At 41.3% G+C, this 144,179-nt stretch overlaps 2 protein-coding genes across 5 annotated transcripts; both read right to left on the bottom strand.

Annotated features, from left to right (window-relative positions):
* Positions 1–2,315: 2,315 nt before the first annotated feature.
* Positions 2,316–11,870, bottom strand: ADGRF4 (adhesion G protein-coupled receptor F4). Its single transcript, XM_064650689.1, has 8 exons — positions 11,623–11,870; positions 10,528–10,564; positions 10,220–10,380; positions 8,958–9,242; positions 6,879–8,243; positions 5,960–6,001; positions 5,821–5,880; positions 2,316–3,259 (listed from the first exon to the last, which is right to left on the bottom strand). The coding sequence occupies exons 1-8, from the start codon at positions 11,698–11,700 to the stop codon at positions 3,254–3,256; spliced, it is 2,034 nt and encodes a 677-aa protein (XP_064506759.1). The 5' UTR covers positions 11,701–11,870; the 3' UTR covers positions 2,316–3,253.
* Positions 11,871–17,354: 5,484 nt separating this feature from the next.
* Positions 17,355–98,833, bottom strand: CD2AP (CD2 associated protein). 4 transcript variants are annotated; one of them, XM_064650690.1, is made up of 18 exons: positions 98,640–98,833; positions 75,638–75,798; positions 58,321–58,474; positions 54,328–54,428; positions 50,241–50,361; positions 47,743–47,927; positions 44,232–44,340; positions 40,651–40,742; positions 38,276–38,380; positions 35,866–35,902; positions 35,423–35,485; positions 31,868–32,027; positions 29,855–29,997; positions 23,245–23,357; positions 22,397–22,483; positions 21,602–21,783; positions 20,767–20,830; positions 17,355–19,686 (listed from the first exon to the last, which is right to left on the bottom strand). In XM_064650690.1, exons 1-18 carry the CDS (start codon positions 98,641–98,643, stop codon positions 19,645–19,647), a joined length of 1,923 nt encoding a protein of 640 aa, XP_064506760.1. In that variant the 5' UTR covers positions 98,644–98,833; the 3' UTR covers positions 17,355–19,644. The 4 variants fall into 4 exon arrangements, with proteins under 4 accessions (XP_064506760.1, XP_064506761.1, XP_064506763.1 ...); XM_064650691.1 differs by having other exon boundaries at positions 98,636–98,824; XM_064650693.1 differs by lacking the exons at positions 75,638–75,798; positions 98,640–98,833 and adding an exon at positions 70,591–70,620.
* Between the last annotated feature and the right edge of the window lie 45,346 nt (positions 98,834–144,179).

Genomic DNA, 144,179 nt, shown 5'->3' on the forward strand with positions numbered 1-144,179 from the left:
CTCAAATTCAGGTGGAACTTCCTGTGCATCGATATCAATTTGATATTGATATGCCCCCCTTGGGAGAACAAAACCAAAAAATAATCTGCTTTATAGTGCAGAATATGTTAGAAAATGTGACTATGTAATCAGCATCATCCTGCCTTCAGGATACAAATGGGACATCTGACCTGGGGGTCAGGGAGGAGGGATGCTGTTGAGTTTATAATTTTGACCTGATGGCATTCACAGATGTTCAAAAAATACATTCACATAGTGCTATTGGCCTCAACAAAACCATTGAAACTGGAGCCAGAGAAGGAGGCAGTGCTCTCAAGGGGCTCACTCCTGGAAGCACATCCACAGGGGATTTCAGCAGCATTCTCACTGTGGGGCAGGAGGTGAAAGAGGGCTCCATGTTCCAAACTATGCTTTCCCCCAGAAATGAGATTTCACTTTGGGAGAACATAATCCTACAGACCCTGCTTGTGTAGTCACATACTTGGCCATGCAAACAGTGCTGTAAATCTGTGGGAAAAAAATGGGATGTCCCATTAATTGTGACACCTTGTGAAGAAGGGCACTTTGGCAGGCAGTGTGGAACTGCTCCAAAACAAGCTCCTGCACATCAAGGGATCTGTCTCACACAACACTGACATTATTAAGCTGTTTCTATACAGATAATTTGGGAAACAGGCAGAATTCCAACTTTAGTGATTCCCTCTCCTCAGCTGCAATTAGAACTGGACTCTGAGCCTATGGCATTTAGAGAAATACCAATTTTCAGCCCATGAAGGAACAGCTACAGCTTTCACCTCTCAAATATGTTTATTCATTAAATGCTCCTGGTCAGTTTAAGTTTGGGGTATTAAAAATAGAAGTTCCATGCCCATCCCCATCCTGTACCATTACCTGGTTCTCTGTAAGGCCCCACTCCCACCAGTTATTTTTACATAAAACACGAGGTGTCACAAAACACAAGGTAAAACAATGATATGTGCCAGCAGCTGAAAATAAGTACCATACTTCAAACTCCCTTTAATAAACAGCAGATGAAACAGATTTTTTTTCATGGTGCTATTGCCCAGGCAAGACTTCGGCTGGATTTCCAGGGATTTTGGAGGAAGTTTGTATAAGGTCTCATCCTGGACCTTCTATAAATCCACAGTTGTAACAGCCTTTTTTAACATGCGTGTTTGTGCACATGAGAGGAGGGTAGGGTGCCAGGTTGAGGCAAGTTTTCTTAAATTTTCAGGTGTTATGGAAAAATCCAAACATTTCATTAATACAGTTTCCCTGTTAACAGTGTAGCAAATAAAAAGAAAAAATCCAGTTGAATTAAATGTGATCCTGAAGAGTGATGGGAATGGAACTCTTTTTAAATCCATGGCAGCAAATTCAGGTGCACAGCAGGTTGCTTTCTCCATGCTGCAAAATGCACCACTTGGCCCCTTTCCTTCAGAGGGAACAGAGGTACCTGTGTAAAGACTCACAGTTGCAAAGGACACTCACTGAACACTGACCAACACCTTCACCCGACACTACCTATCCTGTGCCAGTCTTTTATCTATTTTTTTAAAACACAGAAAATAAATCAGGTGTGCAACACCACAATGCAATAATCCCCTCAAGTATGAGGAGCACTGAGGTAGCTCTGATAATACTTGAAGAAGGACATTCAGGGGCTTGGGGGAGATGCTACTGATGTAAAAAAAGTTTAACAGAAACAGCCCCAAGATACCTGTAACTTCCCAGGGGGGAAAGAAAGAAAAAACTCTCTCAGTGCTTCAAGGAGAGAAAGAAGCTACAGCAGAGAAGGAAGCTACAGCACAGAAGATGTTCCTTGACACCAAGTAGCAGACTTAGGGATAATGGTCTTTTTAGATCTATGTTACAGCAGCACATAAGCCCAATTTTACCTCTAATTGATTAAAGCTCTCCACTGTGTAAAAATACAGCATAGACTCTTGTAACAAGACCACAGTTTACAAGAAAAGAAGAGAGGAGAGCCAGCAACAGAGTCCTGAGGAAAAGAAGTGCCTCATGGCCCAGAGTAGAGCTCTGCCCTCCACCCTCTCCCACCAGGACATCTGGCTGTGGGTTTTTCCATGGTACATATCACACCCCCCACATTACTCAGTTCATTTGCCAGGGCATTTTAATCCCTCTTCAGTAAAGGTGTATTGATGACATTAAACTCTATTATTTTTATTAAAACTTCTATATCTCAAATGTATGTGAAGCCACATGGGGGTAAGTGATTTCTGACCTGAGTAACAGCAGTGAATACTACAGGGCATTTATCTACATGTTTGGTAGAGAAGGATAAGTACCACTTATTAGTAATAATGACAAAACTTTATTTCCATTTGAAACCATCAAGTCATCCTGACAACAGACAATGTTTCTATCAAAGCCTTCATTATAAAGGGTTTCTCAGACCAAGGACAGATTTTCTACTGAAACCAGATACTCCATCTCACATGGAAAAACCATTTCCTTGCTTAGGACATTGCTCAGGAGATGTCCATCAACTCTTGATTCAACTCTGAAGAATATTCCAAGCTTGCTTTCCCACATTTAAAGAAGGAAACTGATTTATTTGCACAGTCCTCTTTATTATTTGTCTCTGTCATTGCCTTGCAGGACAGGAAAAAGAACAAAAATTCTGTCCTAACAGACTAGAAAAGGGCTTTGTACAATTGCTCTGACACACAGGTACAGAGATGGAGAGAACAGCTGTAATGCAGAAATAAAGTTATGTTATCCATCAGTCTGAGAGGACAAATGGAAATGATGAACACAGTGACACCAAATAGAATTGGTTTTGCTCAAAAGACAGCCAAAAGCAGATAGATAATGCTCAACATTTGTACATATTAAAAATTAAATAATTTTAGAACAGTTCCACATACTGTACAGTTCCATATTGCACTGACATAAAAAAAAAAAGAAAGAAACTGAAGCACTGAAATGGCAAATGAGGACAAACTCTCCTCACAGCAGTTTTCACAAAGGTGAGAAACAAGCTTGATGTATCAGCATGTTTCCTCCAAGGGCTGCAGCAACACTGATGGTTTCCTGCTCCTGACAGCAGGTTCGAGGCCTTTTCTCTTCTGGTTTTCATGATGCTTCCTGTGGTTGTGCTCCCAGACAGTGCTGTCCATGCTCCGAGCTGGTCAGACACTTCAGCTCACCTCAAACTAGGACTTCTGTGCAAGAAGTGCTCGTTTTCTTCTTGCTGGTCAGATCCACTGAAGGTAACTGTCCACTGCTAGGACTAGGGAGAAAAAAAAAATCAGCAGGTCAGATTACAGATATCATCCATGGAGGGGGAGGGTCCACTTCAACCAGGAGGTGCTTCAGCATCCTGTGAGAAATGTCACAGGATGGTCAACTTAAAATCTGACCCAGAAGAAAGGCTCCTCTGAGTCTGGGGAAACATGAAACAAGTCTGCATACCCTTCTAGATGTATTATATCTCCACCATTAAACCCCCAGACACACAGTCCCATTTTCGGCCTCTCACTACAAGAAGGGCATTGAGGTGCTGGAGCAAGTCCAGAGAAAGGCAATGGAGCTGGGGAAGGGTCTGATGTCCATGTGAGGGGCAGCTGAGGGAGCTGGGGGGGCTCAGCCCGGAGAAAAGAAGGATTAGGGGGCCTTATTGCTCTCTAGAGCTCCCTGAAAGCAGATTGGTTAGCCAGGCAGGGGTCGGTCTCTTCTCCCAAGTAACAAGTCATAAGACAAGAGGAAATGGCTTCAAGTTGTGCCTGGGGAGGTTTAGATGGGATATTAGGAACAATTTCTTCACTGAAAGGTTAGACAAGCATTGGAACAGGCTGCCCAGGGCAGTGGTGGAGTCACCATCCCTGGAGGGATTTCAAAGACACATGGATGTGGCACTGAGGGACATGGTTTAGTGGTGGACTTGGCAGTGCTGGGTAATGGTTGGACTCAGTGATCTCAGAGGTCTTCTCCAACCTAAACAATTCTATGATTCTGTGATTTTGAAACTCCCTGAAATGAGACTACTTTTTTTTAAATAACAATTATTTCAGGTGTGACCAACTTTTTCAGCTCTCATGAGTCAAACTCCATGCTTACACCCAAGTTTACAAAAGTGGATGACTAATATTTTCCCCCTCTGTTATGCCATTATAAACACCTACACATGGTTTCTTCCACCCAGGTGCGTGACAACATCAACCAAATTCTTAGGCACATGCAGCCACAGTTTCCACACCAAGTTTTCCCCAGTGAGATCACTTAATACTTTTATCAAACGTTGCTGAGTCATGGGACTAGTGAAATTTAGACCTGTTGTTTCCAGAAGGTTATACTGGTGGTGACTTGAGAAAACTTTAACTTTCAAACTTTCAGTCCTGACCTAAAGCCTGACAAGATGTGAAACACCTTCACTGCTGTTTGGATCCTCAATCTGTATAAGCAAGAAATGTAATCTCAGTTCGTTAAATTTGGGGCAGCCACAAACACATCCTTTCTTTTTCCTCTGCTGGGTAGGAAAAATCTTCAGCAGAAATTTGAGGCTTGGTGGTTTTGTTTGTTGTTGGGTTTGGGGTTTGTTTTCTTTACTTTTTTTCACTGGTTAGTTGTTGTTTTTTTTGGGGGGTTTTTTTTTGTTTGTTTGTTTGTTTGTTTTGGGGTTTTTGTGGTTTTTTTTTTAAGAGAAAACCTTCTGCAATGCATTTAAACTTAGTACATAGGGCTGGATGCAACTGAAAACTAAATTGGAGAGGTAGGATGCAGAGGAGTTAGAAGTTCCACAAACATGCAGCCTCTCTTGCCCCAAACAACCCAAATGCTGATATCAGAAGGGAGCCATAGTTTCCACAACCCCTCTATTTCCCCTCATAAATCAAGTATGTTTGCGCACACTGTTAGTGAAAGACCCTCTGCAGCTTTCAATACTAGAATCACAAATGGATAAAAGCAAGGAAATTATTTTTTCAAAGTCCAAACTGAACTGACACAGTTTCTTTTGGCAGACAGCAGGAGTACTGTAGATAATTCTTGTGAGACCGCTAAAGAGGATTCCCTTTCATAAACACAGTGTAAAACCACTAAAGCCTTGGTACCAAAAGAAATCTAAGAACAACAGACAAAAGTTTTCCAGTACAGGTAGGAAGCACCAACTCAGTGATGCCAACACATCAATTCTGACAAGGTTTTCCTAGGAAGCTGCTGAAACACAGTTGTTTCCTTAAGGTTTAAACACTTGCTTTTAAGGAACTGCCCTGATTTTTAAAAAGCCCTCAAGCTCTCATGAGTACACAACATCAACTAGCACCAAACACACTGTCTGGGTTCTGAATGGTTTCCATCCATCTGCTGAAAGCAGAATGATCCTCTGACATCCTAAAGCAGCCCTGTTGGCATACAGATCCACATTTTTGTGAAGGAAGCAACCAGGTCATTACATTGGGATTTTGGACTCCTAATTCTGTTCCTTCCTTATTCAGTAACCTTAAAGTAAATCTAATTTACAGATGGGGGGGGGAATGTCATTGGCATTGTGTATCTAAAGGGCTTGGACATCTACAGGTAAAGAGATTAGAATAAAATACCATTTTTAATTTTGTACAGCAGTAGGTCATGTAGCAGTAACAAAAAAAGATCAATGGCCACTTCTGATATTTAGGAGCTTAATATCCTCAACATGCTTTTGAGATACCTGCATTTCCTTCAGCAAGCATTTGCCTTAGAAAAATGTTAAGCTAGGTAAGATGCAGTGGATGGTTCCATTCTTTTCACGTACAAATAAGAAGGTGTGTAAATTGGTAAATTAAGACAGTAACAGGGAAATAAAATAATCTTTACCTTTTCTAGACCCCACTTCCGTCTTGATGAAAGGCAGTTCATCCTTAAGGCTTCTCTTGTCTGTAGATTTAAATTAAAAATATTAAAGGGAACGGTTTCTCAGGGAGTAGAAAATGTTCATATAATCCAGAATAAGTACCTTTCTGTCCAGAAGTGTCCCAAACAACAGGATGAAGAATCCCTAAGAAATTGCAAAACCAGTTAACAAAACCAGCATAGCCACATGATGTTTCTTAAGTGCTTCTAGATGTCATTTCCGTAAGGATAGACCTCATCTGCTGTCATTCAGGTAATAGCAATGCACAAAATGGGTTTATCCACCCGGGACATATGGGCTGTCTGGGAACATCAGGAATGGATATACAACCTGTGTTAATTCTCACTACAAACTGGACTGATGGGTTACATACCAGGACTTTCTCAGCCCACTCAGTTACAATCTGAATCAAGAAGAGCTAAGACAGACCAGGTGTACAACAGTGTGTCAGGTAACACTGGATGTTAACACCAATCAGTTATTCAAAACCATAGAATCAGTCATGGAATAGTTTGGGTTGGAAGGGACCTTAAAGACCATGTTGTTCCAACCCCCCTGCCATGGGCAGGGATACCTCCCACTAGACCAGGTTGCTCAAAGCCCCATCCAACCTGGTCTTGAACACTTCCAGGGATAGGGCATCCACAGCTTTCCTGGGCAACCTGTGCCAGGGCCATCTTCAACAGCAAATGAGAATTTTCTGTGTATTCGTTAATTGATAAGGATGAGACATCTTTGCAGTTACTGGACATTAACTGGTGTATTTTATGTTTAACAGAAATTCATCTTCTTAATTGTTCAACACACTTTAAACCAACTATTTTGCCCCATTACCCATCTACCTTTACTACTCTAATGCAGGATGCCTCATGCATGTATTATGTAAAGGGGCTGAGTCGAAAGGAAGGCTTAGATCCTATTTTTCATGCACAATACGTGCTGCCAGTCCCTCTTTGACCTGATACCTTTATCCCAGGCTCAAAATCTGAGCACATACTATTCCTGGTCTCCCAGAGTTTACCTGGAAAGCATTCAGCAGTGCGAACGTGATGTGGAACGCCAGGGATCGGCTGTCAAGAATCGTGGCCAATCCAAACCCCCAGGTGAGACCCAGAAGAGGGGTCAGAAGGGCAACATTTTTGCTGATTCGGATCATGCTGCTCAAATCTTGTGACTTGCAGCCTTCTCCAACAGAGGATCTCCCAGTCTTCACCACAACCACCACCACCACCACCAGATTCACCACAATGATGCTCAGAGCAGGCACAACAAAGGCCAAAAGGGCTTTTGTCTCATACCAGTTGAGCCAGCAGGCTCCACTCCTTAAATATCCATTCTTTGGTTCAGTGATGGCAACAGTGAGGACAGATATGACCAAGGGACATCCATATCCAATAGAGAATGCTGCAGCCAGGAACACAGATCTCGTTACCTTAAAAAAAATTAATAATAATCCATAGAGAATCAAGAGGCCCAGTGTAAACATCCAAAAAAACAAGGCAAGGTAGAAAAAGTGAAGGAAAAAAGTGGCTGCTACACACAACTGGTAGTTCAGGGCTGTATTGTGCACAATAGCTGCCAGGATGAACAAAACATCAGCAACGAGCAGCGATGCAGCGATGTTGACCAAACAGAAGTGGCGCATGTAGGTTATTTCAGTTTTTGTGACGTGGTGCCAGACAACAGCCTCAATGACAAGGCAGAGAACCAGGCTGAGAATGGAAAGGCCTAAGCCCACCCTAGTGATGTAATCCAGCGCCACGCTCCGCGGCGTCGCGGGGGACATCAGAATGGAGAAGGACTTGTAGGTCCGGCGCTGGTGGGAGCAGACACAAACCACGCTGTTGACGGTGTCCGACTGCGTCCTGCACGCCCGGCTGTCCCAGCGCCGCTCAGCAGAGTGCCACCCCACACACTGGGCCTCCACCTGCTCCAGCTTATTCACCTTCTCAAAGGTGAGCGAAACCCGCTGGAGCTCCTCCGGCAGAGCCACCGACAACACCATCCCGTTCACAAACCCGGGCTCTGACCGGGCGCTCTCCATGACGGCCCCGAGCGTTGGGAACGCGATGCTGATGGCCTTGGAAGCCCTAGGCAACTTCAGAAGCTCTTCTTCTGGGATCACCACATGCCCAGTGATGTTGCCTGTGTTGTTGAACTCCATAGAAAAATCAAAGCTCGTTCCTGAAGTGTTTCTGTGTATGCTGTAGCCTTTCGTAGCGATGAAGGGCTCCTGCACACTTTCTGACCCGTTCCTTAGAAGGAGTTTCCCAGCAAATAAATTCACTGAGTCCAGTAATTCTGAACCAGCATTTCTGTCCCTTACAAAAGCCCAGTTGGAAATGATGGAGCTGTTCAGAATATGGTTTGCTATCCTGCTGTAGCTCTGAAACAAACATGAAAACTATAATTTATTTTTTTTATATTAGAAAGAAACCAAATATTATTCCACTGGCAGAGCTTCCCAAAAGGCTCATTTAATTCATGAGTGATTTTTACAAAGGAAATATTCCTTCTGACACTGAACATGCTCCCCATGATCCATCCCAGTCAAATCTAAACATCTCATTACTAGAATTGTCCTATCCTCTTCATATCATAGATCGAAAGGTGATTGGAGAAGTAAACATAAAGCAAAAAATCAGGACACTCCAGTTCTATTCCAGACGCTGACCCACTGTGCAGATCTGATTTACGTCACCCTTCCTGTATTTCTTCCCCAACCTCTCTGATTTCTGAGTTCATCAGGAAAAGATACCAGTTTCTGTTGTGCAACACATGACAACACAGCTGCAGGTCAGCATCTCCAAAGCTGCCTTCCCTATAGTGTCATACTTCAAAAATTAATTCTTCCTTGTACTGCTATTCCACAGCTACAACAGCAGGTCCTGAAAACTTTTGCTTTTAAAGAAATTTAATTCCACAGTATATTTTCATCACACGTGAATAAGTCAGTTTCTCTGACAACAAAACAATGGCCCACTCTGAAAATTCTTTCCAGCCACCACTTCATTGGACATTTTTGGCCATAAGGACAAAATACTGTATAGATGCTCTGGAAACCTCAGCAGCACCTCCCAAAGCCCACAAGAGTAAATACCTGCATTTTTGCTCTAGTGACATTCTCTGATAACAGCAGAGAAATCTTCTTCAGCAAATCCACTATATCAGCTATGTTTCCTGGAATGGCTGGTGAAGACAGGATATCTGGGATGATGCACGAAAAATCAGCTTGGCAGCTCCTATTCCCATGGTCATCAGCACCAAAATGTTTTGGCCCGTCTCCAGGCTTCCCATGCCCTGGCTTTCCTCCTGCTACAAAAGGAAGATGTTCTCCAGCATCATGTCCTCCAGAGCATGGAGGGAGTCCACTTTCAGATATCCTCTGGAGGGAGGAAAACATATTTGAGACAATTAATGAACAGAATGAAAATGAAGCTTCAGTTACAACCAGGCAAGAGGTCCGGTGCTGGGTGTGCAGGGAATGTGCCAGACGGACTGAAACCCAGAACCAAAGCTCACCTGAGAAAACATTGTACTGGTACAACACACAAGAAAAGAGGGGCAAGAACTAAATGTAGTGCCTTATTCTTGAAGTGATTTAAGTTTTATTTTGTTCTTGAGGAGAATTTACCATGAATGTAATGATCTGATCATTACAGATATTGCTATTGCTCTTTTCTCAGGTTCATCCTGGTGTATCCTTGTCTTGGTTGAGATCCACATGAGGAACATCAACAAACTGAACAAAGTAACTTTGTTTCTGAATTATGTTTCCACACATGCATTTCCCAAGTTTATTTCCTTTCACTTGATTTAAGATGGTGAAAGGACAAAAGCACGAGTCTGATGAGGAGCAGCTGAGGGAGCTGGGGATATTTAGCCTGGAGAAAAGGAGGCTCAGAGGTGACTTTACTGCTCTCTACAACTACCTGAAAGGAGGTTGTAGCGTGGTGGGGGTTGGTCTCTTCTCCCAAGTAACAAGCGATAGGACAAGAGGAAATGGCCTTGAGTTGCACCATGGCAGGTGTAAATTGAATATTAGAAAAAATTTCTTCACTGAAAGGGTGGTCAGGCATTGGAACAAACTGCCTAGGAAAGTGGTGAAATCACAATCCCTGTAAGTGTTCAAAAAACATGTGGATGTGGCACCTGGGACATGGTTTAGTCATAAACACAGTATTAATGAATTGTTATGGGTTAATGATTGGACTTGATGATCTTAGAGGTCTTTTCTAACATAAATGATTCTGTGATTCCATGAAGTCAAAGCTTTGCTCAAGATTGAGAGGGTATGGAGAGACAAGCTGTCTTTGCAAATTATGAGCATAGGCCAAAGAAGGTGCATAACAGTTAACTCACCTGAAAAAGGGACTGAACATCCAAGTTTGCACAAGCATCAGACAACATTTGCCACTTTCTGTCTTCACAGACGAAGCTTGTCTCCCCATGGAAGGAGGGAGAACAAGGCTGAATACAAATAGCTCCATTGTCTTGGCAGGGAATGACATTTATACAGGCATCTGAAAAATAAATCAAGCAGATATTGTTACAAGGTGTAAGACCTCATGGTCCTCATGGTCCATGAGGTGAGTATCGGTGGTGTAAAGTATTGATAACTGATAACAACTCACAAAGAATTAAACCAGATACATAGTTATTCACTGTACCTTGCTCATTACCAGTCTTTGATTCCCTACCGAGAACCTGAAAAATAAGAAGTAGAATATATGCTGAATATTTAAATAAATAACTAAAGGATAATTCCTTGGCACAAACCAGAAAGAGGGGAAATAGTCCTTTTGAGCCCAGAATGCAGAGCTCATGTCCCCTTGCTCATACAGACCAATTCAGAACTCACTACTTAGAGTTTGTCTCTCTAGATGAAACCTTCAGCTGGACCTTTCTACTGAAATGACACACTGAGGATCACACAACTCCAGCAGTTATTCCTCAGTCAAAAAGCCTCTGTTAGGCTCCAGTATTTCTCATGTTGATGAGAATATATGAATTTCTGATGTGATCTATATGACTTTTGCCATAAGATAGTGCTACAGTTGTACAAATACCAATATCTGCGTTGCTCCTCTCCGGATTGGGAAGCAGCCCCGAGGTCTGTGTGTAGACCTCCTGCAGGCAGGAACACCTGCTGGAACTGTGTGTTGTACAGCCTGACACAATCCAAAACAGCTTCCATCGTTGCTTGGGCCATCATCTACAACCAGCCAAACCTTCCAAAACCTAAAGGGGGCTACAAGGCTGGAGAGGCAATTTTTACAACAGTAGAGTGACAGAACAAGGGGGAATGGCACTAAAATGACAGAAGGCAGGTTTGGATTAGGTATCAGGAAGAAATTCTTTACTGTGAGGGTGGTGAAGCACTGGCACAGGTTGCCCAGAGAAGCTGTGGCTGTCCCATCCCTGGAAGTGTTCAAGGTTAGGATTCATGAGGCTTTGAGCAACCTGGTTCTCACAAGCTGAATAGCAGGTTTTTAGCACTCCAGGAGTTGTGCTGGAGGTTCACTGGCATCTGGCATACTGAACATACTGAATACTTCAAAGTATTTTCTCCTATAGCAACAGGACAAGGGGTAATGGTTTTAAACTGAAAGAGGGTAGATTTAGACCAGATGAGGAAGAAATTATGATGAGGGTGGTGAAGCACTGGAACAGGTTGCTCAGAGAAGCCGTGGTTGCCCCATCCCTAAAAGTGTTCAAGGTCAGGTGGGATGGGGATTTCAGCAACCTGGTCTAGTGGAACTCACTCTGAGAGCACTGTGTGGTGTGGCCAGGAAGAAGTGCACAGCCCAAAGGAGCAGGAAGCAGACCACCCTCACATCCATCGCTGAGCATTTGCTGCTTTCCTCCTGGAAGAAACATGTTAAAGAAGTTTAGACACCATTGTTTCCACTTTTTGAACACAGTCTGAAAGCAGATAAACCTATGACAAAGACTGTCCTTACTGGGCTTGCAAGGTGGATTTGGGGCATTCATAATTTATTACCTTTACCGAGAATGAAAAAAAAGAAAAAAAAGACATAAAATCTGTCCAACACTGAAAGTTATTGCATTAATAATTTACTGTAAACCGAGAGCTGGAGAGCTTATTAAAGCAGTTCAGCCTGTGGGTCCCTTTAGAAGTGATTTAAGACAGCCTTGCCTCCACTTCGACACTGCTGCTCTCCTTGGGCAGTTCCTGAGGAGCCCCATCATGAGGTAAGAAACTTGGGCACTCAGGCCTTGGATATCAAAAACTAATAAACAAGGACCAGACCAAGTAAAGAGTTATTTCCTTTGAAGGTGGATTCAGACCTCTGCTCCCTCCATGAAGCTTCCTGTGGTCCTTGATAGAAGCTAAACATCCTGGGATGCAACTTGCTACAGGCATATTTGTTGGAAGAAAATAATTCAGTAAAAGAAATTAAGGAAAAACAATGTTTTAGATCAAACCTGATTATTACATGCTTTACATGTCCAAGGCAAAAGCAACAGCTGCTCTGCATTCAAAAGAATTGAGACACTGATCTTCTATCACTGGAGGTATAAGTAGATTAGGTCATTTACTAAAAAATAAAAACCATAAAACCAGTGAGCAAAAACAGTAAAGCACAAAACAAATGCTCAGCTGCAAAGCAGGATGATTACTAGATTTCAGGAGATGGCAACAAGAAAAAGCTCATCAAACCACCATGCCTTGATAGGACCCACTCAATTTTCCCCCGACACATACTGATCAGCACAGATGATGTAGATCAGAAGCACAAAGGGTCCTGTGCTGATGGAGCAGAAATGTGTTCTCCCATCCAGGAGACTCCAAGCTCTCACCATCTGACAGCATCAAAGGCCCAGGCACACAGCTGGCTGCCCCTTTCATCTGTGACATTTGTTCACACCTTTCTATGCTTTTAGGTCTGTGGGTTTATTACTTAACCATGAAATAATCATAAATGTAGATCTTGATGCACTGAATTTCTAAACTAGCTCTAAAGGAGAGCCTTGTGACAGCCTCTTGAATTCAACTGCTAACTGGAAAAGCATTTTCTGGGTGAAAAGCTACAAGCCATTAGCTCTTGTAAGGAAATAAAATGGATATGGAGAAGTGAACCAAAATACTTGGATCAATATTGCCAAAGAAGGGGAGGTGGCTGGGAAACACCTACAGGTCTGAGGCAAAAGGTTGTATCAAATTCTTTCCCGATTTCTGCAGTCATTAATGTTGATTGTATGCTCGTAGCCCTAATTCCATTTCACAGCTACAATCCTTGAGCTCATCACGTCTCACCATTAATTAATTCACATTCATTTCGTATTTAATCACCAATGGATCTCCACCCAGGGCTGTTACCTTTGAGTGAGGCAGAAATCTGGGACACCTCCAGGTATCTCAGGCTCACAGAGATACTGGCCCGTGTTGCCAGTGAAACACTGATCTCGCTGCTTGACTCATCAAGGAAACCTCCCAGTCTCACCAATGCAAGAATCTGCCAAGGAAACCACTGTGCAGCAACAGAAGCTTGGAGCAAAACAAGTAATACAACAGCAAGTCACTGCCACTTTAGGAAAAAATAGGGATGTAGTGACACAGGGCCACATGAAAGCATATATAGATAGTCCTCTTCCTCCAAAGCATCCAATTATGGCACTTCAGACAGAGGACAATTTATCTCTTCTCATAAACTATCTACTACCATTGATGCCTGACTTTTTAAGCAGCTGTAAACATGTTAATTCTCTCTTCCAGAGGATTCTGTTTTGTCAGGACACAGGTACACGAGCAGCTGAGTTGTCAATACTCTCTCACATGAAAAGGATTTTCTAGTGAGAAGACACTTCCACACCCACAGGTTTCTCCCACCCAGCTCAGGAGACCGTCACCAGCTGCTGATCCTCCTTCTCCAGGTCATTTCAGAGCCCTCAACAGAAGGGAAAGAGCAAAGAGTGAGTGGATGGACAGTGGCTACAAGAGAGCAAAGAGCCTCTTAAAACAGTAAAAAGAAAGGTAAACTGATCATGTATTTAAAAAGTAATCCATATGCTGGTTAATGCATCATAGCCTCAAATTCAAATCCCTTACTCTGTCACTCTTGTTGGCTTAAAACTGAAGTATTTCATAAAATCCTACAAAACTATCCTCCTTGACTCTACCCCAAGCATGTTCTTGCTTTTAACTTCTGGCAGGATGCATTGCATGGCAGTCTGGCCCCACATGGGCACAGCTACCAGAGGGCTCTGCCCATGCAGTGACAAGTGTGGCAGCTACACCCCCACACTGGTGGACCCAGGGTCTCTGGCCAAAGGGTTCTCCATCACCTGGAGTCACCTCTCTTCCCTCTCCACATGACAAACTATAGTTAAGTTTACAGGGAAAGTTACAAGCTCATGTTGTACAAAATTAAAATTTATCGTGACCTTGCCATAATTAGCTGGACAAATATATTTTCCCAAACAGTACAAACTTGCACTGTGTGTATTTAACATTTAATAAAAATACTAAATCCATTGTTACAGAACCTAATCTATTAGTTTTAGGGCTTGAATGGCCATGATCACTTGCCACTGCTACCATGCAATTTGAGGCTGCAGCTGGAGACTTCAGAGTGTTCAGCATGCTCATCCAAGCATAAAAAGTAAAGTTCTTAATTCTCCCAGAATGGTATTAGTTGTATTTTTAAAGGAATCACACTTAAAAAAATTTAAATAAAGCAAGTTCTGAGAAGAGTTATAGTTAACTTTAGCCATAAGAAAACTCCAGATTTTCTTAAAAGTTACAGCACCGTGATTAGAGACCAATTACAAAACTTCAAGAAAAAACAATCAGAGGTTAAGTAATTATTTCCAAAGATGCAAAGAGAATGTAAAACAGATGAAGTAATTGCAAAGTAAATACAGCCACAGCAACTAAATGCATTTTAGATTATGAATGAACCAATTTCACAGACCACTGATAATTCCCAAGCAGTTCTGGAATAGTGAAGTTTTGTGATAGTACTCACCGTTTTCAGAAGTCTGGGTTCTACATTAAGCAAAGTTAACCCAGCCAGAGATCATCAAGGTATCAGAGATGATTCTCTAACCATTCATCTGCTGCCATTGTGCCCCAGTCTCACTCTCACAGCCTTACCCAGTGCTCCCTGGGTGCTCTGATTCAGTTGGAGTTTTCCCATGAAGAAATAACCTTGGGCACCAGCTGCTTCTTGTCTTGCCTGGCTGGATTAATGTTAAGGAATCTGCAGATGACAATGAAGGTATTGCACTGCAAAATGACAAAACAAGTTACAAACACACCCACAGAACTGCCAGATTGCCACCTTTGCCAGGAGTCCACACTGATGAATCACACCCACGTGGTTGGTACCCTTCCTCCTGGTGGAGGAGGCAGCATCTGCACTTCTGTATTTCACAGAACTACAGAATGGTTTGGGTCAGAAGGGACCTTAAGGATCACCCAGTTCCAACTCCTCTGCCATGGGCAGAGACACCTTCCACTAGACCAGGTTGTTCAGAGCACCATCCAACCTGGCCTTGGACACTTCCAGGAATGAGGCATTCACAACTTCTCTGAGCAACAGACCTTCTTAACACCCCAAAACAAAATCTTACCAAGTTAATGCATCACCCTTTATAAATCCAAGATGACACTGCTGACAGGAGCACAGCTAAAAAGCTCAGTGAGCAAGTAATAACCTTTCCTTTAGGGACACCCGATTGTAAGGGGTGACAATTGCCTGATGAACCTCATGCTATGGCCACTGCTGGCTCTCCTAAATATCACCTCACCTCCAACAGCCAGATTCCCAACAGCCAGTAACATACAGCAAGTAGTTTATTGTAACAGATGAGAAATTCCTAAACCTCTTCCTACTAACAAGGCTGCTTTCAAAGAGCTTTAGTCACTACATTTTTCCACATCCTTGCAATATGTTTACAGGGTTTCCTGAGATACTGTCATTTTGTCTGCTACCACAAATCCAAACATTCCTCAGCCACAGGAAAGTCTCCAATTTAGCTGAAAAGGAGGTATTATTTACTGTTGTGATACAGCCAGTCTCACATCTCACATCAGCACTAAGTAGGAATTTAGCCAAGCACAATCATACACAGCCAAAACAACCCACCTGGGAAGGTTAAATTACTTGTACCTGATACAACAGGAGGTAGAGATGAATTTAAAAAAATACCTCTAAGTAAGAAGGGCCAAAACCCAATCATGTTGAAGTATGGACACCTGTTTTAAAAGGCCTCTTACCCATGTCACCTGGAGCTGTGCTTCTACATACCCTCTGAACCCTTATGATGGCAAAACTGAATGCTCCTTGATTGTCAAACTTCTCCTCAACCTCAGCAATAGTCCTCTGAAGGACACGAAGACCAGCATCCTGCAACACTCAGACACAAACCTGCTTCTCCCAGGAGGAATAACTGAATTTGGGCTCCCAGGGGGCTTGGAAAAAGACTGAAACCATGACTTCCAGCAAGGGGGGCACTCCAAACCCTAAACCAGCAGTATCAGTCTAAGGCTTTACAAGCTGGTTGGGGTTGTTTGCATTCCTCAGGCTGGGAGGTGTGTGCCCAGACACCCAAAGGGAGTGGTTTGTCCTCTCAGCTCTTGCAAAATCCAATTACTCAAGATCTACGATCAGCTGCCACAATGCTGTGCTGTTTGATTTCTCGGAGATCAGAAACATCTCAGATAACTTTAACAGCAGCCAAAAGGCAGCTGTGAAAACCTGTTTTTACCATCCCTTTGAAAAGAGTTAACAGACTTCTGAAAATTTATGACAACAATGAATACAAGGTATTTATTTAAAAGTTCAACAGATACTTTGCTACACAACTCAAAGTCGAACCTTGCATGATGTCACAGGTTTCCATCAGAAACTTCACTACCATGAAGAAATGTTAATGAAAAAAAGTCACCTTTGTGGAAAAAATCAAAAAAGTAGACCTGTAATTTCAGTGTGTTTGGGTTTTTTTACTATACTTTGTATGCAAACAAAAGCTTTTTAGAGAATCTTGTTAAGATTGAATAAAAACCTTAAGAGTTTAAAAACACCCTTTTGTTGTTCTGTTCCTCATTTACCTTTACCCTCATACGTATCCCTATTAAACATCCCACACCACAGTCTTCAGTTCTTCACTGTACATTTAAGTGCTTCATGCATTCATCCATGTTACTGAATGGAACAGGGAGCCTAAAAAGAGGCTCTGAAGATGCACAGTAAGGTCAGTTCAATATGAACCAACAGGGGGGAAAAAAATAAAGAAGAAATCCTGAGAAGTTACATTTGCAAAAAGCCCAGTAAGCTTTCCAACTGTTTGGATCCTAAGCCATCCTGACAGTCAGGAACCAGAGCATCCCAGTGAGCAAATGAAAATCTGAAAGCCTCAAATGGAGACTATATAAATACTTTGGTCTGCCCTCCCCCCGCAACTCCTCCTGCAAAGGATTTACCAGCATACAAAATCATTCCTGAACAGAACTGAGAAGACGTTTGAACAGGTTTTTATACTGATTTTATTTGCTGAGTTTGGATAGCATGCATCATTTTACAGCACCAGTATAAAGTCAGTGAAGCACACAGCTCGTAGGAACTTGTACTGTGGAATGTCTTCAAAACCATTACCCTCTCTCCCCCTCCACCGCAGTACATAACACTGGCTGAAGACAGGACAGACACATATCAGGGCAACTTCCTTATGGCTAAAAATACTCATAGCAGCGACTTTTAAAGAAGGGTTCATTAAATCAAGTCATTGCACTTGGGTCATTTATTGCTATAGCGAACAAAGGCCATTAAATAACAAACGCCTTCCATTTGTGGCTTTAACTGATTGTCTTGTTCTGTTCATCCTCTACAAGCTCACACAGAGGCACAACTTCTGCAGAGCAAATCCATCCCAAGATTTGTTTCATGCTCCAACCACAGTGAAGAGCTTGTATAACAAAACTGAGTATTCCATTAGGCTCAATTCTTGCTTTCCATCCCCTGCTTTAGGGGTGAATTCCAAGCAAGGGTTTAGTGTCTGACGAGAAGCATTGCTGCTGCACATGATTCCTCAACATAAACACATGGCTCAACCCTTCATTTGTGGTGCATTTAGGCAATTCGAAGTTAAAAGCATTAATATTGAATCAGCTTATTACCAATTTGACTAGCAAATATTACTCAATACCTGCATAGTATATTAATCAAATTTCATTAACTATTTAAATCAGCAATTGATGAACATCCTCCAGTTGACTTTCTGACATTTAATGTTTTATGATGCATCAACTGTGGAAAAAGTACACTCTCAAGAAGTAACACTTCCATGTCACTTGAGCTAGTGACATACTAAATAATTACTATATGTATGACTACTCCCATGAATAGAAGTTTAATTACTTCTTTTATTGGTGAAGTTGCCAAACTATGGGACACTTTTTTGTCATTTAAATTACAGCAGATCAAAAGGAGATGAGCTGATTACTAACAGAATTAATGCATTTTGACTGGCTTTCTAAAGCTGTATGTTTTTTAATTCTTTAATCAAACAAACACAGCAATAAATACCATTGTCTCCCATCACTTTGCATATTATTTGTATATTGTTCTGCTGCAAGTGCTGAGCTCAGGGGTTAAAGATAATGGTAATCCACAAGACCTCAACTGTTTTCCATAAAATAAAGACACTGTCTTGGACATCAGCAAAATCATGTCAAAGCAATTGTTCCAATTACTCATTAAAATACAAAGGTGTTATTAAATTTAGAGGTAAACAGTATACTGAGAAAGGTCATGGCATAAATATATAAATATTGAGACCTTTTGAGAGTATCAAAGTTCCAAAGGGATTTATTTGGAGACATGTTATAAACAAAACCTGACTATTGTAAAAACAGATCAAGATGCATATTGAACCATTACAAAGACTGATGACTTCAGTTTAGATACACAGGTACACAGACATCGTGACTTAAGGTTTCCTTTTCCATGCTGTATACTGGAGTATTTCAGGCACAACAGGTTAAGACTGGACTCAAGCCTTTTTTCTGTATTTCCTGCATTTTGTGGTTTTACAAACTGATTTTTTTCATAATTTCACGATTCAGTCCTAAGTCCCTTTTTAATCCAATAGTGCAAGTGACAAACCGTTCTGCTGAACTACTCGGATTAGATCATCCATTCTCACTACAATGCATAGGAGTTTCACCTGCTTCATTGCACTAACAAATTCCTATCTCATTACTCAACTTATAAACAGCATAGTATTAATATTCTCACTGCAGACAGGCACAACAGCATAACCCTGGGTGAGACTGCCAAAATTATACAAATATCATATATTCCCTTTTGCGTGTAGGGGAAAAGTAGTGACTACAATTACAATACAGTTATTCCACCCCTCCCAATAGACTATTTTACAGATTAGTTGTAAAGATAGATCACCCTATTTATAGTATACATCTCTTTAAAAATTAAGCTACAGGTATTCCATAAAAATCTATTAAGAATTCCCTCTCCTTTCTATACAGATTCAGTAGTATTTTCTAGCAAACCAAAAAAATAAGGTCTGCAATTCCAGCACAGTAAGAAATAAGGCCTCTTTTATATTGGCAAAAAAATTACACCATTATTCTCTTTTGTTTTCTTATCTCTCTGAATATAAGACTATATTCCTTTTTTTACTATATTTTTTCTTTAAGACTGTAGAACAACAGCATCCATCATTATGAAATAAGAGTCAGTTCTCCTTGTGTTCAGCTTTGAATTCCTGGTGAGTTAAAAACATTGAGTCCATAGCTCTCATGTAGACATCACTGCTTTCTTCAATTTTTCTATTTCAAGCTGGAAAATGGACATTTTGAAAAGAAAGTCAGTATTAAAGTAGCAATAAAGGAAAGTCTTCAGAGCTTTCACCAAAGTTGTAACATTTTCAAATACACTGAAGTTAATAATATTGTAACATTACTGCATATAACAGCTCAATATTTACAGCTGATTTGGTAATACTATATTGCTAAACAAACAGGAATATAAAATCATCAAGAATTTGCCTACGGTTCTGGTACATCTTGTCAGATAAACTCACTCTGAACAAAGCAAAGCTGAGTTATGGAATCACTTGATGTGTCCCAGTGTGATGCTGCATCATCACCTCAGAGTAACTTTCTAAACCAGCCTTCATACAAAACACTGTGCCATGATCAATTTGTATTTCTTCAAATGCACTTAGAGGATACCTGGAAGTTATCTCTTCTTCATCCCCAGTGCATATTTAAGGTGACTGCATTGATTGCTTTAGAGACACGTTAAAAAGTGGACTCACCAGAAGTTGTTCTCAAGTGTCAAAAGTAGCTTTGTAGTCAGTAAGATGCACTACTTCACAAACAAAATGCCCTTTTGTACCAGACTGAAATAACTTCCTACAATGAGCTCATCCTATTAACTACTTAATGGCATCAGACTGCAATGCAGCCAGTGGTCTTCATCTATGAATTGAGGAGTGGTGTTCATTCATAAGGAAATTTTTCAGATGCATTCTGTTCTTTTGGCCAATTATCCACACTTAATATTTAGACACTTCATCAAAAATTTAGAGCAATTTACTTTTGCCCTGTTTTTCTTTTGATTCCCTAAAGTAAATTTGTCTTTCAATCTTAAAAAAGCAAAGTACTACCTGTCCAATTGGACATATTTCTAGCAACACCCACACACTTTGTTACAAATAATATTCCAGGTAACAAAAGCTGAACTTGGATCTTCTATATACATCCAACTGCCTTGTGAAGGATTCATTCAACCACACACTAACACAGCAATGCAAAAAAAGACTGAACAGGTTTGTTGAGACTTTCCTGTGACATCGAATTCCAAAACAATGCCTACTTCTGAACCACCCACCCCTTCCCAAACCGGTAACTTTACCTCCAGATTGCTTCGCAACAGCTTCTCTTCTTCCAAATCCTTCTTTAGTTTTTCCAGTTCTCTCCTAATAGTAAAGACACCAGAAATACAAGTTAGAGAGGGGCGGAAAAAATCCTCACATCACTGAGGACACAGGCTTTGTTTAAATTTTACAAGTGAAATTCACATATGAAGGTACACGCCCACTAGTGAATTGTTACTCAAATCTGTTGGACCACGAGCTTCCACCAACTCCCAACACTTCTTATCTATCACAATGCACCTATTCCTAATTTTTAATCACAATTTTAAGTAGGTTACTTAAAAGTTCAAAATGTTATGTAACCTGTAAAGTTGAATTTAAGGTAAAATAACCTGGCAATTTCTACAAAGAGAACAAATTACTTAGAACAGAAAATAAAGAAAGTGCTAAGAATTACAATTGCACACGATGGGGTCACCATGATCACCAGTTTGAATATCTTTCTCTACTAACAGTCATGTCAATACTGCAAACACTTGTGCACGGTGTTACACAAGGCCAGCACACGTACTTACATTATTACCACAAAAAATTACCTAATATTCCTTACAGTGAAAGCGTAAACTGTTTGAGAAATACTTTCAAAAAGCTGTAGCGAATGCAGGAGTGCAAATGTGTACAAATTCCAAAAATATTCTGACATCAAATTTGTACATATTTAGGACATTTAGTTGGATCAACTTTGAAAGAAAAGTTCTAAATTAATATTAATATATTATCATACAATACTTTTCTTACTTTTAAGTCTGGCAATAAAGACATTTATAGGATTCTCTATATATCCCTTTGGAGACTGAGAAAGAAAATATTTACCCGTGTTCTTTCTTCAGTGCATCTATTAAACCCATTAAATCATTAATCTGAGTCCTGAGCTCTTCCATAGTAATTTTTTCATCATCAGTTTCTCCTTTAAGTTGGATGTCTCCAGGTAAAAAGTCAAGTATGACAGAACTTGGTCTCTGAGATGAAGATGTAATTGGGCTGAATGCAGATGGCTGAAAAAATAAATTAATAGAAAGCTAAGAAACAAAAACTTTATGAACTGACCACTTACAACACACAGGTTTTACCAGGGTGGGAGCTAAACATGCACAAGCTTCTTTAATATTCAATCTAAAAGGTAAAACAATGTCCAGTTCAAATGTACTACTGTAATACACAAAATAGTTATTTCATACAGTTCTTAATTAAGTTTCCCTGAGGTTCCTGAGGGCACTAAAAAAGTACTCACAGTGCAGTTCTCTACACTTAAAAATGTGGTTTAATGGAGTCCACTGGATCATTATAAATAAACTTTTGTGCACTTTGCTGATCTGCTTAGTTGTTCTGTCTGTCGGGAGACCAAAGGCTGAGCAAAACTGGAAGTTATTTGGGAAATACCACCTGATACAACAGTTCTCATCAGAACTGATGCACTTTATACCAAAGATAAATGAACTTCCTACTAAAGTTTTTACTATGAACTTATACTAAATGACACAGTTCACTTGCAGTTAAATACAATCATTTGTCTTTAGGTCATTGCATCAACCTATACTGGAAACACAAGCAAAATGAACAGAACACCAAGCTGCCTGGTACTCCTCTAGCTCCTTGGGGTCATCATACCTTTTTTGTTTCAACTGGCTTTGGTTTGGCACTTTCTTCTTCTTTCTGCACCTTCAGATTTTTTTCTGGACTCACGTTCTGACTTCCCTGGTACACCATTCACAAAAAATGAAAAGGTTTTCAGAATTAAAAAAAAAATTAAAATTAAATTAAAAAAAAAACCAGAACTGTCACATATTTCTAAAGATTCAATAGTAAAGGGGAAATAAGTAATGAAACTTAAAATTGCTAGACTAGAAGATATTCAGTTAAATTTAAAAATAGGAATTTTGGGCAGGGTTTTCAAGCATATCTGCAATACCAAAGTCCTTGATGCTTTGGGGAGCCTGTAGGTGTTTCCATAAAACATAAATGGCTGATAACTGTAGATGGTAATTGGCATAAGTGAACTGTACAACACCCAATGACAAAAACTGATTTCAAGGAGTCTGCCCCACATGCTTCTCATTGTCTGACAATCTCACATCAACATGTAAGATCACAAGTCTCACGTTACAGCAACATTAAATTCCAAATTTGTAGTGACCATTTGCTAGCCTTGTAAGACACTGCAGACACTTTCAAAACTGTGTGTATGTGCAACACCTATTCCACCATCAGTCATTTCAGCAACACCCCATGGAACAGAAAGACTCCTCCAGCTGCAAGCAACTCAATTCTGTTGTTTCTCTTACATTCCCTTCCCTGCTGGGAATGGTTATTCCTCTAGACACAGTCTATAGGAACTGAACCTTTGTGGCAATTTGCTCTCAGGTAAATGGTTCACAGGACTGTTTCCCAGTGCAGTCCTGTTTCCTGGGAAGTTAGTTAGTAGTTCACTAGGACAAAACCACCCCCAATATACTCACAGGACTGCTATTGAAACGTGAGGGCAGCCTCCTACCAGGCATCTTGGGCCGGTTCGCAGTCGGGTGTGACAGATTATCTGAGGTAGCTATTACATCATCAAAGCTTAACAGATCTAGAAAAAGATGAAAACAAAGACCACCATCAAGACCAGAAAGTTCTGTTGTGTTCTTTTTATCGCTTTATTTTCCTTAACTAAAAAAAAAAAAATTCAGAATTCTTACTATTTCAAAGACCTTCAGCACATACAATACAGGAGCCACATGAAACAACTACATGACTTGGACATGTCTAATAAATCATATTTTCCCCTTGAAAAAAATTAAGAGTTAACTCAAATGAATTTCAAGTTATGAACATAACTGCTGTAGTGGCATGGCAGCATAAAACAAACTTAACAAGTATCTGCAGAAAAACATATTTATTACTTCTTTCAAGAGCTGCCATATTCAACTACTTGAGAGCATATTTTGGTATTGCTAACCTTGTATGAAAATACAAGTTTACTGACTAAGACAAAAATAAAGATAACCCAGTAAAGTACACACTGCTGTATGTCACACGTTGGTGAAAGTAAATTAACAGCATTAACTGCACATATGTCTGTGCAGGGTAGTTTTTTCATATGCAGTATCTAAAGAAAATATACAATTTCATAAATCTGTAGTAAAACACTTCAAAACTCCATTCTGATACTTCATTAAATACTATAAATCTCTTTGCTCATCAGTCTCTTATGCTCACAGCTCTAGGTAATCTCTCATGCTCACAGCTCTAGGTAATCTCTCAGATTAGCAGAAATACTTTATGTCCTCTGAGAAGAGGCAATTTTAGGAAAAAAACATTAACAGAAAGAACTGAACATAACTAATCTAATAACACAAGTACTTCACCTAATTAACAACTGGACTTCTTAACTATTTCACCACAAAAATAAATATACTTACCTGGCAACAGATGTGTAGTGAGATTAAGTTGTGGTTTTTATTTAAACATTGACATAAGATTACAGTTATATATTTTACAACCCAAATTCATCACTTATTTTATATATTCTAACTAAAATGCCACCCAGTATTTACTACAGGCACCAAAAGTAACGTTTAAGATTGTTTTGGGGGTTTTTTTGTGTGATGTCTGATTCTTCCATGACATTATGATTTAGCAAACAGAACCTTCTTTCCCTATGTTTTCACTCATTTTGAATCTACAGCAAGAGGTCAGATAAGAATAAAAACCCTGTAAACACTGAGCCAGACCATTCATACTCCTTCAGTGTCTGGAGGACTTAAAATCATCTGATTAATGCAAGTTTTACTCACACATTGTCAAAGCTAATTTATACCTGCACGTACTGAGTTTTCCACTGAATGTTTTAATTGATTTTAAAGTCTTCTCGTATTAATATCCATGAAGTCCTTAAAACATTCACCTCTTTTGGACAGCCCTGATCAGACCTACTTCATCCCCCATTCCCTTGTTGAAATGAAAGCATTTGTAACACTGTTACCAATCAGTTTTGCTGGTTTTTACTTCTACGAAAGAGAATGTCAAAACAGTCTTTTGCAAACATGCAACCACATCTGCAATTTAAAAAGCAGGGAAGAAAAATAAAGAAGGGAGAAACAGAAGAATGATGAATGGCAAGCAGCTGATGGAAAAGAGGATGAGGGGGAAATAAATGTGAAGGGATTTCTGTTGCCAATACAGTATTTAATACAAGACAAGCAACAGCGACCAAAGGGTGTATCTGCATGGTCTTTACTCAACTATCAGTAATCCCAGAGTACTAATCCATCACAGAATGGTATGGCTTGGAATGGACCTTAAAGAACACCTCATTCCACACACCTCCACCACAGGCAGGGACACCTTCTACTAGACCAGGTTGCCAAAATGCAAATTAGGATTTATGTTACCTAGGTGTTATTAAAAAGCTAATAAGAAAAACATATATGCCTTTTCCTCCATTTCAGTAATTTCTAACTGTAAACAATCCTCCTTTTGTCATTCTGAAGAAATGACAAATCATTTGGCAGGAAATTTAAATAAGAATTAAAAATTGAGTTGCTATTATGATTGTAATGCCAGCCCTGTCTCTGCAAACAAAGCAAACATCAGGCATATTAAGAATATTACGAACTTACTAAGAATAACATGATATTAAAAAAAAAAAAATCACAATATTTGACAAGGCTTGAAGATGAAGACTGCTACAGTCTTGAACTGTAAATCATTTAAATGTAGATGGTGGGATAACACTAAAGCCAAGAATTTTTTCCACGTTATTAGGAGTTTCTAAAGGAAATTGTTACATTTGAGAGAATTGTTCAGCATTAAAATATTACCAGCAGATTACAGACAGAGGGAATTCTGACTGCACTTGCATTTTCATTTTTACCTCTCCGTTAGTACAGGGAAGAAATTAGAACATTGGTTGGTGGGGATTTGTGTTTGTGTTTTTGACAGTGGGTTGGTTGGTTTCTTTGCAGGCTTAGGGGGTTTATTTGATTGTTTTTCTTTTTAAACAAGATTTTTAGTTATTTTAAGAGAAAATTAAACCAGTAAACCATTAAACCAATAGACATACTGATGAAACCCACTGTAAGTTCACAGCTTACACTCTTTTCAATCAATAAAGTGATTTATCAATTAAGATTCTTATAGACAGCTTGTGAGTAACTGCTAAAGAAAATCCCATCATAGTGCCAAAAGAGCAATACCACACATCTGGGGATACTCTGAGTCAAAACAGAATTTTAAGGCTGAGCAAGGACACCTTTCTTTCTAAGAACACAAGCTAAGCTTAAACAGTTACACTGGATGGACTACTAGAAATGTCTCCTTCTGTAAGCTCACCATGGATCCATCACAGAACTGTTAGGAGCTTTGATATAATTAGGTGAGAGGTTAAGATTTGTGAGTGCTTCAAGTGTATTTACAGCAGTTTGCCTTAAAAAGCCTTCACAAAAAGAAGCAAAGCTGAAGGGGTGTCCAAAGAAATTACAGTTCCACTACCTCATATATCTTGGGTGTTTAAACCCCAGCCACAAGTGAAATGTATCCAATATTTTAGAGGACGAAAACTCACAATCTGTGGAGTAAGAAGCCCTTTCTCCTATTCCTCATCCTGCTGAGATTTCACCCCCCAAAATTTAGGGGACAGATATAAGCTTTCAAATATTCACATGAGCAGTCAAGCAACAGTAAGGTATTTGATACAATTAAGAATGTGCCTAATACAGAACTTCTAAAACTACTGTTTTACAAGACTCATGATACTAAATAGTCAACACTAATGGATCCACTGCCTAAAAGCTTCAAAACTGCATAATTTGTGTGTACAGAATGATAAATCCCTTCAACCTACATATACCTAAAGGTACTGAACACATTTCACTATAAACAAACACTGGGTTTGGCTTATCAATAGCTGAAATGTAAGTTTTTTCTTATTTTGTTTTAATCCCCAAAAGTTCCTAATTGAAAAGCATACTTAGAAGTAACTTCTTTTAACAGCTAAGGAAAATAGGCATTCAAACAAACAAATAAAACATTTTAAATAGAAACCCCAAAGTTTTACTACCAATAACTGCAAATGAAAATCACGCTTATGATGTTAAGAAGAGGATATGTGTATGGAATAAAGCATTTGGATTTCCTTATAGATTGTTATCTTACCAAAATGGAGAAGGGTAGGGTAATTTCCTGACACGTAAGAAGGGAAACATGGCAAACAGGATAGGAAACAAAATCTGGAAAGAAAAGTCAAGGAGAGGAATGTCTAGAAAAAGATTCTGAACAAAAAATTATTTTACAAAGCAGGAAAAAGAAACATTTGTAGAAGAAACAGAATTGCTTTACATGTTCAGCATGCCAGTATTAAAGCTTTAGTCTTTCACAGCACTTGAATTCTATTCCATCAGAGAAACATTTATGCATTTTTTCAAATAACACTTCAAAAGGAGCTATTTCAATGTGATCAATGTTTCTGAATGGTTTTGAGTATTTGTCCTCATCTGATGGCTGGGGGCCTAATTTTGGTAGACTAGGTTGTCTTTTCCTTACACAGTATGTACAGCTTCTCCTTATGCTAAATTGAAAGTGGCTCAACCTACACCACACTAAGTTGCAGAAAACCAGAACCCATACTTAAAAATCAATTGATTTTCTAAAATTTCATTCACTTCAGGATCATAATCTAAAGGTGCAGGGGAGGAACTAAAAATAGAGACTCTGGTAAAGCAGTTGCCAGCCTCAGCCATACATTTTCCCTCATCTTTTAGCATCTATTCTGGTTATTGTAAGATTAAACAGCCTTAAACGTTATATAAGGACCCAACATCTTTTGAGTTTTATAGAGCCTTGGCTGCACAGAGTATTATGTCTTTAGCAGCAGAATACATACAAGGAAATAGAGCATGAGATTCATTATGTTTTACTGGCAGGATTTTGGACTAGTCTTTTTTCACAAGAGTAATAAAACTAAAAGTGACTTATGCGGATTGTTTTGAGGAATGTTTGACATAACAGAGGATTTTTGAAACTGTCCTTCAATAGCAGCTCCTTGACCCTGTCAGTGCTGCATCCCCACATGGACTCCCTGAGCCAAACAAGGGCCACTGAACAGACCTCACTCACAGGCTTGTCCTGCACCTCTGTCCACCGCACCATCTAGGCATTAAAAACTTTACTTTCTCCATAAGCCTGAACAAACTTATGTCAATAAAACAGAATTCACAGATTTATTTTTTTTTCTAAACTGTATGAAACTAAGAGGTTTTACATATATATGAACACCTAATATCACAGCTAATATGTTACCAGTGTGGTTATTAAAGTTGTCAAGATAACTGAACCTGAAGAAGAAAAAAATATATTCCATCTGTTTTCATAGGGAGTTTTTCCTGAGGTTCAATGATACTGTGCTATACAGTAACACTTGTAATACAACCCCAGAGATAATCACAGAATCACAGAATGGTTTGGGTTGGAAGGCACCTTAATATCACCCAGTTCCAACCCAACTGCCATAGGCAGGGACACTTTCCACTAGACCAGGTTGCTCAGAGCCCCATCCAACCTGGCCTTGAGCACTTCCAGGGATGGGGCAGCCACAGCTTCTCTGGGCCACCTGTGCCAGAGCCTTACCTCCCTCAGGGAAGAACTTTTTTCTAGTATCTAATCTGAGTAGTAGGACAAGGCTCACATTTTAAGATTAGGTTTGCATCCCTCTTTCATCTCTCAGCTTATTTTGGCCTGGAAGTCTTTCTTCCATACCCTCACTCAAACTCATCTTTAAGTAGAGGCAATAGTTAAACTGCCAATTCAAAAGCCTCAAAATAAAGCCTATCACAGCACAGGTACAGACTTTCTGGGAAATAAAAAATGAATTTATCCTTTAGGGTATCACTGATAATATTTGTAGTGTTTCCAGGATATATGATTACCTGCTGAAGACCAGCTTTCTGTGGCTCAGCAAACAATAACTTTTGTATTACAAACAAACAAGAACTAACCTTTACTCATACAAAGCATTTACGCTTAGAAGCACATTTTAAAATGCTTAATAAAAAAATCAGGAGCACTCTTTTCTATTCGTAAACTGCTTCAGTTTTTCTAATGCATTATTTTTATCTTCCAGATGAATTTATTAAACTTTAGAACCAACTATTCCACAATCAGAATATCATAATTGGCCTAAAAAATAAAATAAATCAAGCTATATTATTTTAAAATGTATTATTACTAAAAACCTTTTCTGAGATGAAAAGTTACATTTGAGACGTGCAAGACACATACTGCAAGTACAAGTCACTAAATCTCTTTATATGCTGGTTAATCACACAATTAATTTAGAGTTTAGAAAAATATGCCTGCAGCAGGTGATCTCTGCCTAAGAGACACACAGAAGTCTCATATCAGTTGCACTGTCAGTAAAGGATGAAAGGTAACTATATAGTAGCTCAGTCTGATCCTCAAATCTGGGTGCTTTAACCAGTGTTAAGGTTTTTACTGGATATGTCTAGAATGAAAGAGATGCCAGGTTTGGCTCAAGGTGCATCAAGCAAAGCCTTATGCATGAAATTCAAATGCACAATGCTCATGCTGGCCCAAATTTAAGGTATGATAAAAGTCATAATCTAGAATAGCTCTGAACTTAAGAAGGCTGAAGGTAACAGTATTACTAAAAATACACGAGTTAGCTGGAAAAGCAAAAGTTATCTGAAATGCAAGAGCAGAACAAACAGAACCAGTCAGTAAGAAAAACAACTTCATAAAAACTCAAGATAAAAGTAGCAGCTAAAAAAGCATGCATTCAAATTAGAAGAACAAATCATTACCTACATTTCCCCCTTCCTGTCCACTGTTACAACACAGAGCTCATCAGCCACCTCCAAATACCCTGCTGACATCTGTTCATCCCTTCATCCCTTCCTCACTCTTACCTTCAGCTGTCTTCAGCAATTCTAAAAAACTACATTTTTCACTGAACAGGCAAAACACCACACTCAGTGGTATTTTGAGTAAATCACCTAAAAAGCTTATTCCGATCCTGTGAAACACTGCAATCCAAAGAAAGACCCAAAAGAACATTTACTCTTTTCTTACCTGATTCTTTAGAGCTCTTTACCACAAGTGAATCTACCTCTACTGATTTTGGTCTATGTGGTAATGGTTCAGAGTCTAACTTTGGTTTTGCTACTGGCTCAATTTCAGATTTCGGTCGAAGAGAAACAACTTCTCCATTAGTTCTGTAGTGAGAAAAACAACAACAAAACATACCTAGTCAAGAGATTAAACAGTTTAACAGCAAAACATTCCAAGAATTAGATGTAAACAGAAAAATATTGTTTTCTAAAGCCTTGGTTAAAATCAAGTCTTTTGGAGACCAATTTTATTCCTATAAAAGCCAATTCTTCTGTTCCAGCTCTCATAGAATTGTCAAACATGTACAAACCCGTTGTGAAAATAATCCAGAACTTTTTCTACAGGGTACACTTTGGCTCTGCAGCCCAAAGTATTACACTTCAGAAAACAAGCGAGCTGAATAACATCTTCAGGAATATCTCTCGAACTAATTCAGAATCTGACTCCTTGAAATTAAACAAATAATCCTGCACAGGAAAAAACCTGCCAAGAACAAGTTATTTCTTGCTTGATGTAGAATAAACTACCCTGTATACACGGCTTTTGTTCTACCATGCATTCTTTGCATATCTGCTCACATCATTCACAGATACCAAAAAAAAAAACAAAACAAAAACCACCAAAAACCCCAAAGAAATAAACCTCCCACCAAAATAAATAAACAAAAAAGAACAGATAACGTTTTCCTTTAAAATTCTTGCCATCACAAACCCTGGCTGACTGGGCCTATACATGTGTGGTGGGGGTGACAACTGACCAGTTGTCACCTTCAATGTGTCCCTGTCATTAATTCACCACCCAAAGCCTTTATTTGGAAATTTTACTGCAGCAGCAGAAGACACAGCAGCCTTATCTTCCTAAAACAATTTCAAACTTTCAGACATTTAAATACCTCTAAGATTTAAAGGTTTCAATTACTAAAGGCTACAGACCTCTATTTAACTGCACATGTATAATCCCTTTAGAGTCATAATTATTTTCTAAACAAGAGAACATGACTTGTGGTTTAAAAAAGTAAAATCTTTACTCAGGAAAGTCCCCAAATGCCAAGTCAATATAACACAATTCTATACTGAAAAGGTATTTAAGGTGCAAGCTCTTTGATGTAGCAGATGTCTGCTCCTTTATTTGCACAAGGTCAAGTGCATCATGACCTTACTTTCTCAAGGTTCTTTCAAGCCAACTGAACATCCCAAGGGGAAGTAACCCATCAGCAGTTTATTTACAATTCTGGGTAAGGATCTAGCAAATACTTTGATGGAGAAAGAAAGGAACACTGTGTGGGAGAACATACTGATGTAAAACTAGTCTTAGAGAAAAACTATAAATAATTGTTTTCATTTCATGAGAAAAAAAAATTAAGTGGATCTAAAAAGTATTTGTCCCTGTTTGTCCAGTAATCCAACTGAAAAGGCTCAACAGTACAGAGAGTCAATGTGCTTCTGTACTAAGTGCTTTTTTTCCCCCCCCAGAGGAGAACATGAGCCACACTGAGTGCCTTTAGCACAGGTACTACATGTGCTCAATTCTGCCTTTCCATCTATCTTGTCCTACACAAAGTGCTGAAACACTGAACACTGAGGCAGCTCAAATCTTCAGGGTTTTTTTAACACAATAATAATTCTCAAGGGCCGTGTCCCCAGATTCTTTTACACCATCAAGCTACTGTAGCTACAGCTTCTACTACATTGTGGGGCAGGCTTAAAGCAAAGCAGCCCCCAGGTGTGTAACTTCACCTGGTTACTTATGCTGTAATACTGATTCTGAGATGGATTCAATGTCTCAAAGAATTTGAAAGGTTTACATTCACACTGATAAAGACTTGCTGGAAAACTAAGACACTGGTTGGTGTAGGGCAAAATTTATCCTTTTCGCCCTTAAAACACACATTTCTTCCCACCTCAACCATGAGGGAAGATCAAACAACAAACCAAATAAAATACACTCAGTGCACACAGTTTAAGTTGTACTGACTTGGGTGCAGGTGATGGCAAACCAGGTTTATCCGGACGCTTTGGGTGCAGGAGTCCTGCTCTCAGTAAGCTGTTAGTCTTGCTTGGAGGAATAGGCTTCTTGGGTGGTACTTGAGGAGCTTGTGGTTTCAAAGGCTTCTGATCCAAAGCTCCTTTTTCATCTGACAAAATAAGTTACTATTTTAAAAACACCATGCTGTCTATAAAATTCTTACACCGCTAATCCATCAGAAAGCAACTGCTGTCAGAAATACCTTCTTTGAAGATCAAAGTGAAAAACAGATATGTGTCTTAAGTGATGCCTTATCAAGACACACAAACTACTTACCTGAACTTAAAAAACATTATCTTAAAGTAAGCCAAATGTCTTTCTACTGACGTGAAACCATGGTAAGAAATTATGGATCACATTATCACACTACAAATGACAGCTAAGAACCAAGAGTCTCTCTGTACAGCAGCACAGATAAAGCTATTGCTTTATCTTTTTTATGAATTCACCTTATCTCCTTTTAAAAAGATAGGGTTTGGGTTTTATTTTGTTGTAACCAGACTTCTTCCATGCACACAAAGCAGCATAATTATCTCTGAGAAAAAAGGGGGGAAATGAATATTTATCTAAATAGCCGAATTTATTTTAGATAAAGTCTACTTTCCTACAAATAGATAGGAATTAAGTATAGATAATCAAACAAAAAAAGTTAAATTTATTTTTTAGTCACTGCATGACCTAATTGAATACTGTCCAGAGGAGCTGACATATTACATGGGAAACTGAAAAATTCAAGCTGTTTGACAAACATTAGCTGAATACTTTTCAACCCATGTTCCCTAATCCTACCTTGTGGGATATCCAGAACATACTTTCTACTTTTTCCTGTAAAACTATGCCACAGTTCCATCAGGCATGCACGAAGTAGTGAGGATTTAAAGAAATAACTGTTAGGTTACAGTTCCTTACAGTTAGTGCCCTTATACGTCAGCAAATCAGTAAACTGGGATGGAGAGAGTGACCTTCAGCTTTGATTCTCCCCATTCTCCCCTCCTATGACTTTGCTTTTAACCAAGTATTGATCTAATGTAAAATGTTTGCATATGGTATGGATTTGGGAGCAGGGCTGGATATTTGCCTTAGCTCCCTGTCAGCAAAGTGCCTGAACTGCCAGGTCTGTGACTGATTTACTGCAGATAAGTCCTGCAGCCACTGTCAGTCCTCCAACCCTAAAATGGGAACAGGCCAGTTTTCTTTCACACAAATCTCTGGAAGTAAACAAATCCCAGAGATCCTTCTGCCAAAAGCATTGTCCAGGGCAGAACTGCCTTCCCGCTTTGGGACACTTGAACATCAGCAGGAGCTAGGAACAAAAAATCTAAACTGGTTGGGAACACCTTCCAGTCTCTCTCAGCATGGAGTCAAAAAAACAGGGTAGTGGAGCAGTGGAAGGATTTGCCACACGGTGGTGCTGGCTGCCCTGTGTAAAGCAGCCCTTCAGGAGCACCAGCCACTCCTGCCCGCTCACCCTACACAACATTTACATTTTAAATGCCCAACAGCAGCCAATATTAACTGCAGATCAACTGGCTTTATTTAAGCGGTGCTGAACACAAGTTGAGAATTACCCCTTTAGCTTTTAAGAATAAGTGGGTTCATAAATAGGGCAGAAAACGTGCTGCCACCAAATCGTATCCCTGAATTCTTATCTGTCAGTTTTCCCTTCAATTACTCCCACTCAAAATCTGAATATAAAAACTGTATACAGCTAAGTGGAAAAAGCTAATACCAAAGGTCAAGGTTCACCATGAGCACAGAAACTGGACATTTCTGCTGGACAAAATGACATGCCTCTTTCTGGGATTTTGCTCTTCAATGAAAAAGAGGGTTGGCTTAAAAATGAGCAGTTTAATAATGGAAATAAAGATACTAATCTGAAGGCATTTACACTGGACAAAAATTTCTACATGACACCACTAAGTGTCCTTCACTATAAATACAGAAAGACTTATAGGAGTACTGCTTTTAATTTCTGATCACAATTAAAGGCAGATTTATTAGTCTCCCAATAGGCATAAAAAATTACATGGTTTGATAGCTTGTGATTAGAGCTGCTCAATTAATACTTTTTTTTCCAAAAAGTAATTACAGAACGATTTCATACTCTTAATGAGTTTAATCACTAATATTAACATGTGGTTATTCTTCCAAAAGTACAACTGCACTGACAAATGGGCATATCTTTCAGTAATACATGACTGCTATCTAAAAAGTAACTTTTAAGGCCTGACCTGAAACTGAATACAGGACAAACTTTTCCTCCATCATTTCCTGTATCTCAGTAAAGGATGGTTCTTTACTTTATGTAATTTTTCAGAAGGTTTCAGCTTCCTAAGTATTTTGGATGGTATCACTCAATATTTTTTTTTCCCTATATTCCTCCATGAACAGTTGAGCTCAACTATGTGAAGGTTAACACCAAGGTACAAACACACCAGTCTAAAATTAAACTTATTTCCATTTAAAAGAATTTAAAAAGAGACTGATAATCAAAATTTTTGGGATCATAGAGTTGATCTCAAGTCACACCTGGAGATACTGTTCCAACAGATAAATAATAATTTGTTTGCTCATATACAGAACAAACAGAACTGACTTTAACAAGTATTTTCATAAGCAACACCAGAGAAGGTGCTTTGTATAAAATGGAGGTTATAAAAACTTCTCAAGGAAGCCAAGAAACCCATGGAGCAGGCTCACTTGTAGCAATAATGGTCAGCCACAGTTCACCATTCACAGAATAGTGTGGGTTTGTAATTTGGTTAAGATGCAGTAACATTAGAACTTCTACAAGGCCCAACCAGCACGTTTATTTAAGCTTCTCACTTCTAAACATAATCAAAACACTGTGACTAGGAAAGCTTTTCAAACATCTGAAGATGCCTTTTAGAAATGTGTTTGGCATGATAATAGTAGCTTCTCTTCTCAAAAAACCTGTCCTTTAAATTTTAAGAATAGAGCAGTAAACATCTCCAAATTCTGTGGAACTTTACAACATGGAATATATCAAGAATTAATAGAAAAAGAATCTCTATTTTTGAGCATTGTGACCGTAACATCTGTCTAAGGAGTGCTGTAACTGTTCTGTGCAATTCTTTCAAAATATTTTCAATCAGAGACTGATTTTGGCCAAAACCTTCAGAAGCAGCAGTTAACCTTTTCATTTCTAGTAACTTATTACTGCTATTCAAAACTGCAGTCACTGTCACAAAACTACCCTTACAGAAATTTAATTTAACTACGTTACTGTGCAGTGCAGTAACCCATTTTCAGAATTTAATGCAATAACAAGAAATAAACATTCCAAAAGAGTGCAGCTGTTGTTCTAACCACTCCAGACATTTCTGTAATATCACAAACACAACAATTTCAGCAGATGGTATCAAGAGAGTCTGTACGATGTCTCCTGAACAGGGAGCCTACTTCCAGAGCAGACAAGCCAAAAAACTGTAATTCGTTTACAAGAGCATGGTCTGAAATCCACCATGAAAAAACTGGTCTCACCTTTTTCTTCAGGCTTCAAGGATGGGAATTTCTTCTCTCCAGTTGGCAGTTCAGGCCTTGGAGCTGAATGAAAAAGCAAACCATAGGCATTTCTCAAAAAGCCTTAATTATCTTGGTCACTAACTAAAAATAAGACACACACCAAGCTGTGTTTATATTCTTTCCTCTGCAAGGAGTGTAATACCATTTATAATCACTCACTTGAGCCTAGAAAATGGCAAGCCTGTATTAAAATGTTTCCAAAGTAGGCTCCATCATAACTTGGAAAAATAGACAGCAGCAGCAAAACACACAAAGCATGAAAAGTAAACTCAAAGTGTGACTATGGGTGGCTGCATTACTAGGAAATACAAAGCTACCTCTGAATTTTCATTTGAAATCATGCACTGCTTCTGAAATTTAGTATTTCCTCAGACATGTACCACCACACACATACTACATACCTGGACTTTTAACTGGAGGTGGAGGTTTCTTTGGCTTCTGCAAAAATGAAGGAAAAAAAAAAAGAGTCAAGCAAACAAGCAAACAGATATTCTCTACCCAAGACAGCCTCATCTGCGTTTTGTTTTGCATATTGTAACTTCAAGCTTGTTTATTAGCTGATTTCAAAGTATTGCACAAAGGAGGCAATCAATTTACAGACAGGAAACACAGAGAGCTGGAATAATTCCTCTGATATCTCCCAGACAAGTAGCTGGAAAAACAGAAACAAAATGCAGTTTTTTTCAAATCAGTGCTTCAGTAACGTTCATAAGCAGCAAAGGGACAAAGAACTAATACCCAAGTATTCTATCTTTCCTAGTCTAAAGAATTGTTCTTATCACTCTCATTATAATTTCAATATTGTAAACCTCAATCCAGTTTACAATCCAGTAAACCTCAATCCAGTACAATTCCAGTTTAAAAGAGTAACCATGTAATTTTTTGGACCAAAAATTGTCCCTTTCACTAAAACAAAAAAAGGTTCTAAATTAAGTATCAGAGTAATGACTTCAATTGACTTCTAAATTACAAGTGTAAGAAAAAATAATCAGCAGCATTTCTTTCATAAATACTGCAGTTACAAGAAAAATACTCCTTTGAGTTTCCTTATCACTGTATATTTAAGTGGGAAAGAGGATAAAACTACTCTAGCCATTAAAAATTTACACAGTATCAGAATGCAACAGTTTGTACATGGAAATTGCCTGTTCTGAAACAGAGTCACTCACTTCTTTCACTTCCCTTAAAGTGATACAATTGAATTTCAATCAAAGAGGACTGGCACCTCTCAGCACTGATCTCAGTCACTCATTCCTAGAATCTGATTCAAGAAATCGCCCTAGAAGAGGTGCCTTTATGGTTCTACTAAGGACCAGGCTCGCTGATAAAAGATCACAAAAGCCTACAAAACTACTTGTTCTTTATCTAAACACTACTGAAACCATACAGGCTCAGTCTAACACAGCCCCTCCAAAAAATGCCTCATAGTTGGTATTTTTAAAACAGTTGCTATGGATAGATTTCATTTCTGTGTCCCTGCTGCTATTGCATAAACTTTTCTTAATGCACCAAGAGTTTATTCTGACACATGAAATGTAATTAAGCAAGTGAGGAACTTATATCCAATTTCTTGCTCGAGTTTCAGAGGACACAAAAGCAAGGGAACTTAGGTAACAAGACTGTATTTTCTTTCTTTCCCACAAAAGCAACTACATTATCCAGCTGTGCAGCATTGCTGCCTATATCGAAATCAATTACACTGAGAGTTTGGCATCAATTTGCCATTATATGATTCTGATCTGTGTTTTTAAGAAAGTTGATATCAAATAGCTGATTACAATAATCAGCCACCCAGTGCCTTGAACCTCAAAGCTGCTCAGTGCAAGGTGAATCCCTGCACTGAGACACAACACAAAGCAGAATAAAGGATCAAAGCAAGGTCTGTCTAAGGAAATGCTCTTTATGGTTAAAAGAATGGGGGTTTTCCCCTCTCTCAAGGGAGCAATTCTATGTATTGTGAAACAGTGATACCACTCACCCACCCCTCCAATCAAGTCACTTGTATGTTACAGCATTTATGCCACCCTTGAGCAGCTGAGAAACCACGTGAAAAGAAAGTGCTGATTTGGGGTAGGTAGATTTTCTGTGTAAGTGAGGCAACTCAGGTTAAATGATAAATAAATAACTCCTGATCTGGAGCTGATTCCATCCCACCTGGAGATGACATACATTTGTGAATTAACAGAACCAGCTTTGCTACACACACTTGACAGAACCAAAACATCACATTAATCTCAATGAAAAAAAATTGTGACGAGAACCAAAATTACAAGATCAAGGAGTACCGCATGAAAACATGAATTTCTACAGGTTAGCACATGAAATGGTGGAAAAAAAAAATTTCTAAATCCCACCTAAAGATTATCCTTCATGCAGTATAACCTACTGGTAAGTGTTGACATGGAAAAAATCTCAATCAGTCCCAGAGGAGGCATTCAGTTTTTTGCAATTATAAGTTTCTTATGGACTTCAGATGGAAGAGACCAACTGCTTACCTCCTTTCAAAACAGTAAGGGTTTAATTCAGTAATCAGTAACACATAACACCATATTATCAGAGCTATATCCTTTTCTGTATGATCTAATCATTCTCATTAATTACAGTTCATCAGGAAAAGCATATTTAAACACAGTAAGTTTAAACACAAAGATTAACCTTTACACCTTTCTTTGCTACAGCTAAGTCAAGACAAAGTTAAAACTGCCACAATTGTAATATTTTAAGCAGCATAATGTACTATGAAACTCCTTTATTCTTTGCATTTTCATCAATATTTTTTTGTGATACTGAATGATACATGTAAGAACTTACAGGAAAGTCTTTATCAGACTCTTGTATTTGAACAGCAAAGTTATCTGGGAAGAGTCCTTCTTTACCATTGAGTTCTCCTTTCCACCAGCCTGGTTCTCCAGTTTCCTAAAATAAACAACAGGTCACTTGAATCAATATTTACTTCTTCCCCAGGAGAGACAGAGTTACAGGAACAACTTTTTTCCTTTTACACACAACTTTGGTCTGAAACAGTGTTTATAAGAGGAATACTTTGGCCACCTGAGGAATGGGAAACAGCTACAAATCAGATCAGGTTTGATCAGTTTTTGTTTTCTAAAAAGCAGGATTAAATGGTATTACGTCATATATAAGATAAGGGTAATAAGGATAAGATCTGCAAAGGGAAGGAAAGTACACAAAACCAATCATGACCTAACACACGACATTTGACTTTCTCAGCTTCCTTGACCAGCAAGTTATTCAGTAAATACTTATTGGAGTGACACACAGTTCTACTAAATAAAAGTGATTCTGATGTGGTGAATCAGTTCCACTGCTCTGAGAAGGGTGAAGATGCAAAAAGATATACTCTCCTGAGGGAAAAAATAACCATATTAAGACATAAGAAAATAAAATAATGGAGAATTAATTTAGTGGCACAGAAATCCATTACATGATGCTACTGATCAAGGTCTTCATCCATAACAGAAAGTATGATGTTAAGTGGAGTATTTCAGCAGCATAAGTAAAAGCTTTCCTCTGTGCCTCAGATCCAAAATTCTGCAGGTAAAGGAGTAAGGGGAAAATAAAATATCAGATATTTTTTAAAAATCTGACCCTACATAAAACTAAAGGAAAAATCAACAGAATAAGGACCTGAATAGGTAACTAGTTCTGAAAGTAAGAGTTTGCTAAGGTTTCGTTTCTTTTTTCCCCTCTGTCAGCCTTTGGATTAAGTACTAGAGTCTGATTTCTGAACACTGTGCAGTCATGAATGCCATAAGGCATCTACTGCTAAACTCCATTTAGCCAGTACTGAGGAGTGGCAGAGAGCCAGAGAGAACCCATGGAAAATTATCATCTGCAGAACAAACAGAAAAGAAATGGCCAAGGGGAACAGGTTTTACACAAAGTCTAAGTGCTGAAAGAGAAATCACAGAACAGTTTGGGTTGGAAGAGACCTTAAAGATCCCCCAGTTCAAACCTCCTGCCACAAGCAGGGCTGCCACTCACTAGCCCAGGTTGCTCAGGGCCCCGTCCAGCCTGGGCTTGAACACTTCAGGGATGGGGCAGCCACAACTCCCCTGGCAAAAAAACTTAACACTTGGCAAGCTCAAAACCCTGGTCTGAGGCAGCCACCTGGAAGTTACATTAATACACTCAGACTTCAGAAGACGGTTTTGGAGGGAGAGCTCTGCTCTGGACAGCTCTTCTTGGCTCCGCTTTGGACCAGTGTATGCTGTGGATAAATTGGTTTAAAAAGACAGAGGCAAAAGACTCAGCGAAGATGGGGCAAGGGCATGCTGTGTTTTAAAAAATGCCTTTCATAACCACTCTTTTCCACTGTCATTACAGTCAGTGATGCTCATAATATCAATTTTCTTGTGAAAAAAATGGTCATCCTTTCCATAAAACTAAAATCCTCCTAAAGAAAAGGAAGCGTTAGTTTTCCTCTGCAACTGTGTGAAAACTGAAGATGAAACTTTCCACTCTTTTTAGGAAAGTCATTATTTCTTTATATAGCAGCAGATAAACTAACAAAATGCTGCAGAATATTGCAGGGAAATTAGGTATGGGTAGGTTAATTTCCTGTTTAGAACCATCTCTGCAACAAGATGATCTATCAAAAAGGTGCTTTCAGCATTCAACACAAACGAGAACATTCAAATAAATAATCATGTTTCTCTATATAGCCAGACAGTACCAGTAACTTCTGTATGGCTATTCCGAAATACCAAGTACCTCTAAGACCTGGACTTCATCCTCCTACTGAAAACATTTGCTCAGTTTTTTTCATAATACCTACATCAAAATCAGTAAATACAGATCTTAATTTCTCACCTCTTGACACAATAATGCTTTTCAACTACTGCCTCTAGGTCAGCCTGATACATCACCAGAGAAAAAGAACAAGTTCTGAACGTAAAAGTGCTATTTGCAAAGCTTTTCTAATTTCCTCACTGAAAAGGCATTTGGAACTGAGTGTACATTGATCCCACTGGCCTTTGAGCACTCCACAAAAACACCCACTCCAGAACGATCTTTAAAGTCATCTGTATCTCCACCAAGTGCAGAAGCAAAGAGTTGAATATCTACTCCAACAGACTCTCCTGCTTTCACAATTCACACATTAACTACTTGCACAAAATACACAAAAGCTTCACACATGGTTAGAGCAGACCAAACTTTCTTACCTTACTGATTATTTGAATGATATCACCTTCTTTAAAGCTGAGTTCATCATTTGTGCCTTCATAGGAAAATACTGTCCTGTAATATTCCTTGGCTGAAACAAAACAGCACAATTAATTTAGAGACCATGGGTAGTAACATACACAATACCAGCTCACTTCTGCTGTCTCAGAGCTGAGAAATTACCACTATAATCACACTTCCCTTCTAAACCAGCCACCCAAGCTGCTTTATGAATATTCAATATGTTGTTCATATCACAAGAAAAATAAGAGTATGTATTTATAGAGCAATGAAGAAAAGTCTTTGTGAAGTCAGGAGTAAAAGCCCCAAAACATTTTTTTCACAACAGAAACTTAATTCAAGTCCTCTGATTTCAGAGGGAGAAAAGGGGAGTTAAAAGTATAACAGTTAAAATTTTAATAGCCCATCTAGCCCTCCCCATAGCATTATATATTCAATTCTGAGCCACTTTAAACAAGAATGGTTTCAAGCTTAAGAGTTTATACATATTTTCTCGTTTCAAATTTCAAATTTGCATCCTAATTAAATACAGGCAATTGTTTTCAAGTGACATCCTTTATTAACACATAGAACTACAGAAACCTCAAGTACTTCAAGCAGCAGATTTGCTGAAATTCTGCAGTGAAACCTAGTAACTGAAGCAAAGGCATTCCTTGGCTAAGCACCTGAAACCAGAGCTCAGAGTGATCAACTCTGACAGTCACAACCTCTTCCACAAAAGCAAAAAGAATAATTCTTTCCATTTGATACAGTTCAAAACTAATCCATTTAAAATAGTGATAACGATTCAGGTGAATAAGCAGGAGGATTTGTTTTCCTTTCCCACGCCAGAACACAAACACCACGAGAAAGGACAAATACATAAACATATAATGTTTAACCCCAGCACTTAAAATAACTCAGTGGATAAAAAGGTTGAATTTCTGTATATGAAGCATTAAGGAAGAGGAAGCAAACAAAAAGGACTCAAAGGTGCTGCTGTAACCTGCTTGGCACTGACAACACACATAAGCTGAGGAGCTGCATCACTCCCAGTTAGAGCAGCACAGCATCAAGTCACTATGAAAATCATCTGCAATTCTTAATGATAGCCTTTGGCTGGGTGGTAAGAAAATTAATGAGTGAATTGCAGTCAAATCTTTTTTCTGTTGTTACATTTCGTTTAATAAATCTTTAGCTTAAAAATGCACAAATTGTATCGTCAAATAAAAATCTCAGTCAGTGACAACCACTATGTTAAAATGCCAGTGTTTGCCAAGCTTAAGAGACAGATATATAGAGAGATCTAAGTGGATGTACACAGAGATGTAACCACAAGAGTAATCTTAACTACAAGAACTTGTATTACTTTGCTGCCTTATCTAGGGATCAAAAATGCTCAGCTAGATTGACTAAACTGTGGTTTGTGAAGAACTACAGCACCGTAAGAACCATGTCAAAGAGATGAATGTTTAAACTGAGGTCCAAAAACCAAAAATCACATTGACTCTAAAAAAAAAAAAAAACAAACAAACAAAAAAAAACCAGATACACTACAAATATCTATCAAATTTGAGGACTTTATTCAGTAGTAATAACTGTAATACCTTTCACTACATCCTGATTCTGTAAAAATAGATGCATTTCCTTACTGCCTGGGGAGTTGGCCAGTATAATCCTTTATATCCTCTGCTCCTCCAAGTACTTCTCCCCTCTTCACATACATCAGAAGTCCCACAGCAGACAAAAAATGGTGCCAGAAAGGGGATCTTTCACTGTTCTCCAGGATGGCTGGAGGCAGGGAGTCCTGCACCCTGTCCCCACATGCTGGGCTGTGAACCCCAGCTTTCAGCACCACCAAGAAACTCAGACATGTATGCAAAAAGTATGTACAATTTGCCACTTTAGCACCTTATTTTGTGAGCCTGGTATTCTGCCACTAATTAAGATAGAGTTCAGTTTAACTTTGCAGCATTTAAACTTCAGTAAATACTTTTAAGAAAACGTAGTTTAAAACAGTCTTTTCCAAAGAGTTGAGACTAACAATACAGTAGCAGAAATCACAGATATTGTATCCTAACATAATGGGGGGAAAGAGGACTCAAAGTGTGATTATTTTACTTTTTAAAGAAAATATTTTTACATTCTTGCACCAGAGGCCAAAAAAAGCTTTCAGAAACAGCAGACCCCCACTGCAAAATAAGCTACACTAGTCTAAACACTTCAGAGATCTTTGTTTATCTGCTAACACATGAACATAGTTTATTTTAAACTTGGTCTCTCAAAACTGAGGATGAGATACATAAACTATAATATGGTCTATATTAAAATAAAAACACTAAGAAAGAAATACAAGCTTTCCTCCTAAGGTTATAAGATGTTCTTGTATGGTGTCTATATTACCTACTGATGTTCTCCTACAGTTTCTATTACTGTCATAATTAACTTCCTCTCTGATGTATTTGTTTCTCTGGGAAGCAGAGACCCAGCAGGACTACTGGATTAGTCCAATTTCTCTGGTTTTAGAACCTGAAAGTATGAAGAGAGCTAAATACTGAATGTTCTGAGTGTTCAGCACTGAATGCTCAGATTTTTTAAGCAAAGTTGGGTTAATTTTAATGCAAAATTTTAGACAAGTCAAATTTCACAGCACTCAGGGCTGCACACTGTAATGATGGCTCTTGGAGCAATAGCAGTGGAATGGTTTAAAAGCAAGATGTTGCAGTTTTCTTATTTCTGCAAATTATGCATTCCATAGAAAACAACACACCAAAATAAGGTATTTCCACATAAAACAAAAATATACTTGAAATTACAATATATAAGTTGAAAAAATGTCTGCTCTGGAACCAGGGAAATGAGTTGTCTACACATCACATAATCAAAGTTAATTTTTTATATGGGGTTGGCACTCCCACAAGATGCTTTGGGTTGGCTTAAAAACATCTCTCTAGATAGAACCATGCAATTTGGTAGCTAAATGAAGTCATAAATTCTTAGAGATGATAAAAAAGAAAAATACAAACAACAAAAACAACAAAAACCAAACTGAACCACAATGAAACTGAATTATTGAAGGAACAGACTTCAACACAACATAAGCACCAACTTTCTGATCCAAGAAACTTTGCACAGAGTTACTCCAGCTTAATACCATCTCCATAGTAAATCCTGAGCCTAAAAAGTACCTTCTACAACCTAGGGACAGAAATTGGGTTGGGGGACCGTTCCATGGAAATAGGTCTCCAGCATCCCATTGGAACACAAAGCTATGCAGAGAGTAAATCACTTTGAACACATCAACAGAAAATTAATGTCAAGGGGACTGTTGCAGTAAAACTTCATACCACAGACTTATTTTGTTCTGGGATACAATCCCACAAATGTTTTTGATTCTTTTTCTACAGAAATGTAAGCCAAAATTCCTTTAGACTTTTTTTGCTCCTCAAAGGTACAGAAAATTACACAAAAACCCAGTATACATTAAAGTTTTAGATTTTTAACATGAAAAAAATTGATAACCAAATACTTCTCAAGAAAAGACTCCCAAATAATAGATGTACATGTTCATCAGCCTTACCTTTTGGTTTACTTTCAGCTTCTGATTTTACTACTTCTGGTGAGTTTTCAGTTTTTGTTATGCTGGGAAAATGAATTAGCTTTGATCCAGGAGAATGGGTAGGTAATGGCTGTATGAAGGGAAGAGAACTTTGTTAACGAAAATTCTTTACAGGTTTTATTTTTCATTAAACTACAGAACACGCCAATTTTTAATTAGCTGAGATGATGCAAATTAACATCTCAAAGAGATTCAGTGAGCTTTCCCATTAAGCACTTATCTTACTGTAGCTACTCCATTACAGACACTGCAATTAGACTTCATCTACTGACTAAAGACAGAGCACAGCTTTCAAACTGAAAGCCAACCTCAGGACAGGGCCAATGTACTTCAGCAATTGTATTTCAGCAGTTTCAGGTGTTACTCTCCTATTAGCCTGAAAATTGCCTCCTCCAGCACAAAACTCTGCTCACAGGAACTCCCTGACAATGCTTACTTTGCACTAGGATAAGGCAGGAATATTCAGCAGCCACACACCACCTCAGACAATCAGTTTTAACTACTCAGCCAAATGTAAGAGCACATAAAAACCCATCCCAGTTTCCCTTCACTCTTAGACATTTGTACAAAACAGGTGAGTGTCACTCAAGACTTCTCCTGAATGAAAACCACTACAAGTTTCAGAGTTAACATCTAACCAAAATAAATATTACAGTATTTTTTTTAATATTTTTCCCCAGAAGACTTACTGAGCTGCCAGATTCTGACAGCTTCAGCTGCATCCACTTCTTCACAGCCCAACGAGCTACAGAGTATGATCTTACAGTCAGTACTTACCTGAGCAGCCCTAATAGCATTACTGATGTGAAAAATCCCACTGCCTTTAGTAACTCTGTTCATTTTCATTTACAGTTCAACTTCGCAGATTTTCTACGGTCAGAGAAACTAGATTTGCTCTCCCCAAAACCAGACAATGCCTGTAGGCTGGTATTTGGTACCTCTGTCATACCATGGAGGAAGCCACGGTCAGTTGGGATGTTCCTGGAGGACATATGCAATTTAACTCTCTCCAGAATGGTATATGAAGGAAGCACTAAAATAACCCACCTACGAGATTAAACACTTCCAACATGGAAATAGTTCTCTATATTTCCCCCTTCCAAAATGAGATGCAATTAGAAGTAAGAGAGGAAGTCTAGGCAGGCAGGGTATAAATAGCTGGAGCCCAGGCAGGATGCTGGGACCAGCTGAAACAATCTCCTGCAGCAGCATAAGTGCCCTTGAGAACTTCAGATACATCAGTACTCAGTTGTCCTGTGCTAAACAGTCTCTGAATTTCCCAGGGGAAAAGAGCTCTCTCTACTCTAGACAGCTTTTTTTTTCCCCTTACAGACTTAACAACAGAATGCCCTTCCAGCATCCCTTTATCTAACCCTGAAGCGAGTTAAGCACAAATCCAAGGAAGCCATCTATTTTCCCAAGACCTTCATGAGAGTTACCTCCCTTGGGCTCTCCACGTTGTTCTGTAAGTCTGTCTGCCTTTGGGATGACTTTGGCAACAAGTGGAAGAGGAATATTAAGTGCTAAATGAAATTGTTTATTTCTTTGTCACTAGGCTATGCAAAACTGTTTTCTCACTTCATTTCCTCTCTTGCTGAGAAATGGCCTGCAAGAGCTTTCCAGAAAGGCCAACCAACAAAACACAGCACCAGTATATTTTATTGTTTACACACAGTCAAATATGACAATTCAAAAGGTCTGAGCAGACTTCATATTAACTGAGCAGAGTTTAGATAGGCTCTTCATACTCCCAGGTAACAAAGTAGAAAGTAGGGAAACATGCTTTTGAACCATCAGTCTTGTGACAAGAAGGCAAGATGAAGCTACGTCCTGTAGTCCTCGTCTAACAGCGTTCACTTGAAGATTTAGTGATCCCACAGACCCTCACTTCAAGGGACAAGGTCTGGAGATATCTGAGGAAAATCAGTGTGCCTTCACAGAATCACAGAATGGTGTGAGTTGGAAGGGACCTTCAATGACCATCCACATCCAACCCCCATGCCATGGGCAGGGACACCTTTCACTAGGATCAGGTTACTCAAAGCCCCATCCAGCCTGGCCTTGGCTGGGCAACCTGTTCTAGCATCTCACATCCCTCACCACAAAGCACATCTTCCTTATGTCACCTCTTTTCTTCCTAAGTCTCTCCTCTTTCAGTTTGAAGGCATTGTCCCTTGTCCTGTCACAACAGACCTCGGCAAAAAGTCTCTCTCCATTGCATTGAAAGGATGCAATAAGATCTGCCAGGAACCTTCTCTTCTCCAAACAAAACAATATATTCTTTAGGAGGTAGCATTCCCCAAGCCTTAAACAGAAGGCAACACACTTGCAACTTTCATTTTCTGAATCATCTCATGCTTCTGACTGGACCAGAAACAAAGAAGACATGCACCATGTCATTGCTCTTAGCATTGCTATTGAGGGAAAACACATTAAAGGAAGTCTCTGTCCCTACTGTCCTTCCAGGGACTCAACTGACCTTCTGCCCTACACCATTACAATTATTTCCATGGCAGCAGAGGAAAAGAAATCAGTCAGCAAAACAGCATTAATAATCATAACAGGTAAAAGACTGAAATGGATAAAAGCTTTAAAAGCTTTCTTGAATTCATCACCTGAGTCAAATCTGAAAAATTGGACTATCTCAGCTGTCTTTAATTTATCAAAAGCTAAAAATCCATGTATAAGCTCTTGGAATAAACAATGCATAAGTTCAAGATAAAGGACTGAGAATCGTTGTTGTGCTTTCAAGGGGTAAGAGCACTCTCGGGATCAGATCAAAATAAAACTCAAACTGCAGCAATTCCACTATCATTGCATTATCTGCTCTCTCCTAAGCTCCAGTGAGTTCAGTATAGAGAATAGAAGTGCTCCTTTTTCCACTCACTCATAAAAAATGAGGAAAAAAAAAAAGAATGAGGATGCAAAATTCTAAAACTGTATTTTTCAGGCTTACATTATCAGCAGTTTATGGAGCCAAAAGCTTGGCAGCATGCTCTGAAGGTAATGGCAGTTAACACCTTGAACAGCAATCTCAACATCCACCAAAACTTGAAAAAAAAAACCCAAACAAAAACTTAAAGAAACACCAAAATATTCCTTGTTTTAAAAGACAAGTTTAAGGTGCTCAAGAAGGCTTCACAGTCCTGACCCAGACTACAAAATCTGTTATAAGGAGGATTATGAGAGACCTCACACTGCAGATGTCTTACACCACATGGCTCTGAAATGACAATCACCTTGGTTTTCCATCTCTAATGTTTTAAATACCAAGACATTTGAACATTTGGTATTTGACATTTTGGAATCAATGTTAAATATAACTTACTTATAATTTATTAGGAAAGAAGCCTGAGGGGATTTGTTTCATTTTTATAGGCAAGAGCCCTATGAGATGATGATGGTCAGAGCCCACATTTCTTAAATTATTTTTACAGGAAACCCCAAAATAACAGTATGTACCAGTACAAACCTTATCTTGCTTTTTATCTTCTGATTCATTACTAGGTAATCTCGTCTTAAGTTTCACTGAGCCTTCTTTAAAGATATCCCCAAACCCAACACCTCGGATTTTCTTTGGCTGTGCTGGTCCAGACGCAGGTTCACCCCCGTTTCCTGGAAAGGTCACAGGTGAGGTAGGACTATTGGAAACAGGCTCTGAAAGTAAAATAAGAAAGGAAAAGTTATTTTAATAACTGAAATTATATATTTGCTTTTCTGGGGCAAAAAAGTGGAAGCTACACAGCTGTGTGCACTGCTCCTGTTAAACAGCTTTTCTAGGAACTGTAGTTGTAATACCTCACATTTGTTCTAGTTTTGTATTCAATATAGGACCAATTGAAAAACTGAAATGACACCAGTATTGCTCTGGCAATTAAGTCAATAGATCACTAATATTTCTTGCTATTTCAATTATCACTCAGGCTCCACAGCCTTTTAACATCAATGTTTTCCATTAGTTTTATGAAACACGGCTTATTCATTCTCTGAAAACGGGGTTTTAGTCCAACATTTAAAAGCTTCTCATTAGCAGAGCTGCAGCCACAGGCAGCGATGATCAATAAAGGTCCACAGTGAACCCAACCATGTTTAAAGAGCCACAGGAAAACACAGTGTCTCAGTGGTAGATGATGCCTCTCAAGGCACCAAAGTGAAATTTTCCTATTGCTCAAAATGCAAATAGATAACACAACTTTTTAGCTCTTATAATTTTTTAGTTTCAAGGGATAACATTTATCCAGCCCCCAAAAACGTATTTCAGAGAACTTAATTTTGGCGTTAAGAGCTTTAAGACTTTTTAAACTTTTTTTATTTTTAAGTTATGGTCAAATCCGTTGAAGTTTACAAACCAATATTCACAGGTAAACTACTTTTACATGCAGAATTCCAGGAGACAGTCATGTGAAAACAGAGAGCTTTTATAAGCCAAATTCAAAGTAGCCTCCACAACTTTTAGCATTTTGGTTAAGTTCTCTTCAGCCTATGCATGTTTGGAAACTGCAATAAAAATTAAAGCCTCTTCCCTCTATCATAAATTTAAGATATTTTGATGATACCATGAGGCTACATGGCTCTTGACTTCAGTTTCTCACCTTTTCTCTATCCGGTTGCTCTTCACTCAGCTATATCCTCTCAGATATCTAAAAGGATAGCTGGACATCCCATTGATGAGGAAAGTCCAGGTCACATGTTTGTAAGACCCCAGCTGAGTGAATGAGGCAGTTACTGTTTCCCAGGAGTGAGGATGGGAAGACACATACTCCAGATGCTGTCTGTCAAAGTACTGAGCATTAAATATAAACCCTGGGAGGCTGAGGCCTGTTAGTTACTGACAGAAAATACAATTACTTCAAATTACTGTTCAGTCTCACTGACTTCAGTATTCAGGAATTAAGACCAACATATATCCATTTGCAAATTTATCTCAGACCCCACTAAACTCAGGGAACTTGTCCTCCAAGGATACAGCCACTGAGCTATTTGCAACTTCAAGTCAAACAACTCTTGTTTTATGCTACTGCAATTATTTCCACAATTTACAAAAGGAAAAAAAAGAAAAAAATCCAAGTCAGAGTCTCCTTCCCTATGTCTGAGCAAACCCTTGTTTGAAACAATCAATACTGAACATCTTGTAAATGAGGGTGCACATTACCACAAGGTTAAAAATCACTTTTCCCCTTGAACGTTACACAGCTGTCTTTAACAATCAATTAAGTCCTGTTATGATGTTCCCAAAAAACACTCCTAATTCCAGCAGTGTCATATCACAAGTCTCGAGCCTTCAAACAGTTCTTCGTAGACCAAAATGTTCCTAAAGTGCATTTTTTCAAGGGAACAAAGTAATTGCCTATAAAGCAGAGTCCTGCCTGGCACCACTCAGCACTCAGCTGTTCAGCCAGAGACCGTCTGCTTCTGCCCCAGCTAAACAGCCACAGCCAGAAAGGAACAGCTAAATGTAAATTCTGCCTTAAAAACATTTCATTGTTAGACTAAAACACAACGAAGAATCAGGGCTCCCTTCCCAGGGCTCATTTTAAGTTGAGGCTCTCCATACTGTCTTGATTCGAGTTTCAATTCTCAAATGACTTGGTTAAACATTTAAGTTTTGTGTGTTCAAGAACTCAGGACAGTGAGAATAAGACTGAGAAAAGCTACTAAACAAAAAAATTATTTTCTGTCTAATACTAGAAAGGATCAACTCTGAACATAATAAAATTTCTAATGATAAAATGCAGAACACACATTTGCAAGATCAAGACCTTGACTGCAATTTTATTTGAGGTGCACTGGGAGCAAGACAGGTTATCTTCATACTCAGCATCAACACTTTCCAGAATGAAACTAAGTACTTACCCTTCTTAGGAAGCTTGAATTCTTTACAACTTTTGCTGTACTACAACCATAATACTCCAAATTATACCCAAGATCTAAGATCACTTTGCTAAGGGTTCACAATAAAGACAACACCACCTGTGTCATCCACAGCATCCTGTGTTTCTCCATCATCCATTGACTCCAATTCCTTCACGAAGTTTGAAGGGAACAACCCTGCCCTGCCATTCAGTGTTCCACTCCACCAGCCTTCTTCTACCTGCAGAGAAATATTTTGCATGTTACCAACAGACCAATAGAGCAAAAGGAAATTCCTATCAGTTCCATCCACACTTCACTTATAAAACTCTACAAACAACTTGGGGAAAGTTCAAAACGACCATAATTTCTTTATAGAGAAACCTACCAAAGATGTAGAAACAGTATGCAAAAAGAACAATTTACTGTCACTTCTATCACTACAGCAGTGATCCTAAAACATGAGATTAGCCCCATGACAGTTAATCCAGAAAAGTAGCAAAATGTTCATCAACTTTCTCAGGGTAAGACAGAATAACAGGCACTGCACATCCAACAGAAGAAGAAAATATTAAACTGTTTAGGAAATAAAGATGAAACTTTCAGCCTGGCTTTCTATGGAAATTTTTATGCATTCTTGCTGTCCATGTCTTTTCCTCTGCTTTGTCCAGTTTCCACAAGTCCTGATCCCACTTGCTTTGTATCCATTGGGCAGCTTCACACAATTTCAATCAAAAGACATAAGTTTCAAAGCTATAATTTCTACAGATAATATTGGGTAGAACAGAGAGAAGTCCTTAAGGACATCACAGAGTAATGGAAAACTACGCTGTCCATTCCTCCTATCAGAAGGCAGCTGGCTGAGCAGGCTCTGTCTGGTGCAGGGACTTTCCCATCAGAGCTGGCCAGCCAACAAAGGTAGCCAAGTCCACAAGGATTTTGTGGTGGCACACAGCAGTCCTAACGAAAAAAGCCTGCTGGATGCCAGATTTTGTTGGCTTTGCTCTTCACAAAACAACTCATTTTTGCACTGGAAATAAACTTGTTCAGGGATTAGGGAACATAATGACTCTAACACTCAGTTATGTGCTTGAATTCCTGGTGTGTCACTTTCACTGAAATACTCCAAAATTTAATGGAATGTTTATCAGGAATAACCCACGGTCCAATGCAGAGCAAGCAAAAAAAACTGGGCATGCAGAGGTGATAGAGTAAAACAATGCCAACAGACTAAGAACAGTACTCTTCCAATTTATGAACAGTTTTCAAAATGTCTTAAATAAATACAATCTATTTACCTAATGAGTACTACTTAAAAAACTCTAAGATAAATTTTCAAAATCTTTCATTTCAATTGCCTTGTTTTTGGGCTGGAAAGCTGTTTTTAGAAAAGCAACAGGGAAAGAAAAAGAAGCAAACCAAACAGCAGTTGTTTACATTGTCTTTTTTTAGCCTTGTTTTGTAGGTCACTACGCCTGACACACAGGCACAGTTTTAAACATCAACCCACCTCCAGGCAAGCAAAGCATATTCAGAACCTGGCAGTGCAGAGACTGGCAATGAAAAGAGCACTGTTATTTTTAAAGGCATCCTGGTGCTCAAATAGAGCTTTGCTGTGCATGGTTCAAACTCAGAGGCCGGTCCTCTGAAACAGATTTTAAGCACAGATTACTGGCAACTGCTGCCCAGGCTCTGGCACCTTGAGCTTTACATAACACATGATAGAAACCTAAAATACAAATGCCTTGACTCACCCAGACTACACCCAGGAGCCTCGAGAAAGGGACTTTTAATGCTTACGATACAGAAAGCAGCTTGAGCATCCCTTTCTTCTTCTGCCAAGAAATATGGTCAGCAAAGCACTTTGCAGAGTTGCAAACGCAAAGTGATGCCAGTTCAGAGACACTCAGTAACAAAACAAATATTTCTTGAGCACACTTGCTTTAACCTCCTCAGCACACTGCCTTTAACTGACTGTATACTTTTTCTGGTAATATAGTTTGTATCTTTAATTGACATTAAAAAATCCGGTTTAAGAAGTTCTACACGCTTCGGTGGAGAACATCTGCACATCTGTTGGTGCCAGCAACACAGATGACAACTTCCCAACCTTCCTCTTCCATTTCAAAATCTTACCAGATGATACAATTTTCCACAAGAGGGAGGTACAGCTTTGGTACACACAGCAGAACTCTTTTAGTGTGAATCCCATCAACTTATTTCTATCAAAAAACTCAAGACTTCTCAACAAGAGAGAAGGAGGAGGGCTGAAACAAGCAGTTTTGCCAATACAGTTTGGGGTTTTTTTTAATAAAAACTTCACTAATGATGTCAGATGAAATTTTATTTTGCTTGATTACACCAGTATGCAAATACTAAAAATATACTACAAAAATAAATCTGCTCATTAGTGCTGCTTCTGACAAGAGTGGGTGAAGATATAAAAGAGAAACAAAGGTTTTACAGCAACGATACATTTATCACGTGCACTCTGTGCATTTTTTTCCCCCACGCGTAAAACTCACATGTTCTGTAAATAAGAAACCCTGTGGATTTAGCCACCATACAGCACAAGAGCCTTCTTCCCTAAAAGCTCTCCTCAATATTAATAATTTCATTTCTGAACACATCTGCCTCCACCTTTGATTTCACAATCAGTGGTGTCAGTTTTAAGGACGTAATTTACAAAAACAGCTCAAGGACTAAATACTGAATTATTCTCAGGTAATGTAGAACTGAAGCTCATTTTACCTTATTTTCCCCATAAAGAGGTAACCAAATGATCTTTCCTTGAAGGAACAGTTACAAGTTATCTGTATATATATATACATATATATATATATATGGGAGTGAATCATCTCACAGTAGTGAAGACAAGTTCTCCCATCATACAGCACAACCAGTGGACAGTATTTTCTACCATTCTGCACATTTCTTGTCCATCAGTACAGTTTGGTGAAGCAGACAGACCCAGTCTACACCTGTCAGGTCTATTCTACATCATAAAAATAGTGTGCCAACAGCTCTGTGCTCATAGTAAGCTGCAGCATTTTTCTATCTGGTAGCATTTGCCTAAAAAATTTTTAGCAGTTTTTCTTAGAAATAGTGAAGACTGGGCACAAACATACTTTAAAATCATTAGGAGAGGAGTAAGAATGAGGACTAATAAAAAAAAATTTCCTTAAGAAACCAGATGAGGAAATGCCTTGATGTTTTTATTCTATTTATTCTGTCAGGACTGCTAGTACAGGCACCATCCACAAATTAAACTGCTGAGATTACCCAGGAACACTCCTTTACAAACGCCCACACAATGGTATTTATGAAACTGAGTTTAGTGAGCAGGTTTCACAAGTCATTTGCTCTGTTTACTCAAAGATATTAAATTCTGCTAGTGCAAATGAACCTAAAGACATAGCTTTTTCCTTGCCAGGAGAATGGCAGAGTTCTTCCTAGCGACTGTCAGGTGAGCACTAGCACTCTCTTCAAAAGCTTCCCACAACAAAAGTTGCTATTGAATGGAAGAGATATCAAGGAAGCACATAGGTAGGAATAGATAAGAAACCCCACCCAAACCCCTACTCAATCACATGGGGCCAATGCCAAAGTCTAAACATGGAGATATCTTGAACTGTATTTCTTACCCAATGGAAAAGGGAGGCAACAGAAATAATAACATGCTGTTGAGTGCATTTGTATGCTCCATGTTTTTATGCATGTGAGGTGAAGCAGATTGTACTACAGCTAGAGGCTTCTGTGCTGAATATTGGTACTGTTAGTTTAATGCTTCAATGTGCTTACAAGAGAGCATAAAACTGGAGAATCAGGTCAAATAACATTCACCTAAACCACGTTAGAGTATGCCAACTTAAAGGAAACTGGTCCAACAGTTTTAGCAAAAGCATCCTAAAAATAACAATCACACAGACAGGACCAAAGATCTGTAAAAGTCTTTCAAAAAATGAATCTGTGCTGCAGATCAAAATTTATTGCTGTGAGGATCAAATACTTCCTGTAAACATCTAGTATTCCTTGATTTAGGATTAGATCCTAAGAGACATTCCTAAACTAATAGCTTTAGCTGCAAAAACTCTACTTTTCCCATGCTATTTTTCCAACATGCTTGCAAACCCAAGCAATCACCCAAAAAAGTCAATTTGACTTCTGGCACATAAAGAGATGATCAGCTCTGCAAAACAGCTCTTACCTCGTCGTTGATGTCGATCACATCCCCCACCTTGAGCTCCAGCTCATCTTCGTTCTGCGGGACGTACTCGAAGAGCACTTTGCACTGACGCTTCTTGGACCCTGAGCCGAGGGGAAGGGCACAAGTCAGAACACCCACAAAGGAAAACTAGTCTTTCCTTCACTCAAGCTCCTGAGAATCCAGTCTGACCAGAAGACCCATAAGCCATCCCAAAAACCTATGTTGCTTTTCATGCTGGTTTTCCAGTTTGTTGTGTCATGTTAAGTCTATCGAGCCACAGCTTAGATGGAGGTTGAGAACAGACGGACAATTCCAACACTGCATCGCCCATAACCAACACCCTCTGAAAACATGTTGATTCAAAAGTCAGGTAAATCCCCACTACTACGATTTTTCAAGCTATTTCCTGACGAAAATCTGCAGGAATGACAGTTGCTTCCAGTTAGCACCTGCTTTGAAGAAAACATGCAAGTTTGAGCCTCCAGTCTTTAGGCAATCCTGAAAGGAGAGACACCTTTTGTTGTGCACTGATGGCCCTTCTGCCCTCTAACACAGACCTTGTTAACCACAGCTCTGAGGAAACGCCAACATTTGCTGGGCTCATATTTCAAAATCCAAACTCATTTTAATCTGCAAATGCAAAAAACCCTCCCTTTTCTCAGTGCCAGCATGGAGTCAAACTAAGCATCAATTAGCAGTGTTTGACAAAAGCAAAATTAAAATTAAGTGCAATCGTCAGATGTTTGCCACACATCATTAAAGCTCTGCAGGCGTTAAAAAGACAAAATGACATCTCGAGACTGGGAAGCATTGAAGTGACTTCCAACAACCCCTCCAGCCACAGCAGTGTGAACCCACATTGCCTAATTACTGTGCACGTATCCTGGAGTGATGCTGCTGCTGAACCCAGAGAGTTTATGCATTTCTCCTTCAAACAAGAGGCCATGCCTTCAGACCTTTTCCACAACAGAGCAGCCAGCACGCTTTTCAGGGCAGTTATCATCCTGAGCTATGACCCACACACATTCCCTATCCTCCTCAAAAGCAATCTGCTTCAATTTAAATGAAAATATGAATCAAAAGCTTGACGTGGTAAAGCCTAAGTTTACAGGAGCTGTATAATTTCCATGCTTTTTCCCATACTTTGTACTCCCTTCACACTGAAGCTTCAGCAATTACGATTAGCTGTGTAAAAACATTTCAAAATACAGATACTGCCTCCAAGATTGATCCTTGTCTTATTATAGCAGTGTTCAAAGTCCAAAGTCAGACATCTAGAGACAGCCACACCCAGCAGCCTCAGTACAAAACACACCAGGCATCTGAGCAATATTCTGCATCTAAAATTTCTGAGAGAGGCCTCACCAAACCTAGAGTTTTCTTCATGCTGGTATATGACCCGTGCAAGAAACAAATAAACCAGAAATATGAAACTCTGTAGGTTACTTCTAATAACACATAATTGCCCACATAATATGCCCTTCTTTTGCCTCCACTGGAGCTCATACATCAGCCCAGAGGGATTGTTCAGTTTACAGTAATTGCAATAAACGGTTCACTGGCCTTTACTGTCTCCTGCAGCGCTTTCAGGGCTTCTCCTTTGTAGGAGATTAACTGATACCAAAAAAAGGCAAATTAAAAAGTCACAGCCATTTGGTATAAATCTGATCTCAGCATTCCTTTTCAATACTGTAATTCTACCTAAATGGGGGAGAAAACAAACCCACGGATGGGATGCATTTCACATCCAGAACTCTTCCTCACCTTTCAGTGAGACCCAGTTTTGGAAGTACTGCCTTCCAGTTTTGAAAATCCCTAGACTAACTTAGGAAAGTTAATGACAAAGCTGTGTCAGGGGAGGTGTAGGCTGGATATCAGGAGAAAGTTCTTCAACCAGAGGGTTGTTGGGCACCAGAACAGGTTCCCCAGAGAAGTGGTCACAGCACCAACCCTGACAGAGTCCAAGAATCATTTGGACTACATTCTCAGGCACATTGTGTGATTCTTGAGATGTCCTGTGCAGGGCCAGGAGTTGGACTCAATGATCCTGATGGGTCTCTTCCAACTCAGGATATTCTATGATTCTAAGGTAACCAATCCAACTCAGGAAACAACACTCCAGCTTCACGTGGTACTGCAGGACTGCTGGGCTGGCAGCCTGCAGGCAATTCTGTTCCTTTCCAAAACAACTTGTCTGGCTTCAGGTTTTGTTTGTTTTGTACAGGGTAAACCAAATTTAGCCCTTTGTTGCAGTCACTTAGCCCACCTTCTGTGTTTTCCTTCTGCTGAATAAAGGCAGACATCTAACTGATAGGAATTCTGCCTGCAGCTCACCACCCACCTGACACAAAATACCTGAATTCAGCAGGAGCTGGGAGAACAACACAAGGAACTGAGCAGGACAGACAACCTACCTCACTGCACATGAAAACTTGCTATTAAAAAAAATATATTAAGAGTTTCTTTAGGATTATAAACCTCATTTTACCAGGAACCAGAAGTGGAAAGACAACTAAGCTCTGAAAACCTTTTGAAGGATGCAAGTGATGGCCCAGGCATAGAGCAAACAGGATCTGCTGGAGCTGTTTAAACAATCTTCCAAGAAAAAGGGAACAGCAAGTAAAATGGAAATGAAGACTGTCACTGTACCAAGTAAACAGCTGTGTGCCTAGAGGAAGGTGCTGGAACACCATTTTCTTCCAGAAGGATGAGACTAGCCAGAGCATTGTGGAGTTGGAGAGCAAGTTGTACCTACTAGTCTGACCACAGCCATCAGCATGAGGATGAGACATGAGATACGGGATCATTCCAGGGTTAGGGAGACCAAAACAAGTAGCTGGCAGCTGAACTGGTATCAGATCATGCTCACAGAATCCTAGAATATCTCAAGTTAGGAGGACCTGTAGGGATCACGCTTATTCCCCTTCAGAGCCTGGCTGCATTTATCCAGGAACAGCATTAATCCTTCAGGCTAGATTTTTCCAAAGCCTGCTGATGTAAACATCTAACAGGCACATACTGGTGTTGCCAATATGCACATACAGATCAGAGACACTAAAAAGCAATTTTGAACCTTTAGTTACCTAGAACAAATTATCAAGAAATTTATAAATCTGGTAGTCTTATATCAGGGCTTTCGAAGACAACCAGTGGCTCTTCTCCTTTTATGGGCAAAATCTCAAAGCATAAACACACCAGAAACAGTAAGTTCTGAATGCTTTCTTTTTAAAAAAGCAGGCTTAAATCATAAAAGCCTCCAATCCCTTGTAAGAGAGAGGAAGCCAGAGTAATTTAGAGCAATGTCTTATAAGAGACTGATATGTCCAAATAAAAATGACAAGTCAATTTGCTGGATGCAGGGAATGGCAAGTTTTCTGCTCTACATTTTGGTCACCATGATTTTAAAAAGTGGCATTTAAACACAGAAACCACAGATACAGAGGCAACAACACCGCTCCTCACCATCCTGAGGGTTGCTGTTAACAACAAAAGGAAAACCATGGATTTTGTTTAGACACCACCAACTCCACCTTATTTCACACCAGAGGCAGGCCTACCCTGAGTAATCTGAACTCTGGAATGCTTCCTTGTCACAAAACCTTGAATTTTTAACAAAACTTCGTGTTTTAACATTTCTTTTAAAAAGACCACAGGAAGATATCTTTGATTATCATGAAAAGGCCTGCAGGTCTCATTCAGGTACCTGATAATACAAGCAGAGTTTACATGAATTTGCGGAGCTCTCTGGCATCTGGAAGGGGTCTAAATCCTGTTCCCAAGAAAATTCATCCCTATTACTGCTCTTAAAAGCTACATATAAGCTTTCTGCCCATACATCCAGAAGCAAAACTTGGCTTCAAATCAGTTTTTCACCCTATGCTTCTAGTTTTCCTTATAACCTTAAAACTAAGTCAGGCATTAAATAATTCAGGTTTATTTTTAAAAAGCCTGTCAGCAGCTTATGCAATTGAAGGAATTGGAAGGACTACATACTCTTCTTGAATCCTTTGGATGGGGGATGAGGCTGAAATCCTCCTGCTGGAAGCCCATAGCTGCTCATCCGCTGCACAAGACTGGCTACATTGCCAGATTTCTCCCTCCTGAGTGGTACAGCATCATCCTTGGGCTCTACATCCTTCTTAACTTCCTGAAACAAGAGATTTAAAAGACTGAGAGGCCACTTAAATTACTCAAGAGGTCAGTGATTTTAGGCAGGCATTCAGATGACTAACAGATTTCAGGTACTTACCATTAGGAGTGTAATAACATATTACACTTGAAAACCATGGCATCCTGCAACTAAACATATCAAAGGCCTTAATAAACTTGACTCTTTCATACAATCATGTTAGTAAAAAGGTAAGCTGATGTGCTAAGAAAATTCAGAAACAGGGGCAGCATTTTAGCCATCTACTCCAACTCTAAGAAAAGTAGCTTTGAGCTCAGAAGTCCCGTATTACAACTCTCATGTCACAGTTCATATTTGAAAACATTTGTAAACATATAAATACTACTTCATTGGTAGACCCACAGGGCAGGGCAATAAAATAATTTATTATACAAAATGATCTTAGGCGATTATCTCTGCCTCAGAAAGCTCCGAGGTGTTTACAGATAAGATACAATCGCATTGCTGAAAGACACGAGTGGAAAAGACAGTGAGATACAAGAAACAGTGGGAGCAAGTGAGGAGAAAGGTGTAGGAGGAAAATAACAGACGTAATTTTTCTGGTAATTGTCTCCCACCTTCCTATCTTTCTAAATTAGGATATTAGCATTGGAATAGAATGTGCCAATCAAGACTAAGAAGCCTATAAACAAGAAAGCATCAGTTCTTGATAAAAAGGCCAAGTATGTAGCAGTTACTCTACCACATCAGCTCATTAAGCGAGATTCCAGAGGAGAACAGATACTCTGAAAGAAGGAAACCATCACTTTGCACAAGAAACCCATTAAGGCGGATCAGTGGCTCATCTAGTGCAGAACACAGCTCCCAGGGGCCGCAATCCCAGAGGCTCTGCAGAGAGCTATCCTGCAACTCAGATCCTCCCACATTCCCAGGGCACCCATAAGTGTTTCATGAGGGAGATACATCTCCTTTTTATGTCTGCAGCTGGCCCTGTCTAACCCCTTTCAGCACCCATGGTCCTGTCTGCCTCCACAGCATCCTTGGGGATAGACACCAGATATTTGCCCTTTGCTCCATGAAGAAGCTCCTCTCTCCCATCCCCTCTAGGCTGACACCTTACTACTTCCCCAGGCTGTTCTCCCCATCACTGAATTTCATTTGTCACAATCTTCACGGCTCTGTAAACCTGGATTGTATTTCCCCTTGGCTTTGTCTTCTCAGCTGAAGAGTCTGAGCCCTGTCATCCCCATGTCAGACAGCTGTTCCATCCCTTTAACCATCTATCCAGAGGCCTCTCTCCATCCCAGTCTCAAGGTTCCATGTAGGTATGACATGGATCAGCTTTTCCTACACACACTACTTGGCATTTGGCTCCCTCCAAGCCATCTGCTTTGTCTGCTCAGCTCCTTGCCACCAGCATGGCACTGAACTACATTAGAGTTTAACAGCACTCACAAAATGGGAGTGTCCACTGTTAAATTCCCTCTCCAGATGACCAGAGGTGCTGAACAAAGACACTACCACAACTGGCTCCTGGAAATCCCATTACAGACTCTCCTCTATCCTCACAAGTCATTGATATGTCCTTTGTTTATAAAGAATCTTCCACTTCTTAATGGAACTTTTTGTTGTCTCACAGGAACTTCATTCCTTCAATAACTTGATGGAGAACTTTATCAAAGACTTTCTGAAAAGCCAAGTGTGTTACATTCACTGAATCTCACACATCTGTGTGCTTAGCAAGACCCTCAAAGTCCATCAGCTTTCCCACCACCACAGAATTACAATGTCTGGAGGAAAGCAAACACCCATTAGTACTTTGCAGCTTTTTGTGATCCACTTCAGAACAATTCTTGCATCCACCATCAGTAGCCAGTGGTTGACAACTCCACTACTTAATGCAGATGTAGCAGCAATAAAATCTTTAATATAACTGAAAACAATGCCAGCAAGGCATAGATATACACTTACTCATGTTGTGTGAACTCTTTAACATGAGCTTTAAGACAACAAAACCCACGCATCGATCAAGCGCCAAAACCAGCAGAAACGCATTGCCCAGAACCCTGCTGGTGCGTTCTGGAACATTAAAGCCCAGGTTACCTCCTGCAGCTCTCCAGCAGAAAAGGTCTGCAGGTCTGAAAACTACTGATGCTTTCAAAGATACTACAAACTTCAAGTCAAAAAGACCAAAGCACCTCCCTATTTCTCAAAAGAGCAGAGCAAGTAAAATAAGCAAAAACTACAGACAGCACAATATTTCTTCCCACTCATCTACACTAGATTAAAAAAGGCTTTTCAGAAAACAGTCAAGTAGTTCCTGCTGTTACTCTCCTTTATCCACAGTGACTTCTGCCCTGGAGATCTTAGCTCTGTTGAGATCCCATCTTCCAAGTCAAAAAAAAAGCCCAAAAAAACCACCCAAACAAAAAAACCACCAACCCTCCAGAACAGCGCAGCTTCCTATCCACCTCCCATCCGAACAGACATTTCACATTTCAAAGACTTTGTCATTCTCATCTTGTTTTTCAGCCAGTTACTTGCAAGTCTGATAAACTAAAAACAATTAAATTTGCCTACAGCTGAAACGTTTGCCACACCTTCAAAACACCCTTCTAGCTGCCTTACTGTCAAGGCCATTGTGCTCATCTGAAAAACATACCGGTACTTAAAAACTTGCCTAGAGTGCTTCTGCCCCTGGATTTTTAAAATTATAATCTTTTGCTATGTGATTTGTACAGCCTCCAAAATCTCCAAGCTGCTCCAGGAACTTCCAGTTAAGCAGTTTCTCAATCGTGACACTTTCCAGTGAGGAATCAGCTCCAGGCTGCTTCCCCAACTCTGCACTTTGCACAAGACTTCAGAAGCAACTCCTTCAATAACTTTGTAGAAAACACAGAGTTGCAAAAAGGAACTGGGAAAGCCTTACACTGGCAGTTTGTTTGAAAACATGACCTCCCTCTTTTTCTTTTAATTTATTAAAAGACATAAAAAATCAAAAGAGTACACACACAGCACTTCCAAATATTAGAACACTCTGTGAGGTAAGATCACCATAATCAGTAATATGAATTAAACAGAAAATATACTTTTAAATCCAGCAGTAGCATCAAAAGCAGCAATCTAATAAACAAGTTATAAACAATAAGAAATTATTTGAGGCAAAAGCAGTGCCCACTACAAAAGACCAAGGACCCAAAACCAAAAGGAGGAATGCTTGAGTGCCTTTCTTGCCAGGCTTGAGTCAATAATTGAGTGGTGACAGGTAGGAAATACTCAAAGGTCTAACACAAGACAATAGTTAATTTTAACAGAAACTATAATGGATTAAATTTAAAAAGAGTCTAAAATAATTCTGTGAGCAATCATTACATGCAGAAAATCTTGCAGCCAAATTCAAAGGCTGAAGATTTACTGATGAAGAATTTCATCAGCAGAAACCAGAAAGAACAATCAGACATTAGGAAAGGCTGGTACATCAGACTTTCCTAATACAGACAAGATATGAAAGCTGAATTTGATACACAGTTAAGAGAAACCATCCTACTCCAAGGCATACAAAAGGAAAGAGGTTGCAAGGAAAAGTTCAAGGTGAGTGTGTGATAAAAACAGCAGCAGAGAGCTGCAAATCCATCAGATTTACAGTGAACAGATGTGGGTAACAACCACATGAGAGGGTCCCACCACAGCAGATAGTGGAAAATCTAGTTTTGACAAAGAACTACAGAAGCAGTTAGGAAGCAATGCATGGATAAGCCAACAACTACTTTTTCCATACTTAACCTACTACCCTTTAAAATATTCTTGTAAAGCAAGCACTATTTTTTTTCATTATTAAAGAGGAACTGCAACAATAATTAGCCTTCCTCAGAGCATAAAAACCACATTAAAATCAAACCAAGTCAAAGCAAATTCAGGAATTCCTGGTCTCCACAGCTGCACGTGGTCTACTACAGCACAACCACGTAGTTCACATCAGTGCTCCAACAGCAGGAAAATGCTCAAAAATTCATTTTTAAAAGCACACATCAGGATCCTCTGACGTAAACACCCACCAGCCCCACCAGCAACTTCATCCTGGGCATCATCATTATGGACATGTTAGGATCTCACAAAGGAAGTAATTTCTAAACAAGAGAGTTTGGATCTCTGAAAACTCACACTAATCAATGTAAACATCAATAAACACCCCATTAATAATGTTAATAAGAGCCTGCAATTCTTACATCTCTGCTCTAACAGTTTGTTTGAAGTTTAGTGGTTGGAAAATGACACTGCCCACAGGTCTCATGTCTGAGCTATCTCTACACCCAACCTGAACATTCCCAAGACTCCTATTCATTGGCTTCACAAGGAAGGCAGTTTTCTTTGGTTTTTGGTGGGTCTTAAGTCAGCCTCGTATATCCAAACTATCAGAGAGAGTCTGTGTTGTGACAATGCCAACAGAACACCCCAGGACGCTTCAGCTTGTTCTGAGATGAGGCTTTTAACAGCTGCCAGCCAGCAAAACCAAAATGAAAACCTGACATTAACTGCAGCTGGAAATTTTAATATTGTTATTATGACAGTCCACTGCAGTTCAAGGCCTTGTCAGTGTTTCCATTAGCAGCACAGATTTTATGCATTTATGACTTGGCAGTACAAGGTCAATACAGACTGTCTCTTGGCATGAAACATGTTAAACTGGGAAGTAACCACCCACTTCTTCTGTTGCAAACTACAGCACTAGTCAAAGGTTTAAAGTTTTCATAATCTCCACTAAATGTGTGTTTTGCAACACTTAAATTTGCTGAAATCACTAAAGGCTGATATGCAAAACCGAGTATAAATTTATCTCGACAGCAAAAAAAAAAAAGATTGGGGTGATCTTAAGGGGCTGTTGCTTTAATTGCACCTGTCACAGTTCAATGCACATGTTTACATATGAAAACCTCAAAACCATTTAGGTACAGCAACATGTGAAGCAAGAACTACTCTTTATATGCAGACAAAAATCCAACACATCTAAATTCATCCACAGCCTCATGATGCCTATTAAAATAAGCAAATATGGGGGCAGTCCTGACCTACTTTGGAAGCGAGGGAGGAGCTGCCTTCCCACCATCAGCCACTCACCCACCCATCGCTCCAGCAGGGACAGCTGGATCCCCCCCACTCCCCTCGCCAGAAGCCAAGAGCACTCAGATCAGCGAGGCAGTGGAGATACAGAAAACAGGTCAGATCGTCTGAAAGGCCACGAGTTAAAAATATGAATTCTGCTGCTGAATTATAGGGCACAGGGAAGTTCATTATCCAATGAACCTAAATCCTTAGCTAGATTCTTCAAGCATAAACATTAAGACTTGAGCTGCCCATCTCCTATTTATGTCATTATACAAAGAACAATCATCTTTTGAGTCCTTATATTAATTCCACTATAACATCAGCCTGTACAAAAGCAACGTGCATTTCTGTTACTGGCTGAGTACATTTTAAAGCAAGACCTCAAGAAGTAGAAAATGGTCTCAATCTCTGAAGAGGCTGAGATGAAGAATACACAGAGATAAATGTCTGAGCCTCCACATAAAATTATCTCATCTCTTCTCCATCAGAACAGCAATAAATAACTCATGGACTGGCAAATTAGGTTCATGATTCATATTTTACCAAGCAGAAAATAAGGAACTTGGAATTGAACCTGTCATTTTAGGGGAGAGGGAGGAATTGGAAGCTTGTAATAAATCTACAGGCAATAGCTTCATTTATACAAGACACAGCCTTGAAAACCCCATTACTGAAAAATAACACATATAAATGTGACTGTATATAAATACATATAAAAATCTGTACAGCTGCCTGCAGAAGAGAGACTGTCAGCCCCAATCTGTTCAATTGCAATGAAACACCGCAGTTCCTGGAATACAAAAATCTTCACATAACTAATTATTTAAGCCTCTGTTACCTCTCTCATTTACAGTTTTAGTTACAGCAAGACAGGCAGGCACAGGGCAGCTTTAGCTTTTACAGTGCCACTCACTCCCATCCAAGGTATCCCACATCCCTTCATTTTGCCAGTCTCCTTCTTGACAAGAAAACATGATTTCTCACTCTCAGTGCAGGTACCCACAGAGGCAAAACATTTAACAAAGGCAAAGAAAGAAAGATGAGTGATGTGCATCTATTCCTCTCCCATTACTTTCCATGAACTAAAGGGACAGAGCAAGAAAGTTTATGAACCAAAACTGCTGAGAAGCTCCTGAGCTCCTTCCCTGAAGCATTCGGGAGATCAGAGCAGATTCGACCTCCCAGCAGAAGAACTCTGCTGGGAGAGGTCAGAGACTGCCACTGACTCCCTAGAGGATTAAATATTAATTCTTGAAAATAGAAACAAATCACCTTAAAAGATGAAAGCAGTTACCATGTGAAAAATGGGCAAACTCGATAACCTTTGTTTTGCAAGACAATTTACCTTCTGGACAGTTTAACACATGCCATGGGTCGATTTTTTGGGGGTCTAATTTATGGCTGAAGTAGGGACTGTCTAACAGTAAATCACTGGGTTTAAGTGCTGACCTACAATCAGGCTGAACCAACAGTAAGGCAGTATCACTCCTTGTCTTTCCTCTTCCAAAACTGAAACTGCTTCATAATCTGACTTCTGTACATCCCAGTCAAAGGCACTTCCATTCCTAACTGAAGTTGGAATAAAGTTTCCAGCTGATTTGAATCTCCAGTAGTTTCCACAGGAGGTACAGACACAATGCTGTGGCAGCAACTCTTGCTGTAGCTCCTCAGCACAGCACACCTCCCTCCAAGGCCACCATCAGCTGAGCATGGCTTTGGAAATCCCTCTAAATATCCCTTATGAGAGTTTTACAGAGAGCTATCCATTTCAGTTGGACGTTCTCACACTCTTTAAACATAAGAAAGGATGCAAAGTCCTGGAAGACAAAGTTCCCAGCCATCAAGTGATGCCAGAAGACACCAATGGACTCTGTGCACAGTTGGAGTTTCATAAACGGTTGGAGAAAAAAGCTGAATTATTTACATTTGCGCCTGCTGCAGATTCAAATTGCAATTTCTAACTTCCTCCCTCAAGAATAAAATATAATTAGCTACAGAAGTGACTCAAACCAATCTCACACTTCTCCAGTTTCCAGACAGAGCCTCAGCATTGCCTTTATTAAATCACACCCACGTCAGGTAACACGGTTTAACAAGTTACCAATATTTTTAAATGTGTTATAATCTATGCTAAATATAGATCAGATAATCATCCTGTCATGCTGTGTAGGAAGAAACATCATCAATCAGGCAAGGTACAACTTCTTTCTCACAATATGTAACACATGGGGTAAGCAGGATCTCTGGGAAGCATAAAAAATTTACCGAGTCTCTTCAGACTTACAAACCTGAGCCATTGAATAAATGTAATACCTGAAGGTCAAGAACAGACAAACAGCTGGACTTTCCTACATAAGGAAAACTTACCTCTACAGAGGGAATGAAGAAGCAGGTTTGGAATTTCAGATCTTGATACAAATTATATATATTATTATACATGCATATATTTTCTATATATATAAATAATTCAATTTTGTCCTGGAAAACTGGATACCTACAAGCAAGTGTCAAAACAGATTGTGACATGAAGTCTTGTCAATATTTGCAAAATACAAGAGACATAAAAAGATGCAAATAAAACACCAAAGCCCAGATGCAAGAAAGGAGAGCAGTCAACTCACCACATCTACCAGTAGCAAAGAATCCTAAATTAACAGGAGTAACTAGAGGAAACACAGACCTTTACATCAATGTTTCCCAACCATTTAATTAAGAAAAAAGTTATTTTTAAAACATGTCTAAATATAATACCTTAATAATATTTTATGGTGTTGCCATGTTCACAGCCAGATTAAAAAATCTTAAAATGCTGATTGCATTTATTTTCTATTATATTTTCTTATATATATGAAAAATTAATTATATATTTTGTAATAGTTTTCTAGAATAACAGTTAATGCCCTGTCAACCACCAGCCACCAAAACAGTGCTTTAGATAACGAGAGCAGGAATCACACATGGCAGAGGGTGAGACAGAGATCCAGCTCCCTCAGCACGTGTGTTTTATCAGCTGCCCCCACGCAGGAAGACAGGAAGACATTTCTTTCTCTTCTACCAGTTAAGTGCCTCTATTGCTGGTCCAGAGAAACACGGGATCCATTAACCACTACAGGTCCCCTTTGATGTTTAACTCAGAACATCCCTCATTCCTTCTCACCGTCATCCTGACTTCCAGCATCTGCTCTGTCGTACTCAGCTTTCTTCTTCCCTGCATTCCTTTTCCAAGGCACCCATCTCTCTTCATTCCCTGTAAAGCCTCCAGCACTTCACTCATGGCCACAAGTTAAAACACTGACTCCTCTACGTCCCTTCACAAGTCCTGCCTAAGACACAAAATTAAATGCTTAAGAGAATGTCAAATAAGGGCTAAAAGTATAAATCTCAGAATCTCAGGGGAGATAGAAACAGGTTTAAAGTTCAAGTTTTATCAAAGATTCACACATTAACTAACATTTTTAACTGAAAATGCATCTTGCTTTCTGTTCCTCTTTTGCCAGCTCTGTCACAGGGCCCACTGCCGTAACACCAAGTCCAAAGCTAACAAACTCACATATATACACCAAAATATTATTTTCAGCAGGTGAAAAGCATCCAAAAAGCTTGTTAAGCCAAGAAAATAATTATCACATTAAACTTTCATATCAGCTCATAATATTGGATAAACCCAGTGTTCAAGGAAGGAAAACATACACTCAAAAATAAATTTAATACTGAAAACACTACAGTAGATTAGTAGTGATTTGGACGAGTCATTCAAAATGATGAACCATCTTAAAAAAAAAAGATTCATAAGTAGTACAAATGTTAGGAGATGACAGTCCAGAAGAGCTACTCTCATGCAGGTTTATTGTCAAATTCACATGTAGATTACTTCATTTCACCTCATAAAAAAAGCAAAATGACAGATTTAATATTAACTGTGTTGGGTTGTACAGACATAAAGCAAAGTACTAAAATTACAGGGCTGGAATGCACTCCCAGAGCCTCCCGGAATGTAGCAAACATTACACGTTACAGTACCTGGATAACTGATCTTTTTGGTATTATTCCATATGTTAATTCCAGAGTGCAAATTTATTGCCATATTTTAGAGTTCTGGACACAGGGAAGGTATAAACTTAAAAGTGAGTTTCCTGCACCTGTCCAGTCAATTATTATTGACTGAGACACCGACAAAGCTTTGTGCAGTTTACTCAACAATGGTTGCAAATGATGGAGCACACCCTGTTTGGAAGCCTCCAGCCAGGGAATGGTTGCCTTTCTCCCTTGCTGGGAGAGGAAGTTATAAGATTATGCATAAATCAAGCGTAACAACTAAATAAGGAAGGACAAAAGAGCAGACTGCTTCATGTGACTACAGGAATAACTACATGTACAAACCTGTTGCCCCTGCCATACAAACCACTGCACCCAATCGGAGCAGCTCGGAGATTATCCAGGAGTGTGCAGTTACCACAGAGCAACATCACAAGCTGATCTGGCGTTTAGAAAAGCAAGAGGCACGTGTACAGTCACGAAACTTTGATTACTCAAATGAGAGAGAATAATTAGCATATTAAGTGGTATTCACACCAGTCATTAATCACGCTTTATATCCTGCTGTCCTTTGGAACAGCATCTTAAGTTCTCCTCCATATCATGTCACTAAGTCAAAATTTAGATGCTCTTTCCATTTCTCCCATGCTCTTGACAACACAGTATTTTCAAATATAGAATATACAAATATATGTTAAAATACTAAGTACTACAAGAAGCATCTCTGTTTTCCTCATTCTGTGTTCACATTCAGCCATTGAAGAATTCACGATGCTACAGATTTTTACTCTTACAGTGAAAAAACAGTTTGCAAATCCAAACTGAAATCTCCTCGATAGATGATTTTTTAAAATTTCTTAAAGCACAGCTGCTCATCTAGAACAGGGGAAGGGTCATACAATTTCAACAAATTTTCTGCAGTTAAATAGTTCACTTTTGAGGAAAGCATCTGTGACATTTCACATCTAATAGGCCATCAAGATAAATAACTCAAATAGTCATTTCACTTTCATGATCTCTTTCTAAACAACATACCCATATTGCCTTGGAATATGAAATAATTCACACATCCCCAACCAACACAGGAATAAAATTCCTATGTGGACATAGTGAAAATATGAAAAGACAACCTGGCACACAAGTGCCCACAAGTGGCTGTGCTGGCAGAGCTGTGTCAGCAACAGTGAAGTCTGAGACCACCTGCAAACTCAAACTATCATCAAGACTTTCCCTCTTCATGCCATATACAGTCACTTCACAGAGGAACCTCAGAGGGTAAGGGCCTGACTGGTATGAACCCAAGCAGTCAATCCAGAAACTCATCTGGAAAAGTCACAGGAATAACAATAATCCATGATGAGCTCTGCACCCCAGCAACAACTCATATGTGACTGTATGCCTGTAGATCAGTACCACTGGATGTATCTGCCAAGGTTTTCAGATGCTGGGATTTTTTTAACTATTATTTTTAGAAACAGTAGTTTCCCCACCATAAGCAAGGCTCACTTAAGCCATTTACCTTGACATTCCAGTTGGGAAACAACTGTTTCCTTGTTTATTCAGGCCAAAACAGCTGGCTAGCAGAGACCCTTCTCTCACCCCACAAGCACAGGAATCATTATCACCGTTCTTGCAAATCCAGATGGGATTAGCAGGAGCAGCTCAGGCAAACCCAGAAGGCACCTCCTGATATGACACTCTTCTCCAGTGGCCCTATTTTCTCCAAAAGCCAGAAGAAAAATCAGCAGGAACAATGGGTGGCACCAGAGTATTGGCAACAGGTCTCAAAGCACCAGCCTGAACACTCAGCTTCGTTCCTCGCCAGGAGACAAAGAGCCACCTTATATCCAGTGCTTCTCTCATATATTCAGCACTGAAATCGAAATTACTTAATATGGCTTTCAATCTTGCATGTAATCTTTGTTTCAGAAAAACAAGAACTGTCAGCTTCGAAGCAAACATCGCCCTGTCACAGGCTCTGCCTGCTCTGCCTGAGAAGGCAACAACACCTCCGAGCTCCTCAGTGTCACCTTCCTGCACGATGCACTGCAGTGACAGTCTCCTCAAAACAATAATAAAGCAAAGGGAAAGGCTGTATAAACTGAAATATCATCTGAGCAATAGGACTGATAAATTGCTGCATATCTTATTTTCTCCAAGTCTTACCCAGATGCAAAGAATTCAGACAGAATACTTAAAGGAGCAAACACTAAAATGCTGGAAACAGGTATTTTAATCTATTCCTTAAACACATTAGATGCATACTATTTAACATATATGCATTGTTTAAAAGTTATTAATCTGCTTTTTGAATTAATGCTACTATACTTTTTAACTGCACCCAGGTTAGAATTAACTTAGAACAGAGAGTCTGCCTTGTCCATGATCTGGATTCCATGATTCCTGTTTAGAGTTCTGGGCGAGGTCAATTTACTATTTTTGAAAAGGAATTACGGAAGACGCTACGCCTGAAGGAGCTTTCAGCCAAAAATTGTCTCCCTGGTTCACAGCCCAGTGTTTAACAGCATCCCACCACTGAGAACATAGGACAGAGGCAGCAAAGACAGGCTTAAGAAGGTAAGGCAGCTGTGCTAATACTCTAAAGTGCTGGTCTAGGGGTGATGTTAAGGGAAGGAAAGGGGCCTGGGCTATTTCATTTACACAAACGCATAGACCAGGAAGTTGAACAGAAAGAATCACCTAAAAACAAATCATCCTCTGAAAAAGGAATTCTTCATGCAAACACCATAGCTGTCTGGTGTTTAAATATCTCGATGTACTAGGGAAGGGCAGATAAGCTAAACCAAGCCCGAGTAGTTTTATTACACAAAGAACTCTAAGACCAAGAATTTACATTATATATTAAAACAAAACCTAAAAATCATACTGCAACCACAACTTTTAAATTCGTGCTGTTCACATTCACTACCCCGAAACACGAGATCTGTTTACAACATTTGATGTTAAGAACATAGGGAAAATAAAGCGAAGCTTACCACCTCCAAGGACATATTTGCTCGAACACGCCCAGTGTTGCAGGGCTTTTTTTTTTTTTTTTTATTTAGGGGGAGGAAGAAAAATGTCACAGCGAGCAAAGTTCACGTGTTAACCTGGAAAGGATCCAGGCTCGGCACTAGAGCGGGAGCAGCTGCACACACCTGTGCAGGCAGGAAGCTCTCCCCGTTCCAGCTCTGTCGCCGAGCAGGCGGCCAAGGGGCTGCATGTCCCAAACACGCTCGGAGAAGTGTCCAGCTTGTTCACCAGAATGTCCCCAAAGCCCGCTGGCAAACTTCACTGATGAGAGCTACTAATTAATCCACCCGCTGCTCCTCCCTCGTCCGAGTTACTGCCTTCAGCTTATGATCGAACTGGTTTTACTGCCGTGAAAAGCCTATTACTCACAATAGAGCCGGTTATAAAACTGAGATAGCGATAAACGAAATAAAACAAGGAACTTCAGTCCTTAAAAAGCTTCTCAACCATGAAGGAACAAAAATCTTCAAAAATGAGCAGAAGGAAAAACACCAAATCGTCACTTTCACCTTATCAACACAACGGGTGTCTGGAAGTGACAAAGTGAGTGAACAGAGCTACTCAAAATAAATAAATAAAAATAAACAAACTGTCAATAAAGATGCAAAAAAAAAAAGTTAAGATTCATTGGCCAAAGAAAGAGGGAGATCTGGGCAACTTCCTGAAGAAGGCGAGTCCTGGACTCTTGATCTTTACTTTCAGAGAACTGTTCCTGTATATTATATATATAAAAATTTACAAACAGGAACGAAGCCCAACCCAAATCCAAAAAGCCTTCCACATTACACACGCCTTAGCATATCCAAAATCCTCACACATGCCAACTAACAGCATTATTGCACTGCAGGTGAATGAATGTGTGCACGTTTTACACTGTGATGGATTTTAGAATGGAAAAGCCACTCTCAATGAAAACAATAAAAGTCTGCTAGGTTTCCACTGCTAATTCCTTTCAGGAATTTATGAAGTTGTTTATTTTAAATTGCCCATACAGGAAGAAGCAGAAAAATGGCAATAACAATGTCAGAAACAAGAACTCTAATTCAAATATTCCAACCCCACTCAGAACGGATATTCACACAGTTCAAACAGGAATCTCAAACCAGGTTTTGTTAAAAACATTGGAAGTGTACACACTCCAAAACCTGGCACTGCAATACAGGCAGAAAATCTTTAAAAAGCCCTAGTACTGAAAAGTGAATTCAAGGAAATGAGCTTCACAAATATGCAGTGTAATTGCTCGTACTTTTTTTTTTTTTTAACCTACTTGTTTTCAACTATAAAGCTCTGGTTTCAGGACTGCTCTGGACATCCCACCCACTGATTTGCCTCCCTGCCTTTACATCTCTTCCACTCCCCATCCAATGCAGTGACACTGCCACACTAATACCCAGGTATGTTTTGGAGGCTTTATGGGATTCCCCTCAGCTGAGTCTGTTTATTCTCTTTCTTTTAAAGCAAAATTATGCAAGTGGAAGTCAGCACCTTCTGGGACAGACTGTCTCAGACCTCTGGTTAACCAGTCAAGTGATAAGCTCATGGAAAATGCCGAGGTCCCAGCTGGCACTGGCAACCAGGCACCACCAAGCTCTCACCCTGCTTCAGGATCTCACTATCAATAGGCAAAACGCTTGGGTAGGATCCAGTAAAACCCAACCAAAAAGTTACCAGAAGATGATACAAAGTACCAAGCATCAGCATTACATCAGTATCCACAAGAAGCATCCATACATTCCCTTCTGCACTGGAGTATTTGAAAGTTGAATAGTGCTTACCTCACCGACACTGTACAATAAAATAACCCATTTAAAAACACAGCTTCAGCTTCCTTTGCTGCAATTCTGACAGCAAAGACTCAATTGCTACCACTACATGAAACATAAACCTGCTACCACTATGTAAAATTACTGTGCAGTGTTTTGAAGACCTGAGGGAAAAAAAAAAAAAAGACAATCAAAAAGAAAGGAAGACATAATCGAAAAGCTATTTCCTGCTTTAACAACGCCAACTGAAGTTGACAGACTCGGTCATACTTCAAACAGAAGAGACACATTTGTCTAAGAACACAAAAGTCAAAACATGAGGAGTGGTTTAAAATGTCAGTAAATCCAGTATATGAGCAGAGCCCAGCAGGAGAGAACAGAAGGGACTGACCTGCTTTAGCAGTCACGATACAGTCCGAATCTGGGGCATCCAACATATCCAGGCAGCATGGAGCGATAATCCTCCTGTCGGCATTTTGCTTGTCCTTCAAACAGCCAAGAGCCAACCTCATGCTGCCTGACAGCCAAGGCCAGTTGCAGCTGGCACCAAGGCAACAAGCTCCTTTCCTGCCCTCAGACAGGATGGAGAAGAGACAAACTAACAAAGCTAGCAAAACCAAACTAGATGGAATTAGACCCTCTCCCCAGTTCTCCTGCAGTTGATGGAAATCAAAGGCTTTTATTTCTTTCAAATAAAAACTTATCTTCTGTAATAACATCTAGCATCCAGACAGGTCCATCTGCACCCAGTTTAGCCTGCCATATTTATTATGTTTTTAAATATTTTACACATGAAGGCAAATCTAGTGGATAGCACACGCACTTTCAGCTTCCAATGTTAATCTTTCTCAGATAAGCACAGATTACAATTTACCATCCAAATTCTGTGTGGAGAGGTTATATGTTGGCTTCAGTTCAATTCTTAACAAACCAATATATATATATATATATATATATATATAGCACCAAAAAACCACCACAAATTTAACCATGCAATGGATTCAGCCCAGATCCCCATTTAATGCATGAAATTACACTCATAACAGGAGAATAAGATTATCCTTTCAGGAAGTAATAAATACTCAAGTACAGCCCCAGAATTTTGCAATCAAACTTGTAAAACTTGTTGCAACCCTCAGTCCTGTCCATAGCAAATGTGCCCTCTCTGGTTACATTTCTGCTGACCTGGGAGATCTACCCCATACACCCAAAGTTCCCCCTCAGTCCTCCTGGCCTGGTTGTCCTTCCAGCTCTTTCCTTCTCACTACGCCCTTCAGACCTTTACCCTCCTTTCCCTTTCATGTGGTCACGAGAAGTTGGCAATATTTGTTCTTCTTTGGCATCCTTATTGTTATTACCCCTCCCAGTTGTGGTGGTGGGAAGCTACTGGGCACCGTAGCAAACAAGTAAATCCATTTCTTAAGAGACCTTCCTCATTCACAAGGCCAAAGTACAACTCTGCTTCTTTCCATGTCCCTCCTGCATTTCACCCACATCTTGAGGGTGTTAACATCACACCAGGCCAAGCTGGGGCATTTGAGTTTAGTTGGTGAGGCCTGGTACTTGCAGCAGTCTGGTCATAGTAGCATTTCATAGATTCTGCAGTATGATCCAACAACCTACTACAGCAACAAATGAGAACAGTTCTGGATGAGAAAGAAAAAAAAAACACTTTTCTGCAACCGCCTTCCCAGAAACAGTCTCTCAAACTATCTCTACCTGTAAATTAACTTTTAAGAAACTATAATCAAACTGACCTTAAGAAAACCCATGACTTTCACTTCCCTAACAATTAATGCTTTCCCATCATCTCATCACTGCACAACAGTTTTCCACTCTAAACAGGCCATCTTAGAAGAAAAAGTTCCCAGGATCAGCCTCATAACTGCACTCAACTCCAGCACTAAAAAGGAAAGTTACCCCTATTGTTGTGAAACAAAAGTGATAATTTTCTTCTGCACAACTTCCTTTCCACTTCTCCAAACCCCTACGTCTTCTAGAAAACCATCTGTCCCCTGTAATTCAGGATATCCAGCCATGCCATGCACATACTGAACAGCCGTAGGGTTAAAAATACCTGCAGCTGAGATACCAACATGGAAATCATTTTAAACAAAATTTATAAAAGCCACAGCTGCAGAAGGGCAAGAAAACACCCAACAAGTTTGGTAGTTAACATGGGAACACATCACATCCAACCTCTCTTTGCTGTTCAGCAGACAGTGTTGATGACACAAGTACCAAAGAAGAGCCATGTCTGAGGCTTTCTTCCTATAGAGCACTTGAGTGCTAATTAACCTCATCAACAGAGTAATCATCAAACCACCACTTAGGGTCAAGTACTATTTACACAGGACTCAAAACCCAAAATGGACTTTGAACTAAACTACCAACAATTTGAAAATATTAGACAAGTGAAAAGTATCCATACAAACTTGTCCTTGGTAAAGACCGTCTCTGAGAATAACTGGATTATTCCCATCAGTTTTAAAAGGAAAATACTTAAAACTCTCTGCAGTTGATCAAATATAAGTAATTTTGCTTTTTCAGAAAGATGAACAGAAAAACTGTAAAATTTAAAGTAAATATGTGTAAAGTTTATAGCACTGGATAACCTTCCTCTCAGGTTTAACAATATGAAAGTATCACACTAAGATACATTAGATAGTTCTGGTTTGCAATGAATTAATTTCACTTCAAAAGATGCAGGAATATGTAAATTCACTTGGACTGTACAGAAGTGTTACACCAAGGAAGCCTTGCAAGTTACTAAAAATGTCAGAAAGGAAAAAGAAGCAAAGCACAACGTCTCCAACACTTGCATAGTTTAGATGGAAAAATATCTCCAGCTCAGCACACTCTGAACTTCCCCACTTTCCCAACTCTCTCATGACTTAATGTCTTCTGTAGGGGTAGGTTTAGGAGTTTTCATGGTCTTGTTTTTTTTAAACCAGTTCATCTCACTAAAGCAGATAACCATGGCTCCAGACAACTTACTGCACTGCAGAATATACAGTATCAGGGTACAAACCAAAAGAAATGCTAAAGTGAGCAAGAACAGACAGCAGAACTCAAACAAAAAAAATTTTCAAAAGCATATTAAAAAAAATGTCATCACCTAAAAGGTCTTCACATTGAAAAAAAAATCATCCCGTTACAAATACAAGCGATGTGCATTCTAACCATTTCAGTAATAATGAGCCTGATACACGATCACAGTAAGACCCAGCAAATGCAGAGAACTCACCTTCACAAAATTGTCAGGGAACATGCCCCTTTTGCCATTTAACTCCCCTTCTAACCATCCTTCTTCTTCCAGTTTTTTCACATTCCTGATGATTTCCCCAGCTCGGATCGTTAACTCATCATCATGCACTGCATCATAGTCATATTCCACAATATAGTCCACTAAAAAAGAAAAAGACCCACAGTGAGTACAACCCAGTCTTGGAAATGCAACTTGAAAGTCACATATGTGCAAAAGGCAGACCTAACCACAAATGCTAAGAACAAGTGTTTTTCCCTTACAGGAATGCTCATTTATGAATTGGAACATTCCAAACTCTTTTGGGGGGGGGGAGCAGGGTTGGGGAACTGGACAGTTGCCTATTAGAATAAAGTAAATGCAGGAATATGACACCAGGTCATATTTTGGTGGTGGTGGGTAGGTTTTTGCTCATGTGTGGTGGAAGGAATTACTGGCAGTGGTTTCCTTCCCCCCACCAAGTCCCAGCTGGAGATTTACCAATAATGAATCACTGCCCACAGGGCAAGTGCTTGTTACTCAGTGCACATTTGGGGCCAAGGAGGGAGGAAGGTTCAAGCACTGCATGTACAGTATGTACATACCATGCTTTGTTAATTCTCATACCTAAACCTGCTGCTCTACCTGCAAAAACTGATTGCTGCACACACAGTGTTTCTGCAGGTTCAATCCAAGAAATGTAATACAGCCAGAAGGTGTGTGATTGACAACATCATACAACTTAAACTGCACAGACAAAGGCACCCTCCTTCAGAGTCATCCGGTTTATATGAAGTAGAATAAGCAAGTGAGCTTTAATTTTGATACAATTAATTTACTCAGAGGAGCATAGCAATGTATTTACATATATGTCCATCTGTTGCACGAGATCCATGCGTTGCTCACTGACAGCTTAAGGCTCTTTTGGCAATAAAGACTCATTTGTTCATCAAGAAATTCTGTTCATGCCACAAACTTCCACAAACCTGCAGCAGTCAAATAATCTTCCCTCACTCAAATTCAGTCAGATATCCAGGCACTGCCAAATGTTAACACTGTTCTCACTGAAACCTCCTCCTCTGCAAATCACAAGGAACATGCACAATGACAGGAGCACAACAGGGTTAAAAGACAGAAATCCAGAAGGGTCTTAGAAGTTTGGGGGGTTTTTTCCCCTAGTTACTCTATTCTATCAGTGCACAATAACATTCAACAATTAATTCAAAAATGAAAGAATCAAATAGGAAGAAGTATTATTTCCTTGGTATTGAACTTACACCTGCATTAAACCAATGTATAATTCTGATCTGTGGGCAATTTTGATCAAAAGTGCAGATGCAGTGATGTTGCAATGAAGCCTTTTTTCCTCTGCTGCCTATGGATGAAGTCAGAAAACCCTTAGCAAAAAACAGAACTACATGATGGTGCCATGAATGCAAGAGAAGCTTGAATGATCTGTCTGGCAAAGTATTTTTTTAATGTACCCATTAACAAAGGAATCAGTCAAATATAAAGATGAAGACTTAGTTTTGCTTTCTTTCCTTTACGGACAAATTTATTTTCTTCCTTGTGAACTGAAGGCAGCACCAGAGTTACCTACTCATGATACACACTCTGAAACTCCTGGCACACACTTTTTTATTTTTGCCAAATGCATTCTCTAAACTTGTTTCAAAGGATCATATTCCCCCCTTACTGCCTGCAGCAAGTAGAGTAGTTTTGTCTTGTTTCTGCATTGAGTTGTCTTTTGAGTGGCTGACATGAAATATTGCCAAATATATAGGAAATTCTGGCAGCCACAGATCATAAAGACAACAGTCATTCATCACCTACAGTGTGGAAATAAAAATGTCATCTTCCAACCAATTCGACCCAACCATTTTGGAAACCTTCAAATGCAGAGAAACGTAAGAAATGTCCATGTCACATATCTCTCTCATGATATACTCTGTTTTGAAGCACATTAGCAGATACTATATTTCAATGTACACACTACAGGATAGCTCTATAAAGTTAAACATGGAAAATGGATCAGAATAGAGTGTCAGTCATGGTAAATGCTCTCAGCATTGCAGACTGTGACTGGAACTGCCAAACACCTGGTCCTTTTTCCACAGCAGTAGTAGATAATCACACTCACACTGCGTTAACACAAACCAATTCTTCTGAAAGCTTATTTATTCCCTTGGGAGAACATTCCTGTATTTGTGTTTGAAATGAACAACACACTCATTTTGGTCACCTTTGCAGGCTCTAAAACATGGACTCGGTCATGCCAACAACGAGCAGAGGCTTTGAACAACCTCCCAGTCACCATCCACGTGTCTCTGTCTTCCAAAGATAAACAGTAGTAAAAGGACATCAGCTTTTTATGTTTAAAATTTAGGTGCTGAACTTCCTCTTTTATTTGTCAGTGATACTCCATGCCACCCTCACTCTCATGGATATGAAGAAAAATCAGATGCAAATTCTGTTGTCTCATCTGCAAAGTGGAAGAGATTGTGGGGAATGTCAAAATAGTTTTATCCCATAACTTTTTTCATATGATGGCACAGAAACAGCAAGAAGCCACACATCTCCCACCTAAATACTACGTGACCCTCAAGAAGAACTCATCAGTTTTGCTTTTCAATACTGGCAAGTAGCACTAGTTGAATCATTCAGGTAATTCAGACTTCAGTGTGATGGGCAAGAAACTGTTTACTGCCAAAACAGTCCACATTAAATAAGCCTCTGAAACATCTTCAAGTATAATATTTACCCAAGTAAAAACAGTATTCAGTGATGACAGAAAACATTAAGGCATAACAACAATAACTAGGAATTACATTAGTCCACGGATTGCACTTCTGAAGGTTTCAAGTAGTTCTGAATGCTTTTGAATGTTTCAAGTTCTCACTTAAAAGCTTTGCTCAAGAACAGATATGCTGTGATCAGTCAGCAATAAGTGGGACTCCAACCATATAAACTGGTCAAAACTTTCAAAAAACAGTCTCAACTGGTAGAACATGCAGCAGAACTCCTCAGCAACACAAAATACAAAAGCCACCTATCCTACCTCCCCTCAGTTTTTTTACACTGCTTTCTCCATTTCAAACCCAACTCAAATCAATCATCTGTATCTTATAAGTCCACGATATATCTTATATGTATCTTATAAGTCCATGATTTTTCATCCACATCATGGATGAAAAATAGTCTTCTCAAGCCTGAGCAGGAACATTGTGAGATTTACTGTGCTTTTCTTGCACATCCAGGAATACCAAAGCTCACCAGAGAGGGAGACAACTTTCTCCCAAGTTTTCACAGCCAGAATGTGCCATCCCAAACCACCTCCTACACCGCATGCAAAGAAGGTATCTTGACCCTACATCTCTAACACATAAGTGGCAATCTTGTTTTGGCAAGAATTCAAATATAAACATAAAGACAGCACCTGGAACATGCTTCCAACCAAGGAAAGAGGGATGGAAACAAATGAGAAGCCACATCACAGTCAGGTTGATGAGGGCATTAGAGATAATAAATTATAACAGACTAAGAACTGACAGAACAGATTTAGAAACACAAGACTACACATTCAGTGCCCTGGTAGTAGATGAGGGGTTGGAATCCGTGCAATGAAGAATCAGAGGCAATTGAGCCAGTGCCACCAAAAACAAACTGACAGAGTACAGGCCAGAGGAGTATAAAGTGGTTTGGACTGAACACTGTCCAAACTGCCAGGCTCCAAGGGTTGTGATCAATGACACATGGTCCAGCCCGGGGGGAATCACCAGTGGTGTGTCCCAGGAGTCAATCCTGAGTCGTTCAGTACCTTTATTAATGACCTGAATGATGGGACTGATGCACCCTCGTTAAGTCTGCAGATGATACAAAGCCTGGAAGAGTGGCTGATGGACTGGATGGATATGCTGCTGTTCAGAGGGACCTCAACAGGCTGAGGAAATGGACCATCAGCAACCTGACGAAGTTCACAGGGAAATGCCAAGTCCTGTCCCTGGGGAGAATCAACCCCGTGCACCAGTACAGGCTGTGGACTGCCTGGCTGGAAAGCAGCTTGGCAGAGAAGGACCTGGTGGACACCAAGTTGACAGGAGCCAGCAACACATCCTTGCAGCAGAAGAGGATCAAAAGCAGCTGGGGCTGCATTAGGAGGAGCACTGCCACAGGCCAAGGGAGGGGATCTCCCCCTCTGCTCTCTACTGGGGAGACCATCTGGAGTGCTTTGGTGCTGTCCTGGGTGCCCCAATACAAGACAGAAATGAAAATAATGGTGTGAGCCCAAAGGGCCATGCAGATCATAGATGACTAAGGGTCTTGAGTATCTTCATACGAGGCACAGCTGAAAGAGCTGGGAGAAAGCTCAGGGAAATCTTATTGATCAGGGTGTGGAAAAGACTCAGTGGTGCCCAATGAAAGCACAAGAGGTAGTGGGATGAACAAACCACAAAAGTTCCACTTAAACACATATAAACACACTCTGTCATCTAGCCATGACAGCTTTCCAACACAATTAGGGAGCCTCCCACATGACACTTTTTGAAGGTTCTCACCCATTTTCAGGGGCAAGGGACTGATTAAATCAGAGCTAAGGAAAAAAATATTGACTGGATCTCTTTGGGGGAAGGTGGTTATAGTAAGTTTTGTGGGAGCAGTCTGCTCAGCTCTTGGTTTCCACTGAGATGACAACCTCACTTACGAAATAAAACAGACCCAACACATCAAAGCCAGTCAGCCCAGTGTTATTAACAGACGTTATTCCCCACAGCAAAGATGAAAAGTGTCCTATCTAACCCCAGTGCCTCTGACAAAACAGCTCCCACTGCCAGCCAGCACAGCAACACTGCCTGCACGAGGCATTCAGTCACTGCTGGCACAGGTGGACTCTCCACTTCTCCAAAACTTACACAACTGGCTCTTCTGCCAACCACATCTCAGTGCCAAGGCAGAAGCCAAGTTTCCCAACAAGCATGGCCATAACACCCATCTTCACTGATTTTAAACAAAGGAAGTCTTCAGCTACTCAGTGTCTTTCTGAAGTTGTCTATTATAGGTAACTAAGGCCCTCTGGGAGCCTTAAAAGAGAAAAAAACAATAAATAAAGCAAGTAAAAGAGTGGAAAATATACCAAAGTTCTATCATGCCTGTGTCTTCAACAGAAATAACCCATGTCAGACACTCACCCAGCAAAGACGACAACTTCACATTCTTGGTACTTTGTTTAAGGTATTACAATACTGTCAGAATCCAGTGACCTTTCTGTAGTAGCCAAAATAAAGACACAAACCATGAAATAAAAATAAAATCCCATGAAAAACACATTTTAATAGTTTATAAAATTTAAAAAAAAAGAGGATTCATTGAATAACTGAAATCCTTGCATATATTGGGAAGCCTTGCTGAAACTTGCTGCAGACTGGGAGGAACAGAGTTCAACATGAAGCAGCAAGAGTTGCTGCCATGTTCCATGAAGGTCTCTTCAGGCAGGTTTTAGGTCAGTTCAGATTTAAAGTCATTTATTGGAACATGAACCCTGGAAAGTTGTGCAGCCTCCAGAAGCACCTTGGCAGCAGAACTGCAGTTATACTAGAAACTGAGCTTTTGCTTTTCCAGTTTATCATAACAGACAGTTGCTATATGCTTAAAACTTGCTGTTGTTTCCACTTGTACATTTATCACAGAAAACCCTCAAAGTTTAGTGTCCTATAAAACCAGGGTAACAACTGTGTTATCATGTACGAGTACATACGCACAGTTACAAAGGTATTTTGTTTCACAGCAAAGTTTACACTGGAGACAAAAGACAACAGAAGATACTATCTTACCCTTATAACTATCATACTTTTCTTCCAAACTGTTTCAAAACTAGGTGCTCCTTCCAACTGCTTTCCCACAGAAGCCCTCCTACAATTTGTGAGCTATAGGAATTCCAGCTGTTTTAACAGCAATACCATAGTATATGTTTGGCCACTTAAGACACATCTTAACACTGAAAAAGTAGTTCAGGTGTTTAAATGCTGAACAATGAAAACACCTCCAGAACTGTAAACATAAGTAGTGGTTACAAGAATGTTTTCTTTCCACTCCAACACCCTGTTACCCTGACCTGAGTCACTGATGACAACCCTCATACTCAAATAGAGAGGCCTGGTGGATTCCCCGTTGCCCTTAAAATTCTAGTTGCTTCTCCCAAAACTGCATGAGTTTTGTCATCGAAGCTCTCCCGTAAGACACATGCACAAGGTGAGCACAAGGGTTTGGCAACTAAAGGCAAATCCCTCCTGGCCAAAGGCCTCCACTGCTCCTTCCTTCACACTCTGCATCTGCTCCCATGATTCCCTCTCCTATCTACACAATGATCATAATAACCAGTTCCCCAAAGATCCAAGTATCCCTTTGGGGTACAGATGTGGGTTTGGTCTCCCTCAATCTGAGTAGGGAAGCACCTCACATTTCCCAGTACTGAGAAAACAACTCTGAGCACTGGTCCTGTGCAAAAGGGTCCTTCCCTTCTTTTCACACCTAAACAGCCATATCTGATGAGAAGCAGGCCTAAGGGACTGAACCTCGAACAGACAGAAACATCCAGCATCTCCTGCTTTCCTTCTCCAAGTGCCCAGTAAAGCTACATCACCAAAAGAGAGCAGGAAACCCAAGGCTGTATTTCCAAGACATCTTAACCCAAGAATGCTGTGATCCCATGCTCTCTTCTGTGTGCATTCACATGGTCCCTACCCCCAGCTCTGCATTTAAGATTAGTAGTTATTTATACTACTGGTGAATCAGATAAAAAAACCAGCCCGAGAGAAAACTATTTAGTGTCAACTTCCTTTATCTCCCTCAGATGTCTCACTGTAGGGTCAGAGACCCAGGACTGCTTCAAACCCAACTCAGACCCACATCTATATTACTGTTACAGCACAGATGGGGAGCACATTGCTCCTGAAGGTCCAAACCACCCTCATTTATGGTGCTTCAGTTCAGTGTGGAGCAGTCTCATAGTAAATAATCTCTGGATTTTTTTTTTTCCCCACTGAAACTAAACTCAAGAATACTCCTAATGTGTGTTAATCTTTAATAGGCATTACACCCATAGGGCGAGACTAGAACTACAATGCTATAAAAATGTCCAAAACTTGTGAGATGAATGTCAGGTCCCTCACACCTGAAATTCCCCCTAGGGACCCACTCATCTTGCCCCTTACCACTTGCTGCTTTGCACACAGCCAAAATCTGTCATGAAACCACCTCCTAACACAATGCATAAACAATGCAAGGCCATTGGATTCCTGTCAACTGATGGCAGGGTTGCAGTTGCAAGCTGTTACAAAACTGAACAAGGAACGAGCACAATTAACTAATGAAGACCATGAATTGCACACTCATTTTACAGCACAGCCTTCAGTAAGTCACTGGTTTTGAGTCACACCATACAAAAGAGCAGACATTTCCCTGTGCTGAGCCATGCAGAGCCATCACATTTGTGTTCCACGTGGAGGACTTGCTAACAGTTGCATCACAAGGACTACTGAAAGCATTAACCACCACAAATAAGATGTTTTACCTTCACAGTAGCTCAGAAGGAGGTTGGGTGCCTCCTGTAAGGCCTAGAGAATGGCAGTGACACATAGCAGAGCCATTTCTACCTGTGCCTCCTCCCAGGTGAGCCACACCAGTCATGCCAGCTCCAGTCCTGATAAATAGCTCTGTACCAAAGCAGAGCTTCCTGCTCCTGAGGCTTTGATCGGCTGTGCCAGCCAAGTAAACTCTGCTGCCACAAGGAAGGGATGTGGCAGAGGAGGTTCTCTGCAGTTTAAGAAAATGCTGACCTCATCTATTCAAATATTGACTTACGGTCTTGTTTTAAGCCAAGTGTCCTGAGCCATCAGAATTCTTTCATTAGTTTATAATAATACATAACACCAATGGAATTGAAATATTTTCATGCCATTCTGTGTACATTTTCTTTTAAGCATACACAATTAATTCCCAATTTGCTGTAAGCCGATTATTTCAGTTGGGGATTATTTCAAAGACAGAGAACCTAAATCTGTACAATTTATTAGTTCTGGTTGCTGGGCAAACAAACAATCCTTTCAAGCACTAAAGATGCCTCCAATACACACAAATACAGTGTTGGACACAAGCTGATTCTACACAAAACCAGCTCAGCTGTGTCCACCCCGTTTCTGGAAGCACCACCAACACCCTGCTGTCACCCAGTGGGGACTCAGTTTCATTGCCAACAGGATTTGCTCTTTGAAGCAACTTCATGCTGAAGTGAGTATGAGCCTTCACACTCACTTCAACACATCCCCCATGTCTCAGAAGGTTCAGCAGTTTGAAGCAACATTAGATGAGTGATGGCAATCAGCCACTATGACTGCAGGTTAGGCCAAATTCCCAAAAAGCAGCTTCCCACTTCCTCGGCACAAGAGCTGAGCAGTCAGAGCACCATGCCCACCTGAGCCAACATCCATAGTGCTGTGCTGGGGCAGATCAGCCTACCAGCCCCAGCTCCCATTCCTCTACAAGATTAAAAAAAACCCCTCCTTTAGAAGGGAATTTAATGTATCATTTTTCTGAAATACAGTCTATCTTTCTATCACAAGTCACTACCAAAAAGGTGTTGGACACATGATGGTTTACAAGATCTGGTAAAAACTTAATAAGTACTCTCTCCAGTGCTTACAATAAGGGTATTTTAAACTGCTGTAAAGATGGCTTTTAGGAAAAAAAGAATGAAGTCAGAATAAATACACACCACAGAGAAAACCAACAATGACAACCAAGCCAAAAAAAAGACAACAAAACAACTTTGAAACATCTTGTTTAAGTCTAACAATATCCAGTATCTCATTTGGGCCTTTGTTTCCCCAAACTCCAGCATCAGTAGCCCAGCTACTGTCAGCTTCCTATTTTGATTAAACGCTGTGCACGCCAAAGGAAAAAAATTACCATTGGAAGAGGGGAAGGAACAAGCTGGAATAAAAGCTAGTTCTATTATTTTCCTGAAGTATGGGGTCCTACTACATTTTATCTTTCTAATGACAACTGAGACCTTATTTCATCCTTCAAGTACATAAAGGAGGCTTGTAAGAGAGACGGAGAGATTTTTTCCCAAGGTCTGTTGGGACAGGACAAGGGGCACTGGTTTTAAACTGAAAGAGGGGAGATTTAGATTGGACATAAGCAAGAAATTCTGTAGTGTGAGGGTGGTTAGACACTGGCACAGGTTGCCCAGAGAAGCATTGGATGTCTCATCCCTGGAAACATTTAAGGCCAGGGTGGGTGGGACTTTGAGCAACCTGGTCTAATGCAAGGTGTCCCTGTCCATGGCAGGGGGTTGGATTGGATGATCTTTAAAGGTCCCTTCCAACCCAAACCATTTTGTGATTCAGGCACAAAAATCTTTTAATGATATTTTACCTATGTGTTAAATAGATGATACAAACAAATTAATGTATTGGTAACTGGTTTTAGCCTGTTCTCTTTCAGGGACATCCTGTGACTTTCACAGATGTCTTGAAATCCACAAGATCTCTCAGATCCCTCACTGAAGTTTCTCACAATTTCAATTTTACGTTTACAGCTGACAGGGAAGTCTGCAGAAGGTGGCCAAATTAAAATTAATTTCAGCCACCAAAAGTCCCAAAAATACCTTTTTGCTTCTGTTCCACTGACATCCCAATCATGAGCCCTCAGACAACAGAATCCCCAGCCAGCTCCAGGTGTTGTCAAAAGACTGTGATAAGGCAACTTGAGTAAAGTTCTTTTTTTTTCTGTCCATCCTGCAGTGACTGCTATTTTTCCTTAATCCTTCTGTAACTTGCTCTATGCTGCATTATCCAGTTCTAGCACAAACATTTTCTGCTTAAAGCAACAATCCCTCTACATACATAGTTTGGCTTAAAAAAGGGAAACAAAAAAACCAAAAATAGCAGTCTACCCTTGAGACAGTCTGAAAAGCCAGACTTGGTTCTGTCAGCACGGAACTTGTCCATCTGAAAGCCGCCCTGGATCCGCCTGGCATTGCTAGATTGAGTGAGGCAATGGGGCATTCTCCAACAAATGACTCACCACGCATTTTTAATAAAAAGTTCATGTTGAATTTTACAGCCCAGTAAGGTTGAAATAATTAGGACAATGAACAATTGAAAACAGTTAAAAATGTATGCTCTTCCTCCCAAATTATTTCAACTAATGAGAAACTCATTGTATTTTAACAGTAACCATCTCAAACGGGAGCTTCCCGTGCTGGCTCAGGTACAATTAGCAGGATACTTTGGGAATGAAACTAAACAGCCCAGCAGAAACCCTGCCCAGCAGCCTGCCCTGAGAGATGCAAACCACATAGGCCTCATTTTCCTACTCCGGGCTCCTGTAATTTCCTGAAGTGCATTATAGTGCTTAACACTGTGTGTGACAGAACACAACTGAAAATTAAATGTTTGTCAATTTTCACTTCGCTAAAGCAACTCATATACCCTCCACACATACCCTCATAATTCCACAGCTGTATCCTGCAGATGATATGCCACCATTACCAGCCAGCTGGGAAAAAAAGTGTTTTAAGGATACACTCCTCACTGCAGGTTTATTAAATCAACTCTAGAAGACTCATCCATCATGTCTCCTCCAGGAGGAGGACATGTTATCAGAAATACTTGTCTTAAACTCAGTCATAAACTTAATAAATATCACAACTGTGATTTTGATTCAGCCCCTCACTTCTATGAGTGGGAATTGCCAGGCTCCTCCCTTCGCAGCAGGAGAAGACATGAAATGGGAAGTATTAGAGTAAAATCTCTACCATCCACAGATATTTGATACTACTATTTGATTTATAAGGACAAAAGAGGTCAAAATGTTTTGCCTGAGAAGTGATGTTAAGCAGAAAGAGATGGTTTGTGCTACTTGTTATTTCTCTCAGTCTGAACTGACCTCATTGCAAGAAACCAGCCTGGAAATGAGAGGTGACACCTGCAGGAAAGGCAGCAAAACTCTTCACAAGCAGAAGGGGAAAGAATGCTACTAATTCACCATGCAGGAAAAACCAGGGATCTTAGAGGGCACAGAGGACTGCACCCTAAAAAAACACACCACATTTTCTGAAGCCATGACTCAGACACTGTTCCATATATAGATTTACGCCTCTTCCTCTGTTCTTTCCCTTAAGTTAATTTTATAACATCTACTTGGCAAAACATTCAAGGTGAGTCACAAAACACCAAATTACAAAAGCTGCTAAAACAAAGCCATGCCAGAAAACCTCTGAAGAACAAAAAGATCATACTGTATTTAGATTTTGCTCAAATCCAAAGCACCAAATAAGCAGTGAAAGTATGACAGGGTCAACTCCATATTTATAGTTTTTCCCTTAAAGCCTCTACTAGATAATTAGCTCACAAAGAAACCCAAACAAACAAACAAAAAAAATTGAAGCTGAAGACTGTTGCTTATCTTAGAATTTTTCTACAAAGTCATTCCCCTTAAAAAAAAAAAAAGGAAAAAAAAGTATTTGAATTTTATAATAGCTTCCTTCCTTCAATATCAGAACCCCATGTTACTACAAAAGCTTCAGCTCCTCCTGCAGATTTTTCTCAGGATGCTCCTAGCCAAAAAGAACATCATGATCATAGCTCCAGGTTATAAATTCATGAGTTACAAAAACAAGAGAGTCTGAGAGCCTTCTGGGTTTAAACCAAAAGAAAACTCCTTTTACGCTCTGCAAAAATACAGAAATGCTTTGACAGACAACCTACAATTTGGCACATATCTAATTCTGAATGACAATTAGTGCTTGTGCAAACATGGCAAGAATCTGGCTTTGAAATAAATTTATGGAAACTTAAAAGCATCATTCGGAGCATGCACAAAGTGTTCCCTTCATCTTTAAAAACAGACATGATGCAAGAGTCTGAATGGTCCCAGATTGGGATCTTGCAAAAACGACAAAATATGCTTAGTATTAAAACAGGGACAAGTGTTTCTATCTGACTCCACACTGTCAGGACAGTCCACAGTAATAGTGGCATTAATAAAGTTAATTAACTTTTTAGTGTGGACATTTTAATCAATACAATCAACTGAACCGTTGGACTGAAAAGCACAAAAAGAAATCCTTATGCAATGGATTCTTACAAGAGCCAGTCAAAACAACAAATGCTCAACAGAACCCTACAACCTCAATCAGATAGTTTTAAAGAAGGTAAATCATTTCATTAGCTCAATTATGTTTTAAAAGTTCAGAGATCAATTCTGTAAATACCCACTTGTAACACGGATTTAGAAGGATTTAAACAATTTTTATTAAGATCATGACTTCAACCTGCATAACTTGCAATGCTTCCAATCACTGGAAAACAAGGTTTGAAAGGATCTCTGGAGGTTACTATTCCAACCTGATCAGAGCAAGGTTAATCCCAAAGCCAAACCAGGTTGCTCAAGGGATTGTCCAGCTAAATTTTAAAAGTCTTGAAGGGATGAAGATAAAACAGCGACCCTGGGCAGCTTTTCTGATACTCAATTCTCATAATGATTTTTCCACACTATATTCAACAGGAATTACCACTGTCCTAACTTGCAACTTTCCACCATGTCTCCAAGAAAAGTCTGTAATTCTCTTCTCCAGGCTATATCAACTCCTTGCACACCACATGCACCAGCCTCCTGACCACTCGCAGCTCTCCAGTCTGGTGGCATTCCCCCTGCATTTGAGGGGAGGAAGGAGCAAAACCGGACACAGTATTTTAGTCATGTGAGTGCCTGGGAGTGGGGAACAACCACTCCCCAGGACCTGCTGGCTACTATCCTGCTCAGGCCACCTGGCAGACAGTAAGGGAGTTTGTTCCTAAATGCTGGACTATGCGTTTGTCTTTTAGGAACACAAGATTTCTGTTGACCAATCCTCCCAATACTACCGCAGCACAGCAATCACCCCTCACTTCATTCACTATGGGGTTTTTTAGTACCTGATTATAATCTCAAGCACTTGAAGAAACCAGGGTTACATGATCACCCCTATCTGCCTGCCCTCTTGCTTCCCTCCCAATTCTTTCACATTTGGCTAAAACATGCCAGAAGAGCAGCATCTCAAAAATAAGAGCTGTACATTTATTTTTTTTTTATTATTTTTTTGCAGAGTCAGCACTGAAGCACCCAAATCTCAGTCCTTCCCCAGGAAAAGACTTCAGGACTGCCCCAACACTCTTGCTCTTTTAACCTGATGGCTGGCTAATCACCAACTATGCAGCTTGGAAGCAGCTCCAACTAATCACCAACTGTGCAGCTTGGAAGCAGCTCCAACTAATCACCAACTATGCAGCTTGGAAGCAGCTCCAACTAATCACCAACTATGCAGCTTGGAAGCTGTGTCTTGCAGCGCTAATTGATAGTAATACAAGGATCCGTATTTGAAGAATTTGAGGGGGGAGCAGAGGACTTACAGGAGGTTATGAAAAGCTGTCTGGGGCAAGGGATACCAGTTGCTGAGGTCAGGATACAAAGCACCCAAAGCAAGTTCATAGAAAGCTAACTCTCACCTCCACTGTTCTCAACACGTTCACTTGAAGGAGTAGCTTGGAATTTAGAACCAGAGGAAATCCCCTTGAAACCTGTCCCCACAGGTTTCACAACTACAGGCAAAACCCTGGTGACTCAACCACAAACACACTCAAAAAAAAAAAAAGTAAAATCAAGAGAAAAAAATATCAGCAGTATGACCTCAGCTTCCTTAAAAAACCAAGGTCAGGATTTACCACTTCTGTTGCTGCTCAGAACTGCAGAAGCATCACAGAGCACTGAAGAGCAGGATCCAGCACCTCTGTCTTGACAGCAAATCAGCACAGTCTCCTTGCTGCACAGAGATGGCAGGCTGTGTCTTATTCTACTGACAGCACATCTCCTGTTTCCTAAACAGCTTTATTTCATCTTGTATTCACCCAGCCTGAGGCTTTCTCATACTAGCTGTCTACAGGGCAAGTTTTCTTCTACAACCTACATTTTAGAAGCCATTTACATTACAATCCATACATGTATCTTATAATTCTCTCTCAGGAAGAAAGAACCATTAAGATTGAAAGAGCAAACTCTCTTCCCACAAAAGAAGCATCTAATAAGATGATGAACACACAAAAATTAGAGGAAGCAATTTTATACACTCTTAATTGTGTTTTTAGTTGACAACCACCACATGGGTAACTCGCACACAGTCCTATAGCACACGGTGCTACAAGAAATGAATTCAAGCTCTCCTAGAGCTGCAAAGGGTGTCAGCCAAGACAATTTCCAATTCCCCTACTTCCTTGCACCACATCCTCTACCCAAATATTGGTAGGCAGTAAAAGCAGTCCTTGTTATACTTACAGTTCTCATAATGTGAATGTTTTAATGTCATGCTTTTTACTACCATCTTCCACTTCACAAACACTCTTTCCCCGTGCTGAAGGACGAGGTGTATTTTCATTAACACACAGGTCCAGCAAACAAAGCACATTTGATTTTCCAGAGCAAAACAGCACAGTTCATAATAATTCATGCTTAACAAAAAGACTATATTCTGCTGTTTGCACTTTTCAGGAGGATCTGCGGTCTCCTTATTTACCATACCCACAGGATTAGTCTACAAAAGCCTTGCTCACCTCAGCAATTCCACTGCCCTGCTTGCAGAACAGCACCTCATTTCACCTGGCTCCAGGACGGCACAAACTCAGCTGAACACAAAGTGTTGTTTGGGACACAGGTTTCAAACAAACAGCCCATCCCCACCCATCAGATGGTCACCTGAAACCCCACCGACACTCCCAGACAACTTGCAAATCCTGCTGAATTTGTCAAGCCTCTTACTAAAAACTCTGAACAAAATAATGCTCTTCACTGAACCACTTCAGAAGCAAAACAGGTGGGCTCTGCTTTTCAGGAACGATGGCTTCAGTCATTTCCAGAGAACAGTTTTACAGTGACTCCAACACTGTGAGGCTGAAGGAATGACCCTGCAGTCTCTCTCAACTTACTCCCATACCACTGTTCCCTTGTGCTGGTCTCACAGTTATGCTGCTCCAGGGTGTGTCAGTCCACTTTGCTGCCAAATCAGACACAGCTGGTTCTCCTCTGGTTGGATTCAATTCTGGCCAGCGCCTTAAACCAGATCACTGCATGGACACATGATCACTAAATCTGCCAAAAGGGAAGATTAAGGAACACACTGATATCTGCATTATTCAGCGGACTGACCATACCAAGAACTGATGGATCTAGCATTTCTCCTGGCAGTTCATTCTAGCAATTAATAACTTCCTCGACAGAAATATTCAGATGTCACAAAGAGTGCAAACAGCAATGTGATTTACCTTAAGTTTTAGGCAGGTTTATTCTAGTTAATCTTGCATTTCTTGGTTTATGACAGTACTAAATAAGCCAAACTCCATAAAAGCATTTAAGTGATGGAACATTGAAGTCCAGCCCAATGGCAAAAAAATCAGGATACGGTAAGGACAGAGGTATATTTTTACATGCTGTGCTCAGTTGTCTTCTCCAAACATACACATTACTGAAAAAAACCAAGACCAAAATCCACAGAAATACAAAAGGTACCTCAATTACAAATTCTAGCAGTTTAGGAACTATTTTCTCTATAAAGTTACTATTAAATCAGTTTTTAAAAAAGCAACTTAGAGGCACATTTTAAAAAGAACACTCGGCTGGCTTAAAATGGATGAGGGGTAAAAAAGCATTTTAAAAATGAAGAGAAAAAAATTTGAAATAATCAGTTTGCTGGATCACAAACATTTGAGAGCAATTAATATAGAAGAAACTGATGAAACTTCAGTGTGGATGTAGTGCAAAGTTAACTGCAGGTTAAAATGGAAAAGGAGAAACACCCTCCATTCCCTGGCTCCTGAAATACAGTCCCATCCGCTCTCTTGCCCAGGAGCTCACAACTGTGCAGGCAGAGTGAGGCCATTCAGCTGACAGGATGCCAAACCTGGCTCAGGAGTTTCTTCCACACCATCCAGCTCATCAGTCACAGCCACCAGAGCCATGGCAAGCCAGAGAGAGGCAGGTACAGCTCTGGCCCTTTGTGGCAGCAGCCTGAAGTTATCTCTGAAGCACAGCCTGAAACTGCACCCACAGGAAGACTTTAGAAGGGACATTACACTCAAAGTAGCCTTAAAACAAATCCATTCATAACTCAAGATACAAGTTCAGAGTTAAGCAACATGATTCTCCTTTACTTGATGAAAACTAGCAGATTTATTTCTTCAAGCAGCAAAGATGGAGACTTTTATCCCCCAGTCCCAAAGATGCACTGAACGGAAACAACCTGAACCATTCTGACAAGTTGGCTTTTATATTTTTCCTGAAAAGTGAAACAACAATGCAACTTGGGGGGGGGGCAACTAAAACCCAAACTAAGAGGAATTAAGGTATACTGGTATATTACCAATGAATCCACAACTGAACTAAAGAGCTAAAACTAGAAGACAAAAAGTCTCTACCAGGCGTGACTTTGTCAACTGCTGTAACTGCTGCAGCTGACACCACTGTAAGTAGCATCCACATCCTCCTCCTCCTCACTCCTTTTGCCACCATGAGCTTGGTCTCAGTTCTGGAGAGCCAGTCTGGCTGAAAGCTAATTCAGGAAGACAGGAAAGTTTTGGATGATCTGGTTTGTAAAAGGAAGGGAAGAGGACAATGCTCACTAGACAGAGATAAGCGAAGGGTGAGACTTTACTTCAGTGCCAGCTTACAAAAATCAAACTACGTACACAGTCAAAACATTTGACTAAGGCTGACCACTTAGTAATTTTATCCAAGAGGTAGAAATTGATGACTTAAGAGACTTCTTTAAATGGTAAGTCAGGCAAGTTTCCAGGAACTCAGGCAAAACTGCTTTATTTAACATTAAAGTAAAAATCAAAAATCTATCCACAAAAATCTATTCACAGCACTCCAGATCCTGCTGCTGAAGAAGCAAAAATAAATGAGACTACCTAAGACTGCTTAACTCCAAAGCCATTTACATATCCCTCTAACAGCAAAAAGTATCATGTTTATGGTGATTTACTTACTGTTAAGAAACAGTGTAAGCTTAAGCCATTTAAATAATTTAAAGTAATGCTTTATCTAGTTGTAGGAGTGAAAGTGATAAAATTAGTTTTGAGTTTCTTTAACAATAATGTCAAATGTAAACTCAGTTTACAATCACAAAGCTCTTCAGCACCAAGTGGAGAGCTCCAACTGCAGCTCTCACATGTAACACCACAGGTCATGCAAACTGCTGAAATTAAAGGAAAATGGTTCACTTTTTTCAATTATTCAAAATATTAGTTCTAATTTATTATGCTGAAAGCAATCCTGCCTAATACTGTAAGCACATTATAGGCAATATATATTTCTTTAAGAAAAGTTAACTTAATATTCTAAATGACCTCATATTTTCTGCAGTGTACATCACCCCAAAAGTGGAAAGATTTAACTAATTTGGCAGACAGACACATACTATGACTTCTCCTTCAGTCTGATTCAGGACTCTGGCAGTGGCAGGTCTTAAATTTTTGTTCAAAAATATCTACAATGCATCATTTTCTTTATTCAGGATTTCTGAAAAAGCAGTATTTCACTCTGATTTTATATGAAGAAAGACAATTCTGCATGTGGCTAGAGCAGTAAAACACAATCCCACCCAAAAACATTTGCTGGCATTAGTCAAAGAAAATAAATAGTTGTGCTGGCATCACATTATTCAAATGAACTGAAGTCTCAAGTTTATGCTAAGAAACACAGTAATTCAGGGCAAAAGGAACAGTTATTTAACACAGCAAGGGATCATTCTAGAAAAGAGGTGACTGAAAAGGCAGTTTCAGTGCTTCAGTCCCGCTTTTACCAGTGCACCAGGACAGCTACAGGCAGTGCTCACGCAGGGCTGTGCTCACATCAAGACAGGGACAGCGTTGGGGAAAACTGTTTCTTATCACCACATGTCCACGATAAGGGACAGCAAAGGCTCAGGCATTGCCTCCACAGAGAGTTGGGAATATTTTAGATAGTTAGCAAATTCACAATTCAGAGAAGAGTTAAAAAGGAACATCATGGAAAGGAAAAGTGTCAGAAAAGAAGAAGTCAAATGTAATTTAACTTCATTATAAAATAAAAGATGCCAGTTTAAAAAATATAAAAAAACCCCCACCTACTCTAAAAGGAACAGAAGAAAAAAGCTAAACCCCTGGCACGAACCAGAGACACGTTTTAAGTGCCCAGGTGGCCATCAGAGGTTGGACCAGCTGCTAGAAATCACTACCCCCGAGACCCACGAGCAAGGAATTTCACCTGATCGACTTACCCACTTCTGTCAGAATGATTTTAGTCACTTCAAGCACATACATTGCTGCTCTTTGCTAACAAATCATTTTTATCAAGCCAGGCTGGGGAGCTCCCAGAGCAGCAGTCATATGTGACAGCATCTCCAAGGAAGCAAAGTGGATGGAAGAGCAGAGCTATGACAGGCGGAGCGCGACAGACCGGGCAGCTCAGCCACAGACAGCACAGGGTGCCCAACCACACATTTCCTGTGTTTATGCAACAAAAACCCACTAAGAGGAAAAAAAAACCAACCCCAAGCACAGGCAGACAACAGAGAAAGCCAGTGAAGGTAAAGAGAATTCAAGGTATAGATCCTACCTAGCTGAAACAAAAACTGTAAGGAAAACGGAAGAAACCAAGATAGCAAATATAATTATACCCCTGCATGGAGTTAAGTCTTGAATAACACATACAGAGTCCTGAACAACTCTCCTCTCAACAAGCTGAAAGTGAAATAAAAATTAAAATAACCATCCAGTAAAGGTGACCATCACCTGGAATGGCTGACATGGGAGGAGTGTAGATGTAGAGAAACTTCTCAGACTGAAGCCACCAATCATCCGCCATTTCTCAAAAATACTGTCAGGCAGAGTAAGCAGCAGGTTTTGGAAAAAAAACAAAACAAAACAAAAACAAAAACAGAACAAACGAACAAAAACCCAAACAGACAGAAAAAAAAAACACACCGAAAACATACCCTCACATTGAAAGGACATATTTCCCCCCCACACACCCATTTATGTTAAACAGGGACTTCCACTGTCACAGGCAGTTGTGGCTGGCAAAACCACATTCTTCTTTGTGCCCCTTAATCCAAGTCCCTCATGGTCCATCCCTATCTATAAAAAAGCTCTGACGAAACCATGAACACCTCTGAGAAAGCCTATAAATTACTGATTGCCAGACCATGGGGTTTTATTTAAAAAAAACCCAAACAAACAAAAAACAACCAAACAAAAAACCACAACAACAATCCAAGAAAACAAACAAGAACAACTTTTCCATTTCCAACCTGCTTTCCATATCCTTTTCCTCCCTACCCACCCCACAGTCAGGACTCTCAGTGCAGCAGCTCTTCCATTCTTGGAAAAAAAACCTGAAAAGGCAAGAGTTGAGCTGACATTCTCTTGCACCTTTCGATGGGATTTCTCCTCTATCTTGACCCAAGCTCAGTATCCATCAACTCTTCCCAGTTACAGTAATTTGGTTTCCCACTAGTTTAGGCATCTCTCTTCCAGAGGTCAGCTTCACATCATCCTCCCTTACAGCTCTGTCTAGAATAAAGAAATGAAGTAAGAAAGCACTTTGCTTAACTTGGCCAGTGCAAGTACAGTTGGCCAGCACTAGGCTCATCCAGAACCTGAATACAGAAAGGTTTAACAACCTGCACTTTTGATTCTGTCATTGTACTCGTCAATAAAGAGTGATTGAAGTTCAACTGGGCATCCCATCTTACATATTTCTTGGTAAAATACCAGCAGAACTGTTCATCTATACTATCCCATTTGCTTGGGGTTGTATGGAGTATCCCATTTTTTTGGGGGTGGGGGAGGGGGAGATTGCTGGGGTTTTGTGGAGTTTTTTGTTTTGTTTTTAAATCAAACAACAAACCCTGAAGGAATCTTCTAATAGGTTCTTGTAATACTACTAGTGAATACTGAAACAATCTGCCACTGTCTCCACAAAAGTATGTTAAAAGCATTCAGTTCAGTCTGCTTACAAAAACCTTCTAAGATTGTTTTCTGTGGCCAACATGAAGGTGAAGAAAGCAAGAGGCTTCACGCAAGTTTAATGTTCAATGAACTTACTCTGCAGATCAAACAGATTTATACTTATTCTGTTGGCAATGAAGAAGTATGTCTGGCTTCCCAAAGTATTCCAAAATTACAAAATTGTCTGAAGATCAAATGCAGAAAAATTCAAATGTACTGACTCATGGGAACCAAAAATCAAAGCTTGTACAAATTTTTGGAAATCAAAAAGGATGGGACATGCATATAGCTAAGAAGATATTGACAAGAGTTCAGTAGATTTTAGTGTTCCACTGTGGCAATTTATCAATTGTTGCTGTAAGATTTCCTTCTTAGTTGTAAAACTATAGGATGATTGGCTGCAAAGGGACTCTAAAATTTAGCTCAACCTTCCTGTTAACATGGAAGTTATATAGTCAAACCATTTCTTAACTAAAATTAGGCCAATTACCAGTTATTGAGCCATATAAGTAAGCAGATGTTACAATGCACCAATACACAGAACTCTACTTCTCTCCAAGTGGATATTAACCCAAGACAGCAAAAGACAATTCAAGCAAATAAAGTCTTTTTCCTCTAGAACATCTGAATATATTTTTCCCTTTAAATAATCTGCCTCTCTAGTTGTTTGTAGATTCATATATTGAATCCACATGATTAATCTAGTACAGAAGGCAAAGAATTATAATGACAGAGCTCAAGTGTGTCAGTGGGCATTACCAGTAACTTCATATGGTCTCGTGTGTGTCACCTCTGACAACATCCTCCTCCCCATCCTTCGGGCGCCTGAGTGACACATGCTCCTGAAACACTAATTTCCAGCTACTAAAAGAACACAAAAGAACCTGTTCCAAGGCATTCTGTACTTCTGCCCTTCTCCTTTTGGTTCCTCCAGAGTCACACTGCCCTGTTCTTACTTCTCCATAGATCTCAGAAACCCCCGAGTCTGCCAAAGATACTCAACACTCCCCTCTAAGCCACCTCTCACATGCAAAATCTCTTCATCAAACTGACATAAAAGGCAAACAATCTCTTATCAAGAACCAGCTCTGCCATGACGTCAGTAATAAAATAATCAACTAATGACTTCTCAAAGTGAGGCCACCACTGAACACAGTGAGTGCAGGGCAAGCTACAGTTAGTTCTTTTCCGCTCTTATTTTTAGAGATATATATTTCTCCCTGCTTTCGATCACAAGAAAGCAACATTTGGAAATCTGAATAAAGGACAACACCTACAGAGAAAATCTGTTTAAAAGGCTCTAGGATTATTCCACAATCCTTTATAGAGGTTTGCCAGCATTCTGGCAGGAATTGTTCTCTAACTGCACAGACACACAAATTGTTATGGTTAGAATAACCCACGCAATAACAATACTTGACACAGTGTGTGCACCCACTCAATTCAGTTGCCTCTGCAGCAGTAATAACATGCTCATTACTGTCATCAGAAAAGGACTGCCTTAAGAAAAGGAAACTTAAGGAAAAAATACAATATATACATTGTAAAAAAATATATATACGTTAAAAAACAATGTATACATTGTTTTATACCACGCAATAATAATAAACTAGACTCAGTCCTTTCTGAAGTCTTATACAGTATTTCTAACTACAGTAATAAACAATACTAATGGTTTTAATAACCCAGACATACCATATGTAAATCCTGAGGTATTCACATTTCATCACGGCAGTCTGACTTCAAAATGTTTAATTAGCACACTAAACTTTCATGCTTCAGGAACTACCATCACAAGTCACCGCAATGACCTGGACGGACACTTCTCACTTGCAAATAAGAGAACACAGCCCAAAAAGAAATAAACAGCAAGTCTTACCTATTCTGAACAATCACAAAAAGCGAGTTCTTTAGAGCTTGGTTTGTATCAGAACTTAAAACACCCATTCCACTTTATAGTTTCAGACTTTACTTTCAGTGTGCCTTGGCCACATCAGGCTACTTTCACCAAGATGAAAACACTGAAAGCCCATCTTCCTAATCAGTAGAAAACAAGTCAAGAGGAGCTTTTATCGCTCCAGTAACTGCACGTTTGACCTGCACACCCTCTTCAATTCTATGGGGATAAAGATGGAGATAAAGAAGAGCTATCCAAAACCCAGGTATCCTTGCACTTAAAAAGCTTAAATCCCGCTCTAAACCAGCACATTTGCACACAGCAGCATAAGCACACACTGTCACACGTACCCCTCCAGAGCACATGGAGATAATGTTACACAGGACGGAGAGCAAGGGGTGCGACAGGAGTGGAGATATCAAAGACAAACAAAATGGTCAGTGGACCTTTTTGAACATCAGTGGGGGCACTGGCTCTAAGGAAGGAGAGCTCTGCGGAGCGGTGTTTAAGTCACTCATTCATACCTCTCCACGCCGACGCTCTCCCATTAAAAACCAGACCCAGCACAACCGACTGCTTCCAGTGTAAACCTGAACCCGCACATCACAGCACAGGAACTCTCCTGCTCGCTGTGCACTCGCTCTCTTTAAGCCAACACCTCGGAGAAGAAACGGGTGAAGGTGCAGCTCAAACTGAAGCCGAGTAGGGGAAAAAAAGAAAAAAGCGAAAGGAGGGCTGGACGTAACCACAGAAACTTTTATTCTGCAACTAGCACCGGGTCAGTGTTCGCTGTTACTCCTCGCTCTCCCCACCGAAACCCAGGGAACCCGCAGCCCCCCGGGACCTTCCGGACCGGCCTCTGCTTGGAGCGATCGCTCACCGAGCACCTGCGGGCACCTGCCGGGCCCGCAGCTCCTCCAGCGGCCCCGGGGCACACCGGGGGCTGCCCCGGGCCCCGCGCCCTCCCCTCACCCCAAGCTCTCCCCCGGGGGGGCGGGAGGAGGGGTCCGGTCCCGCCGCGCTCACTCACCCATGCTGCGCCCGCCCGCCCGCCCGGGCTCGGCGGAGCGGCTCCGCGTCCCTCCGACGCGCTCAAGCCGGGCACGGCGGCTCCATCCGCGGGCGCTGCGGGCGTGGAAGGGGCGGCTCCGAGCCGCGGGCGGCCCGGGGCAGAGGGGCTGCTCGCCCGTCCCGTCGCTCCCACCGCCGCTCAGCCGCGCTCGGGCAGCGCCGGCCCCGCCCCCGCCCCGCCCGCGGCGGGGGGCGCCAAGTCCCGCGAGAGCCGCGCGCCGCCCCCGCCCCCACGCCGTTGCCAGGCGGGGGTGACGTCACCGTCGCGGCCCCGCCCCCGCGCGGGGAGGTTGGCACCGCCCCCGTCGTCGGCGCCCCCAGCCCCGTCGGCAGGGCAGTATTCTCAGCCCTCATATCCCCGTCATCACCCTCCTCACAGCCCCTCCTCAGTCCTCACAGACCCCTCACAGCCCATCACATGCCACTCACATCCCCCTCATAGCCCCCTCACAGCCCGTCATCACACCCCTCACATTCCCCTCACACCTCCCAGAGCCCCTCTCGTCCCCTCACAGAATCACAGAATGGTTCAAGTCGGAAGAGACCACAGTGGGTCATCTGGTGCAACCTCCTTTCTCAAGCAGGGTCATCCCAGAGCACTTGGCACAGGATTGCATCCAGGTGTTTCTGGAGTATCTCCAGTGAGGGAGACTCCACACCCTCTCTGGGCAATGTGCTTCACTGCTCGGTCACTGCACAGGAAAGAAGTTCTTCCTCATGTTCAGGTGGAACTTCCTGGGCCTCAGTTTGTGCCCGTGGCCTCTTGTCCCATTGCTGGACACCCCCGAGGAGAGCCTGGTCCATCCTCTGCTCCCTCCCTGCAGACCCTGACAGACATGGATGAGACCCCTTTCAGTGTCTCTTCTAGAAGCTGAGCAAGGCAGCTCCCTCAGCCTTTCCTCCTAAGAGAGATGCTCCAATCCCTTCATCATCTTTGTCACCCTTTGCTGGACCTGCTCCAGGAGCTCCATGTCTCTCTTGTCCTGAGGAGCCCAGAGCTGGACACAGCACTCCAGATGTGCTTCAGTGGGGCTGATTAGAGGGGCAGGATCCCATCCCTTGACCTGCTGGCAGTGCTGTTCCTAATGCACACCTGGATTCCACTGGCCTTTTGGCTCATGGACAGCACCAACCCCCTCACTGCTGAGGCCGCCCCCCATCCCCACCCACTCACTGTGAGAGCCCCCCTTTTCCTCAGGGTCTGGTGCACAAGTCCAACAAGGAGCGGCTGAGAGAGCTGGGAGGATTCAGCCTGGAGAAAAGGAGACTCGGGTGACCTTATCATTCTCTACAATTACCTGGAAGGAGGTTGTAGCCAGGTGGGAGCCAGTCTCTTCTCGCAGGCAACCAGCAATAGGACAAGAGGGCATATTCCTGAACTGTGCCAGGGGAGATTTAGGTTGGATATTAGGAGGAATTTCTTCACTGAAAGGGTGATTAGACATTGGATTGGGCTCCCCAGAGATGGTGGAGTCACCATCCCTGGAGGGATGTCCAGCAAAGACTGGACATGGCACTCAGTGTCATGGTCTAGCTGGTGGTTTTTGGTCATGGGTTAGACCTGATGATCTCAGAGGTCTTCTCCAACATAATTGATTCTGTGATTCTATGATTCTTCCTTGGCTGGGTCAGAGTGAGATGCCCCACTGCTGCCCCACTTCTCAGTCCCTCTTGTGGAGCTGCCCCTACCTGAGGGGTAATGCCCCCCTGCCCACTTGAGGTGGGATCTCTGTCCACAGCCCCTCACGAGCAGAACTGCCACAAAGCCCCTCAGCAAACCCCACCCTGACGAGGCCCTTGGGTTGCCCCCTGCACCCGGGGGCTTCCCCACCTCCTCCCACAGCAGCCTCTGGCCTTACCCAAAACCACCACCCTGGGAAGCCCCTTTTGGTCAGAGAAGTGAAGATTTGGGGGCTGTTGTGGCTGCAGGGGCAGCAGGGGCACCTTCCACCGGCCCATGGAAGGTGACATGCAGGGAGACCTGGGGAGGAGAGCGGCCACGTCCCCTTGGCTAAACTCAGGAACCTCATGCACACGTTTGTGGGCTCATGCATTGCTTCTGAAGAGTTTATAGGGTAAGGGTATTTTTTTTGTTGTTGGAATTTTTTATCACTTCAGAGATGTACTTAGGAAAGTGCTCCAAGCTATATCAGGCTTTCACTGCTTAGGTTTTTGTGGGAAACTCAGGAATGAGTGAAATGACTACTTAGAATTGAAGTGATTTAAAGAAAAAACCCTGACCCTGAGGCCAAAGGGACAAGTAAACATGGTCTGGTTTTGATGAAAATCAGGGAATATAACACAGCAGGGCTCTCAGAAATGAAAATATTCTGTCTTCCCTGCTGCAGACATCCTTTTATGAGTGGTTCAAAATGAGCCGTTTCAGCCAAACTCAGGACAAAATTAGCCTGAAAAGAATGTCAAGTATTTCCAGGAGTCAGCTTTTGCTTAGCATCTTTCTCATGGCACATAAACAGAAAATGAGTCAGATAACGAGCAGTAAAGACAAAATGTGAAGTCCAAGTGTATAAACAAGCATATACCACAGTGTGTTATGATATTTTATCTGTTTCACCATACTTTGAGGCAGGCTGCTTCCATTTTTTCTGACAGCAGAACTGGTCAGTCAGTCAGAATTTCCTTGAAGCAGGTGCAGTGTTTAATGCTGATCAATGGCCACATGATTCTCTCCTTAAAAGGAAAATCTATTTTTTATAAAAATACAACCTTCCTGCACCCCCAGGTTTACAGTACTGAATTAATTTATAAAATTCAGAAAATAAGTTCCGTGAAGATGAATTATACTCATCTGTAAGCTGTATCATTTTTTTCCACTTCTTTTGTAGAGCTACTTCAAAAAAAAAAAAGGATAAAGGATAAGAGGAACTATAAATTTCATCTGATTTTTAACTTCTTTAACCCTGCCACAAAGCTAAGTGTGCAGGAATGAGAGGTGAGACAAAAAATGTACACAGTGTACATGTTTACAGAGTGTTGAAGGAGCTCCATGTAGCCTCCTTTCTGGAAGCTGGTCTGAACTGGGGCAAAGTCCCATTCCAGTTCACATTCACTCACTCTGACATAAAGCTACCTGTGGCCCTCTCCTCAGCCTAGAACATTCTGGAGAGCAAAGCCCTAGTTCTTGGTTCTTATGCTGTGGACTAGCAAGACATTGTTTTGAAATTCTGTTTTATTTCCACATGCCTTGATAACTGTGGCCAGGGCTGGCTCAAAACTGCTTAGCAGTCTGAGTACAAGACCTGAATTTTATTCCAAGTCCATCTTGCACCAGCATCCAACTGGTCCTGTGCATCCTCTTCCAGTACCAGCAAGGCAGAAATGGGGCATCTCCTGAGGGAGCTCCTGTGGCTGCCGAGTTCAAGAGTCTCTTCCTCTGTGGATGACTGGCTGATGCTGCTGAATCCATCGCCTACAGCCCTGCACAGTTTTCTGTCTGAAGTTGGGGCTGTGGTCCATGAGGTGTGTGGCACTGACAGTTGTGTCTGCCTCGTGCTTCACTGAGTCTGACACGGCTCCACTGCACTGAGAATCTGCTCATGTGTGACTCAGAGCAGCACGGGGACCCATATTTAGCACCCTCATATGAGCTGACAGTTATAACACATGTAAGGAAAATACATCTGTGCCAGGCTATTAACTCTTTTGGCTCAACTGTTAAACCACTTGACTATTTCATTTCTTTTCTATAAGGTCTATGTCTGGTGTCATGTGCTAAATGCTTATTTACCAATAATTGCCTTCTAAATTACCTACAGTGAGTTAGTTCCTTCCTCACTTTCGACGTCAGCAAAAGCTGAAAACATTTCATGAGCTATTTTCCCTTAGATATTAGGCCATGATTGGTATTTATGCAATCCTTTGAAATTATAGTTTTGCTCTTACACTGGTAGATACACAGGAAACACTGTATCTTGCTTTTTATTTAATCTCTTCTTTCAGTTCAAGCAGAATGTAGAGCATTGATATTCTGATGCTATGGAACCATAAAAGTGTGTATTTGTCTCAGAGTGTTTTCAAATCCAATTAGATTTCACAAAATAACATTATTTTCTCACTAATTTGTTCAACTGACCTTTTACAAATGAAAGCTTAGCTATTTAAGTGCTTTACGACTGAGCTGAATAGAATATCTGAATTTCTTGCTCGCTTTTGGGAGAGGAAGAGTTGTGACATGTTTGCAGATCAAGATAGTATTCACTCTTGACGTCAGTAACTGCTATCATTTTGGTTTACAAGAGAGATTGTTGTATATAGCCTGGTATGCAGGTTTATAACACAAAATAAGAATGACACAATTTGTCACCACTGGAGCTGATTTTTTTTCCTTCACAAAAAACCTAGGAATAATAAGAGACTCTTTCCCTAGTACTGCTACAGTGAACATTTCACTTGAACTTTTTTGCCCCTCTGGTTATCTTAAAAGTACTCCACTATTTCCAAATAAAGAAACCTAAACCCAGAACTTTCAAAACTTCTCTCTTCAGCACAAAAAAATAAAGGAACTGACTTTTTTTTTTTTCCAAAAAATCGTGTTGTCAGCTGTTAACTTGTTGCGGTTTCACACACATTTGAGTGGCACATGCACTGCAATAGTTGCACATTCCCCTTTAACCAAACAGTTTGCTCCCAAACATTCCAACTGAGTAGATTTTCCATGCTTTTAATTCTCCATTGCATTTTTCATTGCAGCATCTTCTTGCACAATAATACCCTTAAAAATTGGTTGGAAGCAAACAGCCTCGAGCACTAAGGAGTTAAACAATCTAGATTGTAAAATTTCACCTTTTTGTTTTCAGCAGCAGTTCCCATCAGGTAACATAACATCACTGAAAAAATAGACAGGTTTGTGTTTCAGAAGTATAACAATTATTTGGATGAGAAAACTCCCTCTGCTGGTTTGAAGAAACAGTAGATATATTTCATTTAAAAACAAACAAACTGTGGGAAAGTATTCATTCAGCACACACAGTATTTTTCCCTTCACTGCATACACAGTGGAGAGTGAATCTGTTTATTCCACAGAATGAGGCACAACTCTTTAAAAATGAAATTAAAAAAAAAACAAACAAACAAGGAGAGAAAATATAAAAGCGCAGAGCAGTTGTTTGGCTGTTTTGGACATAAAAGCTATATCAAAATGTAGATTTTCAGGGAGGAGACAAATTAAGCTTGAGGCAAATTAAGCTTGCCCACTAACATTTAACCCATTCTTTTAACTATTGGGGGTTTGCATTATGTTAAGAAGCAAAAGGAACTTCATCTTTCTTTTCTTCCTACCTCCTTCAGACAGTCCATTATTAGGAGCTATACAGGGCTCACAGGCTGGACCTTTTGCAACTACAGCACAGCTCCCCCATCCAGGTAAAGAGTTCCTTGTCATCTATCTTGCAGATGGTTGATAAAGAAGGATGAAATACTGTGTTCCTACATACAGCTGGTGATACTAAGGAATTTGGAGTGCCAGTTTTCAGGCTATCAAAGCAGTCATGCTCTAGTGCTGTATTTTTCAAACCATGGAGTGTGGATCAATACTGATCTATAAGAACTCAGGAGCTGGTCAGCAAAATAACTGGAAATGGCTTTGTAAACCAACTTTGTAAACACTTTGAATTGTCCCACATTGAACGAGGAAACAACCAAAATGAGGGAAGTCATGTGGACACTGGAAGCTTTTCCTAATTTGATTTGTCTATAACTGGAACCTGTTGTGGCAACACCACAAACTTGGTTTGTTGTTTATTGGTAAACTCTTGGTTGAAAAGGTTGAGGATCATCAGCCAGCGGAAACAAAGGAAACAAATTCCTCCGTGCTTTGTTTCAAGTTTAACCACTCTTGATCTCTTTCCTCCATCGGCATCAACCACTTCAGTTGATCCCTTTTTCTTCTCCATAGTCAGTTCTAGCCTTGAGTAGCAAGTGCTGTTCCTTTTCCGTGTGTTATTTTTTTTCCACATGCCAAAAACTCCTGTACCATACTATATTTGGCTGGGCTGAGGACAAGACAGGGAGCCAGGACAAGTTTCAGTTCTGTGGCCTCACTGTGTCGTATAAAAATGCGTCCTTCAAATAGGACCCAATGTTGATTAAAACCTTATTATAGATGACAGCTTGTCCAGTACTAAATACTTTTGAAGTCCTGAATGAAGTTTAGAAATGTCACTTCAGTTGCACATGTATGAAATAAAGTACTTCTGTTGAATCTTAAAAGAAAAGAATTGGGGGGGGGGGAAGGGAGACGGAGGCATATCTGAAATTCAGGCTAAGTACTGGCAAAGATTAATCATGTTTCTGCCACGAGGCCACTGAAGCAGTAATCTGAAAGAGGAGTTACATACCCCGATGGCTATTACATTTTTAATTTGGCATCTCTTCTGAGAAGGCAGCTCATTTAATACTGGGCTATTACAACTAATTAAAACAAAGCTGCAAACAGCAGGGAGTTTGTGGAGAAGCTCCATCCACATTATGCTGATAAAAACCAATCCACGTGGACGCGTAGCCGTTAACGGTACAGCCATATGTGTAGCCGTATGTTTCAAAGATATTCTGTTTGATTTAAATGCAGGAGAGTTTTCCTCTCACAGTTTGGTTGTACATCACATTGTACTTAAGAAGAAGTAGAAAAAAAATCTAGCTGTGCTTTTCACTGTTTTTGTTGGGCTTTTTTCTATTTCTCTAATAAGCAACCATCTTCCTCCTTCCTTTTTAGGTACATTTGGCATTTTGCATTTGTATTAAGTCCCCTCTGGCAGCCACTGTTTAGGATTTCCTTTTATTAACATCTAGCACAAAGAAATCTCATCTTCAGGGTCCAATGGGCTAATGGTTTCCTTCGGCATCTGAATAAATCAACAGCTGTGGCCTTCAGCCATTTTGTCTTTCCAAAATAAAAGTAACGGAAAGCTGCTTGTTGTTGTAACAGTTCTGACACATGCTCTGAGAGCAGGATACAAAGCCTTTTTTCTGTGCAGAGATGACTTCATACAAAACATGCAGTATTAGTAATGTAGTTTTCCCCTCACTCCTTTAGTAACAGCAGTGTAGCCCTAATTGCAATGATCTGAAGTCTGCCCAAAAGGTAGTGAGTTTTACAAAAGCATTTGACACATCATCATAAATACCTGTATCACGTAAAGGCACACAAGTTATATATTAGGGTGCTTTTCTGTGCCACAGGTAAGAGGATGGCATCAACTGGAAGTGTTTTTGTGTTCAAAGGAGCGTTTCTGATACCCCTACAGGCCCTCTGTGCTGTAAGTGTGGTGCCAACAGCAGCTGAGCCACTGACACACCAATTGGAATGTGTCACTCTTTGACACTGAACATATCTTTCTGGCTCTCTCGCTCCTGTGCTAGTTCTAGTGCTCATTTGATTGTTTTCCTCAGTAAGTTCAGCTTCTAAATCCATCAGGAAACTTTTAAAACAAGGAATTGGCAGTCTTTAGAGCAGTGTGGACCTGCAATTAAGCTGTGTTCAACTGGAATGTTTAAAATTACAAATAAAATTAGTCTATTACCAAAAAGATGGATTAGGTGCAGAAACTCTGTACATACTTCTTGCACTCAGGGAGCTGTTTTGAGTATGATTGTCTTGGGTGTTTTTTTGTGGGTTTGTTGTGGGTTGGTTTTTTTTATGGATGTACAGCAAAGCCACACCTTGAAGGCTCCAAGATCTGAAGGCACAGTATTCTCTGTAGTAAGGCTCTTGGGAGCCTTTTAGAAAAAGGCATGTGAAGTTACCTGTATGTTTACATTTTCCTGTATTGATTTGTCTGAGCTGACACTGCCATGAGCAGTGTGTTCTCATCAATACCCCGGGCTTCGACAGAGGCCAAGACAAAGGAGTGCAAACACACTTCATGCCTTAAACTCAGCACAAAGCCTCTTCTCTCTTCATTTTCTGACCATGTAAGATTGTCATTAATTTTCTTGAAACTGGCAGCCTTTTTGTCAGTGCTGTTCAGCCGCTTTTGAGCTCATAAATAGCATTCCCAAGGGGCAGTCTGTATGTCTGTGGAATTGCCAGAGTTGGCCAATTGTTTAGAAAATTCTATAATAAATACTATTTCCCCTGACAATCACACCCCCTCACTTTCAGTTATATTGCCTGAACTCTATGTATTGCTAGAGTCAGTACATGCTTCTGTGAGATGTATAAGATTTCCAGCAAGCTGCTAAATTTTACAAAGTAATGGTTTCCTGCATTTTTGGTTCTGAAAGCTATCATGTTAATAATGACTGACAAAACAATTAGTGCTAGAAAAGACACACATTTCTCCCTCCCTGTCCCCAGAAAAACAAAACCCCAGAAAAACTAAACCCCATCGAGTATTTTTTTTGCTGTTGAAAAAGTCAGAATTGTGATGGGATCTAATAATTATGAAGTATTTTCAATTAGAAGAGTTTGCTTTCCTTTTAATAAGGTACTCGACTGTGAAGAAGGGCCCCTTAGCAGCTCTTTGGAGGCTTTCACTGATTATTTTGTTGTTGTTCTTATGCAGAGCAGAATCTTAGATGTTTATCTACATTCCTGCAGGCTTGTATATCCTCTCCCTCGGGGAACTGATGCCTGCTGCCAAGAATACACACCAGGTTTTCTAAAGAGGCACCAAGGTCAGCCTAACACAGACTGAGCACTTCAGAAGTACCTGATGGCTTTATATTTTCCCTCCTAAGAAGTTAAATAATTGATGATTATTCATTTTACCACAGCGTATTCCCACAAAACTAGCAGAATATGAGTTTTATGTTTCACTCACTGGCTACAAGTGGAAATTTTGACTGTGTATTTCCACTTTAACAGGTACCAATGTCTCAACGTGAAGGAGGAAAAGCAGCTCTTGTTCTGCTTTCAGAGACAATAAAGTTAGAGAGGCAAACAGAAGGTTGGATTTGTGTCCTGATAAGTAAATTGTTTTTCAGTTCCCATTTTAAATAAGACAGTGAACTGAGATTATTGCTACTTTCCCCAATAAAGTTGCAAAGAAGTGTAAGCTTTTTGTGTGCAGAGGAAAACACTACAACGAAATTAAATATGGAATATTTTGTTGTGTTGTTTGGGTTTCCATTCGCCCACCAGGAAGTGCAGAGGGGACTGTGTGACAGAGAAGGAGAATGTGCTCCAGCAACATCCTGAGTTGCCAAAAGTGTATTATCAAAGATACTTGCAAACCTGGGTGTTACTCTAAGGAAACAACATTTAACCAACTCATCAGTTGATCTGTGAATTGATTAATCACAAATTTGGGCATGGATAACGCATACTCTTCCTAGCAAAAGTTGAATCCTTTAGGTGGCCCTCTCCCAAAAACACCCACTCAGAGAACATTTTGCAGACATGATGTTTTCTATTCTTTTTCACTTCTCCATCTGTGTTATTTCCAGGCCAGACTACTTGAAAGTCAGCACCCCTTCTTCTATTTAATTAATCCTTATGACTTGGCCCTTCACATCACAATTCTTTCCTTTGTAGAAATTCCTGTTAATAATTATTCCATAGCTCCTGCTGCACTCATGAACTCCTAATCTCTCTTCATTACCTTTTGTCACAAACAAGAGGGAGAACAATAGTTTTGTTTAAAATCTCCGGTCTGTGAAAAGACCATATTTTTTTCAGAGTGAGCTCCTAGAAGACAGAATCAGTCTGATACATGAGCAGATGGAAACATAGAGGAAATTTCCTGTCTCACCATTTTACCCACCATAGAATCAGAGCTCTGTGGTGGGAAATCAGAATTCAGAAACTTATTCTTGTTTTAATTTGTAATTATGGCAATTCATGCAAAGAACATTCTAAAAACCACTTGTTTATGTAAAATAAAAATGTGTTAAACATCCCATGTTTTTCTTTCAGTGTTTATATTTGCCTCATGACATGGCTATAAAGACCAGACTTAGGGAGCTCAGTTCTTTCAGAACAGTTCCCTGACATCCCAGGTGGCTGCTCTGTGATCTGTTTTCTTCTCAATGCGTAAAAAGTCCAAGTGTCATTGTCTGGAGTATTCTTTTGAATTTTAAGATAAACAGTGAAGAGAGGTTCAATTCACCTGATTTTACCTGCATGCTTCAGCTGCTCTGCTGATGCAGATTCACTTGACAACCTGTAGAAAGGAAGAAGCAGGCACTGATGGGAAACAGATCCTAAAATATATGCCTGAGTGATAAAAACCCTGGGGAGCTGCCAGCATCCTTCTGGTAGTTGTAGAGGAAAACCACACAACTAGCTTAGATTTTGATGATTAAAGTTTGACAAAGCAAATGTCATCATACAAATTCCTCTTGCAGCATCTATGTGTTATTTTTGCCTTTACATTCTGCTGTTGAAATGTTTTCCATGCTAATAAAATCAACACTGCAGTTTGGACAATCCAGAGCTAGATTTAGTTCATGTTTCTGGAGATTGCTTCACATACCCGAAAGTGAGACAAGCCCTAGACATGGCTGCTTAAAGAGGAAGTCTTGAAGTGGGAAGAAACTAATAAAATACTGGCCTAATCCAACTATACTCTTACTATTTTTAAGCCCTTTTGTGTGAAAGATGACAGTTCAAAGGGCAAGCTCCTGCACTGGTCCTGGATTTAAGCCAGTGGTGAGAAGTTACTTGTTTGAAACTATTGATATGTCTTGAGGAGAGAAATCAGAGTAGTAATTGGCTGTATTCATTAACAAGATGCAGCCACAAAAATTACAAATACGATTATTCAGCTTATCAGGAGAGGTGTTTCCATTATATAAGGAAATGCTGATGTTGTCATTTAACTAGTAAGACCTACGCTTGAAAAATGAACCCAAAGCCGCTCAAGAAAAGTAAATTCAGCTTGGAATAGAATCACAGAATCAATTAGGTTGGAAAAGACTTCTGATATCATTGAGTTCAACCTAGGTTGGACAAGGTACAGATAAGTCTCTTGGAACCATACTGGGGTGTGAGCAATCTAAAAGACATTTAGTCTCACAAAACAAAGTCTGAGAAGGGAGGGATTCTCTCTCTGTAGATACATCCATGGGCAGATCTGAGGGAAAGGAAATGACTGAAGCTTACAAACAGCACTGCTTAGAATCAAGGGACACAATATGGTGGTGGATGTGCTTAGACTGGAAATTAGAAAGGAGATATTACTGCAGAGCACTGCCATGATATTCTGGAACAACATTCACACAGGAGTTTGGAGAGAAACAACACTAACAGTTCTCAGGATGAAGCTTGATCCTTTTATGTAATGGATTATTATTATTATTATTATGTGATTACTATTATTATTATGTGATTATTATTATGTGATTTTACTAGCAGGAAAAAGGACTTGATTACATTATTTCCTAAGTTCAAGTATGCACACACACACACATAGATAATGCGTGTGCCATATGTGCATACCTATGCGTTTATATTTCAGAAGTCCTGTGCACAGAATCAAGATGCTGTGCACAAGTCCACAGGACTCAGAGGATACGGGCACCTGTGTACATTTATAGGCTGATACGATGGTACAGCATGGACTTCACTATTACCCTTTTGCCTTTGACACCCAAACACTCAGGAGTGACAGCAATACCTCACACAGGTGCCAGAGCAGGCTTAGCAGTGCCAAATGTGAGTCCTGGTGACAGCAGTCACTGTAAAGATCCCAATGACATGAGCAGCTCTGCTGTCTGCAATCATAAAAGAAAATAATGGAATTGTTTAGGTTGGAAAAGACCTCTGAGGTCATCAAGTCCAACCGTTAACCCAGCACTGCCAAGTCCACCACTAAACCATGTCCCTCGGATACTTTTAAGTATCCCCAGGGACGGTGACACAACCACTTCCCTGGGCAGCCTGTTCTAATGCTTGGCAACCTTTTCTGTGGAGAAATTGTTCCTAATATTCAATTTAAACTTCCCCTGTGCAACTTGAGGCCATTTCTTCTTGTCCTGTCCCTGATTATTTGGGAGAAGAGACTGACCCCCACCTGGCTACAACCTCCTTTCAGGTTATAGAGAGCGAGAAGGTTCCCCCTGAGCCTCCTTCTCTCCAGGCTAAGCCCCCCCGGCTCCCTATGCTGCTTCTCATCAGACTGGGGTTATCAATGGGTTATCACAGTCCCTCTCTCATCCTGTTTCTCTTTTTCAGGAAGGACAATTTCACACTGTCAGAAAGGCAACCCTAAAGGGGCAGCTAGAGGGCACAGACCTGCAATAATGAGCGCAACTGTCTCTCCTTCCCTAAAAGGGGAAAAAAAAAAAGACTGAAATAAAGAACTGAAATCTTCTCTCAGCTTTGCCTGTGCTCCCACAGCATGGACAAGGTGAGCTACCACCCCAGCCCAGGAGTGCTTGAACAGTGCCATTTGACAGCTGCTGATTAACCTGTGTGGTCGAGTAGCAAAGTGACAGGTGCCATACAGAAGCCAGACACTTGAACTGTCACCACTTGTGCAAGCTGGTGGCCTGGAGTATCTGTTTCTGTGAGGCTGCCAATCCAGCATCTGCCACAAGTGTCTAGTTCATAGTGAGAAAACAAAGGGAAGTCCCAATGACACATCTTCCAGCTGCAATCCCAAAGTGTCATAGGAGGACAATAGAATGCCTCTTCTGTAATGAATGAGTGGGTGTTATTACAAAATCACATAAAATATGAACGGGGTTGAATTTTAAGTCTACCAAAGACAGCAAACAGACACGAAATGTGTCTAATTTTAGGAAACTTGGGAGTTTTGCTCTACAATGTCCTTGAAGAAAGTTGTAGCGAGATAAATGTCACGACTCTATGTGGTAACAGCATTGTAACTTCTATTAGAAATTGTGATGTATGAGATGTGGTAATCTCATTCTTCTGTGCTTCCAGGCTGTATTTGCAGGGAGGGAGACAGAAAAAAAAAGAGCCATTATGCCATTTTACATGGTGACTTATTGTCTTAGAAAATGAGAAGATCCTTATTCTTTCTACTTATTTTTGTCAGTACAACAGCACTGCCCTATGCAGTCCACAGTCTCCTATTCTTCTGCTGTGTCTTCTCTCATGCGTATTTGAGGGTTTTTAAAATAACTTACTCTCCCTTGACCCATACATTTTTTCTCCTCCTCCTCCTCACCTCCACATACACTATTTTTGTTTAAATTTAAATGTAACAACTTACAAAACAGGGTATTTAATCCACAGGTCTGATCTGTGTATCTTACCATTTGTAGGGAATGCTGATAATCTTTGTAATAGGCTTAAATATGGTATTTGTCTTTGAAGCACCAGCTAAACACATCCTGCCTTAAAACCCCACTCAAGTCATTTCCCCAAAGAACGTATACGTTACAATTGCCTGCATTTTTGACTGTCTAACTTTATAAGTCACCTGGTGTTCATACAGCAACTTCCATCACCAATTTCAGACAGTCTGGACTTGGGAGCCCAGTCTGATCCAAGCAGCAGTGGGGCAATACTAGAGCAGGAGAATAGAAAGTCCATGGTCTGGGAAGGCACAGAGGTAAACCAGAGAAGAGGAAAAGACAGGAGCCTGAGGCCAGAGAGAAGAGAAGGCTGATAAGGAGTTGCAGCCGATACAGCAGACACAGGCCAGGCAAACAAATGTCTTTTCCAGGAAAAAGTGTCCAAGAGGGAACTTACCTCATCCAAAGGCTTTGTATCAGAGAGTCCTGACCTGAGCCTTTGAGACATAAGCCTGATGGCTGAGGTCTAAAGGAGAAAGCAAACCTCATGCAGAAAGCTCTAAAAGGATGCAGCCTGCAAAGAGGAAGCAAACAGCTGAAGTCTGGATGTAGGGAAAAGATGTAACAGTTATGTGCAAGGCAGGCATCTGAAAGACACTGGATTTACATTTAAGCTTTTCATATTTGGAGAATTTCTGTTAAGAAAAAAAAAACCAGACGTGAAAAGGGAGGAAATACACAGTTACTATAACACAAAAAAAACCTGAGCCAATTCACCAAGCCAAAACAGCCCTGGAGGGACTGGTCTGTCTGGTCTTTCACAGATTGTAGCTTTAGGGCATGAAACACATACACACACAAAAAAAAAGAAGGATCCATAGTTAAGAGGATCCTTCGGGAAAATTTTGTCTTGGGGTAGAAATCACTGAAGAAGAGGAATAATGGTCAAACAGGGACAGCTGGGTAGAGGAGGCAGAAGAGAGAAGGACCTCGGGTTGGCTGAAGGTCTGTTCAGACTTGAGGCATTTTTATCCTGGGAGGAGACACAGGGCTCAGAGTCTGCCCCTGAGGTGTTAGTGCTGGAGACAAACCAACCTGCAGTTTGCTTATCCTGAAATAACAGAGGAAGAGTTCAAATCAGTTTATTTTGTTTATTGCTTGACTTCAGGAAAACTGTACCTTGCCATTATGTGCTATTCTGTTTATCTTCTCCAGCTTTAACAAGCTGCTATCATTTTAAACACTGTGATTCCTTAGTGTGATGGGAAAGGAAATTTCCCCAGGTGTCTGAGCTGGGGCTCAAACCAATCTTCACAACAGACCTTCACAGATAATCAAAGCCAGCCCTTATGGCTGCCAGTCAGGGCCTTCCAGAAGAAAAGGCTGCAGCCGTGTTAAGAGCTGTGAAAGCAATACCTGTCCCCCAAAAAACTGCCCCCAAAAGTCCAAAGTGTGGGAAATGACACAGGGCCACAATTCTGCCCAGGATTAAACTTTATTCCAAGAAGTACAAGAAAACAGTGCTAGTTCAGCCCAGGTAGACAACCAGAAGATCTTAATGGAACAGGAGGGATCCAGCCACAGGCAAATTTTAGAAAAAGAGAGTTTAGCCCAGTAGGATCTGGAAGTTGTAGGTTTTTCCTTAAAAATATAAACCAACAGCCCCAGAGTATAGTTTCTGCAAAGTGCAATACTGTAATTGCCCTGTGACAATATATTGTTTTTTCTGACAAAGCTTCTTTTGTGTCCTTGTGTTTTTTCTACAGCAGATATTTATAGACGTTGTAGTCACAAAGCTCCTAAAAGCACTTCCTGTACATTACATAAAGGTCTGTCTCCCTTCCAAAATCACAAGGACCTGTTCACAAGCTTCCCATTACTTTTGAGACCTTTATTTTACAGGGTAGATAGATATGTTACCATACACTATCCACGTGCTCAAGGAAAACACTTGCCCATAGGAGCGGGCAGGGGGGGGACAGTCACAGGCAGACAGCAAATGGGATAGTGACTGCAAGTGGTTTGTGTTGTCAGTGGTGGTTTTGTTGTTGGGTTTTTCAGATCTTCAAAATGATTTCTTGAACAGACTTTTCTTCTGACATTGCTTAACCAGATTTACCAGCATGACCTGTGTTATGCTATTGATTTCTTCCTCGACAGAAATGCCTGTGACTATGGCCTTTCTTTAGTATCCATCAAAATGTTGTGTGCTTCCACCTCACTCAATATTTTCACAGTAAAGTAGCTGTGCAACTTTCTGTTTAGATCTGGACTATGTTCACCTTTATTGATGAGACCCTGGCACATTCCCAGCAAAATTAGATTGTTTAGAATACAGAATATTCTGGAATAGATCTAATGTGCCTGGGTTAATTTTGTATCCAACTGAGCATAAAATGGTTGATTCTAGTGTTCAAGAGGAAAACATGAGATTAAAGAATTGATCTAATCTGCACTGTAGTTTGTTAAAAAACATCACTTATTTTAATGGGCCTAAACATGCACGTTGCCTGGAGTTCAAAGGAAAATGAGATCCAAGCAAAAGGTATTAAAAAATGTGAAGAACATATTGCATAGTAAACAATCCCATGAGCTCATGCTGTGCCCTTTCTTTGCCTGACTTTGATGTTGGAGCTCCCATTTTATTCTTGCAGACTTGATCCTGCTGCCTTTGAATTTAGTGGGAAGACTGCTCATTGACTTTGGTTGTGCAAAAAACCTGACTTTAGATTCTTACATGACTTTTTGGAACAATAAAGGAGTTTTATGTATTTTATTGTGTGATGGGATCCTAAGCTCTCACAGTGGAGGAAGAAAACAGAACCAGGGCTGTGTTGCACTGGCTTTCTGTTCCCAGGGACAGGAGAGGAGCTGCACCCCCATTTTCCATCTGCTGTCCTTTTTCCTCTCTTCACCAGAATGCCAAAGTAGACAAGAGCAATGGAGCAAAAAAGGATCAGTGGGGGTACAACAGAAAGGAACAAATGAAGAGTAGAGGGAGAGGGCTGTAGTTGGTTGATATAGAACCATAGAATCTTAGAATGGTTTAGGTCAGGACCTTTAAAGTCCAACACTCACCCTAGAGTGAACAGGGACATCCTGAACTAGTTTCAGTTGCTGAAAGCCCCATTCAATGTGACCTTGAATGTGTAAAGGTTGTGGAAGAGAGGAGGCTGTGGAAGAGAGGCTCTGACCTTCCCACACTCTGTGCTACAGTTGTACCACAGTATTTTTGATGGAGAATGGGATATCACTTCACAAAATTCAAACAATGTCACTTACTGTGGATATAAGGCTGCCTGCTTCTTCTCAAGGGTGTGTTATTGTTTCTCATGCAGATAACCATGAACACAAGATGTGTGAAACACTACCTACATTTCCTAATTGCTAGAGTAGTATTATAGCACCAAGCTTCCCCCAGGAAAGGAAGGAAAAATACCTTCAGGCTTGAGAAAATAGAAATAGCTTACCTTGTCCAGCTTGCATGTTCCTCTACTCTCTCACATTCAGAAAAGAACAAATTCTCTAGAATTTGACTCTGTCTGTGACTCAGACTCCTGCCAGCAGCCACTTCCAAAGGTGGCCTCCACCAAATGAGCAATCCCTGATTTAAGAGCCTGGGGCAACGATTGGCTGAGAACAAAATCCTGCTGAGGCCACTCACAAGAGCAGACTAAGACAGACCGGCCCTAGTCTCTGCAGATGGTTTTAGATTAAGGTTTACTGTGCAATGGCAAGGCTTAGAAAGTGCCAGTGGAGGCCGAAGTGTCACAGCCCCGGACTGCGGCCACCGTAGTCCCACAGGAGACAGAACTCTCCTGGCTGTGGAACGAGGAGCCCAGGGAGATGTAAAACGTCTTGCGGGGGAGGCTGCAGGCACTAGAGAATGGAGAGAGGCAGCGGAGGGCACTCAGTGGGAGGGGAGCAGAGGAGCTGTGAGCATTTCACAGTTCATTACGGCTTTGACAATGTCTGGCAGCATCACACACTTCTAATTTAATTTGGAATCGAGGTGATTTCCCAACACATTGTTTTGCACTTGAAACCTCTCTCTTAATTCCCCTTTTGTTAATCTATTAACAAATTAAGATGTTTTCTGTAGCAGATGAAAAAACTTGTGTTTGCAACTGCACAGCACTAGTTTGAAAATAGTAAAAAGAAATGTAACAGCTCAAATACAGGGTATCTACTTGGAGAGTAAACATGTCTTCAGTGTTAGCTCAGCTTTTAAAACAAACTTAGTAATTGCTTCCAGAGATAAAATATTTGCAAGCCATTATTACAGCACACTTTCATTAAAGGGAAGGAAACACAGGAACAGAGAAAGCTGTGCTCCATAATTAATCTTCAAGAGCTGTCAGGTACCTGCACCTCTGACAGTTCAACATTAAAACCTTACCAGCAGAGCATTCATCCGTGCTGCTGTTTCCCAAGCCACCCAAAGGAGGTCGTGAATTTGTTAATTAATTTCTGGGAAACACCATGGATCTGTCTCTGAAAGCAAATAACAAATAGCCCAGGGAGATGTAAAATGTCTTGAGCAGAGAACACAAGACTGTAAGTGATTTAAGAATATTGTGTATTCTTGAAAAGCAGTGGAAGAGGAGGGACTGTGTCAGCCAGCTCCTGTCCTTACACAGGTGTTTTTCCTGAAAGTGGCTGTTTCACTTCAAAGCCTCTGATCCTGCAGCTGATAAAATTGAGAGCCAGTGGAGCTGCTTCTTCAGGCCAGGACAGGTTGGACTGGGGACTGTCTGGAGATAACAGAGGTAGCATTTTGCTTTCTAGAGATTTCTTTGGAGTTATGCAATACAAAGTATTTGTTGTCTGCAGAAACATCCCTCACAGACAGCAGCATTTTCGATCATGGTTTTAGTTCAACTTCTCTTGTCCTTGACATAATTTGGAACAATTTTGCACTAAAAATAACTACGCAGGAAAAAATAACAAAAACAAAGAACTCAAACAAGGCATAAATCTGCATTGTTTCCCTCTTCAGGGCTAATAATATGGTGATATGGCAGCAGGCCACAGCAGTAATTGCTCCATATCTACACTGCACACATGCTGCATCAGAACAGCACATTTCTGTTCACAGGGCCACAACCTAAAATTAACCACCAAGAGCTCCATAGCATAGCAAGCTCAGTTAAAATTATGTTTAAAAAATAAAGAGCCTCACTAGCAGTGATAGGACATCTGAATACACAGCCTGCTTCAGAGGTTCTAGCATTTTCAGTAGGAACCTGGTACATGTGAATCCCAGGGTTACTCACATGTTTTACAGTAAATACTTGTCTAGATTAAACCTCTCTGTACTTAATTTTTGGCCAACTGGCTACTCAGAATTTAGAAATTGTGCAACCCTTGGCAGGGCTGATTCTCTCTGGCTGTGTAACATACACTAGGATATCGTGATCCCCCATAGCAGGCAGAGGCAAAGCCTACTTTATGTAGGAACCCTGCTGCCCAGATCTCTTGCCCAGGAGGAAGACTTCATGTTACACTTGTAGTTTTTCCTGAAATGCTTTGAATCCCCACCTTACTGTACTCTAATTGACTAGGTCATCTCAGCAGAAACTCCTCCTCCACCTCTGTTAGGGTAAGGCCTTTATGGGACCGTAAATATACACGGCATGCAACCCTTTTTCTGACTGGGGGATCTTTACTTGGGACTGGAGCACCTTAGGGAACAGGCTGCTGGATTTTTATGTGACTCTGTAAAGCCACCATTTGCTAAAGAGCAAGGAGGGACCTTCAGGCAGCTTCCACCCTCACTGTGGACGTCCTGCAGGTGGTCACCATCCCGACATTGACCTGAGAACTTCCCCATTCAGCCCACAGAGAATTTGGGCATTGCGAATTCTGCTCCTGAAGTGTCACTTGCTATCACCCACCTTTGCAGATCTGCCTTAGGAACATGCTGTGGAAAGGAAGCCAAGACCTTTAGGTTTCTATTACCTTGCCCCTATTTCTGCCATTCTCTACCCTCTATTGCAGAGAGAAAAGCTTTTCCACAGATAGTGGAGTGCTTGTTGGAAGATATTCTTTGACCAGGAGCAAGACTGTATGGTTACCCTGGTTTTCTTGCACTTGTTATTATTCAGAAAGAGTGTCAGTACAGAGGAAGGAAATTTTATAATGACTGACTGGAAGGATTTCCAACAATCAGAACTCATGATCCACAGGGATTATTTGTAGTTGATTGTGAGCCATGTCTCATTTGTCCTGCTACAGAGGAAGTTCAGTGACTCACTGTTTGAGGTATAACATAATGATTTTTGCCAGATCAACTTCCCACAAAGGAGAGCATTTAGTGTAAACAAATCACTTGTTGTAGAGCAGGACTAGCTTGCAGTGTGAGAGAGGACACAATTTATTACACTGAAGAAAAGCTGGAACAGTTCAGTCACTTGGGACTTCAAAACATTAGTGCAAGTGTAATTTCTGTAATTTAAGATGATCATTTTATGTTCCTTTGCAGTGTACAGGAAGAAGAGTTATTTTTCTCTTTTTAAGAGTCTTTTTGTGTTTATTAAGGTTGTTATGATCTTCTCCAGCTGTTCTCTTTTCTAGAATTGTCTTGAAGTTTCTAGAAATGGATTAATTGGCTACATCTTCCAAACCAAGCACATGTATTCCATCTGCAGCCTTAGCAATGCTATCTAGACTGGAAAGGTTATTTCAGCATCTTACATGCCATACATACACTGGTGGAACAAATTGATTCTTTACACATCTGTCTTCATTGCTATTAATTAGATGTTTCTGTGTTTGGCAAGCACAGTTTTGTTATTTTTCCAGAAAATGCAATCAGACTGACTAGTGACAATTCCAATGTACCTCCCTTCCTTCTTTTCCGAGAATAGTCACCATGATTGCTCTTATCCAGTGCCCTGGAACTCATCTGTGCTCCTCACCTTCTCAAGGAGGATCACTAACATCTCATCCTGCTTACAGCAGCTACTTAAGCATTTTAAATAAACTTCCTTTTTCTTAAGTGACTATTGAAGGAAAAAAGACATTAAACCTGTTTGCTCATTATTATTTCCCTCTTCCCATCACAAGTTGGACTAAATCATATTTCATATCTTTGGAGAATGTCCTCATGTTATTTTTCGTTCAATTTCCTTGTTGTATCTTATCCTGGTCTTCATTTTTGTCCCTATGATTATACCAATCAGAGGAATTAATTATGCCCAAATCCATTTGTTTCAGGACTTCTGCCACACTGTGCAGCAGCTTAGCTTTTGTTTGATACTAACAATAAGCAAATACTTTTTAGGCAAAATATCACAGATTTTTTGCAATGCTATCTCTTTTGTATTCCTTTTTATTAATAGACATGCAAGGGAGGAACAACTTGACCTTTGAAATTATATTTTATTCTGTTTGAATACCTGAAACTTAACAGTATGATTAAACAGCTGCTCTAGTTAAGGTTGGATAAACCCAAACTCAAATATTCTGAATATTCCCACAGTAACCAGGAAACAGTATTTTGACAGTTTTGAAGTGTTTCCATAATACTGTTTTTCTCTGTTATTTTTCATGTCTACTGTTTAATACGTTTTTATTTAAACAGAACCAAGAGTTTTGACAGTAATTTTTGTAACATTTCTCTAAGCATGATTCAAAGCACAAAGTAAGCCTGCTCTAAAATGAACAAAAACGTAAAAGGCCAGATGCTTTGCTGCCTTTGTGAGCTGAGGGCAAAGCTTGAGCCACCTGGTATTTACCCACCACCAGTTTTACTGCTGCACACTTCCCATCCTTAAAATCCTCTTCAATCATTAACTGGTTTCTCACAGATCAGCAATGCAGGTAAAGTTCTTTCTTCCTGCCTGGCAGGAAGAGACAAAGTGATCCAGTGAGTAGAAGAGGCACAGAGGGATTCACCATCAGTGCCCCCATTCAGAACATGATTTAATTAATCTTTACATGGTGGTAAAAATGGCTGCATCTTTCCTTTCACTCAATGAGTCATCCATCTCTTTCACATTCTCTCATCTATATTACACATTTTTCTCCTCTTGCTTTTTACAAAAGAAATTCTATTTCTTTTGTTTTTCCATGTGTTTGGTCTCTTCTTTCCCTGTGAAAGCTCTGGCACAGGGGAAAAGATCCCGTGTCTTGCTCTTGGTTAATCTTTTCATTTCTTGGCAGACAGTCAGGTAGAAAGCAAAGCAGAGAGCTTTGGCACAAGGCAGAGTCTGAGTGTTTGGTTGTTATGAAAATTTTTTTTTGTTTCTGAGGGGTTTTTTTCCACATCTCTTCTTGGGAATGTTTCACTTAGGCTGCCCTTTAGCCCAGGGAGAGAATAGGAACCCATTATATGAAAGGCTGAGGTTTGATGTTACAGCTATTCACAGGAAAGTGGGACTTTCCTTTTATTGTTCACTACAAACATTTTCCTTCATGAGAAGCATAATAGAAAGGCAGGTCTGAAGTTAGGGGGAAAAATGTTTTGCTCAGCTTTAATCAGATATGAATTGCCTGTGAAGCTTTACAAGAAGTATATTGTTTGAGATAAAGAACGTCAGCTGATACTTCCTTTTCTTTTTGGATGCATCATTACAAAATAATTACGGGAAAAGAGAAAGTGTAAGTATTGTAATGTTTCACAGAAAACCTCCCAAACAACTGTTAAAAAATAACTAGGGATAACTTGCAGTGCATACGGTCTGTCTCTGCTCCAGGAGAGTTGCTCTGTCCCTGGGTCTGCAGCACCTCTGTATGGGCTGAGCCAAGAAAGGTGATTCCTCTTCTCTGGTCTCAGGATTCATTGCTACCCAGCAGTCATTTCCCACCTACTTGGCAGCTCTGGCATGACACTTCTTAGGGGTGTCCATGATAACTCTTTAACTGCCAGTTTTCCATCATCTGAAGGAAATAAATCCCTGTGCTTTTTTGAATCAAACATGACCCAGAACACAAGAATTTTAGCACTTTCCAAGCCCAGAGTGCTGTTAGTCACAGACAAAGCTTACCTCAAGAGTCTCCACCCATTCGCACCCCGCAGCACCTCCTCAAATTCATCACAGGGAAGAATGGCTATTTCCTCATGCTGGCAAAGTCAGCCCTGGCTGACACTGAGAACCTCCTGAGACAGGGAAATGATGCGGAAGGAGCAGGAGAACCTTGGGCTCCCTGTGCCCCAGCTCCATTCTTTAGCTTCTTCACTCATGCTCTGAGGTGTCTCATGAGAGTGGCTGAGCTTTGTTTTCTAACTACAGCCACTCGGTGTGCACCAGGATCAAAAAGCCAACATCTCCAGTCCAGTTTCAGAGCAGAGGGGTGGGATGCTCAGCCACATGGCTATTTTTCTTCACCACGGATAGCTGATGGCATTAGCAATTGTGTTCATGGGTGAAGTGGACTATTAGGTCATACTAACAATTGGTCTTGTATGTGCAGGTCCTGAAGTGCACACACACAGTACGAGTGTTGTGTGGGACTGTTCCTGCTGTCTGGCAGAAGCCATATCCCTGCGTGGTGCTCATCCTGGGTGTTCAACACTTGGAGTTTACAGGGTTGTTGAGCCTCAGCTGATTAGTGCCAAGTCCCTTGGCAACAGCTCTGATCTGAATAGTCTTTAACACCCTTCTTGTAAAGTATGTATTTTCTAAATTATTCAAGGTAGGTGTGCGCTGTCTTTCTCTACATGCCTCATGTCTGTATAACACATTCCTGAAGCACAGGGCACAGTCTTTTCAGCTAATCTTGGGCTTTGTCTTCATACAAGCTGACCCTGATTTAATTACCTCAATGTTCTTGCACATTCTATATTCATTCAGGGAAGGTCCATGAATGAACACGTTTTTTTCAGAGTAAACTGAATTGTCAGCAAATAAAAGAAATAGCCTATATGGGAAGGTTGCTAGAGGGGAAGAATAAAGCTGATCTAATTTAGGCAGATACAGAAAGGTAAAGTTTGGAGGCATGAAAAGCCATGATAGACCTTCATTCCTGGAAAGCCACTCTCTGTACTGGAGTAAAGTTCATGGGGAATTATACAATTAATGCATGATGTGCTGAAGAAAGCAGAACTAATAAAAAATGAGTTGACTCTTTGTGTCCAGAGGGGAAAAATGTCTAGTCAGTGTTCAGATTAAAGCAGCCCTTCAGCCCCCTGTGTTTCAGCAGGAGGCATTGACAGGTGAGTATTCAGTTTCATTTCAGTACCATACTTGAAATCATGGGTTTATTGCATAAAGTAAAAGGGGAGAAAGTAATTTCAAGAAAACAATTTCAACCCCCCCCCCCCCAAACATTTATCAAACCTTGTCCTAGTTTTTCCTCACTAAATACCAAAGCGAAATTTCACAGGACTCATTTTTCATTTAAAATTTTTAACCAGATATCTGTGTCATATTTTGTAAAAAGTCTGCATGGGTTTTTCTCCAGCCACATATTGGATATTCATGTCATACAGGATAACCCACTAGTAAAATTCTTGTTTTAGGGATTAGATGATATAAAAAATAAACATCTATTATTCATGCCATCTACGTATGCCAATGGTGAAGAACGGTGTGGGCTATGCTGACAGTTGATGGTAAAGTTTGCATCATAAATATTTTTAGTGTAAATGCTTCCATGTACAAATGTACTTCTAGAAGTTCACTTTTACAACTTCATGTCATTTTGAAGTCTTCTTCCTAACATGTATGTTAAATTCAGTCAAGTAGAATTGGAAGCCCGTAAACCTCAGAAGAGCATTAAAAGCATTATTTTTTTAACTATGAAAATGCTTTTCCTACTGAAAATTATTTAATGAACTCATAGTAAGGATTAAATTGTTCTAAGAACATAACTTGTGAAATTAAACCTTTTTAACTATAATCTATTGAAGTATAATTAATGCTGGCATGCACAACCCTTAATTAACTACAGTGTTTTTACAGAACATGATGTTTTCAATGGAAAATTTCTTATAGGAATATTAAAGTTACTCTAATATAGGAAAGATCCTGTGTTAAGGAAATGCATGAATAATTTGCCTTTCAGCATGGCTCCCTAGAGAAATGTGTTTCTCTGCATCCTTTCCTATATGTAAATATTGGGAAAGCTTTCCAAGCAAAACTGGAGGCACAGTTAGCTTATGCCAAAATTTCTTTCCATGTGATCACAACCCCCTTTAAGAGTCCTTGTGGCTATTTTTGCACATCCATCATGCCCAGCAGGAGGGTTGGTCCACGAAGCTCAGTCTGGTCATTGTCCAAGATGATGTCACATTCCTTCAAAAAACACATCCAAAAGCAGGACAAACTAAAGATCTCACAAGAACTCCCCTGAGGAAAGAAGCATTTGGGAAAAAATCCTCCATATTTTTCCTGGGTTTCTTGGTCATGGCACTCATTCAGAAAGGATTTTAGATGGAGAAGCTGCCTGGAAAAAGATATTTGAAATGTCAAAGGAGTTGTATTTATTGCAGCAAGGTCCACCTTAGCTCTCGAGCCTGGAGGAGAGGTCGTCACAAGAAGCCTTGGTTGGGCTCAGTGATCTGAAAGGTCTCTTCCAACACAACCAATTTTATTATTCTGTGGTTCTGTACATACAATGTACCTGTTTGGGGCATTGCACATTATCAAAACCCACCTGCCTCGAGGCTGGCATGGCAAACCTCATGCATCCTACCATGCAGAGCTGTCAGGTTTGGTTAAGGTCCTCATGCACAGCTCTGTGTAGGCTGTAGCCTGCTGATTTGTGTGGGACAGTGGGTCAGGGCCAAAAGAAATCTGATATTGTTGATGGTTTTCTTGAAATGCTGCAGCTTAATCAAGGGAAACTGAGGAAAGCTCAGGAAAATTGAGGGCTTTCCTTAGGTCTAAGATGAAAGTTGAACAGGGTTGGCTGCAAGGAAATATGTGGGAGGTTGTTTGAAGTGATGTCCTGTGCTTTCCACACTAACACTTGCTTCTTGTAGTCTTGGTGTTCTCTACTGCACTCTAGCAGAAGGACAAAGAAGGGACAGGAGGCTGCAAGCTGATCAGCAGCAAATGTCACAGCAGCCTATGGTGACCCAGTCTGCAATGCTGTCTGCTTCTCTGGGAATGCAGGGAGATCTCAGCAGGGCTGAAGGGAAGCAGGTGGCCCTACCAAGTGTTTGTCACTTCATGTCCTTGACACAGAGCAGAGTTCTGTAGGAAGGGGGTCAAGTGAAAATTGAAAACAAGTCTGTATTCACAATTCAGACCAAGCTCACTCAAAGGACACAGGACAACAGCCCAGCTCAGACTGATGCCCAGGCTGCCCAGGGAAGTGGTGGAGTCACCACTCCTATTTAAAAGATGTGTAGACGTGGTGCTTAGGGACATGGGTTAGTGGTGGGTGTGGTGGTGTTGGGTTAATGGCTTGACTAGATCTCAGTGGTCCTTTCCAAACAAAATGATTCTATGATCTGCTGTCTGACTTGCTCCAGGATTTTTCTGAACCTAGTTCTTTACCAGCTCCACATTCTCCTTAGCCATACAGGCCCTCCCATAAAGGGATGATATGATGTGGAATGTGTACCTTCTCACCTCCAGCATCACGTCCCTTTGAGTGTCTCTCATAGGCAGCAGGCTGAGAACAGCACTGTCACAGTGAGCCTGTTGTTAGATGGTACTGAGGGATGTCTCTGACTTGTGATTGTTCTCTAATGTAACACCAAGTAAGACAATAAAATTTAGAGGGAATGTTGTGCAAGAGAGAGATGTGTCACTCAGGCAAATGAAGCACTCCAGTGATAGCTGCCTTAATGAAAGTGCTCCAGAAATTCTGTGTTTCAGCTCAGGCTTGCTATGGGACCATAAAAAAAAATCATTAAACCAAACAAATACAAAGTGATAAGTAGGTAATGAACACATGAAGGGCATTCTGCACATTTTGGTCTTGAAATGCAATGATGGCGCTCATAATGAAGTTGCATTTCAATATGATGGGCAAAGTTAAGGCTCTTCTTTGGAGTATGTAATGTGCTATTTCAGACATGGTTGATTTTTTTTTCATTTTTATTTCTGATTTTGTATCACCTCTGCCCAAAGCATCGCAAGGTGAATCCCCAGGGGTCCTCCAAACTGTAAAAGCAAGCCCAGATCCATCTGGGAAAGAGGATTTTAGAGGCTGGTAGATGCAGTGGATTGGTATCAGGAACAGCTGGAACCAACAGCGTGGGCTGGGGTGGGAGCAGAGAAGAGATGGGCCATCCATAGATGGTCATCTGGGATGTGATGAGTGCCAACTACAGCAGTCATGAGAGCGACAGTCATCTTAAGGTTCAAGGTCAGGTTGGATGGGACTTTGAGCAACCTGATCTAGCCAAAAATTTCATGGCAAGGGAGTTGGAACAAAGTGATCTTTAAAGGTTCCTTCCAACCCAAACCATTCTATGATTCTGTGACCCTCTCAAGCTCCATCCTGCTAATGTGCTGCTGAAGGCATCCACATTTTGCCACAAAAGCAGCTCTTTCTGGCTGTAAGCAGAGCTGTAAGCTCTGCTGTCCATGAAGCATCCACTCTGCCAGCCCAAGAATTGCAGCATCTGTTTATAGCTCTATAGAAAAGGTGCATTTCTACCCCAAAGGCAGGGAGCACTTTGAAAATGGGAATCATGCTCCTTCTGAAGCCTGCTGTTTGCACACAAATAAAGAAGTGGCTATTGTCGTGGAATAAACGCACAGCCTGTTTTTCAGACTCAGGTCAGGCAGAAAAGGTTTGTTTCTGCAGCTATTGGAGAGAAGGCAGAGTGGCAGTGATCCATATGATCTGATGTCAAATAAAAGTTCTGGGGCTTGTGTACATTTATGGATAAAAATTAACCCAAGAAAGGGCATGGAAAGAAACTTTGTTAGAGCAGATGTGCCCCTGCCTTCCTGGTAACTGAGAGACCATGGCCCTGTGGCCTCAGCACATTTCTGTTCAGTGTGTCTCTCTTGCTCCTGACACTGCTGTGTCCTCAATCATCTTCCAGGCCTGCATCCACATTATGTGTTATTTTACAGTGTCGTATTTCAAGCAGAGCTCCTGTTTGAGGAGAGAAGGGTCTGTCTCCCAGGTATCTTTTGAAAAAATGTTTCATTTCTTCTTTGTCTTGCATGACAGATCCATAGCTAAAGATGGAGCAACATTGGAACACTTCTTTTAGAAAAGAGCAGGTATCAGGCTGGCAGAGTAACACAATTTCTGTGCTGAGTTGTGTGCAGGAGCCAGGCCATATCGGGTGTACTACCCATGGACTATATTGCAAGAAACCTCTCAAGTGCATGGACAAAGTCAGAAGAAACCTATACGAGAGAAAAAAAAAGTAATTCCTTGTTCTGCATCCCCGCTGTCAGCAGATGGCTCTGCAAGCCGTGGTGCTGCCTGGTTAACCATTGCCTTGCGGACGCAGCCGGGGCTCCGGATGGGTGGGAGGGAGCCCGGCTGCGTGCGCTGATGAGGTTCTTGCTTTCTGCCGAGGGAATTCGAGGTGCCCCAAAACCTGTAATAAACCACGGATTTTGTCTAACTCATGTTCTTCCTGGCATCTTTCCAAGCATGATCGTGTTCTTTTTTAACAGATATCCGTCCCATCCTGTTCGCTGTGGAGGTCCAGCCCACGGCGAGCACACAGCCATTCGATCCCTGTCTCCCATGTCTGTAGCTGAACGCTGATGGCATTCGCTGGGTGAGCATGTCAGAACGACAGCTCCTGCAGCCCCAGCGCTGCAGCCTTGCCCTCCTACCTACAGCATCCCAGATACCTCACCTGCAGTCACACATTCTGCATCACATCCCTGACAGCGCTGGAGACACAGCACTTTGCTGTGGTGCTCTGTCAGGCACTGAGCAGGTTAAATGAGCATCTGACATGCACCATACTGGAGAAAATGCAGCTCAGAACAGTTGTATCATCTCTTTTCTGTGCCTAATGCTGGAAGCCTCTAGAGGTCCAATCTGCGTGACTTTTTTCCTATCTGGCAACTCAATTTTAATGGCATTTGTCTCCTGTGACCGCACGAAGTCAAAATCACATTTTATAGATAACACATTTAGGTTGGGGATGCAAGCCAAAAGCACTCTTAGGGAACAGCACAGGCTTGGAACAGTCAGGGAAATGGTGCATCCTTTCCATCTAAAGTGCTTTGTAGCAGATTGCTATGAAGATATTGGGAAGATTTGTCATGGGTGGCAAATGCCTGGGGAGCTTAAATCATGTAAATAGATCTTTACCTACACAGTAGCATCCAGGCTGGGCAAAATGGGATGAAGCTTTATCTGTTATCTAAAAGCCATTATCTGTTCTCTAAAATTATGATCACAGAATTGTTTAGGTTGGAAAACACCCTTAAAATCATCAAGTCCAGTCATTAACCCAGCACGGCCAAGTCCACCACTAAACCATGTCCCCAAGTGCCACATCTACACATCTTTTAAATTACTTCAGGAATGGTGATCTCATATATTTCTGTTTGTCTAAGTGGTGTAGCAGGTCACTGACCATTTCCCCTTGGTTTAATGAGGTTTCATTCTGCTCCTTGTCTCTGTCTTCTAGCTCAAGGGCTTGGGTACCCTCAGGACAATTGGTCTTACACTTAAAGACTGAGGCAGAAAAGGCATTAAGTACCTCACCCTTGGTCACTATGTGTCCCCCTGCATCCAATAAAGGATGGAGATTTTCCTTAGTCCTCCTTTTGTTGTGAATGTATTTATAGAAACATTTTATGTTGTCTATTAAGGCAGTAGTCAGATAAATGTCTAGTTGAGCTTTGGTGCTTCTAATTTTCTCCCTGCAAAACCTCACAATGTCCTTGCAGTTCTCCTGAGTTGCCTGATCCTTCTTCCAGAGCTGGTAAACTCTTTTTTCCCCTGAATTCTAGCCAAAGCTATCTCTTCAGCCAGGCTGGTCTTCTCCACCTGCTCATCTTTCATGAGTCATGGGGACGGCTTGAACCTGCACTTTTACAACCTCCTTCCTGAAGAATGACCAGCCCTCCTGGACCCCTTTGCCTTTCAGGAGTCTAGTACTACGCCTATACATTGTTTTGTGTCCTCTCCATTACCACGCAGGGTATGATTAAATAAGGTCTCTGAAGTTGCTCAGGTAGGGGATGGCACCATTTCTGCACTGAAGAGGTGCAGAAGAATTTTTCTCACGGAGTTGAAACTGCCTTGCAGGAGGTTGCCTGTGAATGGGGAACATGGTCACATCATCAGATCTGGGCTGAAAAGACCCCTTCTTTTCCCGTGCTGTTCTCCTTCAGAGCCCTTCCATCCCCAAGGGACACACATTGTTCTGCCCACACCGAGCATTTCTCAGCTGGAACCTCACCTTAAACTGGTACTACAGCCCTGTTATCAATATTTTGTTATTTCTTTTTAAACTGTGTTGCCTTTCCTCCCACTACCTCCACTTTTCTGTTTATTTCCTCTATGTCTGAGTGTTTTTTCTTTTATGGAGATAAAAGCCATGGAGAAGTGAAGTGAGAAACTTTCCCACTTGAATTTCTACAAAGGAAAATCCTTGACCCTGAGCTGCCAGAGAAGATACTGGCGTGGTGGCAGTGTGCCTGGTACCAAAGAGGGACACAAAGGCCCCATCTGTGTGAATGCAATGTACAGGCACTGGTGCCCAGTTGTCTGCACGCTCGTCTTGGTGGGACAGTCCTCAGCACACATTTGGCCCCAGCTCTGGCCAAACAATTCCTGGGTTGGATTCAGGACAACCCAACACAGGGACCATCCCCAGCAGCAAACTGGATGCACACAGTCCTTTAAAAGGTAAAAGTGTAATAGTATCAATGCAGCCTTATCAAGGTCAGAGAAAAGGCAGAAAAGAGTTTTATAGGACAAAACTGAAAGTGATGATGTTTCAAAATGTTCTCTCTCAGCAATGCTGAGTTTTGGCTCCCTTGACAAATTCCAGACAAATCAAGGCAAGAGCATGCTCATTTGGACAGACAGTGGCTGAAAGCCATTCCTTCAGGGAAGCTGGCACAGCCTGCCCAGCACACAGAACAAACCATGCTTTGCATATTCCCACCTGCCCAACACAGCTCAGCATTCAGCAGGGTCAGCTTCTCCAGGGGGTGTCTTCTGGGCAGTGTGGAGCACCATTTGGAAGGGAAATGCAAAGAGCTCTGGCTCACATGCATTATAAAAATAGCTACATCCATTTGCAGAGTCCTTGCCCTGCTTTTCAACTCAGTCCCACAATCTCACTGGAGCTACAGCTCCCCAGACAGATCTGACTGGGCAGAACTTGTGTCTCACTTGGCTGGGCAGGACTGTAGCTCAGGCATCCCAGTGCAAACCAGCTTTCATGGAAGAGTTTGGTGGAAATGTGAAGTTGAGAACTAGAGCAAGAAAGGCACCAGGTGCTTTCCCTTCTGTCCCACCTGCTCTGCTTTGGTAGGAGACACAGTCACAGCGGGGTGACACAGGAGCAGTATCAGGCACCACAACTGGATTGGGCAGAGCTGGAGCAGCCCCACAGCTCCAAAAGGGCCATCCAAGCCATGAACAACCTGCTGCTGCAGGGGCTGTCACATCCTGTGGTCCTCAGCCTTTCCATGCCTCATTTCTTCACTCCTGAGCACAGAGAAGGAGACATCCTTGTGCCATTTGATCAGGCTGTGTAGGAGGAATAAGTCAGGGCTCAGCAACCCCTTAGCTCAAACCAGGACAGCCTTGCACAGTGCTTTAGTGGGCAATAGCCTCAGGAAAGAACAGCAGTTCCTCTCTCCCCTTCCATCTCCCTGTGTTCTGCAGTCACTCCTTTCCTCTTTCTCTCATCCCTGTCTCCTTCCCACTGAGCTGAGCTGTAAACCACTGCTCTGCCTTTGCAAGCTCCAAACTGGCACCATGGTCAAAACCTGCACTGGAGTCCCTCTCCCCAGGCTTAGTCTTGTTAGTTGAAAATCAAAGCAAACAGGAGCTGGTCTGCTTGCTGTGTTCTATCATTACTCATCCAGCTTGGGCAGGATGGGACAGGGTAAAATTTGCACAAGGAAGATTCTTGATACTATATAAAGGGCCAACCTAGAAGGGAATAAAGTCTTTGGAGGATCTATTGCCTAAGGATGCCTTCCTGACTCATGGCAACAAGGAGTCTTGCACTCTGTACTGGAGCCTGGTGTGCCATACAAAGGCATCCCAAAAGCATCCTGGGCTGGGCTGACTTGTAAAAGCTTCTCAGGCATTTACGAGTTAAAGGTGTGTTTGATGACTAGGCTTTAACGTGTTAATGCCTGCTGTACCCTGCTGTGCAATGTGTTCCACTATTTTAGAATTAGCCCCCAAGATCTGTTTCAAACCACCCCCAAAGGATAACAGCCTGTGTCTAAGAACATTAACGTGTCAATTTGTTCCAGGACCCCCACTGAGTTATCACTCAAGGGCTGAAATATGTAATCAAAATCTCAGCTGAGACTCCACTTTCCATAAAATGTCTCCCTCCTTGAGCATCATCTTCACATCAGCAGCAGGGAATGTATCAACTCCTTTATTGCTGAGCAGTACCAGCATAGCTGTGCATAGCTGTCATTTTAAGTTCTGTTATGGAGAAGCTGATATGGAGCTGCTCTTCTCAGCAGTGAAACCCCTGTCCCTGTTTAACCAGTCACACTGCAGTAGTCCCTAGCCTCGAGCTTTATCATTACTCACCCAGCTTGGGCAGTATGGGACAGGGTGAAGGCTGCACAAGGAAGACACTTGATGCCATGTAGAGGGCCAAGCTATGTGAGAATAAAATCTTTGGAGGATTTAACCTGTCACTATTTAACCAGCCACACTTACTCCTAGCAGAGTCCCCCAGGCTCAAAGTAGCATTGAGATACCCTGGCTTGTGCAGAACAAGGACCTGGGAGGGGAGGGGGGGGAGTAGAGGCAGGGGTAGTGGATTTGGGGTTTGTCTCATGGCAGCTCCTGCACATGTGTTGGATGGTTGGAACATTTCATGTCTCAGAGACCCTCAGCAAGAGTGGGAATGATGTAAAGGAGTATTTCAGTGGTGCAGGGTGCTGCCCATAAATGAAAGGGAAAAACCACATTGGAAAGAAATATTTGTTCATCCCTACAAGTCTTATTCCCAGCCTTGTCTGCACCTATGTGCTCTGCTGGCATCATGGCAATTTCAGGTGGGCCTAGATAAAAGCCCCTGAGGGGTATGAAACTGGTTATTCTCTTCCTTACCAGCCTTTCTTCCCCTCTTAATGACCTCCATCACTGACCTTCTTCAAAATCTTGTCAAATTTGAATAACAAATCCAGCAATTGGTGAGTCTCCATGTACCTGTTGTATTGAATGGAGGCATCTGCCATGGTCTTTCTTGGCAGCTCCCCCTCCCCTGAGCAGCCCTAAAAACCCTGGGAATCCTGTTATTTTTATCCCAAAGCTGCCAGGTATCTTGGAAGCCATATTCATCTTCAGAAAATTCTGTGTTTCCAAAACAAAACTGCAGGATTTTAGTTCCATTAATGTTGTTGGAGGTTTCTTTCTAACTCCACATGAAAATAACTCTGAAAATCCCAATGTAATATCAAGGAAATGGGGCTTCCTGGTCAGCTCTGGCATTGTCAGCTCTCTTAACCTTCCCTCAGTTGCTGAGACATGGAGGCAGCACTCTGCTGTTTTTAGGGAACTGTTCCCATTTTCCAAAAGGCAAGAAGCAAGGCTGTAGGAGAGGACAGCAAAGTCTTACACCAAACCAAAGCCCAAGACTTTCCATACCCTTCTATTGCATTGCTCCCAGCAGCTTCCTTCCCTTTTTCTTTGGAAGATGGGCTCTGCTTGAGGTCTTCCCATGGAAGGGGCTGCTGTAGGGCAGGAGCCCATGTGTCAGAGCCTCACAGGGTGTAGAACAATACAGGCCTACCAGAAGGAATGATCTAGTTAGCCTGAAATGGTGCAGATAGCTCCAGGCAAAATAAAGTACTTGGTTTCCTTAACTGGAAACTGGAGACAGAGATGCTAATTCCAGTACTGTTCAACTCTGCCACTAGTTTGAGGGAAAAAAAATATAATTGCTGTTAAAAGCTGAGGATTGCAGAAAGACTGCTGGGATAATCAGTAAGTGCAGTTGGACAGTGGCCTGTATCTTTTCCAGTGGCATAGGATGAATATTGTTCTTTGCAGTGGGACATACAGGAGAATAAGAAAAACAAGCAGTGCCTATAGAATTGAGACTCACTGTGTCTAGAAAAGGATTTGAGGGATTTAGGGGAATCATCTGCACCAGCTCACAGTGTGATGTTGCAGCAAAAAGGACTGAGACTAAAGAACAGATGGGAAATCTGTGCTTTAGTCAAACACAAGCTGTTGGACTCAACAGGAGAAGCTGGTAACATCTTATAATTCTGTGTCAAACAAGAAATCAAACTAGATGTTCCAAAAGAGTCTGAGTTTTTTATTTGCCAAGGGTCATACATGATATTTATCATAAAGAAGTTTGAAGATACGCCTTTGAAGGCCCATGGCCAACATCCATCTTCTGAATCTTTCTCTCTTAAATGAGAAATAGCAAAGCATTTTCATTCCCTTTCCCTTCCTTCCCCTCCTCTTAGAAAAGGAGTGGGCTGGCTGGGAAAGCTGTGGTTGTGTAAGGCTGCACCCAGTGCTGGTAATGGGAAAGCTGCTATTGAGCAGAAATTCTAATTACAGCACAACCTTGTCCAGCTGCACTTTGTGCTCATTCCTGCCTGGATCCTACAGTACCAACCTTCTGCAAGATCCCACTGCTGTGAGCACTCACTGCAATGTGAAACATAGGTCTTGCTCCAAAGGTTCTCCTGGTCCCTACTATAATTGTCCTGCTTCTCACACAGTTTTCTCTGCCTCACTGGCCTGCAGTAATAGTGGGTCACCAGTTAAAGGGGCTCAGAGCTAGGATTCAGTCTGGAAAAACATACAAAAAGGGGAATGCTCCTGGCATGCTGGCAGCACTTGTTAACTCAATGTCAGAGCTGCTACTCCAGGGACGTGGGAAGTGACATGTGGTTCATCTGGGAAGCTTGGCAGTACTTTCACTGCAAGCAGTTCAGCTGTTCTCCTCAGGGAGAGAGTAGGAAGTGTCCTCATTTCCCTGGGAGCACGAGGCACAGTGTACTTTTAGCATGTGTCCATGAGAGCTGTACCTTCACCTGGGTACTGAGACCAAAGGACATTTCCCTCTCTCTCACAGAACCACATCACAAGGGAAATATAGTAGCAATACACATGAGATCAAAGACGTTTTTTGCTAGAAGGCTGGGAAGAGAAGGGTTATAAGGTCCTTTCCCATCCAAGCCTTTGGGAAATCTGGAGTTGCAGAGAGAGCCTCTGTGCTCCTGCTGGCCAAGAACTGAGCTGCCTGGGAGAGACAGGAGGAGCTCCATGGAGGAATGCTCTGGACAGTGGTGCCAGCAGGTTCCTTGCAGTGTGAGATGGACCCTAAAGAGCATCAGGAAAACCACATGAGTCAGCAGGTTTGCCTCCTCAGTCACAGCCAAGCTCAGGCGCTCAGCTGTAGGAAACATCCTCCTTTCCATGTCTTTTCACGTGGCAAACCCTGAGCTAATGTCAACAAAAGCATCCCTGTGGTGAGATCTCCAGACCGACCTACTCTGGTAGCCAAGGAAAGTGCGGCCTCTTGGTTTGGATTAAGGTTCATGTTTGATCCTAGAAGAAATGGGAGGAAGAATGAGGCTTCTTGGGGCTGCTCCTTGTAAGAGACCGGCTGAATGCTTGGTAGTTTTGTTACAAACCCTGTATAAGCAAATCTTCTTGATGAACATGGTGGGTAGAGGCTTGAATTCCCATTTCAAGGTGTCTGGTGTTGTTTTTTGACTGTCATTCCTCAGTGTGACCTTGGAGGTATAAAACTGGGCAGTGGTGGGGAAGGAAGCATGAGATGTTTCCTGGACCACCCATTTCTCAGGGAAGGGAAGTGTCTTAAGCCCGACAAGTCTGAGGACTGGGATGAGGGGATGATGGAAGGACAGTGGTACTGGCGTATCTCATGCTTGCTCTCCCCAGGAGAGTGCTGAGATATTTCCACTGCTCTGTGTGCCAGGACAAGGTGGGACAAGCCAGCTGAGCCACTTGTCCCTGAAGGACACTGTGCCATGGCTAGGGCTACAGCCATGCCCTCTGCCTGGGCACCAGCAAAGCTGTGGCTCCATCTGGGCCAGCTCCCAGCTCCCTGAGTATTTTGTCCTCCGATATTGTCTTTCTCTCCCTCTCTATCACATACATTTTTGACATTACTGATGTTCATTCATTTTTAACGCTGAATACACTTTTCCTGCTCAAAGCCTTTCCTAAACATCAGCTAATGAAGCTTCTGTGCTCCCCTTGGAGACTGGCATCAGGCATCATTATCCCCGTGGCAGGGATTTGCCCAAGAGCATGAAACAGGTCAGCTCCAGAGCTGGTCTTTAGCCTGGAACCGGAGAGCCTAAGGCTGTGCTCAGGCCAAATGGGTTCTTGTGCAGCATCCCACCCCTTCCCTGGGAAGGCCACACACAAATGGTGAGTAAGGTCTTCATCCAGGGTTAGGGGACAAAGGGCTGATGGCCTGTATGGGCTAAGCTGCACACCCAAACTGCCACAGCAGGTCTAAAGCCATATACAATATAGGGAATGAGAAGGGTGGTCCTGCCTCCCTGTACCAAACTTGTCAGCTACAACTGCAGAGATGTTTTGTTCCCAGCAGAGACCATCAATCACCCAAATTAAGGCTCTAAACAGCAGTTCCTTGGTGAAGAATGGTTGTTATTAGCTCCAAAGCTCTTGTGTCTGAAGGGTAAAATAAATCACCAGCCTGTTCCTGTTGCCTTGGTCTGCCTGGCCCAGGCTGCTTCCCAGCACCAGGAGCTATCTGCATCCCAGCACTGTCTTCATCATTATCACCATCATCATCATCATCATTATTGTTGTTGTCTCCTCTATGCCTTCTGCAGTTTCCTAGAAAAGGCAAATCATTAAATTGCTGGAGGAAGAGCACACAGAGCAAGCACAGCTGGGGGAGGCAGGAAAGCATTTCCCTGCATGAATGTTTCCTACTTTCCGGACATCAGCTTTGCTTTCAAGTGGCAGCTGGATCATGTAAGACAAAACTGAGGGGCAGGAGCTGCTTTGATTTGCCCCATCAAGTTGGTGCATCTCGACGCTGCAACCCAGAGATCCAGGGATGGCTCGGCACAGAGGGATGCCTGTGCCTGCAGCCTGCTTTGTGCATTCCCAGTCAGCCCCATTGAAGGACACCTCACTCTTTATGTCAAGCTGTTTCTTAATTTGTTTTCTTTCCTAGGTGGCATTTCAGGAAATGCACAAATGTCATCGGTGTGTTTAAATGAAAGATGAAATGCAACAAAAGGCCCATAAAAATGAAATGTGTGTGCGCCTCACCCTCCCTCTTTTCTACTCACATTTTTCTTTCTTTGCATCTAGAGTGGAGCAGCTACTGTAGGAGCAAAACCAGCAAGGAAGGAACTGGGCATCCAGCAGGTGAGAAACAGGGAATGTCAAGTCATTTCCCTAAGCCCAGAAAGCCCGTGAATTAGCATGCCAAAATGCTTGTTTCAGTGCCAGCACGTTATAGGGTCTGTTTAATCAGAGCAGCAGAGCCAAACTGTCCTCTCCCCTCCAGGGCAGTAGGAGCTGTCCCTCTGTTTTGTCTCCAAACAAAACAGTGCTGTCCCTCTGTTTTGCTGTCCAGTGCTGTCCCTCTGTTTTGCTGTCCAGGTCAGTAGGAGCCAACTTGCCCCACGCTGCTTAAAATCCTTGTGAATGCTGTAGAGTGATGTCAGCTCTAATGTTGGTGCTTTTAATTATTCCACAAGTGCCTTGAGTCACACAATTTATTTGGAGTGTCAGTGAGGAGAAATATTCAGACATTGGCACAGGTTGCCCAAAAAATTGTGCCTGCCCCATCTCTAGAAGTGTTCACAGACAGGTTGGATGGGGCTTTGAGCAACCTGGTCTAGTGGAAGGTGTCCCTGTCCATGGCAGGGGGTTGGAGCTACATGATCTTTAAGATCCCTTACAACCATTCCATGATTATATAAATAACACACATAGGGCTTTCCCAGCTAAAGGTATAGAGGCACTGCAGTACCAGGAGATGCTGGCATGTAGAAAGGCAGCCCCACAACCTTAACTGGCTGTTATTTGAAAATTAAACCCGCAAACAAAAAGGTGCAGTAGATATTTACTGTTTAGGTGACGTGTAATGATGCAGAACTGTGTGTGTGCCTGGGGAAGTCAGAGGGGGGTCTGTAGCTCTGATTTCCTAGACCATATGTTACCCCAGATTTGCCAGGGAAATGCAGTAGCCTGCAGAGATGGACACACTTAGAGGACAAGGTTTATTCCCTGAGACCTCATCTCACCCCACAGGATTACGGCTGATAATCCCAGAGTGATAATGGGAGTGATTTTTGCTTCATCACCTTCTTCACTTCAGCCTTGCTGGGAGGGGGGGCGTTTATATCACACCCTGACCTCAGCAAAGCAGGAACACTTCTGTTCTCGGTGACAGCCATGGAAACAGTTTTTCTAGGGATTTTTTGTTTATTTTATTTTCATCTCTTCAGCCCAAGGTTGCTCTTACTGCAATGAGTCACTGAGTACATATAGAAGAGATAATATTTGGCTAAATACACAGAAGAGCACAAATAAGCACAAAAATGTGTTAGAAATCAATATATTTACACCAGTTTTCGTTTCTGGTGATTTCAGCCTGTCCATCAAGCCAAAGCTGATTTTTTTCACTTCGTATATGATCATTTATAAAATCAACATGTACAGCCTACAAGCAAGTATGCATGAGCATATTCCTGTGTCCACACAATTTACCACCTTCCTGAAATGGCTCCTCTGTGAGTCCAGAACAGATGTCGACATTATAATTCTAATAAATTCATCAACCATCCAGCTTTGCATGCAGACATGCTGTATTTTTTTTTTAAATGGGACAGAATACAAGCAGAGGAAAGAATAAGTTATCAACAACACTCTCTAAAATGAGAGAGTTTTTTCACATACAAGTGTGTGAAAAGCCAGAAGGCAAAGAAGAGATGGGAATCTGGTGCCTTGGAAAGTCTGCAAGCAGTTTGTAGTGTCAGTCATATTTTACTGTCTTGTCCACAGTGTCATGAATCTCTCCCTATATCTGCATGTAAAAATGCAACAGAGAAATTATTAGCTATTAATTATATGCTGGATTTGAGTGAGAATTACCATAATGTGCCACAGAATCCATAAATACAAGATCCAAGAGGGGCAGAATGGCCTTTTGTTTCCCTCTGCAGAATTATATGCATGACCCACTTTTTTCTAATACTGCAGTGGCAGGAGAGACATAGCATTGTTTGTTCCACTCCAAACAGGGAGGGGAGAAGGGCTCTATTTTGCAATGTACAGTAAATAAACTCTTGCATTGCAGAATAAGACCAGAGAAAGGATACTTGAGTCTCTTGATCCAGCCAGCAACATTTGCAGAGATGTCTCACAGGTAATTATAACATTTTCCTGAACTGTTTGAGGACAATCTCAGAACCCAATTTCCACTTTAAATATGCCTCTCCTACATCCTGGGTCTCCTGTTGGTGATGCAGGTTGGCTTAACCTGCTGGTTTCGGTGGAAGATGAAACCTGTGAGCCCCAGCCCCTGGTGTCTGTGTGGTTTAGAGGAACTCAGGGCTCTCAAGGTGACAATGGAAAAAAGAGGGCTCAGTGCTTAGGCTTGGATGCCTATGGGACACCAAAGCTGGGAGTTGTGTTGTCCTCATCCCAAATAAAGTCACCCTTCAAGCTGTGTGGTCACTGGGATGAGCAGTGTGAGATAGATCAGCCAACTCTGGCTGAATTTGGTGGCTGAATTTTCACAGCTGAGAGCCTCCCACCCTGGGCAGAGGTACATAATTACAGGATATGGGGGAGGATCCAGTTTTCTTGGAGAAATTACAGTTCTGATCTCAGGGCGACCCGACAAGGGGAAAAGAGCAATGGAATGATTGTCTGCTATGTCTGTACAACTTCCCACAAGGGTCTAGGACATGAATAAATGCAACATGAATTCTTAAGACACAGCCACAATAATGTGGGTGTACAGGGAATGTACAGCAGAGAAACCTATTTCTGTCCTTATGGAGGAAATCTGGGAAGAGTGGAGGAAAGGAAGGCAGGGCTGGGAGGGCACATCATGGTGTCTGGGATGTGGCCATGGCAGGAGACATGAGGAGGAGGCAGAAGAGGTTCTTCCAATTATCAAGAACACTGAAAGCAAGGGATGTTATTTTAACTACTCATAACTGGAAATGAGACAGGCAGAGTCCCAGTCCACTGCATCCCTTGGATGCTGGGGACAATGTTTCAGCTCAGATGGACAAACAGTACCTACACCAGACTCTGACCATGAGGATCCAGCTGGGAACTGGAGGGAGAGTGATTTTCAGGACAGTGATCACAAAGTGGCAGAATTAATTTTTTCTCACAAACAGGGAGATTCAAGAGCAGGGCAGAGGGATGCTGGATCCAAGCCATGTGATTTTGGCAGACCTGGGGAAGCTGTGGATGGCTCCTGGGGAAGCAGGAGAGCCAGCACAGGAGGGAAAAGCCCTAAAGGCACTGCGTGGTTTATCCTGCCAGGAGGAAGGCAGAAAACATGACCGCTGACCCCAACACCAGTGGTCCTGCTGCAAACCTGGGGCAGAGGGAGATGGGAACCATGAGAACTCGTTATATATTTACAGCCAAACACGCCCCATTGTGAAACCACAGGGGAAGGCTTGAATGAGTTTCACCTAAGAAGGGTGGGGGGAAGGCTTGAATGAGTTTCACCTAAGAAGGGTGGGAAGGCAACAGAAAACATCAGGAGAAGAAAGAGGGAGGAAAGTAGCCAAGGGATGACTCAGAAAAGGACCACAAAAAAGGTTCCTTGTCATCAGCTGATTTACTCCAACTACTAGTTAATCAAACCAAGGAGTGGAGCAGAAAGAAACCATCTGGAGACAGTTTAGGTGGGACAGAGGAGATGGAGTCAGCACAGGCATAGGATGGTCTCATGGGAGGTGAATGAAGGAAGGAGTTGTGATGCTCTTCCCAGACATTCTGGGCTAGGAAATGTCCCACAGCCACAGTATCTCCCTTTAAAAAGTAGGATTTATATACCAGGAGCCTAACTCTGAGCCCTGGAAAAGTCCCAGATCAAATTATTAAACAAACAGTTGATACGAAGCCAGAGGAGAACATGGGGATAAGAAGAAAGGTGAATTTGTCAGAAATAAATTGCCCAAATCAGAGTAATGTTCAGCTCAGGTTCCCTCTTGGGCAGCTGAAGTGTGCCATGATTTAGGTAAAGCTTTTGAAACAGTCCCATCTGACATTTTACCAATTCTCTTAAATTAAGGAAATATGAGAAAGTGAATTTAGGAACAATTGAATAAAATACACTTGGAGTCACTGCAGATAGTTTTCAGCCAGACAAGGAGGAGATTTTGAACAGTGTCCTCCTGGATCAGGCATAAAGGTGATTCTATTCAGTATTTTCATTTACTGATTCAAGTGATGGCCCAGTGAACGCACTTGTAAAATATGCGGGTTGTGCTGGATGGCAAGCACCTGGGAGGACTGGATAAGAATTCAAAATTACCTGGAAAAATTGGAGAAAAAGCCTGAATGAAACAAGATGAAATCCAATAAATAACAGCACAAATTGTGGCTCTTACAGGAGCAATATCAAACAGCACAGCAGAATTGGAAGAGGAATGGCAATTCACAAAGCATGGGGATGAGAAATCTGCCATTGGGAAAAAACCAACAGAAGCAAATCTCTTTCCAGGATGCAATATGAAGACTGCTGTGTGCAAGCCAGAGGAGGTAATTATTCAACTTGCCTCCATGCTGATAGGGTCTCAGCTGGACCAACTCTCCTATTTAGGGTACATTTCGACAAAGATGTTAATTAACTGAAAAAGATTAAGATATGAAAAACTAGAAAGGTTGAAGTATTTAACTTTGTTTTGCCAGGAAGGAGAAGCTGTGATAAAAGCTCTCATATACAGCCAACTCTTACAAAGAGCAGATATTTGAGTGTTGCAAGAGGAAATCACATTAAATTGCATCAGGGCAGTGGCTCCTTCCCTGTTAACCATCTAACTGCCTTTTTCTCTCCCTTTTCCAGCCCACCCTGAGGTGCAGAGACCAGAGCAGCACACAGTGCTCACTGGGTACACCGAGGCTGAAGACAATATCAGAATAACATCAGAACCACTGCCCTATTTTCCATCTCCCTCCTTGGTGTCCTCTCCTGCCCAGGATTCCCGGGCTCTGGCAGGGACATCTTGGCTGGACTGACTGAACCAGCAGCACAGATTTGATCACTGCCGAGAACAGAAGCAGGGAAAAAAGACCATGTTTCCTGCAGTGAATGCAGCAGGACAGGGATCTGGAGCTGGATAGTCCAATTTAAACACCAGATAATGCGTGTGTGGCCACCCTTGGAGTGAGTCTTCTAGCCCCCTGCCTTAGCCCTTTAGACTCTAATCTGGATTCAAGCTGTTGGATATGCATCAGTTGAAAATAAACCCAGCAATAATTAAAACACTGTGCAATGCCTTTCCCTTTGGGGACAAAGAAAAAAAAAAAGAAAAAAAAAATCTGTTTGTATTTTTGGCCTGGTTTTCCTCATTTTCTGCCACAGAAAACAATTCTCCTTAATGATGACTGTTCCACATTCCCGCTCGTGTTCTTTGCTTTTGTTAATGTGAAGATTTAAATGCACCATTTAATACCAACATGGGCCAATGAGCTCATGGTTACACTCACACTCCCAGGCTGCCAGGAGGATGCACGATTCTATGACAGGCAATTAAAAATCCCATTATGGGACTGTGGAATAAGAAGTAGATGATATATTAAAACAAGGGGCATGTTTAATTTATAAATTCAAGTTATTGCATGCTGTGAAGTGCTAGGGAGAGAAATGAATAAAGAAAGGACTTTGTAGTGTTGCTCGCTATTAAGTATTATAAACAGCAATATATGTCTGGCTGTCAGAGCCTCCTGGCAGCTCTGCATCCCAGGCAGCCCTCTGCCTCCCCTTCCCCCAGGGCAATTCATTTCTTGTATTTCCAAATCCAGTAAGAATTTTTGCTGCATTAGCCAAAAAAACCCGTAGCCTCAACATCAGGGACTCTGATGCGAGAGACCTGCCTGGGGGATGGGATGTAAAGTGGAATTGCACAGTTTCTCTATTGAAATTCAGCCCCGGTAATTAAAATTTGATAATAAAGACCAGCTCAGCACCTCAGTGCTATAGAGATGAATTTCTTGGGCACATGCCTGTCCCTCCTGTTCCCAGTATGGTGGTCCAAGGCCTTGCTCTCCTGGTAGCTAGATTCCTGGCTGGAAGAGGGGGCTGCCATGGGGCCTTATTTCCCATTTAATTTTTGGAGGAAAAGGGAAAGGTATATCAGGTAGAACATACAGATAATTGTATAGATGGCAATTGCATACACAGCTCCATCCTTCCAAGAAGGATTGATGCAGTGGGGTGCAGCCTTGGTGTGAAAACTCCTCCAAGGAGGGCTGTCAGGTTCGATTGAGGTCCTGGAGGAGTACCTGAGCCCAGCTCTCCCTCTGGATGGGAAGGCTGAGGCTTCTCCATGCTCCATACACACATATTGCAGCAGTAATTTTGAAGTAACTTTGAAGAGCAATGCTTTTGGCCACAGCAGCTCTGGGGACAGAGCAATGTTATGAGGGATGCTAGCCTGGGATGACCCAGCAGTGTGCTGAAGAGGGTCAGAGGAAATCCCAGAGAGAAGTCAGGGAGAGAGATAACAGGAGGGCAAGACATCTCTGACCTACAGGGAGGGCTGGGAGAGGAAACGGTCCATTAGCAGCGTCTGGGGGAATCAAAGAGCCATTGTGCACCGGGCTCTGCTTTCTCAGCATGTTTCCACCTCCTTGGGGACAGAGCTCCAGCCTCTCACCTCCTTACGTCAATGCATTTCCCAGCAGATTTCCCCATCTGTTTATCATCTCTGGTGGTGAAGGGTCTCATGGGGAGCTCTGCCTGCTCTGCATCTGCTCTTGTGACAGGCTCCATTCTGTCTGCGAGAGATGAATGAGCAGCCCTGGGGTGGGGAAGTCCTGGGAATAAATACTCTGGTCTGGGGAAGGGACCTTTGTATGGTGAGGGTAAGACCCTGCACTGCTGCTGTGGTAAGCTGGAGAAGAATGGGAGCTCCTGTCAAAGGAGCCAAGGGGGTCTTTGTCTTCATCCAGAGAAAAGAAATGGCATGTTCCTATATGTCTCCACATTAATCACAGAATGGTTTGAGTTGGAAGGGACATTAGAGATCATATAGTTCCAACCCCCCGCCATGGACAGGGATGCCACCCACTAGATCAGGTTGCTCCAAGCCCCATTCAACCTGACCTTGAACACTTCCAGGGATGGGTCAGCCGCAGCTTCTTTGGGCAACTGTTCCAGTGCCTCACCACACCCATAGTAAAGAATTTCTCCCTAAGATCTAATCTAAATCTCTCGTCTCTCAGTTTAAAAACATTCCCCCTTGTCCTATCGCTATCTACGCGTGTAAAAAGTTGCTCTCTCTTTTTTTCATAAACCCTCTTTAATTACTGGAAGGGGCTCTAAGGTCTCTCCAGAGCCTTCTGTTCTCCAGGCTGAACAACCCCAACTCTTTCAGCCTGTTTCCATAGCAAAGGTGCTCCAGCCCTCTGAGCATCTTTGTGGCCTCCTCTGGACTCGCTTCAATAGGTCCATGTTTTTCTTGTTCTGAGGACCCCAGATCTGGACACAGTATCCCAGGTGGGGTCTCACAAGGGCCTGTAAAAATCCTGTTGCTCCATGGATATTTAATGGGGAAGAACATTATTCCACCTTGTCTCTACCAAAGGCGATGCCCACCTCCAGACACACTTGTTGGCCAAAGGACTCTCACACAGCAAACTAAGGTGACTGAAAGATCCTGGACCAAACATACTCCACACTAAACTGTCTCTGAGGGTTGGCTCAGTTTGGGGGGACATGGGGACAAGGGGAATCAACCAGCAAGCCAGGACAGAGAAGTCCAGACCATCCAAAGCCCAGCCTCTTACCATACACAAGCATCTTTCCCTGACTGCTCAGAACGGCTGCATAAACAGAATGTGTGTTGAGGGACATCTCACCCAGGCACCCAACTAGACTCCGAAACCCAGAAAGGACACATTTTCTCTACCCTTCTGTTAGTACCATGGCCACTGGAGGACACACAAGCCCCTAACTCTCCTTCCCTTGGCACTGGGTGGTGCAGTTTTTCTTGTGAGACTGGTTCTGTTGTTCCTGGTTATTTCACTGAGCTGCATCACTGACTGAGCTTCCAGCCATCACAACATCCCAAATAAGCAGATTCATCCCCCTAAGGTGTGGGTAGGCCCTAGAAGTGACTTTCCAAACCATTACAAAGCAAAAGTCCCTGTGACTAGGGCAAGTCCACAAGGCACCGGATGGATGGTCACCCTCTCTGACTTGATACTTCAAGGATATTTATGAACTTCTTCAAGGGCAAATGCCAAGTCCAGCACCTGGGAAGGAATAACCCCCTTGTACAACACAGACTGGGCTGACTGGTGGGGGAACAGCTACACAAAAAGGACCTGGTAGTCTTGGTGGACACCAGTTTGACCATGAGCCAGCAATGTATCATCACAGCAAAGCAGGCAAACAGCTCCTTGGGCTACATTAGGCAGAGTGTTGCCAGCAGGTCAAGGGAGGGAAATCTTCTCCTCTGCTCAGCCTGCTGATACCATGTCTGGATATTGCAACAGCCTCCAGTACATGAGAGGTAGGGGCACATGGGAGTGAGTCCAGAGCAAGGCCATCAAGATGATCAGGGCATGGGAGCACACAGCCTTGGGGAGGAGGCTGAGGGTGCAGGGCTGGAGGAGAGAGTGCTCTGGTGGGGATCTGACAGCGACCTCCAATACCTGCAAGGAGGGTATGAAGATGATCACAGAATCACAGAATATCCTGTGTTGGAAGGGACTCACAAGGATCATTGAATCCAACTCTTGGCCCTGCACAAGACAGCCCCAACAATCCCACCATGTGCCTGAGAGCGTTGTCCAAACACTTCTTGAACTCCGCCAGGCTTGGTGCTGTGACCACTTCCCTGGGGAGCCTGTTCCAGTGCCCAAACACGCCCTGGGTGAAGAATCTTTTCCTGATACCCAAACTAAGCCTCCCCTGACATAGCTTCATGCCATTGCCTTGGGTCTTGGTCACCAGAGAGAAGGGATCAGTGCCTGCCCCTCCACTTCTGTTCATGGGTAAGCTATAGACAGCTATGAGGTTTTCCCTCAGTCTCTCTTCTTCAGGCTG

This window comes from Pseudopipra pipra, chromosome 3, assembly GCF_036250125.1.
Source record: "Pseudopipra pipra isolate bDixPip1 chromosome 3, bDixPip1.hap1, whole genome shotgun sequence".
In the NCBI taxonomy this organism is placed as follows: Eukaryota; Metazoa; Chordata; class Aves; order Passeriformes; family Pipridae; genus Pseudopipra; species Pseudopipra pipra.

Bases quoted from the DNA above. Each gene is read 5' to 3' on its own strand.
- ADGRF4 (XM_064650689.1), bottom strand. From the start codon at position 11,700: ATGGATGTGAGGGTGGTCTGCTTCCTGCTCCTTTGGGCTGTGCACTTC. The intron at 10,381-10,527 runs GTACAGTGAATA...TTTATTTTTCAG, and splicing joins AAAGACTGGTAATGAGCAAG to ATGCCTGTATAAATGTCATT. The intron at 6,002-6,878 runs GTAAACTCTGGG...GCAATTTCTTAG, and splicing joins CACTGCTGAATGCTTTCCAG to GGATTCTTCATCCTGTTGTT.
- CD2AP (XM_064650690.1), bottom strand. The intron at 40,743-44,231 runs GTAAGGCTGATG...GTTTTGTTTCAG, and splicing joins AGCTGAAAGTAAACCAAAAG to CCAAGGAATATTACAGGACA. The intron at 35,486-35,865 runs GTATGTAGTATG...TTTTTCATTCAG, and splicing joins ACCTCCAGTTAAAAGTCCAG to CTCCAAGGCCTGAACTGCCA.